General features: G+C 36.3%; 5 protein-coding genes across 12 annotated transcripts; 4 read left to right on the top strand and 1 right to left on the bottom strand.

The window, feature by feature from the left end:
* Positions 1-10,973: 10,973 nt before the first annotated feature.
* opa1 (OPA1 mitochondrial dynamin like GTPase) lies at positions 10,974-50,997 on the bottom strand. 8 transcript variants are annotated; one of them, XR_003289965.1, is made up of 31 exons: positions 50,793-50,997; positions 48,351-48,669; positions 47,977-48,073; positions 47,737-47,844; positions 46,568-46,615; positions 45,285-45,373; positions 42,081-42,242; positions 37,898-37,951; positions 37,672-37,776; positions 37,436-37,522; positions 37,133-37,246; positions 36,954-37,034; positions 35,854-35,928; positions 35,672-35,743; positions 35,472-35,571; positions 35,243-35,373; positions 34,982-35,054; positions 34,827-34,899; positions 34,624-34,739; positions 32,636-32,700; positions 31,679-31,755; positions 30,472-30,637; positions 29,874-30,026; positions 29,654-29,762; positions 29,499-29,578; positions 29,241-29,381; positions 29,038-29,154; positions 27,955-28,048; positions 27,646-27,760; positions 13,033-13,101; positions 10,974-12,373 (listed from the first exon to the last, which is right to left on the bottom strand). XR_003289965.1 is itself a non-coding variant. In XM_026265614.1 (31 exons), the coding sequence occupies exons 1-30, from the start codon at positions 50,819-50,821 to the stop codon at positions 13,037-13,039; spliced, it is 3,108 nt and encodes a 1,035-aa protein (XP_026121399.1). In that variant the 5' UTR covers positions 50,822-50,997; the 3' UTR covers positions 10,974-12,373; positions 13,033-13,036. The 8 variants fall into 8 exon arrangements, 7 of the variants coding, with proteins under 7 accessions (XP_026121399.1, XP_026121398.1, XP_026121401.1 ...); XM_026265614.1 differs by having other exon boundaries at positions 27,650-27,760; positions 42,081-42,239; XM_026265613.1 differs by having other exon boundaries at positions 27,650-27,760.
* Positions 50,998-60,092: 9,095 nt separating this feature from the next.
* Positions 60,093-66,628, top strand: LOC113101305 (leukemia NUP98 fusion partner 1). The gene is made up of 4 exons (XM_026265635.1): positions 60,093-60,652; positions 63,376-63,606; positions 64,765-64,863; positions 65,096-66,628. The coding sequence occupies exons 1-4, from the start codon at positions 60,497-60,499 to the stop codon at positions 65,237-65,239; spliced, it is 630 nt and encodes a 209-aa protein (XP_026121420.1). The 5' UTR covers positions 60,093-60,496; the 3' UTR covers positions 65,240-66,628.
* Positions 66,629-69,111: 2,483 nt separating this feature from the next.
* Positions 69,112-75,358, top strand: tmem45a (transmembrane protein 45a). Its single transcript, XM_026265636.1, has 6 exons — positions 69,112-69,388; positions 71,318-71,528; positions 72,932-73,144; positions 73,555-73,739; positions 73,846-73,988; positions 74,372-75,358. The coding sequence occupies exons 2-6, from the start codon at positions 71,333-71,335 to the stop codon at positions 74,466-74,468; spliced, it is 834 nt and encodes a 277-aa protein (XP_026121421.1). The 5' UTR covers positions 69,112-69,388; positions 71,318-71,332; the 3' UTR covers positions 74,469-75,358.
* Positions 75,359-82,575: 7,217 nt separating this feature from the next.
* Positions 82,576-98,241, top strand: chd1l (chromodomain helicase DNA binding protein 1-like). Its single transcript, XM_026265637.1, has 25 exons — positions 82,576-82,786; positions 83,194-83,306; positions 83,389-83,495; positions 83,771-83,885; positions 84,001-84,032; positions 87,148-87,229; positions 87,364-87,526; positions 88,055-88,210; positions 88,308-88,400; positions 88,494-88,590; positions 90,239-90,312; positions 90,746-90,856; positions 91,733-91,847; positions 91,952-92,105; positions 92,266-92,467; positions 92,556-92,701; positions 93,767-93,930; positions 94,052-94,260; positions 94,401-94,499; positions 95,334-95,404; positions 95,500-95,614; positions 96,190-96,298; positions 96,888-97,175; positions 97,321-97,402; positions 97,495-98,241. The coding sequence occupies exons 1-25, from the start codon at positions 82,693-82,695 to the stop codon at positions 97,615-97,617; spliced, it is 3,114 nt and encodes a 1,037-aa protein (XP_026121422.1). The 5' UTR covers positions 82,576-82,692; the 3' UTR covers positions 97,618-98,241.
* A 517-nt stretch (positions 98,242-98,758) lies between these two features.
* Positions 98,759-109,393, top strand: traf3ip2l (TRAF3 interacting protein 2-like). The gene is made up of 11 exons (XM_026265640.1): positions 98,759-98,924; positions 100,057-100,141; positions 102,779-103,461; positions 104,841-104,883; positions 105,020-105,087; positions 105,406-105,503; positions 105,609-105,677; positions 107,602-107,715; positions 107,798-107,872; positions 108,132-108,303; positions 108,336-109,393. The coding sequence occupies exons 2-10, from the start codon at positions 100,110-100,112 to the stop codon at positions 108,276-108,278; spliced, it is 1,329 nt and encodes a 442-aa protein (XP_026121425.1). The 5' UTR covers positions 98,759-98,924; positions 100,057-100,109; the 3' UTR covers positions 108,279-108,303; positions 108,336-109,393.
* Positions 109,394-130,332: the final 20,939 nt, after the last annotated feature.

A 130,332-nucleotide genomic window follows, 5' to 3' on the forward strand; every position in this document is an offset into this window, starting at 1 on the left:
GAGGAAAGAGAACTGTCATGGGGTGAAGATTTCCTGTGGAATGATACAGCCAAATGAATCCTTCAGTAAATGAATTGGAATTTTAGAATTTTTATAAAGCATTCTCAAAGTTTGAACCATGGTATCATTACCTCTCTATTGCCGGTGACCTCTTCCAATTTTTAGCCAGACTAAACTTAATCACACTTAACACTAATAAGATGCTCTATTCTCCATAACCTCTGACCCTCTCTTCAAAGTTCACTCCCTCATCCCCATGCAAAGTTTTCGCATTTGTCCTCACCAGTTTGTTGACATAACTCTGCCATTACCTCAACTTAGAAGCATCACGGAGTGCTGGGTAATTTCATTAACAAGAGAGGGCCTGCAGCTGCAAAAGGAAACGGAGGGATGTAGTGAGTGTGAGGAAGAGGTGGGGGTCACATCTCTTGTTTGTCTCTCTCTGAATGACAGGAATGTGTCCAGCTGAAGAGAAAGAGTGTGTGAGGGGATGCAAACGCAGCTGTGTAGAGGCAACGGTATGAGAAGGCAATAAATACTGCCATATAGCTGTGCTTTTCTATAATGTGCTGAGTGCAAAATAAGAGCAGGCCTTTCTCAGCTCATTAACCATCATGCCCCAGGGCTTTGGAAGCAGTGCATGAGGGCTGGTCACTATGAATTTCTATTTTTAGGCCGAGGAGTGTGTGCATGTGTCAGCTTGACAAAGGAACCTTGCTCTTGTCCTCCTGAAAGGTCTTTACAGCACTGAATGGTATTTACAACATTGTTAAAAATGCAGAAGTATGGTCATACGACCTCAAGGATAGCTTAACTCTTGTCTAAGATATTCTCTATAGATAGACATACAGATAGAAATAGTGTGTGTGATAAAAAAAAAGTGTCTATATGCAGACAAACAGACAGACTGACAAGCTGACTCTGACAGACAGACAGACAGACAGACAGAGAGACAGATAGACAGACAGATAGATAGATCGATTGATAACCAGGATTTGCTTTTAGAGATTGCAGATGGCACTTCCTGGTAGTGACTATAAAAGTGTGTGTTGTACTGAGACGTGCTTCTCAAGAGAGCCGATGGATCGCCCTGTTTGCTCATGGTGAGTCCAAGCACCCTGGGAGCACATTATCCACCTATTAAAGCCTTGTCACTATTTACCTTCCCCATCCTGAAGAAGGGCAACATCTCTCAGATAAAGAAAAGCCTCTTGCTTTTGCAAGTGCTGTTTAAGTTGAGGCTGGAGAGGGCTTGGACAAGACAGACTACAGTTGCTGTCTATTGTCAGAGCAAACATTCCTGAGCACAGGATCACAGGGATGGGTACACAAACTCGCAATCGCCACCCCCCGTACACACACAAACCAACAGTCTTGGCACACACCCACCCACACACATATTTACACACAGGCATTCTTGTCCCCTGGCTGCAAAGGGCAGGTCCTGGTCTGATGAGGGGCACAGCAGTCAGCCTGGACAATGAACACAATGGCCATTAGGCAGCAACTGTCAAAGGCTGTAGGGTGTGTATCAAGCATCCTTAAGGTCCCAACCCAATATTTGAGCAGGCCTGTGGGCGTGTTGACCACAGAACGAGCATCCTTATGCTTGGAGATGTATGCTTTCAGATCAGACAGCGAGATGTCCCTCCCTAACAAGCAGGTGAATAAACATGGTGTCCACAGTATCCATAGTAACACCAGTGATGTTTATCAGCTACATACTCCGGGGACTCTAGGGCTTGTGCCAGGTACTGGGCTCCATGCCTGTTTGCACAAGACATTTCGTGTGTCTCGCGAGGACAAACAAGTAATCTTGTGTAGGCTCACCCGACACATATGTCCTGGACTAAGAGTTTTTGTCATGTGACACTTCATTTGTAATTTCCTAAAGGAAATATGCTGCAGTATTTTCTATTTAAATTAGTTACAAATTCAGTATATATACAAATTACAATAAACAACTATACATTATATTTTTTGTATACACATCTAAAAAAAAAAAGAAAAATGATTGGTTAAGAGAATTTTTGGTTTAGTCTGGGGTAAGGTTTTTCATACTTTTTCCCAGTAAGAACACACAAAATTGGTCAAAATTGTCAGTAAATTGATAATATTAATAGTAATATTATAAAAGATTTTCATTTGTAATAAATGCTGTTTGAATTCATCGAAGAATCCTGAAAAAAATGCATCACTGTTTTCAGACAAAGGTGGGTGAGGAAATGTGAACAGCCTGTGGATGGGTGAAATGCAGAGCACGAATTCTGAGTATGTGTCACCATATTTGGCAGTTTGTTATGTCACTATATATGGGTTAATATTAGAGTTGATTAGAAGTGTATTAATTAAGCTGTATGTAACATGGTTACATTACATATAACGCTGGATGAATGAAAATTTGGTTACACTTTATATTATGGTGTCCATGCATTTAACTCCTGAGTAATGTGGTTAGGGTTATATTATGGTGTCCATGCATTGAACTCCTGATTAATGTGGTTAGGGTTACGATGGGAATTTGGAGTTAGTTGCATGTGATTATGTACAATTTATTGTTACATTGGTACTTTAGTACATGTTATGTGTAACAAAGACCAAATTGTGTTACCAAAATTTCAACTGGATTCAATTTGGTTTAATCTAGTGCTGCTAAGCTACAGAGGAAATGCAACCAGCATTTGGTCTTGTAAAGAATCTCTGCTTCAATGCAAAGGCTCTACAGTTGTTTGCCAAAGGCTTTAGCATCTGCTAAGATACCATTCTTGCCGATGAAGTAATGTCACCAGACTCCGTTTGGTGCAGACACACTATACCACTTACACAGTGAATACAGCCCTCAGAGTCCCCTACGCCATAGTGGCAAGCCACAACAAGAGCCACTCTGCTATGAGGGATCAGCCAGCCTGTGGATACACTTTCATCCTGGCAACTGATCCCCCCTTCATCCCGTCTTCGTACCAAACAGCAGTGTTTACCTAAAGGATGAGGGAGCTGAGCAAGGACCTCACCTGCTGGCCCCGAGGTTGCCATGAATACCCCAATAATCCCTCTAAGTCCATGCAAATTCACCCAGACTGAGTCGCTCGGCCCAGCAGAGGCGGTATTCTGTTGTTGATCAGTTTGCCATGGCAGCAGCCCTTATCTCCACATGAAAGTGGGAGCCTGTCATGACGCAGACCTCGTTCACTGCCTTCGCCGCCCTCCCACCGTCACAGAGCCTTTCATGGGATACCGCATGTTTACTCCCAGTGCTTGGTGTGTTAAATTAAACCTCTAACAGTAAGCATCCGTGTCCCTTTATGAGGAAGAGAAAGAGTCTGGCTTGTTTTGTCTTGTGAGTGGAATAGAGCCACCGAGGGATTAGCGAGCCGAAATATAGATTTGCCATTGGGAATCCATTAAATGGCCTCGTTCCCCCAACAAAGGAGCTAATTCATTTATGACATTCCAGACCATGAGACAGTGAGGTCATCTTATTGATTTTTCCCACTTTTACTATTCAGATGAATAGTGGAGGAAAGAAAGAAAAAAGAAAAAGACACGTCCAGCGCTTGAGAATCTGAATCATGGATCTATTCAACTTCTCCCATAAGCATAAGGAATGTGTGCTTCACAACCGGTGGCTAATATCTATGCTAAATAGTTATAGTAATTTATGACACGTCCTGAGTCGTAGGCCAGGGGGATGGGATAGAAAATAAGTGACCTTTGTGCCTTGGTCAAAATCCCCATGGGCCCAATTCAGCTGGGGGAATGGACTCCACAGCAGCAATGGGAAGATGCCTCAAACATAATGCACACAATAGCCAATTGTGCATTGGCTTCTCTCCTCGACATAAAGCGAAGAGCCCAGGGGACAGTAAAGGGTGAAAGAAGCCTGTTGCTTTTCTCAGGCACGATGACACTCGGTGATGAAGGGGTGTCGACTCAGCAATCAACAGGGGCAATAGGATTTCATTGTGAGATATACAAGGCTGTACAAGATAAATGCTAAAGCTGTTTAGCACGTTTACAGTAATAAATACAGTGTTCTTGAAAGGTTGAGAATGCAATAATCATTATTTTTTCTCTTTGGAAGGGACAGAAAGAATCCATTTGCAGTGCTTCAGACGCAAAAATAAAAATAATAATTTGCGGCATTAATTAAAAATCAGTCCATGTGAGTACATACTTCTTTCTTTAGTATTGTTTAAAAACATATATTGTAAAGCACTATACTGTACATTATATACATTTAAATTGTAAGCGCTATATAAAACAATTGCTAAAAAATAACCGATAATATTTTTACCATTAATGATCAATTAAAATAACAAAACAATCAATAAAAAAAGCTATTATTAATTACTCATTTTCACATGAACCTGGAGTCAGTAAACAGACTGATGAAGTCTCACAAACCTAAAACATACATCACAGTTCAAATAAATGACTGGTGTTTCAGTGAGAGAATCATTTTTTAATTATTTAGAATAAATTCAGTGACTGTAAGCCTGATTCAATTCACTAATGATGTGTTCACAATATTATTTGAGCATTCAAATTTTCTATGGAAAAGACTGCAATAGTAGTTATTTGAATGTTACGTACTGCAGAATTGCTCTGAAAAACATAATGTAACATAATACATCCAAAATGTAAAAATGTGCAGTCTGATTCAGTTTAGTGCAACGCTGCAATCCTGCAGATTAGTGTTAATTCAATTCAGCTGAGAGGTCACACCATGATGTATCAATCTTTTATTGTAACTTTGCAGGGCAGAGTTCACCAAACTAAAACTTTGGAAGGCAGCGAAATTTGCAGAAGCTAAATTGTTTTGATTGAGTTTTAAAAACAACTAAAGCAAAAGATCAATTTGTTTGCAAATCAAAGACTTAGACTGTATTCATTGTTGCTGTAAAAGCATGCACTAGCGCTCCTGAACAAGCATCTTTATCAAGCAATTCTGTAATTTGTTAATTAAAAAAAAATTCACATGACTCATAAATGTTGTTCTTTTATGGACTGGAGTCCTACTTTAACTGCTGTTTTATTTCTACAAAAGAGATAATAAGGTAAAGAAAACAAAGTGTGTTAAAGATACGTATTTTTGGATTTGCAAAATAGTTAAAAATCTAAAAAATAAAAAAAAAAAGCCAACCAAATTATTAAGTCAAAGAACTCAAAGTATCAAGAGTACAACTATACATATAGCAAATGGCTTCACTGCAGTTGTCATTGGCTTTGGCCTTATCAGAGAAGTAAAAAAAATTATATCCCACCCTGTCTTACAGCCCTTTATCAACTGCGATCTGTATAGGCCCGGGACAGCACAAAGCCCAGAGGGGCTGGCCCGTCCCAAAAGACAAGCCTGTGAACAAACGGTTACATGGCCAAAACAGCCCAAGAGCTGATCTGCTGAATTTATTTCCTTTTCCCAAGCTTTATTCACAAAGTGACTCTGCGTGGCCACCCTCCCCGAAAAATAGGCGGGCAGTGAGGTAGACTGGGGGCCGATGACAGAAGGGGCATAGACAGAACAAGTCAGTGTCTTTTGAGGGAAAAATAAAGCTTTGTGAGCAACAGCAGTGGTGGCACATTTGACAGGTCTTTACCAGTCTTCAGCTCCTTTGTGTCACTCACATAATGGAGAAAAACACAAACTGAGCCACTGTGGCGTTATGGCCCGGGCTATTAGTCAACGTGACGGCCTTTGGAGATGCTAATGGCCATATAGTGTGTCCTCCCCCGTCTTCAGAAGCCGGTTATCTGATAGCACAAAGGCATTTCGCTGGAGGTTGACTTCTTCTTCGCCCCTATTGAAACGCTACAGAGTCATTAGGTTAAAGTCTTTCTCTTTTTTTCCCCCCCAAACACTCCTTCTCAGACTATCCTTTTTAACAAACAGGGAATATAATCATTCTCTGAGACGTGAGAGAGGTTGGAGCATATGTATGCGTGTGGCCCCTCAGGTGCTGGAAAAGAAATAGAGCGCTCTCTGAAAAACAGACACCCCGCAATTCCCTCCGCACCCCTCCGGCGAGGTAACGATGCCAGTAACAATCAAGGCCTTGTGAAATGGGAGAGGATGCCCAGGAGTTAAAGACCTCTTACCCACTGTGTTATTCATCAGTGCGGGCTGGAGCTGAGAGCTCAAGGGCCCCACGCTTCCACACGTAGCCCAGAGGTCCAGCTCCACAACCCTGCACTGATGATGAGCACAGGCCATGGAGCATAGAGTCATATCTCAGAGCAAGGGCCACTCACACCTAACACAGCTTCATTAGCTGCAGGAAATGCACACTGACGTACATAGACTCACGTGCATACAGCATCTAGAATTTGGCTATTATACAGTAATTAAAAATAACAGTTTTATATGCAATTTTTTTTTTTTTTAAACTGATCTAGAGCAGTGGTTCTCATTCTCATTCTGGATGTTAAGTGTCAAATTGGTTTTTGCTAAATGTACTGTTCAAAGTTCAAAAATGCCTTTAAAGGGCTAGTAGAAAAAAAATATAATAATAAAAACATTTACTCCCCCATCATGTCATTCCAAACCTGTACAATTTTCATTTTCTGTGGAATTTATTTATTTTTTCATGAAATGTTGCTTTCAGGTTAGCAATGTTATTCAATGTTCTTTTGTATTCCAAGAAATGAAGACGTAACGTAATTTTCACTTTTAAAGGGGTCATATAATGCATATAATTTACATTTTTCCTTTCACTTTGGGTTGTTACAATCTCTTGGTGCATAAAGAAGATCTGTAAAGAGATATTCTTTATAAAGTAAGAAGTTAACTCGTCCACGCCCCCTAAAATGGCTTGTTCTAACATGCCCCCACATCTCTACATCTCTACATCACTATAGGGAAGTCGTGGCCTAGTGGTTAGAGAGTTTGACTCTTAACCCAAGGGTTGTGGGTTTGAATCTCAGGCTGGCAATAACATGATTTAGGTGCCCTTGAGCAAAGCATTGAACCCCCAACTGCTCCCCGGGTGCTGCAGCATAAGTGGCTGCCCACTGCTCTGGGTGTGTGTTCACTGCTCTGTGTGTGTGCACTTTGGATGGGTTAAATGCAGAGCATGAATTCTAAGTATGGGTCACCATACTTGGCTGAATATCACATTGCTATGTGGAAATATTTGTATAAGCTGCCCAGATGTCCAAGAAACAAGGCGTTCCTTTTATACTCATTGTAGTATTGTTGTTGCCACCGCCGCCATGTCATATAGACCCTGTAAAAGCGGAACTTTCTTTGGCTTTCCAAAAGAGGACGATATCTGCTTCGTCATACCTGGAGCTGATCCGTGCTGGTTGCTGAGGAAATACATCAACTTTGCACTGTGGATCGCCGAATCGGCTTTCACCTTGGACAACATGGAGTCCAGCCCGGAGTCGTCACATGTGATTGTACTCGCCTACAAAATACAATTTGAACTTTACACATGACATTGTCTCTATACACATCAAATAATAACATACCATAAATCAATATACACAATAACACTGTGAACTGCTGTTCACGTGATGATAACCTACGTTCATCATCACACCCCTTTATAAGATCAAATTGCACAACAATTTTGCTTCCACATATTTTTCTCTGGCCACCACAACTTCTGGTGCAGTTCAGTTATGGAAATTTTGAGAAAATTATACCTTAAAGAAGTACTGCACAACAGGATAAAGCAAAATGTATACAATCCACTTTTACACTAAAGGTTTTTAAAACTTATAGTAACTCATTACTGTAATATTATGTTTTATGTATTACTTACTCAATTTTAATGAACTAGTGTGTGTATGTGTGTGTGTATGTGATCCTGGACCACAAAACCAGTCTTAAGTAAAAAATTTATAATATAAATGATACAAATCGTTACAAAGCAACTTAACAGAAAATTATATTTCTACAGTATTTAGTAGTAGCTTATAAGTGGTGACTGTCAATTTATGTGCATATGACAGGATTTTTCTGAAAAATTAATACAAGACGTAGTCAGCCAGACGATGAACATTATTAACAGCAATTATTATATGATGCAATCCCACTTGTGGCAATATTTGTTAGTTATGTTTGTTGATTCAGGGTTAGCATCATCTGGGGTCCTCTGAGGGGGTCAGCATCATCTCTTCTCAGGTGTTCTGGATCCAGACTGAAGCTTGTTTAAACCCTAGTAACCACGGGATGTAAATCCCATGGCAAAACAGAGAAACAAACAGAGACATAATTAGCGTATGCTGTTCCAACAAAGTAAAATTAATTGGTTAGAGGAAGTAACAGTGCATCCGTCTAGTTGCTAGATTCTGTGTGCTGTTTTTTGGTCCAATAATTAATATCTCTGTCTTATCCGAATTTAATAGGAGAAAATGATTGGTCATCCAATCTTTTACATTTTAAACAGACTCTGTCACCTTAGATCATTTAGAAGTTTCATCTGATCTCGTTGAGATATATAGTTGAGTATCATCTGCATAACAGTGGAATTTAATCCCATATTTTGTAATAATAATACCAAGGGGCAACATGTATACTGAAAATAGAAGGAGACCTAGGAGAGATCCTTGTGACACTCCATATTTTACTGGTGATAAATGAGATGACTCCCCATTTAAATAAACAAAATGGTAGCGTTCAGACAGGTAGGATCTAAACCATCTTAGAGCCTGCCCTTGAATACCTGAATAGTTTTGTAATCAATCTATGAGTATGTCATGATCTATGGTGTCGAATGCAGCACTAAGATCAAGTAAAACTAGCAATGAGATGCAGCCTTGATCTGACGCAAGTTTTAACAAGTGCAGTTTCTGTGCTATGCTGGGGCCTGAAACCTGACATTCTACATACAGATAATTTGTTTGCAGGAAGGAGCTCAATTAAGCAGACAAAACTTTTTCTAAAATTTTAGACATAAATGGGAGATTTAAAATAGGTCTGTAATTTGCCAGTTCACTAGGATCTAGTTGTGGGTCTTAATAAGAGGGTTAAAAACCGCCAGCTTTCATGGCTTTGGGACGAGACCTAAAGATAACGACAAGTTAATAATATTGAGAAGCGGTTCTTCAGCTACAGGTAACAACTCTTCCAGTAATTTAGTGGGTACAGGATCTAATAAACATTGCTGGTTTAGATACAGTGATAAGTTTATTTAACTCTTCCTGTTCTATAGTTTCAAAGCACTGCAGTTTATCTTTGGGTGCGAAATTGAAGTATTAGACGATGTAGAATCTACATTCGCTATTGTATTTCTAATGTTATCTATTTTATCAGTAAACATTTTTTTATTATTGTTGAAAATGGAGTTTTCAGATCTGTTTTTGAGCACATTTTAACAATTTAAGTCCACTTAAAAGAAGAATAAATATTATAGATGCAGTTAAATACAAGATCGTGGACCAGCGGCATGCAACTGGTCTTTACAATATTAAGCTTAACACTCAGTTCTTATGGATATAAATAACAGCATCTCCTCCAAGTTGTTGAAGCCCTCTTACAACCGACCTGTGTGTGTGACCTAAACTACCAAATATAAAACAAGTAATCTGCGGATAACCTATTTCTAAAATGGTATTTAGGAGTGATTGGTATTTAATGATTTTAGTCATGAAAGCTTCCTCCATACTAGTCAAAGGTGCATTCAACCTCCAAAACAAACACCTCTCTACACTCCTCATTAATCACAACAACTTCTGGTGTGTTAGCAGAGAGATGAAAAAAGATTTCAGTTACTGTTCAGATACTGAAACATGGATGAATTTCCACAAGAATGTGTGGATATTCTTAGTTAATATGGTAAATAGTTTGATATTTCTTTCACTATCAAGTCCACTATTCCTTTGTAAGCATGACAGCTGTTCAGGATATGTGGCAATGTTTCTGTGAAATGTTCTGTAGTGTGATGCAGACAGTGAGGAACCTGAGCTGTAGGAAACCAGATAGAAAGGTTGAGTCTAGTTGGAAGAACTTGTAGTCTGGCTTTTACTGTAAAAATAACAATGTCCTCACTGAGTGCAGTATTCTTGAGAAATGAGTGAGGAACAGAGTGATCAGCAGCACAAGCAAGTTTTCTTTGAAGGTTCAGTCCAGTCCAGTGTTGTTTCTGGTGATACTGGTGTAAATCCATGAGAGTTCGCGAGGCACCTGTAGATGTTAGCAGGGGGATAGATTCACCAAACACAGCTGTTGCTCTGACGTAGATCAGGGGGTCAGTGATGATATCATCTGAGACCCTCACCGTCCCAGAGTCAGACCGAGCCCACTCCAGAGATACTCCTGTTCTTACACACAGGTCATTCAGATCCAGCCAGTCTGACCACACACCCACACACAAAAATACACAAATATTTTGCATAAGTACAGCTTGTAGTGTGCATATAAGTGTGCATTGATCCCATTTTAAACTTAAGACTATTAACATTATGTCATAGGTAGAATTTAAACATTATTTTAAATTCATTTACATTCTATTTAACATCGATGCATTTGGTATACCCAAAGTTACTTACATTGCATTCAGTGTATACATCTGATCAGTTCATGCATTCCCTGGGAATCAAATTCACAACATTAGCATTTATAGCACCATGTTCTACTTTTTGAACTATAGGAATGCTGAAATTCCTGGTTGGACAACCAACCTGTTGAGAAACTAAGGCCTTTGGAGCAGGATTTTTTAATAGACTTTTTCTTAATTACAGCATAGCGATTAGTGAGAAATGTGGTGTTTATTCTGGTTAGCCTGTGTATTCATGCATAAAAATTTAATATTGATGAAGCCAGGTTCAAACCGACTCTTTCAATGCATGTTTTCCAATCATCAAGTACAACAAATGCTTTATAAATAAACCAGCATTAAGCGAACTGAAACATTAACTGTACCTGTCAAAAAGTTTAATAGCAGTCATTCAATTAACAGCAAGCACAATTCTCAACATTAGAAATTCACACGTTTTATATTGTAGACACCCACAAACTCTGTTTAATATACATTTAAAGTCAATTTTATTACTCCTTCTTTAACACCAATTTAATAAATAAACCACATTTGATGGGGTACAACATGCAACATTACAATCTACAACAAAAAGGAGGAAACATTCCTAAATCAACCGACAGATATTCTGTTACAATCACCACACTCAGATATTTTCCCGTTGTGACAACAGATCCATGATTTCAATAAACTTACTCTAGAGATAATTTACAAGTTCATGTATATTTATCCATTTACATCTATGAGCAACCAGGAACAAAGATATGATGTCCCTTACACTCAAAATTATCAGGACAATTATGTGGATTTTATATAAAACCCAGTGAGACCACAAAAATTCTGGAGCACGAAATAGAAAATGTGCAAAGAATTAAAAGTGCACTAAAGCTGAAGATGACAATCAGAATCATTTGAATCTCTCAAAGTAAACAGTCATAAAGTAAAGCAAAACAAAGTGAGAGGAAATGGTGTGTAGGGCCAAAGGAACAAACGTGATATGCCAATGCATTTTCATCCACCTGTGTGAGCAGATGGTTTGATCCGGTCTCTTTATAAATAAATGCTCTGCATCTTCAGAACCAAGCCTTATAGAAGTTTCTTGAATATATTAAACTAAGCTAAGGATGACTACAAGCAAATGAGAAGCAGGTGAGATGTACTGTACAAACAACTGCATATATCGACAGCAGACTGTACAAAATAATTACAAAGGATTTATATGGTGGTCTACTGGTATAACTTTAACTCTTACTTCACTAACTGTTAATATGTCATAAGAGAGATGTTGTATAAATGTTGTGAAATCACAGCTCCAAAACATAAATGGAGGCGGCAATTGGTGAAAAGACATTTTTGAATATTTTCTCAATATATAGTAAGGCCAATCAATAACAGATGCATTTTAACATTTGGCTTCACCATAAACATCCCCTTAACTAATAAAGAAAGTCAGGGGAAAGAGAGAGCAAAATACTTTATTGGGAACGAGGGATTGGGAGATGTACGTGCATGTCTGTCTGACTGGTGTCTCGTAGAACTTGTCTGGTGAACACATTGTTGGCTTTAAGCGCCGGAGGAAGAAAGAATAAAGCATGGCACTGACATGTTCCATTCTTTAATCGAGTAAGTCATTTTTCTCCAAAGGTGATTAAATATACAGCAAACATAAAGGGACTCCAGCTCTCTTAGCTTACTTTCACTGTTTTTAAGGGGGTAGAGTGCGAGTGTGCACGTGTGTAAGAAGACTGAGAGCTAAAGCAGGATACATTAAAAACAGAGAAGACAAGAAGCTGGGAAGAAAGTTCATTTACAAAGGGCAAAAAGCAAAAATGTTGTATTTAATCAGTGCATTTTCTTCTGTCAGGGCATGACTGTCCAGAAACAACATGATCCTGAAAGAAGACAAAAGATTAAGAATTATTTCTCAAATCATTAAACAAAAAAAAAACAAAAAAAACATTTTATACATCAACCAATTACCAAGCAATGCTTTATTTTGTTCAGTCTGTGGTGTAAAAAGATGGCATTAGCAATTAAAGAAAAAAATACTTAAGCAAAACATGTTCAGGTTAAAGTGTCTAAATAATTTTTGTTCCCAAATTTTTTTTATTAGTTTGACTGGTAGTCTACTATATTACTGTAAGTATTTTTAGGTACAATATGTCACGGTTTACTTTATTTTGCTATTCTCAAAATTAAAAAATTCATAATCTCACTGGTGTCTGAATAATTTTTAGTTCGACTGTATATACAGGGCTGTCCATTGATGAATTTCTTAGATGTTTAGCATAATTTTTTCTTTCTTCTAGTTAATGTGTTACTTTGGCAGCCTTAGTTTAATCATATTTTCAAATTGAGTTATAAAAAAGTAATTAAAATCTAAAATGATAATTATAAAATTAGATATTTACATAAATATTTTTTCAATAATATCATCAAATAGTATTAATAATAATTATTTATATATTAATAATGAATTAATGACAGATTAAATAATTAACTACTATCAAATTCTCTCTTTAAGCATGCAGTAGAAATAAACACCACCTACTGCTCTATTTCTCTTTGTGGAGAGCTTCAATGAAAGCTTCAAGTTTCTCCTGAATTTCACGAACTTTTTCTGTAAAGAGAAATGCAAATGTGATTAAATCATATACTAATAATGCTGCACAGATTTACCATTTCATCTCCCATGCGCTGAACTTGACGCAATTCACTAGTCTTCTGGAGTTCAAGCTTCTCCAGGGAAAACCCCTAACCTGGCCACATCATTGCGAAGACTCAAATGCATACAGATATTTCTAAGTTTTCCTGCAGATAAAGTATCAAGTCGTGTCAAGTGCCACTGTGGATACATTCTCTGACACTCAAAGAGCAGATGGTGGCCACTGACAGTTCAGCACTCAAAGGTGCATGCGGTTGAGGAGCAGATGATGAAGAGGTGGTTTTCTATTGCACCTCATAACCTCCACATGCTACTTCAAAAAAAGCATGTCCCCTTCAGGGAGTCATGGAGGAGGAGTGGGAATGGGTGACAACTTTTAACTATGCGAAAGAGTGCAGCAAAGGTAATGGAAAGGTGTAAAATATGAAATTCAGTTTCATTCTCAATTCATTTACAATTTCTGTTCTTAAATTGGTGAATCCCACATTAAGGTTCAGGTTTATTTTTCCAAAAGTATTTTTTTTTTTTTTTTTTTTTATTAAAATATTAAGTTAAATTAAAATAAGGTTTTGTGAGATCCATTCACAAAAAAATTAATAAAATAAAATACAAATAAAATAAATTCAGATCCAAGATGGTTGATGATAAAATAGACATTATAAATATAAAAATTCATTCATTCATTCATTCATGATAAAAAAGACATTATAAATATAAAATTAATTCATTCATTAATTCAAAAAAAAATAATAATAATAATAATTGTAAAATAATGTTGCATTGAATTCAATTGAGAGTCGAGTTGAGAACCTGAAGTAATTTCCAAATCGGTCACTTGTGAGTTTCACTGACCAGTTCACAGCAAGGCAGCTCAGTAGGTTTTGGAACAGAGCTCTTATGTATGTTATGTACACACGCAAGACCATTTGTGACCTAATAGTGTGAGAACAAACAATCTAAAGTCTCATATGACAACAGTTTAACTGGGCTTTTGAAGTGGACACTGGGCTACAAGTTTGTGGCTGTAACTAAATACTGTCATCTGAGGCTCGTGCAGCCATTTTAGGTGTATTTGTGGTACGGGGATTCCCCAAACTCCTCAGAGGTGTAGGATGAAAGAAATAAGACAGACTTTGTGGGCATCTGACATCTGTAAGGACTGAAATACAATACTATGACCCCCACACAACCGCACACGTGCTCACACGTACAAACTTTCACAAATATCCTGAAGCCTGGAAACACGAGCCTTCAGCACCTTCTGCAGACACACACATACGCAATCTTGTGGCTTAGACTTTGACTATCTTTTTTTTGAGCCTAGGGACATAAAGAGTAATGGTGAAGGTTAGCGAATATAACAGGCATTAGGATTTTTTGGAGAGGGCCTTATGACACGGCAGGTGTGGAGATGAAACTGAAGCCACCCGTGGTCTTTTCTGAAAAGGGCAGGATAGCAGCAAGAAAAGATTCATAAAATGTATTCCATCTGAACAATTTGGGGATACATGATCTTACTTTCTGTCACCAAATAACAGTGACGAATGCATTTATTAAAGATTCACTGATATTTACCAATTAACTGATAAGTGTTAACATGGTATGACTAAATATAATATAAAATAATTATTAAAATTTTATAAAGGATTTATAAATTATACATCACTATTATAAACATTATAAATTATTATATTATAAATAAAAATTTAATACTTAAAGAAAAAGTTAAATAAATTATATCAGAATATAAGAACATAAATATCAAATATCTGCAAACAGCAATTGATTAAAAAAATGTAAAACATAGGCCCCATATACAGCGGATAAAATAAGTATTCAACACGTCACTATTTTTCCCAGTAAATATATTTCTAAATCTGCTGCTTACATGAAATTTTCACCAAATGTCGGTAATAACCCAAGTAATCCATCCATACAAAGAAAACAAATAAGTCAATAAATTGTGTGCTGTCTGCAGCCTTTGTCTGTGCTGATCGTCATTTACAAACACGTCATTAAAATGAAGTGTAACTCCGTGAATACTCAACGAAGAGACATGAGAGAGATATCTATAGAAAGCTTAACATTAAAACTAAACAAGTGCTGCCGAAAACAGATATTCTGTGATAAAGTAATCCATTTGAAAACAATGCGATGTCTGTTTTTCACGTCTCCCTTCACTATATCTTATGTGACCACGCCCCCGCATTGAACGCGCTTTTCAGATTCAAACTGAAGCGTGCGGCTTGAATACGCCCACACAGAAGAAAAAGCAGCGAGACTGTTCAAGTTTTTTATTTTACTGTTTGCTTCGCGATGAGAGGAATAAGACATAATTCACCCCAAACAGATGCTAACGCATAGTTTACCGTGGAGGTATGTGTGGAACAACCAATCAAACCTGACTATGTTAGTTGACCAATCAGAACACAGTATGCTATCGAAAGGTGGGGTTTAAGGAAACTGAATCTTTTGAACAGCTTCGCGTTTGGGGATCTCTGAGTATTGAGGTAATTTTAAAATGATATTTTGACAAAATGACAATGTTTTTTAACCTTGGATGGATTTAAACCTAATGTACAGGACTTATAAACAGTGATAGGAAGCTTAGAATTTTCATCTTACTGGCTCTTTAATACTTATTTAATATCCTTTTTTTTTTTTGGTAATGACAGCTTCAAGATGCTTCCTGTATGGATAAACCAGTCGCAGGCATTGCTCAGCTGTGATTCTGATCCCATTCTGCTACAGAGTCCTCAAATCTTGAAGGTTATGTGGGCCTCTTTTATGAACTCTGATCTTTAGTTCTTATTTTCTATTAGATTTAAGTCAGTTGATTGGCTGGGCCATTCTAGCAGCTTAATTGTCTTTTTCTTTAACCAATTGAGAGATTTCTTGGCTGTGTTTGGGATCATTGTCTTGCTGAAATGTCCACCCTTGTTTCATCCTCATCATCTTGGTACTGTAGGTGTTGAGATTGAACCAGCTAATATTAATTCACAATGACTAGGGGCAGGATTGCTTTTTCATGTGTTCAATACTTTTACCCTGTGTCATTCCATTCTAATACACATAACTTATTCATTTATTTTTCTTTGTATGTATGGCTTACTTGGGTTGTTACTGACATCAGGTGAAAATTTCAAGTCAACAGCACCTTTAGAAATATATTTACTAAGAAAAATGGTGACGTATTTATATACTGTTGGATATATTTTTGTAACTTTATTAATTAAATTTCTTGCTTTCATTGTTTTGAAACCAGCATAGTAATGGTTGTACCAATTGTATTAATAAAACTACTTCATAATACACAAATACTAAACATGGTATGAATGAAGAAGTACGTGATGGAAGCTACTATGCTGCATGTGCCAACTGCAAGTCTGGGAAAAGTCTAATTGAAAACGTGTACGTTTACAGCCAATGAAGTTTTAAAGAAGAATGGACAGCTAAGGATGATGTGAACTTGTGTATATGGGCTTAAAGTGTGTGAAAAGACTGTGAGAAACAGATATTTATTTCTGGTCACCATCTGTTTGTTCCACATGGAGGAACGCAGAATGACGGCTAAAAAAAGGCCAAAACAAGACGGTCTTTTCAACGCCTCGGAAATGTGACACAGGAGAGAGAACTGCTCCTTCCCCTGCTTCTGTGAGTCCGAGAACAGTGTCCAAACTCCATTTAGACCCCTGTTTACCTAAGAGATGAGCTTTTGGACACATCCATTCATAGGTCTTCTCTCTTTATCTGGTCATGAATATTCCCATAATCCTTTGGCCCCTGTCCCAGTAGTCTCCTTTTTTGGGAGGTGTGGGGTGGCTTTCTCTCTTTTAGGATTCCTCCTCAATCCCTTCTTTGAAAGGGGCTCTCGCCTGATCTCCACATGAAATGATATCTCTTTCACTCCCACTCTTGCGGGCCTCTAAGCCTCCTGGGCCGGAGCGGCAGAAGGCTGGAGAAAGCACTTAATTGACCTGTAATTAGACTGTGAAACAGTGTGGCCGTGGAGAACAGAAGGATGAGGAAAAAAAGCGAGAGTCAGGGCACGGGATCCCGCCAAGGAGATGGAGCTGCAAGGACCTGAAGAGAAACTCAATCCCTTTTGATATAAATGGTGGCCTTCGGTATTTGCCATTAAGAAGCATGATTGTTAATAGGGAAAATAGTGAAGAAATTAAAATGTGGCAACAGCCTTTTCAGCAGCTCACGTTTCCCACCACGCCTTCCCGGAAACAAGATGACTGAAGACATTCCACAAATCATCATCGCTTCAAGTGTGAACCTGTGTGATAAGCTTCTCAAGCAGCAAAAAGACAAACAACAAAAAAAGTAGTTGCTGTGGAAAACAAAACGAAGATATTTCTAAAAACATTTAATTTAGTTTTTGCTCATTGAATGAAAGTCAGTGGGGTCAAAGATAATTTTGGGAATGTGAAGGTGAGTAAACAATGACAACATTTTCATTTATGGGTGAACTATCCTATTAATAGAACTTAATGCATCTGAACATTCACACCTGAACACCTATCGGGAAAATGAAAATGGCATTCTTGATGAAAAATTGTCACATATACAGTATTTCCTTTTATCCAAATATGTCAGCATTTTTACCTTTAGATCCACTTATCTTAGACAACATACCATGATAGATCTATGCTAATTGTCACAATTTGATAATGAAACCACAACGGAAAACATAGCATTACGGATAGGGATGCAAGATAAATTAGCAAAAAAATGAATTCGTCAAAATGGATAAATTAAGTCCATCCCAAAATGTGAATTCTGTCATTATTTACTCAACATCATGTCATTTCCAAACCTGTATGCAATTTTCTGCAGAACATCAGGAACCAAACAGCACTGAAACCCACAGACTACCACTGAATAGACAAAAATAAATAAATAATAAATTCTCAAAATATCTTATTTTATGTTTCACATAAAAAAAAAAACTATGTATTAGTTATTGGTCATAATATTAAAATATTTATCATCTGACTGCTATTGTTATGGTTTCATGACGATTTTACAGATTCTACCACTACAGACTTTTGTAACATACCCAGCAGTCAGAAGCTTTGAACAGCATCTGATGGTGCAACTAATGGGTATTTTCTCTTTGCTTTCCCCTTGGGCTGCGTGAGAGACTCCTGCTTATGAGGGCTGTGCAGATAGCATTCTGTCAACCCAGGTCTACGCTGAACTCCTCACCTCCCCTTCACAGCCTCCCTCCAGCCTGGCCTCCAATAAGCATTTAATTACAGGGCTTTGGCACAGGTAAGACAAGGGGCAAGTCAAGACATGGAACAGCCTGAAAACCGGACAATAGACGGCCGTCCCTCTATTAGCATTTGAGACCAAAAGTTACCCATGCTGTAAAAGAACGATCTCATAACTGCATATCAGTCAGCATAGAGATCCAACTTTGACACTGCACTCCAAATTGCAGGTGGCCACAGTTGGACTCAATCCCACCTATAATTCTTGACAACACTGATGGTCATCTTAAAGTGAGATTACATCCAAAATTGAAAATTCTGTCATCATTTACTCACCCTCATGTTGTGAGAGCCAACCTTTTTCTTAGTGTTGTTTGTCCATGCAATGAAAGTAAATGGGGAACGATGTTATTTTGGACTTCAACTTTCATTAGGACAAAAATAATCAAACTATTCTTCAAAACATCTAAAGAAGTTCTAAAGAAGATCGCAGTTACACTTTATTTCATATGATATATTACTATATCCTGAGTAATATTATTCAACTATATGTACTTACTATATGGTTAGGGTTAGGATTAGGGTTATTTTAGGGTTAACAATATGTAATTATGCATAATTTATTATTATTATTATAATAGTAAGTACAAGGTGAAAACAGGTGAAAAGGACACATTAAAATAAAGTGTTACACAGAAAGCAAGTCATAGAGGGTTTAGAACTGGATTGAGGGAGACTAAAGAGGGGGTGAAATGCTATTTCATGCATACTGAGTTTTTTACACTGTTAAAGAGTTGGATTCCCATGCTAAACATGGACAAAGTTTCAAAAATTAAGTTATATGATTGAAGGAGTATTTCTGTTCCAAAAATACTACTTCCGGTTTGTCACAAGTTTCGGAAAGTTTTTTTCGAGTATGGCTCTGTGTGACGTTAGATGGAGCGGAATTTCCTTATATGGGTCCTGAGGGCGCGTCTGCCGGAAGAGCGCGCGCTCCCGTACACCACAGCACTGAGAGCACAACAGACTTCACTGATCAAAGCAAGAGCGTCGCGAAATTTCACAAAAGGAGTGTGTTTTTGGTTGCCAGGGCAAGACAACCCTGCACAGATTACCTAAAGAGAAACAGCATTAAGGGACCCGGGATGGAGTTTATTTTTACAGAGCATCAACGGAGTTGTGTAAGTGTTTGTGTTTGTTCCCCTGCATTTTGAAGATGCTTGTTTTACAAACAAGACCAAGTTTGACGACGGATTTGCACATCGTTTATTTCTTAAGGATAATGCATTCCCAACGAAAAAGGGTCACAATCGTGTGTTGGAACCGCATGCGGTGAGTGAAACGGCTTCAAATATCTCTGTGTTGTTAACTTAGCTGTCGGCGTGTAAGCACATCAAGTAAACAACATGTGATGTTGTCATCAAACTGCATGAGTAAAACTGCTTCAAATATCTCTTTGTTGTTAACTTAGCTATCAGCGCGTTAGCACATCAAGTAAACAACATGCGATGTTGTCATCAAACTGCACTTTCCACATGTACAGCTTAAAAAAAAAAAAAAAAAAAACGACAAAGTGCAACTTAATCATTTTCCAAAACCGCTAAGCAAATATATATATAGTTTCAGTACATACCACATAGAGCCGCTGTTGTTGCTGCTGCTCTTGTTAAATTTCAGCCTCTGGATCATAAATATACGCTGAATCTGACTGTTAGCAATGGTTTGTTTTGGTTGGTTTTGTCCTCAGGTAATGTCACAGCTTCCAAACGCTATCAGCGCAAAAGCCTACTGGCTCTCGTGATTCTTTAGCTCCGCCCACACGTCACGCCTACAGACGCTCGTGTTTTTCCGGAAAAAATCGGTACAGACTATCTTTCTCTTATGAATATAATAAAACTAAAGACTTTTTGGAGTTATGAAGGATGCAGTACTACTCTATAGGTACTCAAGATTAACAGGATATTGAGTGAAAACGAGCATTTCACCCCCCCCTTTAAATGACAAAATAAAATTTTGGGTGATGAACTTTAACCCCCACTTGTATGGAACCTAATCAGTCTGAATATTACAGAAATGTGTGTGCAGAAATCCATCGAGGCTTTTCATCAGATCCCGATTTAATAGATCATTAGGTGTGGCAACATATTTACTGATGAATGTTGTGCACTGGTTAAGGGTTCAACTTTAGGACTCTGGATTTAAAAGAAAAAACACTTTGTTCCTGCAGTTCACAGAATGCATTAAAGTCATGCCGGGACTGAAATTATAGCTTCAGTAAATCCCTTCTTTTAACTATGAATTGAACAAAGACATGATGAAGCAGCAGCACTATGTCACGCAGTGTCATCGAGACTGGGCCAGAAGGTGAGGCACTACAACAACTGTTCTATTTTTACTCTGCGAGGAAGGATGTATGGTTTTCCTATTACCTCATAAGAGACTATCTGACAGATAGATGTATAGTGCGTTATGCGAATGCTTTGAAAACAGCCTCGCAGGAAACCGAATGACAACGGGGCTTGATCCTGCCGACCCTAGAGGCACTTTTTGTGACGGCACGAATGGTGAAATGGAAATGCAAGTTCTCTGGTTCATTTCCCACTCATATGACTTTCACTTCCCTGGGTTTGAAGGCAGGGTGACAGTAAAAGGGAGAAGAGGGAAAATACTTCCTTCACTGGGACGACAAGTGTTGAGAGATTTATATGTGGGGAGCAGGACCTTTGAGAGCACTTGGGTGGGGTGACGGGGATGCGGTGGTGGGAGTGGGCGGCCCATTATCAGCTTGCATGGGAAGACTGGGCCTACAAGCCAGCTTCAGGGGTGGAGGGGAATGGGGCTTGCTCCAGCTGTTTTAGAGATGGGAGCGGTTTCCTCTCGGCCTGAAAGAAAGCCATAATCGTCTTTCTGTCACTGTAGGGCCAGGCCAAAAACATGCTTTTCACATCAGAGCGATGGGGTGCAGGGAATATGGTGGGAGCGTGTGAGAAAGAAGAGGCGAGGGTGAGAAAAGGAAAAACACAGAAGCTGGCTACAGATGAAAGGCAAGTGCATATAGCTCTTCATAAATTGATGCGTGACATCCTAAAGCGTGCCGTTTTTCTCGAATATAAGTTTACTGGTTAAGTTTTTGTATATGTCTTTGCTGAACTGAACATTCATTTGCATAAATCAATAAAAATAAGTTTTCATGTCAATACAGGGCTCAGCAGTAAGAATGACTCAATGGTTGCCAGCTGAAGGGATCACAACAATTGTTCTTTATGGAGTTAAATTATAGCTGTATGACTCTGTACTGCTGTGAGTTCAGAATAATAACGTTTATTTAAAAAAACAGGGTCAAAAGATATTATTAAGTAAAAATATTAGTAAATAAAAATAAACAAATAATTTAAAGTTATCCGGGACCAAACAATTGGCTATTTTCAAATTCTTAACAGGATTATTGTTAACTAAACCTAGAACCAAAACCATAGATTACTTGAAGAAAAAAAAAAAAAAACATTAACTTAAATAAAGTAAAATATAAAAACTGTAAACTAATTTCAGAATTATCATTTTTGTTAAGTTTAAGTCGAAGTAGTAAAATAACTAAAACTAAACAAACTTAAACTTAAACCTTACAAAAAAAAATAATACTTAGATATATTTATAAAAAAATAAAAAAATTACAAAAACACTACAAAAATTAATTCTTCAACTAAATAAAAAATTTTAATAGAAAATAGAAAAATAAAACCCAATTAAAAACCCAGTGATAACAGTAAAATAACACTTGTTCTTAACATATAGATGATTATTTCTATAGATCTTTGACGAAACGTTCAACAGTCCATCTAGTTGTGCAACATCACGAAGTGTGAGACACAATCACAGGATCAACAGTTCACACCTGAGCTGTGCCATATGCACCATAACTTTCATCCTTCAAGCTCTACATAAGCCCATAAAATGCCAAAACATACAGTCAAGGGAATGATTAGACAGAGGACAAAGCAAGTGAGAGAGAAAGACGCTGTAAGGAGGTGGTACACCAACTTCTGTGGTGACCTAACGCCTGGTGCAAACACAGTTAAACCCTGTGTATACAGAGCTCAGGGCAGCAACAGTACATCACTACGCAAGGAGGAAACGGAGGAGCGGTTTTCATTGAATACTAAAACTGGTTTCCACGTCATCCTGTCACAGGGAGACAAAATGATGCAAAGGTGATGAGGGGGAGTGTGAGACTGAACATAAGAGCGTTTCTTAAAGGGTCTGAATCAAATCTAATCATAAAATCTGTAAATACAAAGCCTTACCTCCAATGATGTGGAGTTTCTGATTTTGTCAGAATCAAGTGTTTTTAATTGCCCATACAAATTCATGATCTAATGTATGCATAGCCCTGTCATTGCTAGACCAATTTAAAATACACTGTCTCAGTTATTCTCAAATAAAACCCAGCCAAAAAATGTATTTCAATTATGAAAGTAAAAATAAATCAAAATAAATCTAATCGGAAAAAAAAGTAATGGATTCCAATTATACAAAAACACAAAAATCAAGTAATGGTTAATAAAATAGCTCATATAATCTTAATGAGTTTACAATATAAACTAAAACTTTACTATTACTTCAACTGCTTGTGCACATGCTGTAGACATGTATTGCTGCTGCAGGGATGCAAGTTTGAAGCCAGGCTATTTTTGCCCTGATTCTCTCTCCCTTCTCAACACAATATTGTCCTATCACCCCATATAAAAAAGCTAGAGTAATGCTCAAAATGTGGAAAAACAACCCACACTTCAGTTGCCATGTCTCATAAGCATTTTTTTTTTTTTGTGCTTGAGGGCCTTTAAAAAGCCAAAAAAATAAGTACCTAAAGAATAATTACTCTGGCTGTTTAGACATAAATTTTCCAACATTCAAAAAAAAAAAAAAAAAAGAAACTAAATGCCAAGTCTATGACTGTCATACAGCTTGACAAGAGGGGGAGCCACATACACCCTACCCTGAATTGCTGTAATTGAATTTAGTCTATTAGGTAAATCAAAGGTCCACAAAGCCGTCCTGATGCACCTCCAGCTGCATATTAGCAATTTAGGCAGAGTTCCAGCTGAGGCACAGTGCCATACAGCTGCCCTGGCACAGCGTACGCACACACGACACATCACCCACAGGCAGCAGCCACAGTAACAAGCCTGAATGCAGCCATCTTGCACATCTAATCCCACGCATTCCCTCTCTCTCCCTCTTTCTCTTTCTCTCTCACGCTCACAAACACACACACACACACACACACACACACACATGCACAATCCCCAAGTGTGAAACCAGAGCAGCTCACTGCCTGTCTGCCTGCAAGTAAGGGCAAATCGCTCTTAACACCAGACTTTGCCCCAAGGGGTAAATTTTTTTCTCTTTGTTAAGGGAAGTGCCCCTGTCCCCCCCCCCAGCTCCTCATCTTCAAACAGACAGACAGGTGAGGCCAGGGTCAGCGGCTCAGCTCCCTGCACCTGTGGGAGTAATAGCCCCTCACGGCCTCATATGAGCCGGACTCAACCCCTGGCTCAGCCCCAGGTTCCATGAGCCCGTCAATACATCTCTCGCTTTATGAAGGGGGCTGTCAGTTTTTCCAATCCGTAAAAAAACAAAAAGGCAAACAAGGAGAGAGACGGGAAGCGTGTAACAACAGCTCATAGGTGATTTAAAGATCACGGAGCTTGAAATCCCCCTGCTTCCTAACCCCTCCCATCCGCTGCTGGATTCTGGAATCTTTTCCTGTTGGGTCTTGTAAGGTGGGCGACATGGAATAGATGCGGCTTCAAGACATATTCCCAAAATAAATCGTTCACTTTCCAACTTCTAAAATCACCATCCAGTGGAATAAAACGAATCAAAAAGATCTAATTTTGCAAAACTCAGTACAGTTCAAGATTGGATCTACCAAAGCGTCATCAAAGTGAAGTGAAGCACAACGCTCAGAGTGCTTCGTAAAGAGTAATGAGCTTCATTGATCTGTAAAAACCTCAAGAAGCTCTCCAGAAGTCAGACGTCTGTTAGGCACTTGTCATAACTGCTGGTCAGAAAGTGATGGATGGAACTTTAGCAAGAGCCAACTGAGAGAGTATGCTAGGGTCATTAAAGCTGTGGAAAATTTAGGTTTTTTTTTTTTTTTTATATGACAATGTGATTTCTGGGAAGGTGAGAAATGAAAGCTTGTGCTTATTTTAGGTTTTAGATGATCTAAAACAGGTTTCAAGGGATGCCATACAAGAACCATTTTTTGGGACTCCCAAAGAACTTTTCAGTGAACAGTTCTTCAAGAAGCATTTTTAAGTGTGAAGAACATTCAAATAATTGAAATAGACATTTTCCCCCCATAAAGAGCGTTACGAGTAATGGAAAAGTACCACTGAGGTTTAAGGTTCTTCACAGAAACATAGACGCCAGTAAAAAGAGAGTTTGAATCAGCTTGCAAGGTGATAGCAAAAAAAAAAAAAAAAAAACTTTCAGAGTAGCATACTGGTGCTTGAAACCAGGCCAGATTGAAAACATCACTGTTTAAATGCTTTAAGAATTTAAGAGGTGAGCATGGTGGAAATGTGATCATTTGTTCTCTCTGAGAAGCACCCGGGACAGTGCATAAAAAGTACATCCAGGAACCCTGGGAACATGATGCCACCTCACGCAGGAAAGGCAGCAAGGCCAGACAGGCCCACAAATTCTTTCCTGCTATTTTTAAAGAAATTGGAAATAGCCAGGATTCTGTCCAAACTCATGTTCTTTGCATATCCCTTCAAGATATGTCAGAAACTGCTGCCCCCCACCCCAAAAAAAGTGGCAAAACCGTTAGTAAAACATCACACTGCATAAATTGTGTATACACACAGACAATGTAGTATGCTTACACTAAACACATTTGCAAATCTCTTGCCTGACAACTTCAATTATGCTTTTTATTTATCCCATGTACACACAAATTTACAGTATACGGTGTAAGAAAATGGAAAAACTATATGTGACACTACAAATAATGATTAAGCCATTGTGACTCCTGTAACCTAATGCCAAACAGAAAAGCTAAAATAGCCAAATAGTCATTTTCTATTCATTAACTGAAAGCAAAACGGACAACAATGACGTGGCGAAAACAGCTGGGTCTGATATTGTTTAATAAATAAGAACGTTTCTGCTTCAATTCAGAACTTAAAAAAACTTGGTAGTGCATTTAGAACGATGCTTAATGTGTATTAATTCACACAATTCAACTGTTAGGTCTGTCTAGGCCTGTCAATAGCTTAAATCAATAAATTATGATTTAATGTTTGTTAAATCCCTGTTAATGGTGTCTTTAACTTTAAAAATACTTTAAGTATTATTGTCACTTTTTTATCCAATTTGTTTTTAGGGCAAAAAGTTTAGGAAATCTGCTAATGGCATCCATGCCATGTAACATTAAATTAATCTCAAAAGTGACGACTTTGCCAACCATAACTGTTAGTAAAAAAAAAAAAAAACACAATTGTTTTTCATATCATGGCAACCATTATTAACAATCCAAGACCTGTCACCACAGCCCACTCTCACTCATAAGACTGACTGCACATTAATAGAGTGACCAGTGTGTTCTGTGCAGTGGCAACCGCTAGGGCACTGATGCATGCATGCATGCCCAGGCTTGCTTTTATTAGCATAACAGCTAACAATAACTTCTTGGGAGGTCATGCTTATGTTTTCCCTAAGTGCTGGTTGTCCACCAGGCAACGTCATGCTTTACAGCACAGGAATCCACTCTAAGGGTTACCCAACGCCAAACACCAGGCTTAAAAAGTGGAGGGTCGGACATCTAAGACTAGTGGACATGCTCACGGGACCCAACATCCTGGTCTTTATACAGTATTCAAGCACTTCTTATTGGTTAAAATCTTGTCAAACTCTGTCCTAAAAGATTGTGTCCTAAAGACTTAAGAGCCATTTACACCAAGAACTATAATTATAAAGATAATCAAAACAATAACTACATTAGCATCCACTCCAATGCATAATACTATTGTTTATAATAAGCACAAGCTATGGATTCTGTTTTGCTGTCATTGTATTTCATTCATTATCTTGATTACAACCGTATCATTTCTCTGTGCCATTAACATTGTGGTTATGGTGAGGACTTTCCTATTCTCATAGCACAAAAAATGATTATCAGAATATCATTATTAAAGTCTGTTACAATCCTTGGTGCGAACAGGCCTTTAAACAGGCAGAATATATCAAACATCTGTGTGAATATGTCTTCAGTCATGCTTTTTCCAGTCCACTGCAAAGACACTTAAGCAAGTCAACCTGTTCAAAAAGAGACCGTAAGCATTTAGAGAGGCCTCTTATATACGCAAACAAATTCTTCTTGCTAAAGGCAGAGAGGCTTTCTATGACAAGACATTGTATAGGCAGATTGACCATTGTGTCTAAGCACACACTAACCTGGGCGGCAGTGCCATTACCTCACTCTCTGTTTTCACAGTAATGACAGAACGTGTGTGCGAGTCGTGTGTCTGCACCAGATCAAGTCTGAGCATGTCAGTCGTGCCTCCACAAATTGCTGCTTTAATCAACAGATTGTTTAACAGTAACCAGGGCTGAAGACATGACAGACAGCAGACTGTGTGCAGCCAGGAGCTCTCTCACACTGTGAAGGGCAATTAAGGGTTCAAGCCTCAACAGAGGAAGGAACAAAAAAAAAAAGAGAGAGAGAGAGTGCGAGAGTGAAGAGAGTGTGGAAAGCTCTCCGTACCCTATTCAGAAGTATTATTACTTAAATTGAATAAGAAGGCACAACAGGAAAAGCACTGGAAGCAGCAGAATTCCAACCGCAGACGGCTGGCACTTAAGTACAAATGGGTTAGGCCCTTTAAAAAAAAATAATAATTTAGAAATCAAATGTGAGGAAATGCTTAAAAAAGCTGATTTGATTAACCATTCAAACTCAGTGTATGACAATCAGGTTTTTTTTTTTACAAAAATGATAAAAATAAATGAGCTGAACCGTTGAACAAAAAAATCTAATAAAAAAAATACACATCCAAAGTAAAAAAAAAAAAAAAAATCTAATATTTATTTTTATAAACATGACATAAAAAATGGAAATGTAAAGCTGGATTGAAATGTGTTAATTGAATAAATGATCTATTGTAGATAACAAGCAAGTAATCAGGTGCAAAACAACACTGCCCTCTGATGGTCGCCCTGCCTTGCTGCTGTTTCACAGGAAAAATCAGGAAAAAGCATGATGGACTTACTGAGGTCTTCTGCCAACTGAACCCTCCTGCCTGTGATCAGCTGGACTTTCTTCTCAGTATCCTCTCCGAAGTCCTCTAATACTTCTTTAACGTTCTTCTCTAAGCGCCGCACTGTAAAAAACAACAACAACAACATACTTTTGTGTTGTTTGAACGTAGAACGTAATGATGCCAGTTAGTCTCAGTCACAGTTTCCTCCCACTGAAGCCGGTATAATTTGTAATAACAGATGATTTAGTAAGTAACCAGAACTGACGACATTTTTGCAGGAAAGCTTGTTTGGTAATGAGAACCCACAGACATACCCTCTTTATTAGTGAGCTGTTGTCTAAGAGTATTGGCTGTGATGGCCAACATCCTCTGGATCCTCCAGAACAGAACCACATCATTGCACTCAAGCTGGAACACAGAGAAATAAGTCAAACCATTAGCTAAAAAGAACTTTTTAACATGACCTAACACAAAAATAAACAGCTATTACATTCTTTGGCAAAAAGATTATACTATATAAAAAGAATGCAAATGAGTTTTCTTTAGTTACAGAATGTTATGTTTATGTTTTGGTTATGTTTATTATCTGGTTTGCCTTTATTAAAGCTGCAGTAGGGAACTTTTGTAAAAATATATTTTTTTTACATATTTGTTAAACCTGTCATTATGTCCTGACAGTAGATTATGAGACAGATAATCTGTGAAAAAAATCAAGCTCCTCTGGCTCCTCCCAGTGGTCCTATTGCCATTTGCAGAAAGGCATGCGCTCCCGGTAAAAAACAACCAATCAGAGCTGCGGTCCGTAACTTTGTTTTTGTTCAAAATGTAGAAAAATGAACATAATAAGCGAGTACACCACGAATCCATTTTCCAAACCGTGTTTTTAGCTTGTCCTGAATCACTAGGGTGCACCTATAATAAGTGTTTATATTCGGACTATTTTAGATTGCTTCAGGGGTACCGCGGCGGAGTAACCCAGTACCTTTGTGATTCTTCATAGACATAAACAGAGAGAAGTAGCTCCGGCTACAATGTTCTTCCGCAAGACGCAAGCAGTTCTGTTTATTAACCGCTAGAGCGTCAAAAGTTACCGACTGCAGCTTTAATAAATTCCCTGTTAATAAAGTATTGAAAATGGACACCAATGGCAGTCATTCCACAGCTGAGATTTAAGAATATTTAAATGTTACATAGCATTACATTTATTTTACTTATTCATTTTAGTTTTTTTTTTTTTCTTTAAAATTTTAAATTGTATTTTTTTTTCTCCAAACAAAATCATATTCAATTAAATAAAGTATATGTATTCCCATAAAGCTTATAATTATTCCCAAAAGTTATCATTTTGGAAGATCATTATTTTTTAGTAAATTTGACTAAAAAGGCTTCTCCTTTACCTCAGAGTCTACAAAGTGCCTCTGGTAGTAGTAGAAACCTCGCCGGCAGAGGTTGCAATGTAATAACGCTTTCTGCAGGAAATGACGTCGATAGAGTTGGTGCCAAGTGTCCTTGATCTACGGAAAGATAAAATTTAGTGAAAAAAATAAAATCTGATGTGCATATAGTTATGTTAGATATTCTCTCCAAGCGTCTCACTTACAAGTACGGGGTCCACTTCCACTCCTCGGCCCTCCAGGTTTTTGCGCACTGTAGTGACCTCATCATTGGCCAGGTAGGCTGTGTGATCCTCATGCAGCTTCAACAGACGCTCCAGCTCGTTTTTAGTCTCATTACGGATATGCTAGAGATAGGGAACAATATAATGTAGCCTTTCTTATCACTAGCACCTGCATGTAGTAATACCACAAACTCTAGTAATACTAAAAAGAAATTAAATGTATAGTGTTGTCTGTTCAACCTGCTCTGGTGTTCGATTTGTCCAGCTCATCCACCTCTGCTTCCAGTCTGGCCCCACCATATCTGCTATTACTGAGTCAGCTGCAACACAGGAAGATGAGTCACACACTCCATAGACTGTCAGACGAGAAAGGGCTTTATGAGAGATAGACATACTGTCTTTAAGGCGAGACTGCAATGTTTCCTCCATGAACTGAATAGCGGCATCCCACTGGGACTTGTCTGTGATAGAACGATCCTCCAGAGCGTTGTGTTGAATCACTCTCTAAACCGCACATACATAAGTAACATTTAACCAACAACACTGAAGAAACCCCTGTGTGCTGCATTTTTAAAATAATCTACATTTTCTGGTTATTCTATATGTTATATTTACCAAGCTGTCCATGGCTCTTTCATTCCACTTGTGTCGTTTGATGCTTTCATCCTTGACAGCTTCCTTCAGCTTCTCAAAGATGTCATCCTGGTCTTTCTCTTTGTATTCTGCCATAAAGCGGGCAAACTCCTCCTGCAATGTCTCCCAAGCAACCTGAGTAGCAAAGAAAAGAAGACTGATTTAAAAACTGGATAAGAGAAATATTTTTACCCGCTACATTTACTTACAATTATAATAATTAATTATGCATGATTACATGCAAGTAACCCTAAGTCAAGCCCTAATCCTAACCATACAGTAAGTACAACTAAAAATGCTAGTTTCCACACAAAGTATTAAGCAGCCCAGCTGTTTTCAACATTGATAATAAAATTGAAATTGTTGGAATTGTTGAAGAATGTACTGGAGTAAAGGCTGTTGAAAATTCAGCTTTCCATTATATGAATGGATTACATTTTATATATTAATATGCTTTTTATGAATATTTTAAATAGTCATAATTTCATAATCTCTTTTTTTTTTTTACCGGACTATTCGAGAAATTTAACTACTAACTATGAGCACAAAAAAATAGCAGCGGTTCATCAGTGTTCATTACCTCCAGTGCTTTATGAGGAAGTTGTTTGTCAGTCCATTGCTTAAGTTTGATGTCTACAGTGGTGTTGAATGTGCCCGAGTTGGTTGTCTGAGCGGCAGGCAGGTAGATGTTCTCAATAACGTGTGTCGAGACCCTTTCCCAAAGCTTCTTCTGTAAGATGGACTCCCTAAAATGACATTAAATGATGTTTGCTAATTCTTAAAATATACATGACCAAGCTGCTATTCAATGTAGGCTAAGCGCACAATAAACAACGTTAATTACGTTCTTTTCAGTTCTTTCAACAGTCAAATGAGAGAACCCCAAAAATGTACTTCATAATCCTAAACAGCCGAGTGGAAAGTATAGGACTTGACATTAAGACAAAGATGAGAATATTTTGAGGGTGATGCTGGAGCTCATTTATCATAAAAGGAAACCATATTTCATAGCTTCCCGTTTGCTTTGTTCTAGTGTGGTACATCAATACACACACATCTCCAATACCACCAAACTAGCACTGCCCAGAGAAGCCACCCTCCAGCTATTCATCATGCCATTGATTTGAGAGGCTGATGGAGCACACTGGGCCCCCTACAAACATCTGATCTATTTCATTTAGCTTGCTCCTCTGGGTTTTAGGTTCATAACTCCGTGTACAGCTTGCAGCTTTGCATTCTGATGGTAGAGTCATCCCTGAAGCCATGAGATAGAGAGCTATTTTTTGTCTTGTGGACTATATGTTAACATCATTTATGTAAAATATCTTAGTCAGAACAGTACTAAATTAAAAATAACATACATTTTGTATGGTCTCTCTTATTTTGTTAAAATTATTCAAATTTTCACAGATTCTGCAAGGGGTTCCAAAACTTTCGAATTTTCGAATATTGCCGATGTTTGATTGATAGTCGAATCATATATTTGGGGGCGGGGCAAAAGACATTGAGTCAAGTCAGACATTCGACAGTCATAATTGCTGAAGTTAACACACAGGGAAAATGTGTAACGAATGGCTCGCAGATACAAACATATAATGTTTGGTAGTACCCATGGTTTTTGACCTTTTAACTTTTTTTGTAAATTAGTAGTCAATTATGGAGTAGGCAAAACAGAATTAGTACAAAGTCATCCACACAGGACAAATTAAATGTTAATGAAATGTAATAATATGCAAATAATGCACCCAACAATTAATTTTGTAGTTAATGAAATGAGAAGTGCTCACCAGTGTTTTGGTGTAACTTGACTCAAGCTGATCACCTCATCTAAGATCTCATTTTTGGCTTTCTCAAACAGCTCGTTCTATGAATGAGGAGCATGACATACACAGTATAAAACATAAAACGTCATAAGAAATTATACAGTACATTACAGGATTTTTAAGTAATAAATAACTAATATTAGAAATTAGAAATTAACGTTGCTTTGATTATTTTACCATACATGAATTAGAATACAAGAATACTGACACTTAAAAGGTTTAGTTCACCCAAAAATGAAAATTAGCCAGTTTAACTCACCCTCAAAGCATCCAAGGTGTATTCGACTTTCTTGTTTCAGACGAATCCAGTCTGAGTTACATAAAAACAATTGTCCTGGCCCCTCCAAGCCTTACAATGGGGCTAAGTGGGTGTTTTTTGTCAACAGTTCAGAAGACATGAAATAAAGCGCACGCATCAGTAATAAAATGTCCCTCACGTGGCTCAGGGGGGGTTGATAAATGCCTCCTGTAGTGAATAAATGCATTTTTGTATGAAAAATGTCACTTTTTTTCTCTCTTCCAGTGACTGTGGTATGCGGTTTTCCAGTGCTCCTGTAATCAAAACCCCAAAACCAGCATATCTGCACAATGCATATGTCCTACGTCATCCGCCGGAATGGCTTGCATGTATGACAGTCAGTGAGAAGTGAACAAAAAGTGTTTATTAATGTTCAAAATATGGATATTTTCTTACAAAACACATGGATCCACTACAGGAGACCTTTGTTTATCCCTCGGAGCCATATGAGGCATGTTTAATGGATGAGCGCACTTAAATTTTTATGTCTTCTAGACTGTTGACAAAAAGCACCCTCTTACCACCATTGTAAGGCAATGTTTTCATTTTTGGGTAAACTAGCCCTTTAACAAGGAGTCCTAGAATTAAAGCTCTAGATAGTTTAATCAGGAGACAGTTCTTACCCTGTCCAGCTCTCGTAAGCGAGGGTAGTTGTTTTTCCACTCAGTCTCCAGGTTAAATCGGGATGCTGGTCAACAGGAAACATAAAGAAAAGTTCATTTAGATTCTTTTCATTAATATCCATAGAATTTTTTTTTTTTTTTTTAAATCTGGATAGTTACAAAGGATACAGCATTTTTATTTTTATTTTTCTTTAACTATTGACAGTCCACCCAAAAAAATTAATTTTCTCACCCTCATGTTAAACCTGTACAGAAATAGAAGATAATAATTTAAAGAATTTTAGTTCCCATTGACATCCATAGTATTTTCTTACCAAACAACAGAAATCAAGGGGAATGAAAACTCTGTTACATTCTTCAAAAGTGTTTCTGTTTCACAGGATAAAGAAAGCCATACAGGTTTGGAAGGACTTAAGGGTGAGTAAACGATGACAGAATTTTAATTTTGGGGTGTACTCATTTTATAAATAGCATAACTTAAATAAGGTCACAACTTCGAAAGTTCAGTTCCTCTAACAATACACAATTATTAGTAACTTGGGTATTAATCTCATATCTAAAATAAATAAATAAATAAAGAGATTTTCTATAAAACAATGTGTTCAAAGTTTGCATTGCCACCTATAATAATAGTGAACTTAAACGAAAACTTTTTAGTGACAGCATCCCTATTCTCCTCAGACACTTCGCATCTCCCTCTGTCTAATTCCCCATACAGGGACACCAGACAGACTGCGCTGTGGCCATGATCAATGCACCTGGAGCCAGGCGTGCACTGTATCAGCAACCCCGAGCTCCCCAGGAGCCCTGCGTCCCCAGCATACACACGGGCCGGGTGCCTCGCTCACACAATGGAGATGACGCTAATTGCTCTGGTTATCGGGCCAGCCCCAGTGCAGCCGTGGAGATCGATAGCCCACACAAAGGTTTGAGAAGCGTCCCAGGTCAGGCAATAAATCTAGAGGCAGCGTGTTAGCAGGGGTGGCCTGCTAATTGGCAGCGTGGAGGTCTGCAGCATGCCCTGTGCAGAACGTCTGAGCTAAGGTGTGATGGGAATCAGCACGCACAGAACAGGGAAACAGCTCTGCTCAGGTGGGTTTCAGAGTTAAGTGGCTGTCAAACTGTTGGTTTGGATTCTATTAAGGTTTATTTACTTCGTCCCCTGAGACCTGATGTGCACTCTACTTCTCAAAATGATCTTGAAAATCAGCATCTTATTAGGGGATAAAAATAGCAATGATCAGGTTAAAGGCCTAAAAGCACAGTCCATGTGCCTTTTTTATTTTTATTATGTAGTTTTCAGATGCAGTATGTTGTAGTAGTTAGCAGTAGTTATCAACCTTTTTGACTCCAAGGCTTCTCACTGTCCACAACAATAATTAAAGGCCCAATTACTTTTTTCAAGTTATTTATGAATTTACTGAATAAGGATGGAGCCATTTCACCAACTATGACGATGTACATGTATTAGCAACATAAACGATGAATAAAAATGTTATGTACATTTATAACACTATACTTTGTTTACATCTAGTCATCTAGCAGACACTTTTATACAAAGCGCCTTACAAACGAGGATAATAAAAGCATGTAATTGCTACATTACCTTAACTTATTTGACATATTTCTTTCTTCTGACCACTGTATATAATCTCTCAATATTTTTTCCTCTTTTGGAAAGACACAGAAAAGCTGTCGTAGATTTTTCTTTTGCTTCTAGAGCAAATGGGAATGCAAAAAAAAGAAAAAACATTTGTGAGATTTCTAATGTCCCTATATTGGGCCCTTGGCTCCCTAAAGGTTTGACAGATAAGGAAATTTGACAGATATGGAAAAACATAGCCTGGACATTGGGTTTAATTTTTTCTTTTGTGGTTCACGGGGTGGGGGTGTAAATGACTAAGGTTTGGATCAACATGTGGGCTCATTAAAGTAGACAGAACGTTCATTCTTGAGTGAACGATCCCTCTAAGATCTGTTCATCTTACCTTTGAAGGCATCTGCTTGTTGTTCTACTGACTCCCTGACCATCTTCCAGAAGCAGTCTGACACAGCAAGACTCAGGTTCTTTGTGGTCACCTGATGAGCTTTCAACATGCCATCCCTTCAGCAGTTTAGAAAAATATTGTACAATCAAAATGTGTGACGGATTATAGAAGAGGTGAGTTAGAAACATGCATTTGACTCCTACCTCAGCAGTCGTGAGCTCTGAAAGAAGTCCTCCTCGTAGTCCTTGATGGAGTCTATGCTTTCATTAGAACTGCCTACAAAAGAATCATGGGATTGAATGATTTCAAGTGCACCAAATTTCAAATGTAAATGGTTTCTAGAAATATATGTGCTTACCTTTGCCGGTTACTACAGCAAAGTAGCCCAAAGCCTTCATTGGGAATAACTTGCCTTCAACTATTTGCTGGATCTACAAATAAAATTAATTTGAAGCAAATATCATGAAGTAAAAGAAGTAAAAAATTCTAATGAATGTCTTCATCTGTACACAACTGCAGTCAATAGTGCTTGTTTAGAGTCACAAAATGCCTCCCTCTAGTGGCTAAAACAGGAAGTAACACTATCAAGAGTATGTATTGAAATCTCTAAAGGTCTTACTCTGCTTGGACTAGCTAGGTTCTTTTCTGCCAGGTCAACCTTGGTAAGAACAAAGATGGTCCTTTTGCCCTGAGGGTCCATCTGACTGACCAGATCAGTGACTATACTGCGCTCTGCGTCTACTGAGCCATCTGAAAGAAAGAAACAAACCGAGAAAGAAATATTCACAGAGTTGGCTAAAGAGAACGCTAGTATTTTATGACAAACATTTTAACAGAAGAAAACTCACCCTGAATGCAGAGGATGATGGCATTTGGATTCTGCATGTAGGCTTTACTGATGCTGAAAATGGTTTCTTTTGTGTCAGCAGCCATGCCTGTTGTCACAGTCTGTATACAAATGAAACAGTCAGTGACATCAAACATGCTCTGCATAGATGTTTGTGGTTAGATTAGGTGTAAAACTGTATGAAATGTGCACAAAACTTACACTGATGACACCCGGCAAGTCAACGAGCACCATTCTCTGAATTCCTGGACCCTTTACACTAAGAGAGATGGTCTAACACGGAATAACAAACACATGAATGATGAATAAAAAAGTATTCGGGAAGATTCAATTCAAAACATTTTCACGAAAGCAGTGAAGGAAAAGGAAGTGTAGGCTCTCACCTCTGGGCTTACTGTCTGACCTTCCTTCACACTCTTCCTCATCCTGATTTCGATCTCGTGCCTCAATGCTGCAAGCTAGAAACAAAAAGAAACATATCTCAGTGACCTGAGAGTGAAATATAGAGACTGGCAAATTTGTACAAAATAATTTGAGTTAAGAATAGGGGTGCTCCGATCAGGCTTTTTGAGGCTGATCACCGATCACAGATAGCAGTATCTGCTGATACGATCACCAATACCGAAATTTTAAAGTCTAAAGTCTTCTTTCATGTGGAATTATTTAATGTGATGGTCCCATCAAGATTATTCAGGGCCTGAATTTTATTTTTGAAAATGAATTCCCCTCTTAGGTGACTCTTTGAAAGAGGAGGGGTCTAGAGGGCCTTTTTTAGAAATTTTTCCAAAATATATATTTATCTCACCTAAATGTTTGACCATGCACTGCATTTTTGTTTTGACAATCGTGCAATTGTTGCACAGCAGCTTACACACAGCACAAGCCCGATTTTGTGAGCTGTATGTGAGGCGGCTTTTTTCACCAGGTTCACACATACTCTGTTTGCAGTGCATATGTAGCCTGACTACGTCAGACTTCCTACTTCCGCTCAATTTCATTTCGCTTCTGTACTCAGTCTGATACAGCGTCAGTGCTTTCTGTTTGCCACCGGTCTGAAAACAGCCGGGCCAATCAAGGAACAGAGGGCGGGCTGACAGCCATGACGTAGATGCTAAGCACCGAGTTTTAAATTGTAGGTTAGAGAAATCGAAAACCAAAACGACCGCGGAAATAGGAAACGAGACACGGGATGCAATTCGCTCTGTTATGGAGAACATTCAACTCTTTTTCAAACTGAAGCCAGAACAAGAAGAGTGTTTAACAACAGGTTTACAGTGGAAATTCAATCATAGATTTGAGTTCGATGCATGATGTCTGTGCATCGATGCGGCTGTACAGGCGCATAACATACGTCATAACTAAACGTATCTGATTGGCTTACGGGTAACCAATGATTTTAAACTTCAGACAAGCGCCCCCTAGCGAGAGAGAATAGGGCGATTGGTAGTCGATCAATCGGAGCACCCCTGGTTAACAAACTTACATCCGCCTCTTTCCCAAGGTCGAACTCACGAGTGCTGTCTTTGAACATTGCTACATGGTGAGGGCCTTCACTCAATGTCACCTACAGGTAAACACATCACAATTATTATAATATTTACTGTACAATTATTGTTCACGTGTCTTTAACTACTATCTGAGGGTGTTTTTTTTTTAATTCACCTTGACAGGAGATCTGGTCATCATTTCTCCAGAGCCTCTGGGGAAGATCCTAGCTTGAGCTATCATCTCCAACACACTGGTCTTTCCTGCACTCTGGTCTCCAACAACCACCACCTAGTGAAGGGGAGACAGAAGATGGTTATGTCTGAACCATTAAGGGGTGCTCCATATAACCACATAGCAGTGAAACAATTAAGATTATATAATATATATAATAAAAATGCAAAATAAAAAAATAAATATTACATTGAAGGAAGAGGCAAAAAAAACACATTGGCTTATTTAAAGAAAAATAATACTGACTCTTGGTAGATGATCTTGAGTATTGTAGTTAGAATCATAATCTGAGAGAATGTCCAGGACCTCAGAGTACAAATCAATCAAAGATTTCTGCACAGAATCAAAAAGAGGAGAAATGCATCAATAAAACCCTGTGATTTGTTCTTTATGTACAGCAATGAAAAAAAATAATAAAATAAGTGCTTTATTGCATGTATCACTTATATGCATAGTTGAAGAATGTTAAACCTGTGTCTGACCTTGACTTTTCTTTGGTGAATACCCTTGTCATCTTTTTGCAACACCACTTTCCTTAGTTCCTTATTCTCCTTTTCCAGACGCTCCAGCATCCGTTGGTACTTTAACTGCATAAGCATGAGGGAAATAAAGGATAAAATGTATAAAAATCGAGCATGATGAAAAGGTTACTAGGTTTAGTAAAAAAAAAAACAAGGCTCAAAATCAGTGGCACATAGCTGTTAATACCTGTGTTCGAAGAAGTTCTTCCTGAAGCTGGTCAACTTTTTCTTTATCAGATGACTGAAAGCACAAGAAACAATGTAGCAGACTATGACCATGTTATTTATTTTTAGTAAAGCTGATGATCTTCCTAATATCCCCATGTAAGAGCCATTGCACAAACAATCCACATCTCATGAGTTCCAGCATGCATCCCAGCAAAGGAAAGGCAAGTTAATGCAAAGAGAAGAAATTTCCCTTCTAGGTTTTTCAAGCATTTAATTAATCATTTATTCTTTACACAAATCACCACACTTCAAAAAATGATTTGTAAAGAATGCATCAAGAGCACGAAATCATTTCTTGGCCCACACCTGCAATGCAATTGTTGATTACCAAATCATAGAAAAGCAGTGGATGATTTAAAGAGAGAAGGACATAAAGGTAAACATCAAACACACAAACACACATCTGCATAAAAAAGGTGCTTTTGTAATGGTGTTAGTTTAGTGCTAAATAAAATGTATTTCGCCTATATGCATTAGAATTAATTCTGGTGTTAGGCAGGTTATTTTGCTGGCTGACAGCTGGAGCAAAGTGCATTGCTCTCCATGTTTCAGGACAGCACACCACTCCATGCAGTGAATATTAACTGTATACATTGAACTGTGAAAGTAAATGGGTTGCATGGGCGAGGCAGAATGGATAGAGTTTGGGTTTAGCACACAAATGATGAAATTGTAAAGGTTTCACTTATTCTGCTAGCAATAGGTGGATAGCAAATATGTTTTGACTTTCACAATAAGAAAACGTTTAGAGCAGGGGTCTTTTGAAAGCTGATGAATAAAACGAAGCATCTTACTGTATTGTTTAAATTGCTAAAAGATTGTTTCAAAGTCACTCAGAGTATGATTCTTAAAAATCTAAAGAATTTAAAGTCTTCAAAAGTCTGAGACCACCCAAAATATCTGTGATCCGGTCATCATAAGTTGTTGAAATTTGCAGTAATATAAACCATGAAATATTTCATGCATAAATATTTTGCACTATTTATAGGTCCCCAATAAAATGAGCAACTTTATGATACTATGAAACCGGGAGGCTGTGATGTCCCATAGACTGCCAAGTAAGTTACGCTGTCAAAGTCCAGAAAAGTATGAAAAGTATCGTCAGAATAGTCCATCTGCCATCAGTAGTTCAACTAACTTTATGAAGCAATGAGAATACCATTTATAAGTGAAGAAAACAAAAGTGACAACTTTATTAAACAATTTTTCTGGACCTTGACAGTGTAACTTACTTGGCAGTCTATGGTACAGTCATAAGCCTCCCGGTTTTCATCCAAAATATCTTAAATTGTCTTCTGAAGATGAACAAAGCTTTTACGGGTTTGGAACGACATGGGGGTAAGTGATTAATAACTAAATTTACATTCTGGGGTGGAGTATCCCTTTAATGATGTATTTAAATGCACATGAGAGTTATCTTTTCTGTATGGGTCATGCTAGAAATCACAGAATACACTTAATAAATAATAAACTCAAATCCAAATGTTTTATCTTGAAATAAGCCACATAGAAAAATATAGGAACCTATGCCTGCCTAATTAACTCCATCAACTAGGTGGCTTGGGCAGGGGAGGTTTCCAAAGCACATTAACTGTTCACTGGAATGCCTCAGGGATCAGTTCTTGGATCCCTCCTCTTCTCCATATAAAGGTGCTGGTCATATAATTAGAATATCATCAAAAAGTTTATTTCACTAATTCCATTCATAATGTTTAACTTGTAAATTATATTAATTCATTACACAGACTGATATCCATTATTTCAAATGATTATTTCTTATAATTTTGATGATTATAACTGAAATCTTGGCCAACTGAAAAGTATGAAAATAAAAAGTATGAGCATGTACAGCACTCAATACTTAGTTGGGGCTCCTTTTGCCTGAATTACTGCAGCAATGCAGCGTGGCATGGAGTCGATCAGTCTGTGGCTCTGCTCAGGTGTTATGAGAGCACAGGTTGTTCTGATAGTGGCCTTCAGCTCTTCTGCATTGTTGGGTCTGGCACATCGCATCTTCCTCTTCACAATATGTTAAGGTCAGGCGAGTTTGCTGGCCAAATAAGAACAGGGATACCATAGTCCTTAAACCAGGTAATGGTAGCTTTAGCACTGTGTGCAGGTGCCAAGTCCTGCTGGAAAATGAAATCTGCATCTCCATTAAGTTGGTCAGCAGCAGGAAGCATGAAGTGCTCTAAAACTTCCTGGTATACAGCTGCGTTGACCTTGGACCTCAGAAAACACAATGGACCAACACCAGCAGATGACATGGCACCCCAAACCATCACTGACTGTGGAAACTTTACACTGGACCTCAAGCAACGTGGATTGTGTGCCTCTCCTCTCTTCCTCCAGACTCTGGGACCCTGATTTCCACAGGAAATGCAAAATTGACTTCCATCAGAGAACATAACTTTGGACCACTCAGCAGCAGTCCAGTCCTTTTTGTCTTTAGCCCAGGCGAGGCGCTTCTGACGCTGTCTGTTGTTCAAGAGTGGCTTGACACAAGGAATGCGACAACTGAAACCCATGTCTTGCATTCGTCTGTGCGTAGTGGTTCTTGAAGCACTGACTCCAGTCTACTCTTTTTGAATCTCCCCCACATTTTTGAATGGGTTTTGTTTCACAATCCTCTCCAGGGTGTGTTTATCAGTATTGCATGTACACTTGTTTTCTACCACATCGTTTCCTTCCCTTTGCCTCTCTATTAATGTTCTTGGACACAGAACTCTATGGACAGCCAGCCTCTTTTGCAATGACCTTTTTGTCATTTTTGCAATGACCTTGCCCCATGATTGTTTAGCCTACAGAACTAGACTGAGAGACCATTTAAAAGCAGGTGTTTTGAGTTAATTAGCTGATTAGAGTGTGGCACTAGGTGTCTTCAATATTGAACCTTTTCACAATATAAAAATTTTCTGAGATGCTGAATTTAGGATTTCCTTAGTTGTCAGTTATAATCATCAAAATTAAAAGAAAAAAACATTTTAAATATATCAGTCTGTGTGTAATGAATTAATATAATATACAAATTTCACTTTTTTAATGGAATTAGTGAAACAAATAAATAAAATGGTCAAAAGAACATCACCTACAGCCCAACCTAGCAAAGACTGAGCTTCTTGTCTTCCCTGCCACTCCAACTCTACAGCATGATTTTACTATCCAGTTTAATATCAACAATTACCCCATCCAGTTCAATGAAATCCTGGTGTAATCTTCAGTGAACATCTGACTTTTAAAGACCACATTGCAAAAACTACTCTATCTTGCATGTTTGCACTGCACAACATCAGAAAGTTCAGGCCCTTCCTAACAAAGCATGCTACGCAACTTCTTGTCCAGGCCCTTGTTATCTCTAGACTGGACTGCTGCAATCCCCTTCTTGATGGACTTCCATTATGCAAAATCTAAACTTTACAAATGATTCCGAATGCAGCGGAAAGAATGGTCTTCAATGAACCCAAAAGAGACCATGACATACCTCTCTTTATCTCCCTGCACTGGCTACCAGTTGTGGCTCGCATAAAGTTCAAGACACTGATGCTTGCATATAGAACATCCACAGCCACCCTCCTACTTCCACTCATCTTTGAGAATCTACATCCCCTCCAGAAGTCTGAGATCTACGAGTGAGTGACATCTCGTGCTACCATCACAGAGGCACAAAATCACTTTCCAGAACATTTTCGTTCACCGTTCCTGGCTGGTGGAATTCACGTCCCACCCCAATCTGAATGCTGAATCCCTGACAATTTTCAAGCAACACCTGAAAACTCATCTCTTTCGTCACTTTTCGACTTCATCTATAAAAATAAATAAATAAAAAACTTTGCTTTCTCTTTCCTTAATCTCTCCCTGTCTAATTACTCTGAAAAATGCATGAAACTTTGTATTATACTTATCTGTTTTGTAACTAGAGTATATTAAGGCATTAGTTCTCTCACATTAGTCATTGATACCTCCACCATTCCTATTTTTTATATTCAGCTAGTAAGTATTTTGGGGAAATTTGTGCGTGTCATTATTTAAATATATGCTATTAAAAGGCATAAAACAGCTACAAAAGAATGGTGTGGAGCTGCCAAAGACTGGCATAAGTGGGTCTACAACATCAGAGGGGTGGTGGGGGAATGGACCTTCACCTTGCGTTTGGACTGCGAGGGGCTGGGGTTCGGGATCGGGGTCGGGCTGGGACTGGGGTCACGTGGCGGAGGCGGAGCATTATTGGCTGCCGCCTGCCGCATCTCCTCCTCATGCTGCTGGATCTGCTGTTGAATGAGTATAAGCTCGCTGAGCAGCCCCTGCTGAGGGACGGCACAGTGACAGAGACGGGCAATCAATCAACCTGATTACCAACTAATAGGAGGATATGGCAGAGATTTTGGGAAATGGTCTACCTAACATTAATATACTGCTCTTGGTAATAAAGTAGTTTTGAATCTAACTCAGTTATGATGAACCTAAAACCTTGAAGACCATAAGAGACAAACATAAGGGTCTCCAAGCAAAAGGCAGGGGGAAGATTTGAACTATAAAGACCAGAGGGAATGAAAAATATATTTATTCACACTAATAATGTTGAATCACATTCGAGACCTGCACATAGAGTCAGTATTGTCAAGCTGCTATAATTGCAGTAAAGGCAACCCTAATAGTTTTTAATAGATGAACTAAGATCACATAAAAGCAGGCATTTGAGGTACAATGAGTGATTTAGCTGCAGAGCAGTGCAAAGTCGGAAGCTTGAGAGAGCAGATATTACAAGACATCTTTCAAATACATGCTTCTTCCGTACATTGGAATTAATTTTGTATTTCATAATTTTGTCTTACATTATATACACAAATATGTCTTATGCTTTTAGCTTCATTTATTTGAATAAAATATTGTAAAAATATTATTAGAGAAGTGTATTATCAATATCTTGGTACTGCGATAGCAAAAATTAATTGATATCGTGGTCACATGACAATATGAAACCATAGGTCTTCCGGGCAAAAAGTGTAGTTTTTAAAATATATTTACATTTCTTATTCTAAAATAAAAGGTCTTTAAAGGGGGTGTGAAATGCTCGTTTTCACTCAATATCCTGTTAATCTTGAGTACCTATAGAGTAGTACTGCATCCTTCATAACTCCAAAAAGTCTTTAGTTTTATTATATTCATAAGAGAAAGATAGTCTGTACCGATTTTTCGCGGAAAAACACGACCGACTGGAGGCGTGACGTGTGGGCGGAGCTAAAGAATCACGAGCGATAGTAGGCTTTTGCGTTGAGAGCATGTGGCAGCTGTGACATTACCGTGAGGAAAAAACATCATCCAAAACAAACAATGGCTAACAGTCAGATTCAGCCGTTTATTTATGATCCAGAATCAGATCCCGAGGCTGAAACTGAACGAGAGCCGAAGCAGCAACGACTCGCTCCGAGCGGGGCTCGAACCCGGGTCTCCGATGGGAGGCGGACGCACTAACAAGGAGGCAGAGATATTGGAAGCAGTTTTACTCACCGCCTGCGGTTCCAACACACGATCGTGACCCTTTCGTTGGGATTGCATCATCCTTAAGAAATAAACGATACGCAAATCTGTCGTCAAACTGGGCCTTGTTTCTAAAACAAGCATTTTCGAAATGCAGGGAACAAACAAAAACACTTGCACAACTCCGTTGATGCTCTGTAAAAATAAACTCCATCCACTGGTCCCTTAATGCTGTTTTTTCTTTGGTAATCTGTGCAGGGTTGTCTTGCCCTGGCAACCAAAACCACACTCCTTTTGTGACATTTTGCGATGCTCTAGTTTTGATCAGTGATTGTCTGTGCTCAGCCTCTCATTGCTCTGCTATACGGGAGCACGCGCTCTTCCGTCAGAAGTGCCCTTAAGACCCATATAAGGAAATTCTGCTCCATCTAACGTCACACAGAGCCATACTCGAAAAAAACTTTCCGAAACTTGTGACAAACTGGAAGGAGTATTTTTGTAACAGAAATACTCCTTCAAACGTACAACTTAATTTTTGAAACTTTGTCCATGTTTAGCATGGGAATCCAACTCTTTAAAAGTGTAAAAAACTCAGTATGCATGAAATAGCATTTCACCCCCCCTTTAAAGTTGTGTTTTGGGCCATTATGCTTTGGCACAGAATGTGTCAAACGAAATAAAACCGAAAGCCAATATGACTTATTCCCTTCAAGTCTGTTGATGTGCATATTAAAGAAAAGCATGCACTTTGTTCAGGTGATCAGTGAATGCAGTGAACTCATTTATTGCATGTGCTCTTAGTTTAGTGCACATTTGGGAATACAACAGCCATCATTTATGCTTTATTTTCACGGCAGATGATTTCACTAGATTTGTGTTTTTGTAAGCCTGTTTTCACTGAAGCTGGAGTTATCTTTACGGTCATTCACAAACATAGTCGATTTAATGCATCCTTGCTGAACAGAAGATTAAATATGCTAATAAAAAATGCTAATATGAAAAACTTAAACTAGTGCTACTCTGAGCTGAATTGTTTCGTTTCACTGCAGAAAATTAGGGTTTTATGAGTGAGGAAACAGAAAATGAGAAGAAAAAAAACTGACATCAAACATTAAAATATCAAGGAGTGAATTGCTCTCAGAGAAGCAATATTTTTAGAGAACATGTAATGATTAAGACGGACAAACACATAGCTGAAAAAGATAAATTAATCTATCTATAACAAAATATGTGAACCTACTGCTGGAACACAAACATATTTCTAATAGCCTTGATGCTCATCTGTCATCATGTAAATGGAGAAAAAGAGACATCTGCCCATTAGTGTACACTGAGAGAGACATTTCTTATAAAGAATGTGAATATATCCAAAACAGGTAAATTATCAAGAGCAACATGAAGACTACAGCAACAGCACTGCTCACAAATAATAATAATAATAATAATAAAAAAAGCACAGGTGAACTATATGAACAAAATTTCTGTTCCAGTATGACAGTACACATATTTTTTGGCCAAGCTTATATTCATTTTTTATGCTGGGGGACAGCTTAATAAAAAAGCAGCATCACTTCAACATTAACCAGTTGCGACAGGCAACTAAAACCATGTCCATGTTTAGCAGGACTACAAAAGTGCACGATAGCCACTGACCAATGGTGGCCTGTCTTTGGCAGTACGTTTTCAAAAAAAATGCACAGCTGCAGTTGGCAACTTAATTAATGCTGAAAAAAGCCCAAGCAACACAGCTAAGCAAAAAAATTCAGGCAAAGAAACTTAAGCTGCCTTAATTATTATAGAGGCTAGAAATACAAAATGATCACCATATCATGGGCAAGCTTAAGCATTCAGAAAACAGAGTCATTTACCTTCTTAAACTGTTTTTCACTGCTGTCAGACATGGCTGCAGAGGTTGGTGGGATATCTGTTGCTCTCAGGGTTGATTCACCCGTGGTTTCTGGAGTCGGGGTGGGGGTGGGGGGGGTTGAAACACACATTTAGCATTTATATTTTACATCTTAAGAAAAAAAGAATTGCGTGTCAAGTGACAATAAACATTAGCATGCAAAAGCATATTAGCTTGCATTTTAAAGTAATTACATTATGTCACCATATCCCAAAGAGACTCAAAGGTTTGAAAAGTAAATGGTGCAAAAGTGCTCGATAAATAGTTTGTAAATAATATAGGCACACTTCTAGAAGACCATATAAAAGAATGTAATATCATAGTTTTGTAGTGTGGTGATGAGAAAATATGTATAATCTGCTATAGAAAACATGAACAATATATAAAATACAGGTCTATACAATCACTCCTTGTCTAAGATGCTACGAAGAAAATCAGATTAGGTATTCAGTAAGTGTACTTTTCAAAACTCTTGAGCTGTAAGAATTTCAAACACAGAGGATAAATTAGTCAATGACGATGGAGAGGGAGAAAGAGACAAACACAGGGAATGAATGGCCCACAAAATCTTAAGAGAAGAGAAGGTGAAGTCAAGGGACCAAGTGGCAACACAATTGAAATCAGAGTATTCACACATTTTCAGATGCGGTTAGTCTCTGGAACTGCATCTGTAACTGACCCATGTTAACTGAAAGCTTTAGCATCCAATTTCATCTTGGTTGAATTATAATAAGGCAAACTAATTAGCACTTGAGTCTTTGTAATCTTAAAATATAGTCTTTATAATCTAAACTAAATTTACACAAACATTAAAAATTTTGTGATCAGTAATTTTATTTTTTTATTTTTTATGGATTTAGTTAGTTAAGCTGTATTAAATTGAACATAAGTGACAATTTAAGTAGGCACATTTACATTGTTACAAATGTATCTTGGGCACCAAATTAGCATATCATAATGACTTATGAAAGACCACATGACAATGAAAACTTACTGACCTTAAACTTTTGAAAACTAATGTAAACAGCAAGGTAACACTGTAATGCTGTTTTCAAACTGAATTTCTGTAACAAAGTAGCAGCTGACTAAGAACATTATTATGATATTTTAGAGATTGTTTCCTTTGATAAGGGGTTTAGCTGGTCCATCCTTAGAGGGGCACACACCCCGTCAATTTGAATCCATTTTACGTAAGTGCAGCAGCGCAGGAGGAATCGAGGCACGCCAAGTGAGGCGTTTACACACCTAATAACAGACGCAGACCAGAAGCTCCATTGACTTCACTACCCAAACCTGTGAAGAATGTGAAGGGAGGGAGAGGAGGAGGGAGGAACAAGAGAAACAAATGAAATGGAAATAAAATACTGTAAAAAATAAATAAAATAAAAAAGCGTGAAGAGCTCATTCCATTGCACACTGGATTGGGTTTCTAACAGAAGAGCGGTGTCAGCACTGTATACTGAGAAATATGTTAATGTAAACAAATATATTAAATCTTAATCATATTATCATTAGGAAGATGCTGATTATGCATATATGAAAGTGATTATAAGCAATGCACAGATGTTTTAAAACAGCATGTAAAGAATATTGTAATTCATTCAGTTGATAGAAATCACAAGACCCCAAGGTTAGATTTAGTACCTTTCAGCTGTAGAAATATTCACACACACGCTAACATAAACTGACATTTCCGAACAATTACATTGCAGTGCATCAAGGTTTTTTTTTTGTTTTTTTTTTAACTCAGAAGAGATAATACACATCAAACTAAAAAGAAAAACAGACACAAATTCACTTTAAACTTAATAAAGAGGGAGTTTGATTAAATGGCCCAATTTGTAATGTATTTTTTTTATATATATTGAAAAATGTACACAACCATTCAAAAGTTTAAGGTCCCAAAATGTTTTCATGTTTTTGAAAAGGGAGTCATTTTGAAAGAACTCCCTTTTTCTCACCCAGGCTACGTTTATTTGATACACAGCATATATGTCATTATTAAAATTTAAAATAACTCTTTTTCCATTTTCATTAATATTTTAAATAGTAATTTATTCCTGAGACTACAAAGTTACCTTTTCTTTAAGCAACTATTACTCCAGTGTCGGAAAACAGTAGTGCTGCTTTATTTTTGTGGAAACCATGTTAAATTTTTTTCAGGATTCTTGGAAAAATAAAAAAGCTTAGATAAACTGTAACATTATAAATGCTTTAATGACACTTTTAATAAATTTAATCCAGCTTCGTTGAGTAAAATCATTAATTTATTCTTTTTTTTTTTCTTTACTGACCACAAACATTTGAACAGCAATACATATTTTTAATGAATCATTACACTTTTATTTAACAAAATTGTTCCCCTGTATTCCATTTGTGTCCATCGTGAAGTGTGTTTAAAGGACACTGCTTACCACTGGACAGGAGGCTCTTTAGGAAGGTGAAGTTCTCTCCGATCTTTTCCATATCAGGTAATAGTTTGGCTAGATCTTCAAGTTCAGGCAAAGCACTGGCTAGCTTGTCTTTATTCGAGGACACAGAAATTACATTCACAGATTTTAATCAGAAAGTCAATGCCACAAAATAATTTGCAACTGCAGCATTTGCATTTGTTAAACAGGTTTGATCAGAACATGATTCTACAAATTACTTACCTAAATCAATATTTTCACTCAGCTCCCAAACAAAGTCTGGCACAATCCATGTGTACTGGCTCATATCAGGAAACATATCTTTCCATTCATCGTAAGTCTGGAAACAAACAAAACAGACAGGCTACACTGACTAGTGATGCACTAATAAATATTTAACCTGATACCAATGGTAAATAGTATTTTTCTGTTGACAACTGATTTGATAGCTGATAATATATATATATATATATATATATATTTTTTTTTTTTTTTTATCAGACCGATAGCAAGCTCAGAGTGTTCAGATTGAACCTTTTTGTGGACTGAATTTGCAAGTAAAAAGACCTTGAGCAAGTTATTTCATATACACAACACAACCAACTACTCAAACATACCTTTTTTGCTGTATATCCGCCTCCAACTGCTGAGCCCAGCAAGATGTACCTCAGTTTCAGCAGTCTGGCTGCAAGACGGGCCACCCAGAAGGACCGGTGCTGTTGATAGCCGTGGCCTCCTGATCGGGATTTGGGAGGACGCATGGGGAGCCTGGAGAGGGATGTGTAATGGCGGGCAGCTGAACAGTGAGGAGGTCTTTGTGGATTGTTGTTAGCAGTGTAGCGGTGATGGATGGCACGGGAGAGCGGGTGCAGTTTCTGCAGCGGAACTCTGAACTTCACCCCCATTCTGGAGGGAAGCAGATTACTGCAGGCAATGCTGAAGAGAGAAGAACAATGTGATCACTCTGTCACTTCGGAGTCATGCATGACATTTATATTAATACTTGAAGAATTTAGCCTTTATTGTTGAAATGCATGGCTAAAGAATACGGATGGCTCAGTGGTCAAAAGTGTGTCAATTTATAGATGTTATGAAATAACATTATGGCCTCCTAGTCCTCACATAAATAAAACTTAAGATATAAATATGCAATGAAAACTATGTATCTATTTGTGTCACCAAAATATCAAACAATATTGCCTTAAAATATTGTCTCCTGCTTTCTTTCAGACACACAATGTATGCAAAACCATAGCATTTATGACCCAATTTTGATAACTGTAACACATTTTAAGCCTTGGAAAGTTAAAAACGATTTTTAAACTGTGAGAATAGCTTGTGATTCACACGGTATGACGTTGTTTGCGATTACAACAGTCCATTTATTGCTGTTATGGAGTAACATCAGAGTTTTCTGCAAATAAAACATGGATATAAACATTAATGAAAAAATATTAATATATTTCTTACATAAGGATATATACCAGTAAAGTCTATTTAAAAAGCAGAAAATGTTGTCTGGTTTCTGTCAGACGCACACTGCACGAAAAAAACACAAAACAGCATTTGACACAAGGTCCCAGTTTTTGACTGTGTTAATAGATCACTAAATACCTGAAAAAGTCATCTTAAGTGCAGGGTTGGGAATCGTTAGAAATTTTCTGGTTCCACCTAATGGTTCCGGTTCCATTAAAATCATTAAACAACTATTCAAACATTTTGCAAAGGAAAAATACACAATACTCAACTACTCGATGCTCAATACCATTTATTACTTGCTGTGAACTCAATTTATAGTTTGGAAATGTCAAAATACAACATATAATACAGTACACGGATCTTCATAAGTAGGGTTGGGTACTGTTAGAAATTTTCCAGTTCTGTTTCCATTTAAATGAACTATTATTATGTTTTTTACTATTTTACCTTCACTGAATGTAGTGTTGCTGGAAGGTAGTAAGAAATGTTGAGTAATGCTAGTCCATCAATCAGCATATGTTTCAAAGTTGATGTTTTTTACACTATCAATAACATTGTTTTCAAGCAGGAATAAGCTGGTTGGCCAAATAGTCCCTTGAGGTTTCAGACACTTGTTCATTTGTAGTGTGAATCTACAATTTTCATAGTCATGAAAATAAAGAAAACTCTTTGAATGAGAAGGTGTGTCCAAACTTTTGGTCTGTACTGTATATTAATGAAATTATGGGACAAATATAATGTAATTTAGTGGCGCCAGGTGCTGCGCGATGCCAGTTTATGCACAGTCAGACAAAAACGACATGCACCGTTATCAAAGACGCGAGTGCGCGTACAGTCGTGGGAAAAATGCTCGGCAATTAAAGGCGCGACGCGGCGCGTCTGTGAATGCGCATAATTTGAATTGATGTGCTCAGTAATTAAAGAGGCAGGGCGGCGTTTCTGTAAATCGGTTTGTGATTCGGGAAACGCCGAATCGTCAGACTCAGAACACTGGCAGAAGGATACTCACAGTGCTTGGTCACGTGGCGCATCAGAACCGTTTCGGAACCGAAACTTATAAATTGCTCACGGTTTCGGTTCTTTCAAAAGAACAGAAACGGTTCCCATCCGTACTTAAGTGATTATAAATAAATTTTTAAGCTAGAACGCAAATAAAAGAACTCAGGGCAGGTGTGGTTCCTAAAGCAGTTTTCCAATGGCTAGAGCGTTATGAAAAGGGAGGATATATTTTCAAATTAGACAGCTATTAATACTATATTGATAAAACCATTCATATGATATCAATGTAGAAATTCCTTTAGAATTCTAGTTAATGCAAAAGTGATTTCAGTTGTAAAAAGTGGGATGGTGTTTCGGGTGGTGTCATTCAGTAGTGTACGTTAGCCTGTCAGTGTCATTTACGAAACGATACCAGCTAATTGTAGTCATTAAGAGCTAATCCTCACAGTTCACACGTATAAATAGATTAGTATATGTATATCAGATATTGACACAGCAAATCACCTAATGTTAGTTTCCAGTCTACTGTAGTTAAATTAAAATAATTTAAATAGCTGCTGCAAACGTGCTGCTTTACTTACCAGGTAACTACACTTCCAGCTCGTAACATCCTGCTATAAGCAACTAATGGCAAATATGGGTGTCTATCAGAACGCTTTCCGAAATATAATTTAATTCATATTTCCAAATGGGGCACTTAGTTTAGCTGTGTGGCTAACAAGGACATTCAAGCAGACGATCACCAGTCAAGCGATGCTCGAGGAAAATACTTCCTGGTCCACAGCGTGACGTGACGTCATGTTGTCAAAATAAAAGTAAAAGAAAAATAAATGTTACAAGGACTTTAACTGCTTCATTAAACTGGTCTATCAATCTATTTTTATAAAATTATTTATAATAATATATAATATAATTTCCTTTTTTTTATGGCAGTAACCGTGTATTATCAATTTCTTTGTTTCTTTGTTTGTTTTGTTTTTTTTATTTCACAAATTTCTTAACACTTTGCCTATAATTGAAGTGTTTCTTGCTGAGACTCCCCTTACTATAAAATCTCTTAAACAGGAATTAGAACAAAAACCTTAAGGGGTATGATTACCTTATATTTCTTACTAATTGAGGTGTAAAAAAAAATATTTATTTTATTTTATTTTTTATTTTTCCCTTTTCCTTTTTGTTGTATGATGCAGTTCACTGCAGTGTAGTTTATTTGCAATTGAAAAGTGAAAGAGAAAGTAAAAAAGCTAGGCTTGGTTTAATTAATATTCATGTTCTCCATTTACAGAATTGTAACATTTTACTTATCATTTATTTATTTTACTTATTTTTATTTATATAAACAATATAAATAAAAAAAAGCTAAAAGATAAAACACCACCAAAACTCAATGACTTATATATTACATTATATTCTCACAAATAAAGTAGCTTTAAGTAGAAGTCAGATGTTTAACTAATATGATTTCATCACAGAATATAGACAGGGCATTTCCTAAAAGCGTGCTCCTTAGTTTTAAATGAAGCATTCTTTATTTGTTAAAATCTTTGCATATTAAGAGTGTAATAAAACCTACAAAGGTAAACAATAAACTAGGATATTACAAGACTTAAGTCCAATTAGTAGGCAATCCTTCTGAGATTACTTGGATAAGAATAAAGTGAAGTTCTACTTATGATTGCAGTACAAATATATTCCACCAGAGGGATACACGTGACAGTGTAAAATCATTGTGTAAAATGGATAGATGCAATGGACCGTCTGGCTTTAACCTTTTTATCTGAAACTTAAGATCTACCAAAACGATTTTAGAATTAAAACTTCAGTCATTCTCTCTAGTGAAGGTAAGCTGAAGATGAAATATATTTTTTTTCTGTAATGAATGTCCCTTGTCAGGTGAACAAAGACTGTACTGAGTGTGTTATCTTCCTATTTGAGTGTCTTCAGTTAGCAAGGTCAAATTTTATTAAACTGGTGGTGCTCTTTGTCTGGTTTTGGGCTATGAATAGTGTATAGACAAGTTTTTTAGGCCCATTGCACGTGCTTATCATGTAACCTCTTACAACTATGCCATAATATTCAAATATTATAGACTGCCTATTGGGTATGAAAGTAGGGGGGGGGGGAGTGTAGGAACAAGTCTTGACTCACAAATTGCTGGTATATGAACACATCTACATAGATTTTAGTTATATATTTTATTATAGATTCCTCATAGATATGTTGATTAAAATACAAGTTTGATTTAAAATTTCCAAAAATCAGATTTCAGAACAGTGTGCATGTTCAGTAGTCAAGAAAGTCTGCTGCACTGTATCTAGGAGCTCTGGTTGACACATGATGTTAAATGTCAATTGAATGCACACTGCCATAGCAAGTTTAGATCAATCATAGCTGTTAGCTAAAACACGAGACATGATCGATTCGTGTTTGCACTAGTAACGCAGTTATGAGGAACAAGGCTGCTGTCTCCCTGTATACTTTCAGCCTAGAAAAGTGCCAGGGTCTCTTTACTCATCTTCATTGAAACCAGGTTAAAGCCCTTCAAAACACAAAATCTGAAGCACACACTGAAAATATATTCATATTACATACTTCATTGCTCCTGTTAGATGGCTGCAGCAGCATAAATGGCTGCCCACTGCTCCGGGTGTGTGTGTTCACAGTGTGTGTGTGTTCACTGCTATGTGTGTGTGTGCACTTTGGATGGGTTAAAAGCAGAGCACAAATTCGGAGTATGGGTCACCATAATTGGCTGTACAGTATGTCACGTCACTTACTTTCTCCTCAGTGTGGTAAACTGTGTCAGGTCTTCTAAGGCCTAATAAACTCTGTCAGGCCATGTACACACAACAGCTAAATCTAGTTCTGTACAGACCGAGTGTAAACTTGTACTGTTAACTTGCCATTTTTAGGATTGTATTCCTTATAAAGAAAGGAGTTCATTACTACATTACTACAGTTCATTACTATATATAAATGCTGATGTCATCAAAACTTGAGTGTATATGTGACCTCCTCTAGAGACAATTACTTTCACTGCACATATGATTGAACACAACCAGGACTGGCTCCCTTTTTAGAAGCACTTTGTCCTTTTTGGACCGTACAGTCATTATTCAGAGCTCTGGTTAGAAAATAAGAACAAATATTATCCTCTCTGCTTTTTTTAGATTGGTGAATATGGGACTAAGATTATAGTGTAAGAAAACACCTGAAATAGAACCACAAACAGAGGGGCCTTTATATGGTCAAATAAATCAGCTTCATGCAGGTTTGCATTGAAACTGGGAACAAGATTAATAATATACAGTATTCATCCGTGTTTAATTGCTCTTTTTTGTTAAGAAGTAGTAGTATTGGGTCACACTCAACTAAACACTAGAAAAGGCCTCTTTTACTTATCCACATAAAACATGATTCATGAATCAGCTTTAAACCCTTGAGAGTGTTATAATCTAGATGATGTGAATACCTGCATAGCACTGAGGGACAATAAGATTAAGATCTCTGAATAGCTTAAGAGATGGCCATTCAGATTTCTTTGTAAGGATGTAAGGACACAGTCCTCAAGGTTTGGGTTAGTCTTAAACCATTTACCCAAAGGTGAGAACAAGTCTTTCTGACACATTTAGAATACTTGCAACACCCGAGAGATCACATATTGTATGTTTTTAATTACCTTTATTGGATAAGTAGCTACAATGATATCTTTTTTTTTCTTCACATTTTAGTACTCATGTTAGAAACAGTCTTTTGAAGAACATACTATTTACAGTAATTTCTTAGTTTTGGGCTAATGTTAAATTATGAAATTATCTTCAGTTCCTTTTTATACTGTAGGGGAGAGCAGGGGCGAAAGTACCATTTTTCTGAAAAACTTCATTTTAAATGATAATGTTGTATACAGAGATATATTTCTGCTGTGGCCAGTAACTCAGAAGTGTGGTCTAACAATAACAGGTGGTATTTTGTAGAAATGTAGAAAGACTTCAGTATAATTTCACTTTGAACATAAGTTGAAAATCTTTACATTCGACCCCATCGGTTGGGACAAAAGTAACACACAGGTGGGTCAAAAGTAACACAACAATATAAGCTAGATTTCTTTCTGTTAGTCTTATTTTTCTTAAGTATACCTGATTGTGATCTTGTTAATAAGTAACTGCAAACATATTTTGTCCTTTATCTTTGCAAAACAAAAAACTATTAAATTACATTTTCATATTTTCATTTTAAATTTAAGTTTAAGTTCATCAGATGTCTTAAAACCTGACTGTATTTTTTTATTGTAAATTGCAATGTATTTTTATATAATTAAAAAAAATTCTACAGAATGCACAATATAAAAATTTAATTACATTAACATAATAAAAAAAACTCTAAACAAAATGTAACAGTAGGCCTATTTATGTTTCCATCCAGTTGTTTTTATGCATAAATTGAAAATGTGCATTGAAACATCTGGAAACACTGCAAATTGACAGGTGGAGGTGTAATGGCTAAGATATGGCTAAAACCTAAATATAAATGTGATGTAGCACCTGCCGAGAGAGTGATGTTCCTATATGTCCAGAAACGCCCTCTCAAAAACATCTGGATAAAACCAGACCTGAAATGATGCAAGACACAGAAATTCACAATATAGCTTGTACTGGAACAAAATAAATACTTTTTGTGACTGTAGTGGGACAAAAGTAACAACTGTTACTTTCGTCCCGACAGGAACTCCTGACATTTAAACTCGATTTAATTTTATTTTTTTTTTAAAAATTGAAAATGCAAACTTTAGGATGTGTTAAAGCACTAAACAACCTGTAGATTGATCATTACTGTGACACAGGAAACAAGAAAAACAACACGACTAATAAAAAAAATTGACCGCTTCAACAATTTACTTTTTGTACTCGAAAACAGTTTTACGGACCTAACTTTGGGAAACGATAAGGAAATCACATGATATTTCTCAGCTCCGTCAAGGATTGCATGCTGAATATGCTCTCATAGCTGGGAATGCAAATACAGTGATAGGCTCTGAGAAAATCGCTTTGTTACTTTCGTCCCACATTACTTTCGACCCCGCTCTCCCCTTTTATTCAAATTATCCACACACACACACACACACACACACACACACACACACACACACACACACACACACACACACACACACACATGTGTATACATTTATAATATGCACTTCTGTTCAAATATTCTTTCTCTATTCTCTTTCTTTACCTCTTTCTCTCTCTCTCTCTCTCTCTCTCTCTCTCTCTCTCTCTCTCACATACTCTTTCTCTCTTTCTCTGTGTGTGTGTGTGTGTGTGTGTGTCTTTGTGTACTGGTATTCTCTGTTGTGGGGACTACAAGGATAATACCATTAAATTTTTTACATTTTGACCCTAATAGGTCAAAAAAGAAGCCATATCTAAACATGATCCAGAAGCTCAGTTATTTCTCTGGGTCAAGCCATAAAGGAGCCGTATGTAGGATTGTGGCCTAAACTGATACTGCAATCACTATAAAAATACTGTAGAGCGGTGTATCCCCTCCCCCTACCCCATGACTCAAAATTGCCAGATGAGCTGCAGGATTCAGCAGAAACGTAGTCTGCGTCAATGAGCTTCCAATGTCAAGTGACGAACAGACGTACACAGTAAGTTTTTTTTTTCTGTTAATTATGTTTATGCTTCATGAGAGATATTTTGATATGTAATTATTAGGGGTGTAACGATACGCGTATTCGTATTGAACCGTTCGGTACGACGCTTTCGGTTCGGTACGCGGTACGCATTATGTATACCGAACGGTTCGTTGGAGTAATTAATTATATTTGAAAAAAAAAAAAAAAGAGAGAGAGAGAGAAATATAATGATATGCGTTCAACAAGGTAGCCCAATAACCCAAACAACGTAACAGGCAACGCCCCTGACACTCCCGAAGAAGAAAAAAACACCATCTTATATGTTTATGTTAGGCTACTCAGCAGGCGCTCGCTCACTCAGTACGCGCTGAAGGCTCGTTGCAAAATAGCCAATGCGTTTAACAGACTAGAAATGAGAAGATCCTCCAATAACCAACAGGTCTGGTGTTTGGGTGCACTTTGGATTCCCTTTAAGCTATAATGGTGATGGCAAGAGAGTGGTGGATAAAAAAACAACGGTATGTCGCATCTGCAACATGACAGGGTAACGTTACACCAGCGGGATTACAAAAAAAAAAAAAAAAAAAAAAAAAACAGCGGGAATATCTGGGATATATGCGTCAGTACTATCTGGGAAAAGACGAAAAAAAGGAGAAACATGCACGCAGCAAACTATCCCTGCAGCATTTAGACACTATAGCTTACAGGGAATCCAACCCAAACACCAGACCTGTTGGTTATTTTAGGATCTTATATTTCTGGTCTGTTAAATGCATTAGACATTTTGCAACGAGCCTTCAGCGCGTGCTGAGTGAGCGAGCGCCTTAGGGGCCGTTCACATATCGTGCCTAAAAACGCATGGAAAACGCTAAGCGCGTCTTTCTCCTGAGGCGTCTGTCTTTGCTAAGCAACAATGACGTGCTCTCTCCATGAGACGCGGAAATTTCAGCGAAGGATAAATGGATTTGCAGCTCTAAAAATCGCTTGCAGTAGCTCTGCTACTGAATTTATTTCAAAATTGCAATCCATATACAACTATGATCAGCTGTTCCTTCATCTTGGCTGAGCTCTCAACGTTGTTACGGGAAAGGATGAAGCTGATTGGTTAGTTCTTGTCACATGACCCGCGGTGCGCTTGCGGCATTCTGAAAAGTTGAGATGTTTTTACATTTTGCTGTATCTAAAACGTATCGAACCGAACCGAACCGAACCGTGACATCAGTGTATCGTATCGAACCGAACCGTGAATTTTGTGAACCGTTACACCCCTAGTAATTATGTATTTAAAAAATGTACTTATTGTCATTAGTTAAATATAATCATAAAGATTTATGCTCGTATGTGACAGTATAGTCGCAAAGATTTATGCTCGTATGTGACAGTATAATCATGAAGATGTATGCTCGTAATATTGTTTTCCTCAGCGTCTCAGCATAATGACAGAGAAACGGGCTCCTGTAATGCATTGCTAATGTTAGCATACGTCCATGTGAGCTAACGTTATGTTACTTTGCACAAACATGCATAACTTTGTTCGACTGTCATGAATATATGAAATATCCATTGACATCAAGTACAAGTTAGCCAAGCATACATGAATCTTAACTGTCCAAGAGAAAATTAGCAACGTTGGCGTCTGTGTTCAAATTCTTCTCCGTTTTCAGCCATCTCCATCTTTCAAAAGCATCTCCAATACAAATTCTGGTTTTATTTCGGACTTTGTCACACCAAATTTCTGAATTATAATGAGGTCTTTTTGATTTAGTAACATTAGACATTTTTATCCGACTGGAGTTAGGGTAGGTTACAGCAAAGCTGGCAACATGGATCCCGAAAGTCCACTGGAAAGGGCTGCAAGTCCACTTTTTAAATGACAATATCCTGAGCGGACTACTGCTGTCAGTGATATAAGTATTTGAAATGAACGTGATTTCTTATTGTCTAGTGACACATCAGGGCCATATTATGATTAATTGAAATAGATTTCTTACATACAGCTCCTTTAATATAAAATGGACTGTGGCAAAGTGGAAAACTGTTCTGTGGTCAGAAGAATCAAAATTTGAAGTTCTTTTTGGAAAACTGGGACGCCATGTCATCCGGACTAAAGAAGACAAGGACAACCCAAGTTGTTATCAGCGTTCAGTTCAGAAGCCTGCATCTCTGATGGTATGGGGTTGCATGAGTGCGTATGGCATGGGCAGCTTACACATCTGGAAAGGCACCATCAATGCTGAAAGGTATATCCAAGTTCTAGAACAACATGTGCTCCAATTCAGATGTCGTCTCTTTTAGGAAATACCTTGTATTTTCCAACATGATAATGCCAGACCACATACTGCATCAATTACAACACCATGGCTGCGTAGAAGGATCCGGGTACTGAAATGGCCAGCCTGCAGTCCAGATCTTTCACCCCTAGGAAACATTTGGCGCATCATAAAGAGGAAGATGTGACAAAGAAGACCTAAAACACGCAGCCTGTATTAGACAAGAATGGGACATTCCTATTCCTAAACTTGAGCAACTTGTCTCCTCATTCCCCAGACGTTTGCAGACTGTAATAAAAAGAAGAGGGGATGCCACACAGTGGTAAACATGGCCTTGTCCCAACTTTTTTTAGATGTGTTGATGCCATGAAGTTCAAAATCAACTTATTTTTCCTTTAAAATTATACATTTTCTCAGTTTAAACATTTTATATGTCATCTATGTTGAATTCTGAATAAAATATATACATTTGAAACTTCCACATCATTGCATTCTGTTTTTATTCACAATTTGTACAGTGTCCCAACTTTTGTGTACAATCTTAGAATCCAAAGTTGCACCCTATTATGCATTCAGCAGATCTGTTTCAGTCATGACTAATGTAGGTAATATTTCATTGCTGAAAACAAGGAATAAAATAATTAAATAGGTGTATTGTGACCCAGAATTCACATCTAGTTCACACAACACTACCCAGTTCTGATTAAGGGCAAGGATCAAACAGACATGGCCACAGGTGTAGTGTATCATCAGTGTCTCTGGCCTCTCATACGGTACGCTCTGCTGCCCCAGAGTCCAGCAGTGGGAACAACTGGAGCAGGACAGTAGACGAGGCTTGGGGGTGGTTGCTGTGTGCCCCAGATTGCTTCTTTCTGAAAGGGGGGGAGGGGGTTTATCATATTCTAAAATGGGGTCAGCTAAAAAAATACATGGGCTACTGAACGTGCAGCTGCCACATTTAGAATGTGAGGTTAATTTGTAAATGGCTAAATGTTGTGCATTTTGCAAATATATGGTGGAGCACACATAATAGGATTTGATTAATGATTAATTTGGGAATCATTCTGTATTAAAAGGATCGTTCAACCAAAAATAAAATGGTGTTGTTTACTCACCCTCATTTTGTTCTAAACCTATATGCATTTCTTCTGTGCAACACAAAATATATATAAATAAATTCAAATCAATGAAAGTCAATGGGATCCAAAACTTAAAATATCTTACGTAACACTTTATAATAATATAATGACTATATAATTTAAACTGTTTTAACGCATTAATGCCATGTAACGCACCTTATAATGCACTGTATGATATTACAAATAATTGTAACCGCAGTTATAATAATAATACTTACAGTAGCTTCAGAAATGACAATGCATTAAAAACATAACAAAGAACCAATTTCAGATATAACAATGAATCTGCAAATATTACAATGCATCACAACATGTTATTAATGAAAAGATAAAATGAATATTGAATGAATAAAAAATATATACCTATATAATGATTTATAAAGGCTTCAGCTGTTACCTAACTGATATTACTGCCCTTGTGGTTATACTGCAAAGCATTTGTCATGATAAGAACAAAGTCTAGCCATTGCATCGGATGGATGCCATCTGCATTGATTAACAGTCTAACTTTACTCATTGTCAGACAGTACTGAAGCATAAATCATAATCACACTGACTCTCTACTGGTTCTCGCCTGAAGCAGTCCATAATTATTGACAGGTTTGATGTGCTCAGTGAGTGGAAAGTATGGGAGAATTGGAGTTGCAAAGAGTGTGTGACTAACTCCCACCCTCCCTTCCAGCCCCAGGCCCATTGCTCTGTAATGGAAAGCAGAGAACCAACCCAAAAACACTGTCCTCTCCCTCTCTCTCTCTCTCTCTCTCTCTCTCTCTCTCTCTCTCTCTCTCTCTCTCTGTCATTGTCTATCTAGCTCGCCCTCTCCCTCCTATACCTCCCTTCCGCCTCTATACTATGTTCTCCTCCCTCTCTCATGTTAAATAGATTACAGGGGATTCACTTATTTAAAGGCTTCGACAAAAGCTGTGTGTGCAATATTTTTAGGTTGGCTTAGAGAAATTTAACCCACACATTGTGAGCACAAAACTGGAGGAATCTAATTACAACCTAGCAAGCCAAACCCAGCCCATCCTACACAGTCTGGACATGGGACCTCACATTGCCTTCCACGAAAGACTTCCTCAGTAGCTCCAGGAAAACATCAGCTGCAGCAGCCTCGTCTGACCGTACGCCGACTGCAGCCTGGTGCATTTTTTCTTTGCAGGAGACAGGAGCCTCACCGAGAGCTCCGCACACCGGTTCCCAAGCTGTCTCTTCGGCTGCTTCCCGCGATTATTATGGACAATGACGAGGACGATGATGGGAACTTCACCAAGTGGATGAGCAGTTACTGGGGACATGGGGTAGGGGATGAACACACCAAAGATAGGAAAAGGAGTTTTAAGAGGCCCTCGCGCAACAAAGCTGACCGCCGTGCCTCTTTGCCCTGCATGGTAAGGTAGAGATCGCACATGTGGAATTAAGAGAATGGGAATAATCAGAAATGCTATATGTAAATGTACAATACTAAACAAAACCCAGATTGGATTAAACAGTAAAAGTTGCCTGTTCTAAAATTGACAGTTCCTGCTGATTAGACAAACTATATTCAGAGTCATTGTAAAATGAACCAACAGTTGAGAAATAATATAATATAATATAATATAATATAATATAATATAATATAATATAATATAATATAATATAATATAATATAATATAATATAATATAATATAATAATATTGAAAAACAATCATAAACTATAAATATATTATCATTATAAATGTATAATATTATATAAAAATGACATGTTTTATGTCATTTAAAATAATTTGTAACACTTAATTTTTATTTATTTATAATAATTAAATATTATTTTATATTGATTAAAATTATTCAACTTAAATTATTATAACTGTAGTATACTGACTATAATCAAATGAATATAAATATAAAATAGTAATTTAATGGTATTTATAATAATTAAAATAATTTTTATATAGTTATATAAAATTATAAATTAGAATGAACTAAATTGTAAATAATCTTTATAATTATTAACTATAGATTCAACTGTTTACTAAGCATTGATGTCTTTTATTGTAGTACTGTTGTTGCATTTTTATCAATGTAATAAGATATTTTACCATAAGAAAGAGGAATTCATTATCTAGCATCTGGGAGCCAGCTATAATCCATCAACAATGTCCAGTCTAGATGTCCAGCAGGGGTCTATTTTCGGTGTTTATGGCTTAAGGCATGATTTTTTTGCTGTGTCTGATATGCAGCCTGAGCTGATCTTGCAAAGCTGGGTAATGCATTAATGGGTTTTGGAAGAAAGTCTCTAAAAAAACAGGAAAGTATGCTTGATTAGCGGTAGTGACCCAGCAGCAATTTGTTCTCTTCCCCACACATCAGTGCTTCACATGCTCTTTCTCTCGCCTCGCAAACCCTTTATATGTGTACACACTGTATGCTCCACAAAATCAGGACTGAAAGAAAGAAAAACAAGAGAAAAGAATGTCAAAAAAAAAAGTGTGATGGATGCCTGGTTACTGCTAATTTTAATCAAAAAAAATTATAAACAACCAACAATACAACAATGTATTATATAAAAAACAATATACATCTGCAGGTGAGCCTGTAGATTTAAATCAGAACTGATTATTTAAGTCAAATATTCTTCTTGCATTCCATTTACAAGCAGTTAGCTTTAGATAATCCCATTTTACATAAAAAAGTCAAATAAAATGTAATTAAAAATACAAATTTGGCAACTTTAGTTACAAAAGAAATTTAAGAATGACTATTATTTTCCTGCACTATTGTGCTAAGTATGATTTTTCATGTCATACGTTTTACTGATTCTACCTTAGGTTATCAACTATGTGTGTGTGAGTGTGTCCACAAAGATAGTAATGCCGGTCATTTTTGACCCTATATGGACAACAAACAAGATAATAAATCATACAGAATTTTTTATTTTTTTATTTATTAGATTAAAGTTTTGTATGAAAGGATTATGGGTAGGGTAATGGGATAGAAAACAAAGTTTGTACAGTATAAAAATCATTATGTCTATAAAACATGGAAACCCAACATGTGTGTGTGCGTGTGTGAAAAGTGGGATTACAGTATTTAAAGTGAACGGCATGTTAAAAAACACTCAATTAAATATAATTAATTTACTATACATACATCTACCGTTGGTGGTGATAATGTGTTGACTAGAAAGCAGCTGTCTCTTGGAAACTTAATTAAAAATTAAATAAATTAAAATTAAAATCATAAAAGATCTTATGCACATTTACCACTTGCTTTATATAGCACAGTATCTATTTGTTTTGTTGCTTCAATCTTATTATTTATTATGCTCAGATCTGACTGTAATGTGATTAATGTAAAGAATGCTGATCAAAAAGTCTCAAACTAAGGTGGCTTTGCATGATTTTACATGCACAGAATCTGACTAAAATGGAGCAAAACATGGAAATTTATGTGGGAATTTAATCATTCATTCATTATTTTCAGCATTCCATAGTGGCATAGTGGCATGTTAAAAAAAAAAATTTCTGTGGCAGCTTTTTTTTCACATGTTTATTTTCTGCATATTTGAACTATGTTGCATTAGGTCAGGAAACTAGTTTTGGCAATGCATACATGCTCAGTATGTCTTGGGGAAAGTAATGTAGCTATTTGTGAACAGTGTAATCCAAGAGGAAAAACGACAAGGTTAATAGGTGAAGCTATTATCTTGACTTCAAGTGAAACGCTTACAAAAGTCATTATGGGGTGCTCAAGAATAATTAACCTATTTTGACCCTTGCTATGCCAGAGTTTACAGATTATTATGTTTATTTAATGCAAATACTTACAAAATGATTATGCGAGTTTCTTATATACGGATGTTTATGTTTATGTTAAGCCTTACAATACTAACTTTATCATTGGAAATCATTACTGCTAACCCATTTATGACATTAAATATATAGTGTACTTCAAAATGTACAAAAAAACAACAAGCATTAATGAAATTCATTAGTTTATTGCATTTAATGTTTTTGATTATTTAAATATGATCATTATTAAGAATATTGCTTGAATGTAACTTATCACTTGTTTCTATGTCATGGTCTTTCTTCCTCTGTTTTTGTCTTGGTTTCTGTATTGAAAAAGTCTCAGTTGGAAGCCATTCAGACGAATCATCTCCATGCAAACAACATGGTCCCTGTCCCTGTCCACCTAAAGGGCCGTGAGGAGAAGGAAATGCATTCACATCCTCGTGCCCGCCGTGTGTCTTCAGATGAAAACAGCCGACCCAAAGCGGGGGGACCTGAAAGTCACATCAGCACCATTCCAGAGCTCACTAAGTGCTTAGAGAAGAGGCTGCGTTTCAGTAACCAGAAGGTGATATCAAGGGACCAGATGATTTCATGTCACATACAGTAGGCCAAAAATGTCATTCTTAAAAATGTCCAAATGCAATGCATTTATTTAAAACATCCAACCAACGGGTCTGGTGCAAGGGTTAACCAGCTAAATTAAAGTTTGGGTTTAGGGTATTACATGACAACGGTGTAGCCTACAACAGAAGCTTTTCCTTTTAGTTTTGGATTCAAATGTATGGCTAAAATGCATTTTTTTCTTTCTTCCACTTGTCGTTGAAAAAGGTTCTGGGTAAATACCCCCTTAGCTCATCTCAAAGTTCACATCCAATTAAATGGAATTGATTTTTTAAATAAAATACTCAAGGCACTACTTTATGCCTAAAACATTTTCAGTTTCAATCATTTTGGGTTGATTGAGCAGATTTTGCCTGCCTGCATCAATTGCTTTAGTGTTTAGGCTACTTGATGTCCATAAACAGAAATGGTCTGGCTACTGTAGGCTGTTTAACATGAACAGATCTAAACGGTGCCTCGTGAGACCTCTTAAGAAAGCAGCGTTTTCAAGAAAAGAGTAAATCTGGAACTGAGAGTCTACAATCAAAAAGGGAAGGTGACAGAGGATGCTGAACCACAATGGCAAATAATGGCACTCAAATGAGTTTTTATGATAGGCTGTAGGCCACCATCACTGGGTCTTCATGCAGCATGAGAAATCCTCTGAAGATGATCGTCGGTATCCACTTGAATTCCTCAAAGCGTGCAGTCCAGCAGAGCCGAAACACAATTTGCGTCTAATATCTCTTTCACCAGTGACATACAATTGTATGTTTTAACAACAGGTGGCAATCTAGATGCCAAAATTCCATTGTGAAGAACGGAAGAACACCCAAAAATGAATGAATTCTGAAGCCTCATGTGACACTGAAGACTGGAGTATGGCTGCTTACAGTTCACCTTTGCCATCACAGGAATACATTTAATTCTAAAATATATTAAAATAGAAAACAGTAAAAATTTAGTAATATTTCACAATATAACTTTTTTGAGTTTTTGCAGCCTTGGTGAGCAAAATAAACTTATTTTAAAATCATGAAAAATAAAAACTTGTATACTGTATATACTGTATTAGACAAACTGCATCAATGCCATAATATTAACACTTCTGGATTATTTGTAGGGTGATGCAGAAAGCATATGTCTTATTTGCCATGAAGAACTACGGAATGGAAGGGGTGGCATCCTAGAACTTCACTGTGGCCATCATTTTCATAAAGAGGTAAACACTTTCTGGACCATTTCTCTCCTCTGTTACCTTCTAACAGTATCAAATTGTCAACTGAAGCAGCGGCTTAATGGATATAACAGTTTAGGCATCACACCAAGTAAACAACATTTCCATAATCAGTGCTTTTCCCACCTGGCATGCATGAAGTTTATCTGGTTAATTGCTGCTTTTGTGCCAGCTATGACACTGAATCTTCTGTCGTCTCTGATTATGTATTGGGTAGATAAAATGGCCAGAGCATGGCACACGTCCTCGTAGTGGGAGTTCTGCACCTGCTTGTGAGCGAAGAAAAGAGATACCGTTCTGCCCTGGACAGGAGGAATATCGCTTACCCCATCGCCAGTTCTCTTTACGTAGACAACGTTGATTGTTTTTAGTTTAACATACACTCTAAAAAATAAAGGTTCTTTATTGGCTTCAATGGTTCCATGCAGAACTTGTACCCGTTATGTGGAACTTTTCTATTGCAAAAAAGGTTCTTAATAGTGGAAAAGGGTTCTTTAGATTATTAAAATTTTACTTTTTAAAAGTAACCTTTTTAGATTTTTAAGTGTACTTTATGTATGAATAGTATACAGTAATCACTCAGTATATTATCAAAATACTTTTAATTGTCAGTTTTACTTTGTGGTCAGCTCCAGAAACAAAATGAACCACATCTCTTGTTTACAGGAAAGTTTAGTCTTTTCCCCCCTTTTGAAATCAAAAAAGCAAAGAGCAATAGTAATTACCAGCATCACCTCCCCCCCCCCCACCCCAAGCCATTTACATTTTTTTTTTTTAATATTGCTGTTTCAAATGGCATGTTTTAGTACTTTTTGTGCTTTTCCTATGGTAAGAATCATATAAACAATAATATGGTTATGATAGTCTAAAATCAAATTTTATGTAAATCAAAGTTAATGTGCATTGATCCGATAAACTGTTTTTATTATTCATGGTCCTGTTGGATTAGAAAACCAAACTGTGAATACAAGATTTTTTGGGGGGCTTATTTTGGATTTAGAATTATGGATGCTGAAACTGTAAATATGACAAATCATCCTGACATCCTGAATTTGCATAAAATATGTTGGGAGTGGCAGTTATGAAGCTACAGTTTTTATGCATGCAGTTTCATGCATGCAGTAGTCAGATTTAAATTCTATATATATATATATAAGTGGTCGACTGATTCATTGGTTTTTCCGATTAATTGGTTACTACCCCCCTTGTTCAAATTGCTACCTGATTGCCTAATCCTAACCCCAACCCTACTCCTAACCCCTCCCACACACCTACTCCTTAACCTACCAATTCTAGGGGGGTAATAATTCGGCATGGGGTCGAAATTGGGCACAACACCGGAACTATCGGTTATCGGCAAAAATCCATGCCGATAGTTTTCTGGGTTGCATCTGCTGCTGGAATTGCTAAGAAGGGTCCACTGGCATTATACAGTATGAGAACGGCCATTAGAGGTTGAAATTACTTACAGTACGTGTTGTTTATTTTGACACGTGACACTGCGTGCTGCACAGAGCGGGATACTCCAGATGCACATTTAAATCCAGCCAACAGAAAATCCTGCAGCAGAACATATGTATCTATATGAATGTAATTGTAATGCTATGGCCTTGTGTAGATATTTAAAGATGGCCATCTTTAAGCATGAAATTAAATGGTAATGCTTAAAGGGTTAGTTCGCCCAATTCGCAAGATTATGTCATTAATAACTTACCCTCATGTTGTTCCAAACCCGTAAGACCTCCCTTTATTTTTGGAACACAGTTTAAGATATTTTAGATTTAGTCCGAGCGCTCTCAATGAGAAGACAATGCTGAATAAAGTCGTAGTTTTTGCTATTTTTGGACCAAAATGTATTTTCGATGCTTCAAAAAATTCTAACGGACCCTCTGATGTCACATGGACTACTTTGATGATGTTTTTCTTACCTTTCTGGACATGGACAGTATACCGTACACACAGCTTCAATGGAGGGACTGAGAGCTCTCGGACTAAATCTAAAATATCTTATATATCTTATAAATATCTAAAATACCCTTTAACAATAAAAGTCCATTTGTTCCATTAATGAAAACTGTAGACGTATTGTTCCTTGTTAGAGTGTGTTCATTTCAACATTCACTGTTACTAATAGGCTACATTTTTACATTTTAAAGATCCTTTTAACATTAGCAAACTTTGAAATAACTTTAATGATCAGCATAATAAATAATTTTAATATTTGTATTCATTTACAAAGTATGGTTCAGTACTGTTACTGCTTTTCTTTAAAATTAGTAAAGCACTATTTTTTAATCTGTAGATTAATCAGCATTAGCCAGTGTGGTCCAACCTACAGCTACATTTACATTTAGTCATTTAGCAGACGGTTTTATACAAATGAGGGTGTTTGGAAGCAATCAAAAACAACAAAAGAGCAATGATACAGTATATAAGTGCTATAACAAGTCTCAGTTAGCTTAAACGCAGTACACGTAGCAAAGGCTTTTAAATAATATAAGAAATAAGAAGAAAACAGATAGAATAGAAAAAGAAAAGAGCAAGTGTTAGAGGTCTATTTTATATTAGGTAGCTATTGGTATCAATAAAATCCACTATCGGTCGACCTCTAATATATATATATATATATATATATATATATATATATATATATATATATATATATATATATATATATATATATATATATATATACTAGGTTTTTAATATAATAAACTTAAATTCAAACAGATAGTGTGTTTTTTGATAAGCTGGAAGTTCTTTAAAAGCAAAATAATGTTGCAATATGTTAAGCATGTGCAGATGTACAGTAATTTAACTTTTCTTTATTTCAGTGCATTGAGAAATGGCTTTGGCAGAAACAGTCATGTCCCATCTGTCGAGTTAATTTGACCATGCCTGAATGATCCCCTCTTCTGGTCATGTCCAGTTTCCCTGACAATGTCCATTTTCCATAATTGCATGATAATTTCCATGTCTTTTAGCCTGTGACCACTGACTTAATGTGTTTACTGTATATGTTAATAAAAACAACAACAAAACATCATCTCTGGGTGGAGGTAAGTGTGTCTTGCAGTCCAGCATGATTATATGGTCTTTTCCTTGCACACATAATATAGGTAAAGACCATCACGGATTACATGATTACATTACATGAATCTGAAGAGCTTCGGCTTTATTTGTTCCTGACCCTCCTTTTCCATCTTTCTTGCTTATTTTCCTCTGTGGAGTGATGAGGACAGGATGTTTGGCTAGGCTGAAAACCATGCATGATAAGTGTCTGACTACAGAGCTTTTTTGTTTTCTCTTTTGTCCATCTCTCTGCTTTTATGTATTGCACAATGCACATCTGAATTACCTATTTACATACACGTCAAATTCAGAGGCAGATAATTTTACACTATGTCTGGTGTGATGTTTCAGAAATTTCAAAGATGTAGAATATGTTGTTTGTACCAAAATCATACTTTTAATTAAATATCAACAGATTAAGAAATACCTACATTGCTGTAAAGATTTTTATATAGTGCTGTTGTTTTGAAAGAGATTGTTGTTTTATTTACCCAGTTTTGTTTTTATAAAATTCATTGAATTCATAGGTTTGGTACCAGGATGTAGTTTATTTTAATGCATTCAGTTTCTGTGTAACTACTACGTAATATGAGTGCCACGTTATAAAGTGTAAAATAAATAATACAGTGAGGTGATGTTCTTCTCTTCGGCTCCAGGCCCTCTCGTGACCGTGCCTTTGTGCACGTACAAAAACCCTGCCCTCACGTCCCGCCCTACATTTATAAAACTTACAACTTTGTAAAAGATGTTAATTATGGCATCAAATATTATAACAACAACTGAAACAAAGCATTATGAAAATGTTAGCCTTTGTATAGCCGTAGCCTATCTTCTATTGAAAAGTAACGTTACCTAACATGGAAATTAATTGGAATCTATCAATATATAGTTGATTTGCCGATTTTTTTAATACATGAAAAAAATATATATATATAAACAAATATGGTTAAATATATATTTATAAGTTTATTCCACTGTGTTGAAATGTCTGTTTACTGTTAAAATAGCGGACGATCTTCTACTGCTTCTTATGGAGAAAAATGCACACGTGTAAAAGAGACCTACTGTTGATTGACAGGTAAGATAACCAATCAAATTCCAACCCAATGACGTCTTGTCCCCTCATGAACCAATCGTTTCGTGAAATGGGAGGTTCTAGTGAGAAGACGCGCTGAAAAAAGATAAAACCCCAAATCTGGTTTCGAAACAGCTGGAAAAGTGGATGAAGTTGCTAATTTGAAAGTTCCCGATGGAATAAAACGGCACGATGCTGAAAAGGGACAAATAAGAGTAAAAGTGTGAGAATGTTTGAACGAATTTAGTATATTATTACAGCATCAGATGACAGTCTCTCGAGAAGAAAAAAAAAAAAACATCGACTCTGAGATTTCTTCTAAAAAATTTCAAGAATATACCCATTATTTGGTCAATCTGTAAGGTAAGATATCAACTACGTAGTCTTAACTCATAAAACAGACCAGTTACTGTGCCCGGATTAAGTTATTATTTTTTCCACTTTTATTTCATGTTAACGTTACTATAAACGGACCGGACCTAGGTGGTGAGCTACTGTAGTTGACGTATTTAACGTGTGATTACCTAGAATATATTTTGTATATATTCCCTAGAAGGCTGAATTAAAATTAAACATAATTATATCATTGTATCTAAGGTGTTTTAGTTTGTAGACTTCAGAAAGTCTCATGAAAGCCCAATAAGACGTGAACACAGCAGACCTTTATCCTTAATAAACATTATATGTGAAGTAGAATAATAAAAATAGAGACGTTTGTCTTCCGCAGACAACGGTGCGTGTATTGTTTTTCAGGTAACGTTAAGGTTTGTAAACGATAAAAAAAAAAAAAAAAAGTAGGTTACTTCCGTCATTTTATGATGGAACATAAACATGGATTGTTGTTATAGCATATTTTTACATCGTTTTTCATGTTTCATTCTTTGTAAAACCGCACTGTGGTTCCTATCATTTGGTTTAGTATTGCAAAATGACTGATTTTTCGTATGTACAATTCCAAATAATGTCGTTCTTGTGTTGTCAAAAATACATGAAAGGATTGGATCGGGCCTCTTCACTGGAGAGACTCTCAAAGCTTCAGTCTGTCTCTATGGCAACCGCAGAGCATCCTGAAGGACAGTGTTTAGTCTGAAAGACTGATTGATCAAGGCTGCAGAGATGCTACTCATTGCCATGATTTTCAGTGTCATATAGTGAATAATACAATACAGAAATAGTGCCACAGTAATGAAAACTGTGTCAACATTTACTAACCTTTGTGTCTACATTACTTTCTTTCTTTGCGTTCAAATGGGGGGAATTGCTTTGGAACTACGTAAGGGTAGATTATTACATAAATTTCATTTTTAAAAGAACATTAATGCAACCCTCTACTGAAATAAGCAATTACAAAACAAAACAGCATAATATGCAAAATGGCTATGCAGTAGGTTTCTCAGTTTTGTCTCAAACTCTCATTATCATTATCATCACTTTGATATTTTTTTTTTCTCCAGTTGTTCATTATGTGTTTGCTGTCTGCTTTATTGCAGCCCTTCAACAGTGCCTTTTTCACACGTTTGAATTTAGCTTACTTTCTAAAAGTACAACGTTTATGTGATAAACGGTCATGGTCTCAAGGACACACTCTGATTGCACACTGATTATTGCAGTAATGACCACCTTCCTTTGTAATGTCATGGGACCTGGATGACTTCAGGGCCAAGAACTGATCAGTCTGTTGATTAAACATTACAGAAATCATCCCCTTCAAGAGGAGAGGAGGAATTCTTATAAATACCCTTTTATTGTTTGGGTTACTTTATATTTGATTAAAAGCAAAAAAACATATATTAAAGTTAAATGTTAAACTAATTTTCAAACATCTGCCAAGAGCAAACTACTTTACTTGTGTCTGGTGAATGTTTAAGACAAGAGACTGCTATCAGTATGTAGGTTCATATTTCTGAGATTAATAGAGCAGACTTTCTGATTTAACATGGTTTGGGGATTTTTTTTTTCAGCTATCCTAACATTGCTGTTTAAAATAGAACTGAGAGGTGCATAAATATGTAGGATTTGATTGTCTAACACTGTTAATTTCTACACTAGAGTAACAATCCAGTTCCAGAAAATGCAAAAATGGGAAACTTGTATTGATATGCCACTCCTAAGGGCAAAAGTGTTGCTTATAAATACAGAGTCTCCAATATCATCTTTAAGTGTGTCTAGTAAACACTGTTTTTTGCTCTGCCGCATTTTGAGATATAGTTATGCGTGAATTTTATCATGATATATTTTTGTTTTGTAGTTTATGATATTAGTATTGAATACAATTGTTTTTCTTATTTCCAGGACATTTAGGAAAACATGGGAAGTTTTAAAGGCCATGCATTGCCTGGAAGTTTCTTCCTGATCACCGGCCTGTGGTGGGCCGCAAAGCAGACATTTTTGTATGCCACCCGCAGGAATAAAAGTGCTGGTGCGGGCAGACTTGCATCTCGAGCTACACAACGGCGCATAGAAATCATAGAAGGAGCTGTCATTTTATCATTTTCTATTTTTGGTGAGTTGCCGCTATGCCTTTATTAAGAGAAAAAGAAGCGTCATCATACATATGGACAAATAAAGCTTTCTGATGTGTCTTTGAAACACCCAAGGTTCAGCAAAGAAACAAGTATGAATTTGAGAGCCAGTTTTGCTGATTATTTAGGTTTAGGTTACATTGATTAAGTTGATTGTATGGTTAAAAATGGTATTAAATGATAGGTTGTGTAATTTTCTGTGTATTGTTTGTCCTTTGGTAATGGTCTAGATAAGTGGTTCTCAAATTTGAGTCCAACATTGTCCATGACAATAGGCTCCATGAGTTTTTTAGTTGTTTTCAGTTTACTAGATAGAGATTATGGGATAAAGACTTTTTAAAAATAATTTATTCACTGTTTCTACCCATTAAAATATTTTAGAGCTTGGCATACCTAGAAAATGTATATTCATAAAAAATGTGAATCTACACATGGAGTTCTATTCATGGAGACTCATCTACTCATTCTATATTATATACATCATCAATACATTTTTCCATGTTTAGATATCACACTTTTGGAATTAAGCTTCTTCGCATATCCAGTTTTTCAAGCAGTGGGAACCCTGGTTACTCAAAGAAAAAATACATTTGTTGAGCAGATGAATTCAAGCAGAAGTGTCTTGATTTTTAGTTTATTCTCAAAGGGATACTCCACCTCAAAATGAAAAGTGTGTCATTAATCACTTACCCCCATGTCGTTCCAAACCCGTAAAAGCTTTGTTTGTCTTCGGAACACAATTTAAGATATTTTGGATGAAAACCGGGAGGCTTGAGACTGTCCCATAGACTGTCGAGTAAATAACAGTGTCAAAGTCCAGAAAAGTATGAAAAAGCATCGTCAGAATAATTCATTTGTCAACAGTCTCCTCTGTGTCTCTCCACATCACTCAAACTGCGCTTCTGTGTCAGTGCAGTGGAGGGACACAGAGGAGACTGTTGGCAAAGGAATTCTGGGATAAAATCATTATTTTTGTTTAATTTGAGTACAAAAAGTACTCTCGTTACTTCATAACGTAATGATGGCAGATGGACTATTCCGACGATGTCTTTCATACTTTTCTGAACCTTGACAGTGTAAATTACTTCGCAGTCTATGGGACAGTCAAAAGCCTCCTGGTTTTCATGCAAAATATCTTAAAATGTGTTCTGAAGATGAACAAAGCTTTTATGGGTTTGGAACGACATGGGGTTAAGTGATTAATGACAAAATTTTCATTTTGAGATGGAGCATCCCTTTAAAGCTTGTTTTTTTTTTCTGCTTATTTTAAATAATTTGAAGTTGAGTTTTTTTGGCCTCCTATAATGAGCCATTTATTAGCGTAATGAAAGCAAGTTTATTTATTCTATTTTTAACTCAACTAGTTCCTCTACCCTTCATACAGGTATGTTAGCAGAGCAACTTTTAGCAGGTGGGCCCAAGTTTCAGCTGTATGATTCTTCCACTCAGCACTGGGAGCAGCTGATGAACTGGCAGCACACCACCATGTACCTGTTCTTTGCCATCGCAGGGGCCATATCTCTCACTGTCCACAGCACAGACATCGCCCCGCTGGCCTTAGACCGGATGCTGCTGGGTCTTGCTTTCTTTAATGAGGGTAGGTTTTTGTTTTTTCCCCTAGACTGTTTCTAAAATGGTCCCAAAATGCCATTTACTGTACATGCCTGATGAAGGTGATGGACCGAAATGTTGTTATTAAGTTAATACATATTTGGATTCATTTGCAAGTGTGGATAGTGTGCAGGATTTATTTTTTTCTGTTTTGAAGTTGGACCTTTTTTTGCTCATTTTCCCCACACACATATTGAACACTTACAGATGTGTAAGGGTGACTGTTGACCAAAGATACTATGTGAAAGAGTATTTTATAAATGCGGTTTTTGATGTTGGAGAATGTGTGAACTGTTTCGCAAACTGAGCACTCTTTGTTACTCTTAAAATTACTTTTGTTCTATTTTGTGATAATTCAACAAAAAATTAAATTCAGCACATGTCTGTCTCCTGCAGGATTTCTGTTTCTTTACCATCTCCATGGTAGAGATATGCTTGATGTCCATGTGCACACCCTTCTCCTCTATGCAATCTTTGGACAAGCTTTCATCTGCCTTCTTGAGGTTTTCCACAGAGGGAATATTCTACTTGAACTGCTCCGAGCCACTCTCACCATACTACAGGGCAGCTGGTTCTGGCAGGTCAGTGTGTGTGTGTGTGTGTGTATCACAAATGCATACATAATGTGCAAGTCATTTAGACCAAAGACTAACTCCCTGTTTAACTCTCATTCTTGTATTTTTCTAGATTGGCTTTGTGCTGTACCCACCCAGTGAAGTGAAATGGGATCAGACAGACCATGACAACTCGGTCTTTGTCACATTATGCTACTGCTGGCACCTAGCGTTTGCATTGCTCATTGTAGCTGCAGTTTACTGGTCTGTTCTCTGGTGAGCATGGCATATTCTATTCATTCTAACGTGAAATAGAAAAGAAATTACAGTTCAGGCATAAAGGAGCATAAACTACAGTACCATTCAAAAGTTTGGGAACTTCAGTAAGGACACCTAAAATTAAATGTAGTAGTTGAAAATTCAGCTTTGTAATCAAAAGGAGAAAATAATTAATTATTTAATTTGTAATAATATTTCACAATATAACTGCTTCTATTGTGCTTAAATAAATGCAGCCTTGGTGAGCATAAGATTAAAAATCTTACTGACCCGAACATTTGAACAATAGTGTACATAGCATGATACTTTTCCTGAAGTTTCCTTTCTGATTCATTGAGTTCCTTCTTATTTTCCTTTTTCCTTCATTGTTCTCCGTCCAGTGCTGTGCGTTCCAGAGTAAGGAGGATGCCACCCATTGAAATGGGGCTTTTGAAACCAAGGGAGAAAGAAGTAGAGTCCGAAGATGAGTTTTTATGAGTGTTTATCATCATGCCAGCATCGAAAAACATTTGGACCTGATTCCAAAGAAAAGTAGAGAGCGAGAGATAGATATGAACAGAGAGGCATTGTCACTAAATATTAGCTTGGTCTTAATTTCCTGAAGAGCAGATGGGAGATGACAAACAGTGACAGTCTTGCTTCCCAAGCTCTGTTTTCTCATATTATAACAAGGGACTGTAAGTAAATCACAAGAGCCATAGTGTTATATCTCTCACTCATTTTCCCAGTATGATAGTTACAATTCTTAGTCCATGCGGTCTGGTATCTTGTGTGGTCATTCCTTTTTTATTTCACTAATTCCTATTTCTCTGATGGACCTCAGGACCAACTTACTCTAATAAATTAATTCAAACTTGATTATTTTCTTGCATCTAGTCAATCAAATATGATGTATTGATTATTTTTGAGTCTTTATGTACACTTTTTGTTGTCATTGTATTGTTTAGCTTTGAGGCAATACTGTGTAAATTTGAGATTTTATTTGTGTGCCTTGTCAGTTCTTTATATGTTGTCAACTAAGGACAGAGAATATAATATTTTATATCATGCTTTAGTGGTATTTGATATACGTGCTAAAATTGTTATATTTGAATGCCTTTGAGATTTGGCAGGTTTGTAAGACACTTTTTAGTCGTCAAATGAATTATGCTTTTGTATTTTCTTGACAGCCATAACAATTCCTCAGCTACTCTGCTGTGTTCGTTTGTGCCATAGTATTGTTTGCCTTGTCCATGACTGAAAAAAAGGCCATTGTATGTGGAATCTTGACATTATAGTCTTATTCCATGCATTTATTGATAGATTTAATTTGACTTAATAATTTCTAAAACTTTCTTTTTTTCCAATAAAAATATTTTATTAGTGCATAACTGTGTGCAATAACTGTGTTTAAATGATTTTTATTTGCCACGTGTTGGTATGTTTTCTCCATATGTGACCCTGGACCAGAAAACCAGTCATAAGTAGCACAGGTATAAATGTAGCAATAGCCAACAATACAACGTATGGGTCAAAATTTTTGATATATGCATTGCTAAGAACTTAATTTGGTCAAACTTAAAGGCGATTTTAAGAGCAATTCTGAGGGTTCATGATGGAAACAATGACAACAGAAATGTAATGCAGGTAAATTACTGTATTTTGTACTTTTAAAGGTGCAATAAGTGATCGTCTTCATAAACATTTTTTGTTATACTGATTAAAAGTCTCTTCACATCCCGATTGCAGTCATTAAGTTAAGTGGTTTAAATGTATCTGTATTTATATATTCTGTGGAATTTTTCTTTTAATTTTGATTATTATAAATGACAACAAAGGAAAATGCCAAATTCAGTATCTCAGAAAATTAAAATATTACTTAAGACCAATACAAAGAAAATAATTTTAGAAGTCTTGGCCAACTGAAAAGTATGAACATGAAAAGTATGAGCATTTAGCACTCAATACTTAGTTGGGGCTCCTGCCTGAATTACTGCAGCAATGCAGCGTGGCATGGAGTCGATCAGTCTGTGGCACTGCTCAGGTGTTATGAGAGCCCAGGTCGTTCTCATAGTGGCCTTCAGCTCTTCTGCATTGTTGAGTCTGGCTCTGGGACCCTGATTTCCAAAGGAAATGCAAAATTTACTTTCATCAGAGATGATGAAACTGGACCACTCAGCAGCAGTCCAGTCCTTTTTGTCTTTAGCACAGACGAGACACTTGTGACGCTTCAAGAGTGGCTTGACACAAGGAATGCGACAGCTGAAACCCATGTCTTGCATACATCTGTGCGTAGTGGTTCTTGAAGCACTGACTCCAGCTGCAGTCTACTCTTTGTGAATCTCCCCCTGAATTGGTTTTGTTTCACAATCCTCTCCAGGGTGCGGTTATCCGTATTGCTTGTAGACTTTTTTACACATCTGTTCCTTCCCTTCACCTCTCTGTTAATGTGCTTGGACAGAGAGCTCTGTGAACAGCCAGCCACTTTTGCAATGACATTTTGTGTCTTGCCCTCCTTGTGCAAAGTGTCACTGGTCGTCTTTTGGACAACTGTCAAGTCAGCAGTCTTCCCCATTATTGTGTAGCCTACAGAACTAGACTGAGAGACCATTTTAAGGCTTTTGCAGGTGTTTTTAGTTAATTAGCTGATTAAAGTGTGGCACCAGGTGTCTTCAATATTTAACCTTTTCCCAATATTCAAATTCTCTGAGATAGTGTAAAGTTTTGTATTGTAGTAATGTTGTCTCTAGTATTCTGGGGTCTCATTTATAAAATTCTCCGTAGATTTCTTCCTAAAAGTTTAAATAGGCAGTGCATTTACTGCAATTGTCTGATTCGCTCATCACTGACAAAGTATTTTAAAAAAGAAAACGTGAAAATCTTACTGTTTTCTACTAGTATTTAATGTGAAGGTATATTTTGACATGAAAACAGAGTTTAAAATCATTGTTTACTTCATTACTTTTCTCACTCCAGGAAAAAGAGTGTACGGTACGTCTCTCGTGTACGTGTACGTCTGTACGGTGCGTACATATTTACGCCAAGTTTTATTTTTTCACGATACGTGCGCACTATGCCCATTTTGTGCGTACGCAACGTTTATAAATGAGACCCTAGAGCCTTCCTCACCATCCATAATGATCTGGCTGAAATTTTTCATAATAATGTAACCAATAATGTTAATTATTTTCAAGATCCAAACAATTTCTTATTGATAAAATAAATTTCCACCATCAGCCATTCTGTATAATCAGGGTATCTTCCGTCCATTCCAAATCCGTTTCAAATTAAAAAACAAAAAAACGAAAAACTCAAGAGGATTCAAGTGAGAGAACATGAATTAAATAACGAGAAATGGAAAAATGGCTCGTTTATTCGTTATTCCATCTACGTTAACAAACGGAAAATGAGTTTTTGACTTGATTTCTCGTTTTGTCGTTTTGGGTTTAAAAAACGGCTTATGGCTTGAATATTTCATTCGCACTTGTGGGCGGAGCTGAAACGCTCCTTTCATCTGATTGGTCGGATCGCTCCGCCTTCAACTTGGTCTCCTCAGTCTTTCAGAATAAGAGTCTTACAAGAGCAATATCTGAAACCAGATGTAGACACATAATTCGCGTTGTTGCGACTTGCAAGTCACCCCTTTAAATTATTTCTAGGTTATAGTATTGTATGAATATTGTCCCACTGTAAATACAGTGCAAATAGTTCTGTCTCCTGGGATAAAAGTGAAGTGGAAATAAAAATCAATAATAGACTGAACATTTCCATGATAATATGTCTGTAACATTTACCACTCTCATCTTTTAAGTCTAATGGCACTAGGTAGCTGTGTGTGACATTAATAATTAATTGTGGAAATTAATATAGTTAAATTTATTAAATAAATTAGAATTATTAGTTTTATTACAGACAAAATTGAATGATGTTTCTCTTTTAGTCTTCTTTGTTGGCCTTGACAACGACTAAAATTTTATTGTTTCACCAAATTCAGCTCAGATCTTCAGACTCGTTTGACTCGTTGCTGTAACTGGTCAGACTTTTTCCTTCTCAAAAAATCCTAGTGACTTTCATTATCTGAGCGATGAAGGTCTTACACTTAAGGTCCACTAGAGGAGGAGACAGGATTTCTGTTTATGTAAGTTTAAATGACAGATAAATACATTAATTTCATGTGTACTACCATGAATATGCCATATATGTGTAACACAGGTTCTTCAATGATAGATGGGGTGGTAGGGGGGTATACCTTAGCTCAATGATAGCTGTATAATATAAAACAACATTAACTACTGCAGCTGGTACCAAATAAAAATGATTAAGTTTTGGAAAAACTGCAAGTCAAATGTACTTGCACAAATGACTTGCTGTTACATAGTACCCCATATGCGTTGTTGGGGACGTTTTCGTCCACTAGGGGGTAAAGTTGAGTCTTATTTTGGCCACAACTTTCTCTGTGTTGCAGCTAATGGAATGATTGGTGACAAATCTTATTTTTACACTTATTTTGGGAAAATGCTTGAAATTTTTCAAAAACTCAACAGTATACTGTGGGTAAATTCATTACCCTTTTGTTATGTTTGGGATGAAAACATCCACTAAATTAAAATGCTGTAAAAATGTCTCAGATAAAGATTTTTTTTTTTGCATAAATCTATTAATCACCCTCAGTCCTGATCAAAACTACCAAATGTTTAAAAAGAAAATCCAAGATTTTAACTCTTTAATTACCAAGTTCATAAATTATGTCACTGATTTGGGAAGAAAAAACACACACAAAATGACATATTTTCAATATAAAAAGTAATTGTGGACTGGATATTTTTTTTTACCTTTTATGACAGTCTTGGGCATGTCAAAGATTAGTAACTGTAGATTAAATTTGATGTATTGTTAGTTTTGTGCAGCATTAGATTTTAATTTTTTCTCCCTGATTTATTGTTGGTGGCTGTTTTTGTCCCATTGACTTCCATTATAACGACATTTTTTGATTGCAAAGCCATGACACCATATAATCATGCACTCTTGATTGTTGGTGGTTTCCCCTGTTGGGAAGAGGTAACATTTGTTATTTTTACAGTTGATCACTAGGTGGGACCATTAACCCTTTAGGCCTGTGCAAAAAAAGGCTTAGTTTCTGGCCTGTATATAGAGTTATATGGAGTTTAACAGCAAATTATAGTGTGTGTGTGTGTGTGTGTGTGTGTGTGTGTTTGAGAGAGAGAGAGAGAGTGTGGGAGAGACCTTTGTTTACTTACCTTGATGTATCTGAAAAAATCCAAATATGCACCTCATGCTCTCAGAACTACATGGACTAAACAATAAAAAAAAGAAGTGTGTTTATGCACCTGCTGACTTTTGATGGTGAAAAGAACGGAGGGCCTATGTGTGAAATACTTGTCTTTTCTTGATGGTGAAGCCAGTTTAAAACCTTTAAATCTTATAAAAAAACTACTTTGAACATAATTGATTATGGACCAAAATGCAATACCAACTTCAAATAAGCAGCAACTCGCTGGAGGGGTCAAGCTGCATAATCATTTCTAAAACTCTGGTTCAAGTCAAGCCCTTTCTCGTATTGCTTGCTGCTCTTCTCACCATCAAATGACCAGAAGGATGGCATGCAAGTGTTTAAATCCATGTACTGTTTTTGTTTAGTCTATACTTATCACCACCATTAAAAGGCAGCAGGTGCATAAATACACTTTTGTTTACTCCATGTAGTTCTGAGAGCTGAGGTGTACATTTAGATTTTCTCAAATACATCAAGGTAAGTGCGCAAAAGTCTCTCTCTCTCTCTCTCTCCTACACACATACACACAATATAATTTGCTGTTATACTCCACATAACTCTATATACAAGTCAGATACTAAGCTTTTTTTTGCACAGGCCTATCTAAAGGGTTGATGGTCCCACCTAGTGATCAACTGTAAAAAAAAACAAATTTTACCTCTTCCCAACAGGGAAAACCACAAACAATAAAGAATGCATGATTATGTTTCATGGCTTTGCAATCAAAAATGTAATTATAATGGAAGTCAGTGAAAAAAAAACATCCACCAACAATAAATTAGGGGAAAAATTTTTTTATCTAATGCTTATAGCAGTTTAATTGAGTGAATGTTTTCATCCCGAACATAACGAAAGGGTAGTGAATTTGAACAATGCACAAGGGATACATAATAATTTTTATTTGGCACCAACCGCAATTAATGTTGACAGCTAGCAGGAGTGTGGTGGGGTGCGAGGTCTGTTTTGACCAATGGATGGAGACCTCAAGGCAGTGGCCTTAATGCTTATCTGAAGATTTGTCTTTATAGATTACAGTTTACATTGTACTTACTTACTGAAGTACACCTCTGCATGCAGACACCCAACTGTACAAATTCATTTATAGATTTAAAACCCAGTCCTGACACGGGAGAACCATGTTCTGCAGAGTTCAGTTCCAACACACTTACTTGGACATTGCTACTGATCCTGAAGACCTTGCTTAGCTTAGGTGTGTTTATTTGGGGTAGCTAAACTTTGCAGGACACTGGCCATCCAAGAGGAGGACTGAGAGTCCTGACATTAGCATTTACATTCAGTGCATGTGATTTATCAACACTGTGTACATCTTAAAATGTACAGCTCATGAAAAATAAAAGTTCTAGATGGACAAACATTAAATGAATAAACCAGTGTGAATAAAAAATATATTAAAATACATTTGGAGGTAGGTTGAAAAAGCCAGAATGGGAAGTTTTAAAGTACAGCTTGAAGTGTGAAGTTTATTCGTGTACACAGATATGGCATATTCATGGTAGTACAAATGAAATTAATGTATTTATTTGCCATTTTACGTAAATAGAAATCCTGTCTCCCCCTCTAGTGGATATTAAGTGTAAGACCTTCATTGCTCAGATAATGAAAGTCACTAGGATTTTTTGAGAAGGAAATTTGGTGAAACATTAAAATTTTAGTCGTTGTCAATTACTCTCATAATAAATGATAGTAATGTTTTAAATAATGTTTCTCAAGGCCAACAAAGAAGACTAAAAGAAAAACCATTCAATTTAGTATATGGAATAAAACGAATATTACTAATTTATTTCATAAATTTAACTATAGTATTTTTCCCAATTAATTATTAATGTCACACACACCTACCTAGTGCCTTTTGACTTAAAAGATGAGAGTGGTAAATGTTACAGACATATTATCATGGAACTGTTCAGTCTATTATTGATTTTTATTTCCTCTTCACTTTTATCCAAGGAGACAAAACTATTTGCACTGTATTTACAGTGGGACAATATTCATACAATACTATAACCTAGAAATAATTTAAAGGCGTGACTTGCAAGTCACATCAGCACGAATTATGTGCGCAGCAACATCTGACTCAAATATTATGTTAATTAACAGTGAGCGGTGGTTTCAGACGCTACTCTTATAAGACTCTTATTCTGAAAGAATGTAAGATCGAGTTGAAGGCGGAGCAATTCGACTAATCAGATGAAATGAGCGTTTCAGTACCGCCCACCAGTGCGAATGAAATATTGAAGCCATAAACCGTTTTTTAAACCCCAAACGACAAAATGAGAAATCAAATCAAAAACTCATTTTCCGTTTGTTAACCTAGATGGAATAACGAATAAACGAGCCATTTTTCCATTTCTCGTTATTTAATTCATGTTCTCTCTCTTGAATCCTCTTGAGTCTTTCCTTTTCTGTTTTTTAATTTAAAACGGATTTGGAATGGACGGAAGATACCCTGATTCTGTATCTTCATTAAATGTTTCATTTGAATATACTTCTCATTTTGGAAGTAAAATTCATGTTGTATTTAATTATTATTATTTTTAAATTCATGTTGTATTTAATGCACCAGCCAGTGAAAAAAAAAAAAAACAGTTTTTTTAGTTCATGTGCATCCTTTAAAAATCTGCCTGTTACAGCGGATGCAGATTCTGATTAATGAGAGTTTGACTTTTTAAAATTTTGGTTCTCACCACAGATCAGTGGTTCTCACACTGTGTGCAGTATTTTGGGTGAGTTCTACTCTATCCTTAACGTATATTTCAAACTCTGAATCAGATGGTGCAGTATTATTGAATTCTTTTTAACACTGATCACTGTACCACAGTGGAAGATTTTTTCACTCACTTTGCTGTTTGTCATTCTGCAAGTCCTTGCATTTGCGTGGTAATTTCCACGTATGCTGTTTAGTAATATATATTTAATGCATATTATTTAGTTGAGTACCTTAGCACCCAGTTTAATATTGTACGGAAACATTTTATCAATAATTTTTTTATTCTCTGTAGGTATAGCATGTCATACCTACATTCCTTTCGCAAGGTTAGTTATGTTTTGTGATTTCAAAATATTGAATTAATCAGCATTAGATATTTACATATTGATGAATTTGTGGTTTTATCCTGTATTCAATTATAAATGAAACATTGTGCAGTAGTTCATTGGTAAATGACAGCAGTAATCTATGTGACCTGTGTGTGTGAAATGCATTTATCTTTTTAAGAATGGCGCTTTTAAACTACGTGTTTGCATTGCTGGCTAGTCATTGGATGACCTCTGTCCTGGGACCCGCCCACTCACTGTTGCAGGAAGTAGTCATGTTCACGTCACACTTTGGCGCGGGCAAGCTATTATAACTTTAGTACTCCACTGAATAAAGTGTCTAAAGGTAGACGTAAACACAATTAAAGCACAAAAATGTCAACATTTCTTCGAGCAGTCAAAAACAACATACCAGAAAAGGAAAAATCGGAACTATCAGAGAGCGATCTGAAAAAATGGGGATTAGAAGGTGTGTGAATTAAGAGCGTCTTGTGACGTGTTTAAAGTCAATATAGCAAAGTTTTGTATGCCTTTTAAGATTTTTAGAATAAAAATGTTTTACAATTGATGTGTAACAGTTACTATGATTAAATTATTATTTTAATGGACTGCGTTCATAGTAGCGTTGTCGCAACTTAATGAGTACTAAACTGAAATTTATCTGAAATGATGATTTTCATTACGCAAGTTTCGAGATTAGTCTTTTAAGCTAACTTTTAGAGCCAAGTGGCATCTATTTCATGATATAACATTTTTGGACAAGGTTGGATTTTCATGTGGAACCAGTGGGGGGGAAATGTTTTTAAAGGACCATTTTATGGTTTGAAATACTCTAAAAGTTTTCTTTGGAACAATCCTTTATCTCCTTCCTAACAGCGATACATCTGAGGTTTTATCAGGTGGATGGAGTGAGGTGGCTGTCACAGTGTATGAAGAACCAGCAGGGCTGCATCCTCGGTGATGAGATGGGTCTGGGCAAGACCTGTCAGGTTAGTAATGCTTCCTTTTAAGACAGAGATTTATTCCGAGATGTCAGATATCAGATAAGTGAGATGTCATCCTCTGCTACAGACCATTTCTCTGCTGGTATATGCTCGGGGATGCCTTAAGATGAACGGACCGTTCCTTGTGCTTTGTCCCTTATCTGTTTTGGAGAACTGGAGACAGGAGTTAGAGCGGTAAGGGTAATGCTGCTATACGATTAGACTTGTGTGGTCATTTTAGATTACATATTAAAGATATGTTTTTTTTTATTACTGATACAGGACTCTGGGACTGTTTTTCACTTTATGAATGTATAAACCAGCATGAACTGATTTTTAATGAAAGACAATGTGTTGTCACTGTCACTAGATGGAGACAGTTGCATATAAACGCTGGATTTGTGTCTACCTTTTGTACAACTTAACATGAAAGACTAGTCAAGGTTCTCTTATTTTTTCTTTTAATTCAGCTTCTGTCCCAGTTTGTCTGTGATCTGTTACACTGGGGATAAAGAAAGACGAGCAGAGCTCCAGAAAGAGCTCAGGAATGACCAACGTTTCCATGTACTTCTCACCACCTATGAGGTTAGTCCAGCTGTTTTCAGAGAATAGATATGTCATACTGATAACTGTATTCAGAGGGGTTGCAAGACTTTACACTGTTTATTAACAGAAAATCTTCTTAAATCATATTTAATAGATGTGCCTCAAGGATGCCAGATACCTGAAAAGGTAATCAACTTAATTTTTTATTTTTGCTGTTTGAAACTTTATGTAAATTACTATGTTTCCACAATTCTGCTACTTGGGCATTTTGCACATAATTAAACAACAATATCAATACCATGTTGGTTATTGGTTGATATAATTTTTTTTACTATCACTTGTGCTTGTATTGGTGATATACAGTGGAGATCTAAATTAGAGAACAACCTACAATTTCCTACATTTCTAGTCCACTCATTAGTCCTATTTGAAATGATCCTACCAGGAGTAGAAGGGCAGTTCCCTCTGGAGAATGGTCTCTCGACGTGGTGTCAGAAGTTGACGCTTTTGGGACTCTTTTCCTTCCTAAACGTACCCGAAATCTTATTGCGCAACGCTTGTGAAGTTGCAAATCTCACTGGCCAATGCCAGCCAAGAAACAAACAAATAGTGACAGAGCCCCACTGCTAACTTCCTCTTTCATGCAAATTCCTTCTCAAGACAGCTTTGGAGAAAATGTTAGAAGAAGGATTTCCCTCTCGGCGTTCCAGCATGTCGAATGATTGTTTGGGGATTATTTTATGTGCTTTGCAAGAACTGTTTGAGCAATGAGTTTTTTTCTTCGCTCTTCCCATGGTGTTGTTCTATACAGCCCCCAAAAGCATCAGCTTCCGGCGTCATGTCGAGAGACTATTCTCGAGAGAGAATGTGTCCGGTTACTATCGTAACCTCAGTTCCCTGAGAGATGGGAACGAGACATGGTGTAGGCTTCCGTGTTCACTGCTCAGGTCTGCTGTGCTTTTGATTCAATCGGAAGATTCTGTGCTTATGCCGTCAAGATGGCTCATTATATAGCAATAGGACTCCGCCCCTATTTGTTTTCTTGGCTGGCATTGGCCAGTGAGGGTTGCAACTTCACTGGCGTTGTACAATAAGATTTCAGGTAGGTTTAGGAAAGAAGGGAGTCCCCAAAAGCGTCAGCTTCTGACGCCATGTCTCGTTCCCATTTCTCAGGGAACCGAACTTACCGCAATAAGTGTAGACATTTCGTAAGCACATTTTATAAATTAATTGCACAGTGTAAAAAAACTTAAATTACTTATTTGAAAAAGAACTCTGATCAAAATTAGAGAAAACTTACAGCTATAAGTTATTGGTGTTGATCTGGCACCTGGTGCTATTTTCCTTCAATATATGACAAACTAACTGGCACCGTTCCAGTTAAGTGCTCAGCAGGGGAAGAATCTGTCTCGGCATGTTTGAGAGAAGTCGGACTGAAAATGCACTCTAAGTGACGAAGCTTCTCATCGGCAAATATAATCAAAAGCATATACTAACCTAAACTAATGTAACATTTAGCAAATTGCTAAATGAATATCTGTATTTTTCATACTGTGCATTATAGATATCATTTTTATACCTGAATTAACTTGTAGTTTTACATTTAATCTTTAGTTTTATGTTTTTCTCTTTTTCTTCTGTATATAAACGTAACACTGTAAATAAAGATTAGTTTTATCAGCTAACTTGTTCTTTTACAATGTGTTATTTAAAAAATATATATATGTTTTTTAATATTTACACTATAGATCAGTGCTTCTCAAAGTCTGTACCTGCCTCCATTTTGTATTTCAAGAGCACTAATTATATTTCCTTCTTTGATAAACGCATGTTAAACTTGTAAATAATATATATATATATATATATATAGTACAAATTAATTTTCACTTAGATTATGGCCATTTGATTTACAGCAGTATTCAATGTTTTCCATAAATTAAGTTAATTGTGGCGGTCAGTTTTGATATTTTGACAGGCCGTACAGTAGAATTTCCAAAAGGCTAATAAATTGAGCACTGCGCGTTAAAAAATAAAACCCAGTGCATGTGTTTTCATGTGACTGTATTTTTGAAAGAACCGACCATCTTCAGAAAATCTTCAATGTCATTTTAATTTAGCCTTTCCTGTAATGGCTGATAAAGTAGCAGTTTGTGAATGCAGCACTGATTTTATTACAACTGTTACCTGGGAAACCGCTATATATCTCCCGCTCCATCAGCGCCTCCTGCTGACAGAGAATGAATTTGCATTTGCAAGTCTGTGTGAAACTGCTGTCTGTCAGAAAACATAAACAAATATCGGTAAACCGGCCAAACATATCGGCCAAACAATATCAGCATCATCGGCCACTGGATGCCTTGATTTTATTTTTTTCAACATATTAGTGTTTATTTGTTATCCATGAATGTTTATAAAAAACAACTTTTGTAATAACCGATTGTTCCGGACCTGACCCTGACACTGGCTACGTTTACATGCACACTTTTCGGTTCAATCGGACTGAATTCATTACGATTGATGAATCTGACTGTAGTGTTTATATGAATGCTAAATAAAGTGATCAGGTTGAGGTGCGGGTTTATATGTCACAAGCTACAACTCAGAATAGATTTTTTGACATGTGCACACTGCTCAAATAGTGAAAGTGAAAAGTGAAAGTGACATAGATAATATAGAGTTTCTCACTGTTTGCACATAATAACCTCCTACACGTTTTTTTTTTTTTTCATTTGTTTTAATACTTACCCGTTTATCGATAAATATACATATAAACCGCTGAACTGTGCTGCTCATATTTATCATGCATAAAAAAAGCCCCTCGGATCGATATTTAATTCGGATCGAGCTCAATCGAATCGATTAAAGTGTTTATATGAACGTTTTTCAGTCCGATTGAGTCATCAATCCGATTACAAATGGATTATTTGGGTGCAAGTAAACGAAGCCACTGATGAAAATTCAGATTTTGACCTTTCCATGTAGACTTTGAGAACCCCTGCTATAGATGATCTTTTGACATTTAAAATCTGCAATAAACACACTTGGCCCTCCTTGGTTTTGGAGGCAACTTTACTGTCACCTAATAATTACTAATAATTTAGTAACTTGAAGCCTTTAAAAGTTTAGCATTTTGTGTGTATATGTGTGTTGTGCTTTGAATTTATTTAGACAAAATAGCATAGAATTTTAATATCTTACATTTATCAGCCATATAACATAAAAATAATTATCAGTTTATTGGTGTCGGTGACTGCATATTTCAATTCATATTTAACTTTATCCCTCCACTGTCTTCCCACAGTTGGAAATGGAAGATTTTAGTTGTCGATGAGGCTCACCGGCTGAAGAACCAGGAATCGTTGCTGCACCAAACCCTCAAAGAGGTTCCTCGATTGCATTTTCATTGTTTTTACGGTTACTGTCAGTCTGTAAAACCCCTGATAGTAAACCTAGCCTTGCCAGTCAATTTTTCAGCCTTCCCCTGCTATTAACTGCCATCTGACATCTGCCTTCTTAGTTTACAGTAGGTTTCCGAGTGCTGTTGACAGGCACCCCCATTCAGAATAACTTGCAAGAAGTCTATTCCCTCCTCGCCTTCATCCAACCCAGTCTGTTTCTGCCTGAAGCCGCTGAGGACTTTGTTAGTGCCTACGCAGATGTACAGACTGAACCTGCTCTTGGTATGGTTGCACAAACCTTTGCACTTTCAATGTAAAAATCAAACTGTTAAGATATATGAAAGATATTTATATCTTCTACCACCCTCATTAACACTTACAGCTGTTTGTTTCAGAAAATGTTAAAAATCCATAGTGGCTGCCATCATTGACCTTAAGGGCTTTGGTTAGACAGTAATGCTTTTAAAACCTTGTTCCTTTGAATGTTACTGATATTTTTGGTGGAAATTACTGTGCTGTGACTCACTGTTGGTTATCACAAAAGCACCAGTCAAGAAGATCTAAGTGACAGAAACATTGGACAGGTTTGGTGCCAAACTATAACAACTCAGATAGCTCCCGGACATGGCAGATCACAAAAAAAAGATGTCAGTTTCGCAATGCCAGTCTGATTGTAGAATAGATGCTCTCTCTCCTCGACTCACCTGTCAGATTTGCTTGAGGCTATCAGTGGATAGAGATCATAAATTCTTATATTTGGACTCGTGTGACCTTGTGTGGGAGTTATAACTTTGCTGTTCTTGTCTGCAGCCGATGAGCTTCATCGAGTGCTCCAGCCCTTTTTGTTGCGCAGGGTTAAAGCAGAGGTGGCGGCCGAACTACCCAAGAAGACCGATCTTTTGGTTTTTCATGGGCTGTCTGCCCTTCAGAAGAGATACTATAAAGCCATTCTGATGAGAGACCTTGGTAAGTCTGCCCCGACATGAATCACCTGTCACAACGCTCGAAATGTAATACTTAAGGAAAAGGACAAGTGTTCATTTTAGTGTTTTGATCATTTCAGATGCCTTTAGGACTGATCAAAACACTAGGACCCGACTTCTGAACATTTTAATGCAGCTCAGGAAATGTGTGGACCATCCGTATTTGTTTGATGGTAAAAACTCTTAGCACTTTTTGTGTTTTTTCTGTATTCAGACAAAATAAAAACAACTAATTTTCTTTTTATTCTGAACCTTTTCCATGTAAGGTGTGGAACCAGAACCATTTGAGATGGGGGAGCATTTAGTGAAGGCCAGTGGAAAGCTCTCTCTTTTGGACACCATGCTGTCTTATCTCCAGGAGGGGTGTGTCTTGCTCACCTAAAGTTTCCTTCCTGTCCATATAATTCTGTCATTAAAGGGGGGGGGGGGGGGGTAATGCTCGTTTTCACTCAATATCCTGTTAATCTTGAGTACCTATAGAGTAGTACTGCATCCTTCATAACTCCAAAAAGTTTTTCCCAGAAAAACACGACCGGCTGGAGGCGTGAGCTAAAGAATCACGAGCACCAGTAGTCTTTTGCGTTGAGATCGTTTGGAAGCTGTGACATTACCGTGAGGAAAAAACCAACCAAAACAAACCATGGCAAACAGTCAGATTCAGCGGATATTTGAAGCAGTTTTACTCACCGCCTGCGGTTCCAACACACGATCGTGACCCTTTTTCGTTGGGATTGCATTATCCTTAAGAAATAAACGATGTGCAAATCCGGCGTCAAACGGGTCCTTGTTTGTAAAACAAGCATCTTAGAAATGCAGGGAACAAACAAAAACACTTGCACAACTCCGTTGATGCTCTGTAAAAATAAACTCCATCCACTGGTCCCTTAATGCTGTTTTTTCTTTGGTAATCTGTGCAGGGTTGTCTTGCCCTGGCAACCAAAAACACACTCCTCCTGTGACATTTCGCGACGCTCTCGCTCTGATCAGTGAAGTCTGTTGTGCTCTCAGTGCTCTGCTATACGGGAGCACGCGCTCTTCCGGCAGAAGTGCCTCAGGACCCATATAAGGAAATTCCGCTCCATCTAACGTCACACAGAGCCATACTCGAAAAAAACTTTCCGAAACTTGTGACAAACCGGAAGGAGTATTTTTGGAACAGAAATACTCCTTCAAACGTACAACTTAATTTTTGAAACTTTGTCCATGTTTAGCATGGGAATCCAACTCTTTAACAGTTTAAAAAACTCAGTATGCATGAAATAGCATTTCACCCCCCCTTTAACTGGTATAATATGCTGATTTTTGCAATTCATCAATTATTATAACCTGTGCCCATAACAAGGATTTATATTGCTGTATGTACAGATTTTGCAGGAAATTGTCTGTTATTGCATATATACCGTATTTTCCGGACTATAAGTCGCACTTTTTTTCATAGTTTGGCTGGTCCTGCAACTTATAGTCAGGAGCGACTTATTTATCAAAATTAATTTGACGTGAACCAAGAGAAATGAACGAAGAGACATGAACCAAGAGAAAACATTACCGTCTACAGCCGCCAGAGGGTGCTCTATGCTGCTCAGTGCTCTTGTAGTCTACACTGAGCAGCATAGAGCGCCCTCTGGCGGCTGTAGATGGTAATCATTTCTCTTGGTTCTAAATAAATGCGAATTATAGTCCAGTGCGACTTATATATGTTTTTTTCCTCATCATGACGTATTTTTGGACTGATGCGACTTATACTCAGGTGTGACTTATAGTCCGAAAAATACGGTATATCTTGTCATATATCATCTGTACACAGATAAAAGTCCAGTTGTTAGGGGTTTCACACCTGTGCCTCGGACCACATTTATCCATGCACAGAAACAGAGCCATCGCACAACCAAAGCAATGTTCTTCCCTAGACACAGTTTTGTATGTCAATTGCTAGAGGGCCAAATGTTACGCAGTGTGTCTTTAAATTCATTTGACTGAATTGGAGATCTAAAATAGATGTTTTTGTATGCAGGGGCCATCGTGTTCTTCTGTTTTCTCAAATGACTAGAATGCTGGATATTCTGCAAGATTACTTGGAGTACAGAGGTACTAAGACACACTTTTACTGAGCCTTCGCCTTTTCTTAATAGACTGTGGTTTGGTGATGTGCATGAAAGATCACCCAAGTGTCTACTTGTCTTATCTTAATGGAATCATGCCAGAAAAATCTCAACACAGACTTTCAATGATGAAATTAATGTGAAAGCACTTAGTGTTACCACTCTTGAAAATTTCCTCACTCGAGACTTTCATTTTAAAGAGAAAATGTATTGGCCTTGAATTCTTAAACGTGTTTGCTTGTTCTCAATTTGGAACATTTATGTAACCGTGCCTTACATGTTCTAGTAATCTAGTCCTCTGATCTAGAGCAGTGAATGTGGGTTCAGTATCACATCCTGTGTTTGTTGCAGTATGTGCATTATTGTGCTACCGGCTGTGTAACTGCCAGCTCTGATTGGGCCCTCCTACTTCTCTGCAGGTTACAGTTATGAGCGCCTGGATGGTTCAGTCCGGGGAGAGGAACGCAACCTAGCTATTAAAAACTTCAGCTCCAAAGATGTTTTTATATTCCTCCTCAGCACCAAAGCTGGTGAGTTCACAGTCTGGGAAAGCCAATCTGAGATTCACACCATCACACTCTATAATCAACTGCGGTGCAAATCCATTTTGTTAGTTTTATAGCTATATTTAGCTATATTTTTAGAGTATTATATTTGAATACCATTACAGGTTGCAAAATTGCCCTCATGTGTCTGATGCAAATCTTATCTGCATCTTTTAAACAGACACAGGCAATTGAAAACTGAAAGTCGTGACAAGAGATAATGCATAAATATTGAGGCCATGCATTAAAACTGTGTCTCTGTAAGAGATGGCAGTGCAAAAAAGTGTGATAAAAAGATTGTATATTTTATGACATTTATTTTCTTAGCTGTTCAGATTATAATTACAGCTTCACTTTCAATGCGACATTTTATTTTTACACTCACATAACTACTACTTTTATTTTTAAAGTTTCTCTTCATCAAAGAATATTATATATATATATATATATATATATATATATATATATATATATATATATATATATATATATATATATATATATTTTTTTTTTTTTTTTTTTTTTTTTTTGTGTATGTATGTGCATACATGTATATATGAAGAGTTTATTAACAAAAACAGATAACGCTGTATCTTTACCTAATCGAAAAACCCAGCTGCAGTTTGATTGAGAGTAATTGGAATGCACAATGAAAAAACATGATATTCTATTAATTTCCAACTTTGCCATCAAAAGAATAAATAAAATATATAAAAATAGAAAAAAGTTATTTTTAAGTTGTAATTGTATTTCGCAGTATTATGTTTTGTTGTATTTTTGATCAAATAAATGCAGACTTGGTGAGCAAAAGAGGCTTTTATGCCCAAATCTTTCTATGCCCAAACATTTTTGTTGGTTTAGGAGGGGTTGGCATGAACCTAACTGCAGCAGATACGGTGATATTTGTGGACAGTGATTTCAACCCACAGAATGACCTGCAAGCAGCAGCCAGAGCCCACAGGATTGGCCAAACAAGGTATTCCATTGGCAAAATTTGATGTTGTTCTATTTAGTTTTGAAGTTTTAAAGCATATAAAAGAAATAAGTATATATGTAGATGAATTCTCTTTTTGATTGCAGGCCTGTTAAAGTGATCCGGCTTCTCGGTAGAGATACTGTAGAAGAGATCATCTATTCCCGTGCTGTGTCTAAACTACGTCTCACAGACACCGTGATTGAGGAGGGACGTTTCTCTCTGCTGGACCAGGCTCAATCTGCAGCTTCTGGCCTTCAGGTGGAGAGAGACACATGTCCTTATCTCTTAGGCTCATCAGATTGTGTCTTTACCCTGTTTCCTGGTTCATTTCTTTGTCTGTGTACTTGTGGTTTCCTTTCTTGTGAAACTGCACATGTTAACAGTTTCTCAGTATGCTATCACTTCCATCTTCACCTAGTTGAGTGAGATCCTGAAGTTTGGTGTGGATAAGCTGCTGTCGTCAGAGGAGAGCTCCATTCAAGACGTAGACCTCAGGCTGATCCTGGGGCAGTCTCGAGACGGCCGATGGCTAACAGATGAAGAGCATGCCAAGCTTGATGAAGAGCATGCCAAGCTTAATGAGAGCGATGAAGAGGAAGATGAGGACCTGGAGGGTCAACGTACAACACTTAGCTTTTGTTCAGTAATCTGGTTGTAACTGGCACTTGAAAATTAAATGAACCATTAATGTCTTTTCTGGCTTTCTAGACCACATGTACTACTTCGAGGGCAAGGACTACTCTAAAGACCCCAGTGCCGATGATGAGAAGACCTTTGAACTGTTACTTGAGAAGCAGTTCGCTGATCTAGAGGATGCTGGGAAGGAAGGCCGTGCACTTCGTAATAAAGCTGGGGTAACTTATTTGAAAGGTTACACTACTATTCAAAAACATTTGGGTTGTATATGTGTGTATTTATGTTTATATCAGTTTTACTATTATTTATTGCTACTATCATTAATTAATTTTTTTATTAAGTATTCAGCATGGACACACTATATTGATCAAAAGTGACAGTAATTGATTAAATGATTTATTGTAAATGATTGTTACAAACAGTTATACTTTAAAATGAATGCTTTCCTTTTGAACTTTCTTTTCATCAAAGAATCCTGAAAAAAGTATCAGGGTTTCCTCAAAAATATTAAGCAGCACAACTGTTTTAACATTGATGATAATAATAAATCTTACTTGAGCATCAAATCATCATATTAGTATGATTTCTGAAATATGCGTGACCCTGGAGACTTGAATATTTGCGCTTGAAAATTGAGCATTGCCATCACAGGAATAAATTACATTTTAAAATATCTTAAAATCGGAAACGGTAATTTTATGTTTTAATAATATTTTACAGCATAATTGTTTTATTGATCCAAAAGTGGTAAACATAAGAGGCCAGTTTTAAAAATTCATTTTATAAATCTAACCAACCCCAGACTTTTGAATGGTGGTGTATAATGTGTATTAAATTCATAACTATATTTTTCGGACTATAAGTCGCACCTGAGTATAAGTCGCATCAATCCAAAAATACATCATGACAAGGAAAAAAAACATATAAGTCGCACTGGACTATAAGTTGCATTTACTTAGAACCAAGAGAAAAATTACAGTCTCCAGCCGCGAGAGGGCGCTCTTTGTTTTCAGGAGCATAGAGTGCCCTCTCGCGGCTGTAGACGGTAATGTTTTCTTTTGGTTCATATCAAATATAAATAAGTCGCAGGACCAGCCAAACTATGAAAAATAAGTGCGACTTATAATCTGTAAAATACGGTGGATTGTTAGTTAGTAAATGTTTCGATATAAAAATGATAATAATACATATTTTAGTATTTTTTATTTATTTATTGTATTTATTCATGAATTTATATTTAATTAAATCAAACAAAAAAAACAAAGCCTGTTGTTGCTCATCAGGTGTCCCTGTCTGGGCCCTTGATCGACCCAGAGAGAAAGAAAAGACCTCTTACAGAATCCGAGTTAGAACAGAGACGTCAGAAGAGACAAGAAGCTGCTGCAAAGAGGGCGAAGCTGCACGAGGAAAGGAAAAAGCAACAAGAAGAACTAAATTACAAGAAGAAGTAAAAATCTTTCTGGCATTTTGTTGCATATTTTTGTTGCCAGTATATAGTATATTTATTTGTATGTTCCCGTGGATGTGTATTTTTCCGCCTTGTTTGTATGTGTATCCTTCAATGGCAGGATGGCGTGGTGGGAATCATGTGGCTACAAATCGCTGTGTTTGCCGCAAGTCGACAGTGAGGGTGAGGATATTGAGTCTGATGAAGATGAGGATGATGTTGTCAGCTGTAGCTCCACTGATTCGGATCACACAGCCATTCGCTATATGCTGGGTGATGTAACTCACCCTCAGGCTGACCAAGAGGATGCCATTATTGTGCACTGTGTTGGTATGTCTCTATTAAAACATCTCGCTGTCAGAAGACAACTGTTAACGTATTGATTATCCTGCATGATATGAGGCGTTTTTATAACAACATCAGCCTTCTGCTAATTTGGCATGTGTTGTGTACGTGTGTTTATTGTGTAGATGACTCTGGACACTGGGGCCGAGGAGGATTGTTTACCGCACTGGAGCGCAGATCAGATGAGCCGAAGAAGCAGTATGAGTTGGCCGGGAACATGGAAGGTGACAAACCTTTCCTGTTTGCTGAGACAAGTCTAACATGTGCTGTTTCAAAACAAACATTCCACACTGAAATTAGAGTCCAATTCACAGCTCCTTATGCTGCCTGCAAGATAATTGTTAATAAAACTGTCAGGATTGATTTAATACCTATTACCAAAATGTTAAATGTTGGGGACTTCGCAACATTTGTGGTTTCAGAGCTATAAGCTAGTAGTAACATTTTAGTTAGAATGCTGATTTGTAGTTATAGACATTTATGATACTGTTTTATTGTACAATTAGTTTTCTGAGGTTTAAAGTTACAGAATTGGAATGCACTGATAATATTTAGATAATATAGTGTATATTTGTTTTATATGCTAATAACATTAAAATTTGTTTTGGTTTATAACATTGGATAAAAAAAAAAACAATAAACCCATAAAATGTTAATGATGTTAGCAGATTCTACAGTAAAGCTACCGTAAAAATTCTACAGTATATTCTAAATATGTTACTCACTAAAACACTCAAAAGAACAGCATGTATTTGAAATTGAAGTCTTTTGTAACATTATTACAAATTGGTAGTAAAATAGAGTCTTTACAGTCAACAATTAATGCATCCTTGCATTAGTATTTATTTCTGTAAAAAAAAAAAATCTAAATCACCTCACACTTTTAAATGGTAGTTTGTATTTAACAATGTTATCAAATTATTAGATTTTATACATTTTCAGTGAGTGTTCATTCAAAGGTAAGTTATATATAATAAAATAGGCTGAAACGAGCATGCACAGTTCGATATACAGTAAACAAAATGTATAAATGAAAAAGTGATAATTGTGTGTTGCAGACTTAGAACTGGGGAATGTTCTGCTTTTTCCTATTGATGACAAACAGTCGAGGCTCAGTGGAAGAGACTATGTAAGTCAGCAAGCTGTTTATGTCTTTAATCTACTGCTGTTAATCATTTTTAATCATGAATTTATTGAATCATTTTATGCCTCCTGTTTCTCTAGCTGGCACTTATAGTTGCTCAGCAGAGGGATAAAGCCAACAATTTGTCAGGCATTCGGCTGACTGCCTTGGATGAGGGCCTCAAGAAGATCTACAGGGATGCCAAACAAAAGAACGGTACTCAGCTGTCATTTGTGAAACTACTGTTGTTGGTTGCATTGATGTAGGTTTCTCTATTCATCTTATAAATAAATGTAAAAAAAAAAAAAGTAATCTGAAATCTATTAATGCAGTCAAAACAGATGGTACATACAGCTGCAAATGAAATACACATCCTTTCTGCAAACCTGCTGTAGTAGAACCTAAGCTCACTGCACGCCCCCTTTTTAAGTATCATAAAGATTTGATGGGATTGTTTCCAAGTGGTGGATTCATTTCAAAATGCTTAGAAAAGCCTACTCCCTAGGCCTAGGCATAACAGAAACCTACCTAGTCTAGACTGCAGCTTTGTTTTGTTTTATCTCATGTCTGCTGATTTTAAAATTTTCAATAAGAATGTGTATAATGTAACAGCAGTCTTTAGTTTTAAGGTCTTTCACAAGGACTGTGTTTATATTTTGTGTAAACATGCACTGGAGGACGTGTTCGTCTATTGTGTTTATGTCTCTTGCAAGACTTCAGCTTTGAGAAATGTGGTCTCTTTAGTGTAAATGGATCTTTAGTTAACATTTTCAGTGGGTTTTTTTCAATAGCAAGTGTCCATCTGCCTCGGATTGGTCACTCCACCAAAGGCTTCAACTGGTATGGAACAGAGAGACTCATTCGCAAGCACCTGGCCACCAAAGGCATCTCTACATTTATGTATCCTACCCAAGAAGAACTGAAAACAAATGTAAAAAGTTTTTTTTTTCTCAAAAACTGCATGCTAGTAAAACAATGAACTAAAGTCACACTTTCCTTTTAATAAAAATAAATAAACGGAAAGAAAAAGAAAGCAGCAGTTAAGAAAGCATCTAATAATAGTGTCTCCAATCAAATCTTGTCACATTTATTTATATAGCAATAAATATAGTAGTTTGCTTTAGAGCAAGCAGGTTTTTAACCTGTTCAGTATTTAACCTGAAAAACATGGTCAGTATCACTTCCGATTAGAATTCCATTGTCAGTTTTACTATAAAGCAGTTTCCAATTAGATCATGATTTTATTGGCATCTGACGTCAACGGACTGAAGAAATTAACGAGGAAATTTCCAAACCAAGGAAGGCGAAGCACCAGAGCACACCTACTTATGTAATCTCCACCGATGAATGTTAGTTTGAAGGTGGCAATTAGCAAAATGTTTTGAATTACCTAAACAAACACCAGACAAACTTTGTTTAGCCTAATTTTGCGTGCGATTTCATTTGAAATATATTAGGCCATTTTTGTTATCCTTGACTTGGCTTTCAGCTACTATTACAAACGTGCTCCTTCAAGCTCATCTACAGTTTCTTCTACCACATGCACATCTACTCCATCAACCTCGCATTCGGCCTCAGACCCAGCAGCATCATCACCATCTGGTTCCTCCAGCACCATTGGTAACAGTGAAGACCTTACAAAGACACCAGAACCCTCCACTATGTCACATGAATGTCAGGGGTCACCAGGGTTGGCTGACTTTATGAGAGGTGTTCATGTCTACTTCTACAACATGGCTGCTACAGAGAAGAAGAAGCTCGCCCGATATCTCATAACATATCCTTTCACGTTTCATCTTCACCCAAACGTTCCACAAAGCCAACAAACCTCTCCGCTACAACATGTCTATCTTAGTCACATTTTTAAGAAAGCTTGTTGATGTTGACATGAACTAATAATTTATACCTTAACGTTTTTGCACATATGACGGCGATGAAGAGGATCTCATGAGCTCACACGTCACTCATATTGTAGGAGAGGTGGAAAATCCTGTCCATGCACAGGTAGTACAATCAAAATTAACTTTTTAAAGAGGTTGCCTAATATTTATTAATTTAGTAACAGCAGTATGTTCTCCTTTTTTCTTCTCTTTCAGGAACTAAGAGATCTATTGCATCAGTACCCTCAGACTCTGCTTGTAAAGAAAAAGTGGTTGGAGTCTTGCTTTGCTAACCAAAGGAAAGTCAGTGTGTCTAAATATGTAATTAGGTTAACTTGACAAAGCTCCTCCTACGTTCCTTTCAAGTTAGTTTGCCTTAGGTGTATTCACAATCAAGTTTAGTATCCATTTAAAGTTTGAAATGAACTGGGCTCTCCCTGTATATCCAGTTATGGCTAAATGACAGTACGAGGGTTTTTGTCATGCTATGGATCAAATAACGAAACACTACTTTCTATTAAAAACGAAACAACAACAGCAGTGGTTTCAGAGGCTGGAAATATTTTACAGTAAACCCTGATGCATTTACTTATCTGCATGGTTAGAATGAGTTCATGAACAACTTTTACACAATGCATTTCACATGTGCTGTGGTTTGAAAACATCAGAAAAAGATGTCATATGTAAAGGAGCAAATTAAATAAATAAAACTGAGATGCAATATCTATTTAACAATTGTTCTTAATTTTTTTTTTTCTTTTGTTTTGTACAATATCTAGGATAAAGATGTAAAAGCTGTTCAGTGTCAGTTCTGTGATGTCAGTTTTACTCAGAAATGTAGTGCACTAAAAACCAAACCACTGATGTCTAAGATAATATGAAAGTTTTCAGATGTATATGATATAACTTATGTTTCTGGAAAGTCAATTTCCAATAATAATAATAAAAGTAACCTCCAGTGAACTACGGTAGGTGATGCATTGTGTTTGTCCTTGTTTTTAACCACAGTGATATGGTGCTAGAGTAAATATTGTTAGATTTTATGCCTCATGGTTGGTCATTTCAACAGAACTCCTGTTAATTTGGTCCTTTATTTTCAGTGACCCAATATGACCTGAAGATAAGTTCTTAGTGCTGCAATTTACCTTTCATTTTTAGTCAAATTGTATAGGTGTCAAATGTTGTTTTTACTGTTCAGACAATATTGTAACAACATTGTTGTCAGTAAAAGTAACTAATATATGATTAGGCTAGTTGGTTAATAAATGTTAATAATTTATAGTCCGTATTCTTGGCAATGTTGTTTTGATCTCAAAAGTCTACCATCAAAGTAATTAGTTTGCTGTCGAGTGATTTACAAGCACTTTGTATCGGTTCTAAAGAATAATTATAAAGAATCTAGGCTACTTGAACACTTCGTTCAACACTAGTGGTATTGTTGAAGGCAGATAAACAAGCGCTCTGAGTCGAGGATGTGCTTTCTGGGAAGTGGGCGGAATTTGTGGTGTGAGTACGCAGGTGTTGAGAAACTTCCAAACAGTATGTACATCGACTGCTACTGCTCGTGTGCTCTATATACTGTCCGATTTTGTACACGGATATTAGAGGTATCGAAATTAATTCACGCGACTGTTTCAGCTGATCAGGTATGTACGTGTTTTATATGACGTCATCGAGTAGTTTGTCACGGACGGCGTTGGTGTCTTAATTTGTCGAATAATTCATATGAGAGCTGAGTGGGAGTTTTACTTTGTCTATGTGTTGTCTTTATTATTATTTTGTATTTAAGCTTATAATTCTTTTTCATATGGTTTTAGTTCTAGGAGGTGTTACCTGTATAGCAATATGTTGCGAAGGTAGCGCGAAATGTGAGCCACTGGGTGGGATGTAGCCCCGCGGCACTGACACGTTGCTATTTTGGGCGAAATATTTACAAAATGCTACTTAAAAACTTTGGTAACACTTGGATTTCAAGTGTCCATGTTACAAGTTACATGTACTTACTATTATAATAACAATAAATTATGCATAATTACATACAAGGAACCCTAAAACTAACCCTAATTATACAGTATGTAGTTAATTAATATTCTCGGTACTTAAATATATAATTACATTTAAGTTAAAAGGGACACCTTAAAATAAAGTGTAACCAAAACTATCATTATTATTATAAGAAATGTTACTGAAATGTCCTGTTTAATGCATTATGATAAAAACTGTATTTTGACGCTTTATATATATATTATTTATATATATAAGCTTGTGAATGTATAGTAGTCTTTAATCATTTCATTTATGCATTTTTTTATTAAACGTCAATCATCATCTACTTAATCTATCAATCATTTACTGAACTTTTCAGAAAGGATAATGACATTATTTAACTTTGTAAATCTGTGTCAGTAAATTCTATATTTTAGTCACTGTAAAAAATATGTATAATATAGTGTTCAGTGTTATGCTAACCTTCTCTGCCTCTTTTGTGCTTTTGATATTGACGGCCTTTATTACCTATGATTTCCCATGTCTCATTTTGGTTTCCACTGCATATTGAGGTGTTTTCCGCTGATCTGTAAAGTGCACTGAAATTCATACTGTAAGTTGAGAAAAGAAAAAAAAACTAGAGAGAGAGAGAGAAAAAATCCCCTTAGCATAATTGTGGGTTCCTGTATTCAGTAGCCAAAAGGTTGCTAGTTTTTCTCAAATGCAGTTTTATTTAACAGGGAGATCATCATTCAAGGTTCCCTGTGTTCTTATCTTATTAATTTATTTCAGATTGCTGACTGGGACTATGGAATGGCTGCAGCTCTTTTGCATCAGGCACAAGAATGATGCCTTCTTCGCAGTGCTTGCAATATAGGTAAAATATACATCTTATAATTACAGAAATGGTCATTAATGTACTCTATATGGACAATATTAGGACACAATTATTGTATTCATGCGTTTCAATCAGACCCATTTCCCTAATCAATTAAAATCAAGCATCCATTCTGCATTTACAAACATTTGTGAAAAAAACAAATTGGCCATTCTGAAGAAAATGGTGAATTTAGGTTACGAAAAATCAGTTTGTGAAATTTAATCCCTACTAGATAGTCAATGGTCAACTGTAAGTGCTATTATTTTAAATTCAGAATAGCATTTAGAAATGGCAGCCATCAAGCAGAAGACTGTAAAGCCACAGAACGGGGTCAGCGAGTGCTGTGGCACATGTTGCACGAAAGTCACAAGCACTATGCTGATTTCATAGTTGAAGAGTTCAATGGTTGGATGAATTTAGTGTGAAATATTTGACTGGCATATTCCGAGCCCTGACTCAACCCCATGAAACACCTTTGGGATCAACTGGAACAGAGTTTGCGAGCCAGGCCTTCTTGTCCCACATCAGTGCATTACCTCACAAATACTCTGTGAATAGAAATGTGGCGGTATTCTGTAATGCGATATATCATGGTAATAAATGTGCACGATATTGTTATCGTGAGCACTTCTAAATACAGTGAATAATTATATATTACAAATTATTCAGAATTTGGGATGCATTTTAAAAATACTTTTCCCATCAACTGGCCAAAATGCACAACACCACTGTATGCTGCTTGAAAAATGTGTGCGCTCTGATGTAAATAAGCACGCAGGAGAAGCAAATGTAGGAAGACGTGAGAGATGCGCTGAATGAAAGCACATTCACACGCAGATGGCGCTAAACTGCAGAAAATGCAGCCCTTACCCCATAAATAAAGCAGCTGGCTACTTTCTAAAACATTTTTAATAGATTTAAATAGCCATTCAGATTTGTGGATTTGCTATGGTGTTCCTCAGAATGCCAAATACTTAAATATTTAGACTTAATAGACTATTAATTTTCAAACTTTCTTTTAATTATTTTAATCTGGACTACAACATGCCCTAGATATTGTTTGAAAGTGTTTTGGCTCTTTATTGTTCATTCACACAATACATTAGGGCTTCATTAGTTAACATTAGTCAATTCATTAGTTAACATAAACTGCCAATGAAAAATTATTCTAAACATTCATTCATCATTAATTCATATTCATTCCAATATTTAATAACACGTTGATAAAATCGAAATGTAAAACTGTGTTATTTAATTAGCTAACATGAGCTAAGACATGTATTTTTTTAACAAAGATGATAAGTTTCTGTAGCAAATGTAGCTATTGTACATTGTGAATGTTAATGCATTAACTAAGGTTAACCAATGAGGTAAAGTGATACCTATTTTTTTTCTTTTTTTGCACTTTAATCTGTGTAAAACATTTAACTTTATAAATTTTTCTGTATTGCTTTATTGTATTTTTCAGTTATTTTTGCTATAAGAAAAAAGTTATTAAACCGGTTATACTGTATTATGGCCCCTTTTTAAAACTGAATTTCAACACTGTGATAATACCGTATACTGTGATAAAAGCATTAGCAATTAATCGCAACATGAAAATTTGATACTGGCTTGTCCCTCTCTATGAATGGGATAAATTGCAAAAACTCTGTTAATGTGTATGTATTTAGAATGCAATGTTATTAAAGTCTCAGTTGATGCAATGGTATGGTGTCCCAATACTTGTGTCCATAATAGTGCGTGTTCTAATATTTATTTATTTATTTTATTTTTTCAAAGCCAGTTTGTGGAAAGCCAAATTTCGTTTGCTTAGCAAAACTAGTTTTTACTTGCATTTGGTGAATTCCAAGTGTTCGTTTTGGACCCTGTAATGCTTTAAACATATGATCATTGTTTCCTATTCTTGTGTTGTGGCATTTTACCTCTTAGATAAAGAAGATGTTTTTTAAAGTTAATTTTGAAAACAGAAACACCTCTTGTGTATTGTGGATAGCAGGTCGGTGCATGTGACACAATATTGTAAAAAAAAAAATCCCACACACTTCTTGAGCTTGCAGGTTTCTTAATACAATGCTCAAACAGAAAGGTTTTTTTTAACTAAAATTAAAATTATAAATGAACACATTTATAAATATTGATTATATTGCTTTATTCAGTTTTTACCCTTTCTTTATCATTTGTTTAATGTTTGAAATCATATTTAGTGTGACAATTGAATTTCAAATGTTTTAATCTAACAGTGATAAGAAAAACAAGATACACTGTCAACTTAAAGATACAAGATATTTTTCAAAGCTATTAAACCATATGCAAATGTTCCAGGAATATAAATGGAGCCACAACACATTACTTTCCCAAAACTGCCACTGGGCTGTCTTTATTTATTGCCCTGTTTACAGCTTTAATCTGGCACCAGTAGTTATTAAAATGCCTAAATGTTTTTTTTTACTTATTTATAATGAAACTGCAGTTTTATTATATATTAGGAAATCTGCTAGCTACAGTATTAAATGTATACATTTATTGGGGGGGGGGGTATTTTTGTGTGGTTGTGTTAATTTTCAAATGTTAATATTTCCTGTAAGAGTGCTCAAGAACTCTTGTGTTTTATACTTTTTCCTCACTTTCTAGGTATATTTATCCCTTTGGCCACTACAGTTTACAATCCCTCAACTTTCCAGAAGAGAACGTCGAGACTATGGAGAAAATCATTACTGAGGACTCCATCTGTGGCTCAAACTCCACCGATTCCCAGCTTTCGCACGCAGACTGTTGCATGTCAGGAAATGAGTCCTCTTTGAGCACACAGGCTGACTTTAAGGATATCTGCAGAGACAGAAAGACCAACTACAGATCCACACAAGCCAGTTACAGCCCTTACCAGCCCCCGATAGGTCTACCTTCCGGCTACAATCCCCAGACGCCCTTTCCCAGTCAGACAGAAGTATTTCCAAGCACCCTAGGGCCGCATAACAGGGACCTACTCCACTCGAGTTCCATAGGCAGCAGTTCGATGGAATATCCCAGTGGCAACCTCCCCTCTTGCTTAGTATCTGAAAATTACTGCAGTTATCCTGGGGATTCCAGCTACTCTTGCTCTCCAGACAGGCACAGCTTGGGAGAGGGAAGTCTGGAGCAGCCGCGTTCACTGCGCTCTATCCCAACTGCGTTCGCGCCTAACAACTACTGCATGCCTCCGCACCCATGCGTGTCCCGTGGGCCCCCCTGCTGTAGTCAATACCCTGTGGATGTGTATCAAATGGATCAGGGCTCTCATTATAGGGCACATTACAACATGCCCTGTTGGCCTTCACGTAAGTCTCAGTTCTCTTTTAAAATTTTATGTCTTTTATGAATGACTCATAAGTGAGTCAGTTTCTTTCTTTTACATGGAACTTGTTGATTTGTCAGTCGCATTATAATTGATTCCAACTTTCAAGCCTATTGTCATTAAAATTGCCTCATACGTTATCTGTTGAAATTTATCCAGCCTGTGCCAACCAGATTCAATTGCAATAAATGTTTAGAACCAGTTTCCATTTTAAAAGCGGCACCCATGTTAGAAGATGAAACATCTAAATATAAGGATTAGATAATGCTCAAAACTAGACGTTGGAGCAAATTCACTAAGCAAAGCATCAGTTTATGTGTGGTGCTCAAACCTACATTTTATTCACTGACCACCCACCACCCACCCATCTGACTGTCCACTGACAGTCCATCTAACTTACTATGGGGGGCCTTTTTGGTTTTGGCAAGCTGATTGGTTGCCCCTACTAAATGACCAATGGTATTTTTTTAACTCTAAAAATAATTAATTAACAAATTGATAAAGAAAAGCCTTTGATTAAACGACAAAGAAGAGCAATTGGCAAAATCTAGTTTACAATGTAAATTAAAAAAATGACAGTACTTTTAACCTGCATTTTTTTTGTGTGTGTTATTTAACTACATTTAAAAACAGGAATTAAATAGTTTTCATGTCAATTTATGTTCCCACTTAAAATTCTTTACAAATTTGTTTTATTAACTTCCTTTTAAAACATTAATTAAATTAGTTTGTCCATTTAAAACGTAGTTTCAGTTATGAAACTGATCACTTATTGCTTCATTTTATGTATAAATGTCACTCCTAATCCTCCATAGATTTTAGTGTGAAACAGTTAATGGTAAGCTGTTGCCATTGTTGTTGTAATTTTACTAAAAATAAATGTTAGTGCACATTTATAGTGAACATGGTAGCATTAAAACATTATAAATGGTCATGGATCCATGTTTTAAATATTTTACTTGATCTGTAAAGTGTAAGTGTAACTCAAATTATCAGGTTAAACCAATTATACAGTATGTAATAAGAGTTTAATCCATTTATTGAGATGTTACTGTATCATAAACTACTGTACCTGACAAAACATTTTGCGAGTATATGCAGCAGGGCTCAACATTAAAGCTCGTCTGGGACAAGTGAAGGACAGGTAAAAGAGGCTTTTATGCCCAAGTAGCCTGAATAAAGGGGCAATAACAAAAAATAACTAGGGAAGCAGCAAACATTTTTAATTTATTGACAATAACAAGTTGAGGCTCACGCATCCTGGCAGTGTGTTGGAGCGATAAATGACAAGTGCATCAAGGCTTCATGTCGAACCCTGTGCATATTCACATCTCACTCATTTCCTCATTTAATGTCCAACAGGCCCTGAAAACAGCAGACAATCAGCCTCAGAGTTCACGTATAGGTAATGTGTGATGCAATTAATATGGGACAGCCAGTCTTGTGTTGTATTGTGAATGATTTTATAGGCTTCTGATGTTCACTAATACAAAAAAACGCAGCTTTCTGAAGTCTTTTTGCAATGCTTTGATGTCTTCCAGTGGCCACACCTCCCCTCACCCGCGAGCTAAACTAACCCCAAGCACAGCCCCTCTATCCCTGGAGCAGAGTAAGTGTAAATAGTTGAGTAACACTGAAAGAATTTGAATAAGATCTGTATGCCAGTAACATCAGACTATAAAAAGCAAACGGCGCTTCTTGTTCACTCTTTGTTATCTCTTCTTCTTCAAGGTGATTCTAAAGTGTTTACCAAAAAGTCTTTATGTGCTAAAACTGGCTATATATACACACAGTAGATTGATTTTATTTCATGGCACTTTTAAAAAAAAAATCACTCCAAATACCTGTAATATGATATATAATATAAGATCTTGAGTTATATTTCTGGCAAGAATTGTATGCTCTTTTTCACTCTTGATTATTGCAGGGAAGGTGTTTGTTACATATGAAGCAGACAGTGAAAAACATGTCAAAGAGATCATCAACTTTGTCGCCCTACTGAGACACAATGGTTTCTACACTCACGTAAGACAAGCAACCTGTTCCAGACATTGCCTTGCAGTCATGCTTGTTTCCTGATATAAGGGTCTGCCTGAAATCATCTTCACTCTCTTTGATCTTTTTGCACAGATTGACATGTTTGAACAACAATTCAAGAGCATAAGCAAGATTGACTTCATGGAAAGATACATCAGCGAAGTAAGTAGAAACCAGGCCTGCTAGTATTTCAGAGAGCGTGTTTTTCCTAGTTTGACTTACGCACCAGAAGATCTAGTCCACACTGCAGGTTATTCTGGACTGTATAACTCTAGGGCAGCTCAAACAGTTTTAGTTTTACGTGGCATTTAGGATCATGTTTTTTGGAATAAGATGATATGACAATAATAGACCAGAGTGAAAAATCCATATATAATTAGTGGCACAACACCCTCAAAAAAGAGTGGAAAATGTATTTAGAAGGATTTTTTATTTAAAAATTTAATTTATTCCTTTGATGGCAAAGCTGAAATCTTTCAGCCAATACTTCAGTCTTCAGTTTCATGAAATTTTCAAAAATCATTCTAATATACTGATTTGGTGCTCAGTTTTAATAATGGTTCTTATTACTGTCATTGTTGAAAACAATGCTACTTAATGTTTTTGTGAAAACGATGCAATTATACAATTCTTTTATGAAGAGATGGTTCAAAAGTGTTTAAATATAAATCTTTTGTAACATTATAAATGTCTTTATTGTCGCTATTGATACATTTAATGCATCCTTGCTGAATAAAAATGTTAATTAATTTCTTTTTTTTTTTTAAATCATACTTGCCACTTACTTTTTTAATAGTAGTTTATCACGGTTTCCACAAAATATTAAGCACCAAAACAGAAATGTTTACTGAGCAACAAATAAGCAACTTATATTAAATAGCATATTCAAAAATATTCCGGAGAGACATTCAAATAAAAAAAAACATTCAAATATTAAAAACATAAAAAAAGTTTATTTATTCCAATTTGCTGACTGGTGTTGGATTAATTTAGGCAACTAGTGCGTTAAAACTAGTAAAATATTTATTTCTATTATTATTATTATTATTATTAGTGATCTTTAAATTTAATATGTGTAAATGACAGTAGTGCCCTTTTCTTATTTATTTATTTATTTATTTGCTGCTTCTTGGTGTAAATAAACTTTTCATCTGCAATCGTTTATTTATTTTTGTTTTCCTGAATAGACTTTCACTGCTATGATATTGATACAAGGTTACATGTATCTTTGGCTTCTTAAAAATGAAATGTTAATCCTAATATCATCAAGGACACGTGAACTCTGTCACCTCTTAAACAGAATAAGGCACAGCTGGGCAAACTTGTTCAATGGTTGCATTTATACAGCAATGTTTACTATTGAATCGCAAACAGTGGAAGAACTAACATCGCTGTTTATCATCAACACATACAACCTTTTCTGAGGTGCTCACTATTGTTGAGGATGTCTTCAGCTATCAAAAATCTCACTTTTTTTTGGTTCATTGACATTATATGTCTAATAAAATGTCACCATTTAACCTTAAAAACTTTTTAAATGGCAAGGATTGATCCCTGACATACTATTGAACATACAATCACATATTCCCTTTCAAATTCATGACCACAAGTGGTTGCTTTTGGGTGAATGCATTTGTGCTGAGAAACTGAACAGGTTCAACATGGCAGTGTCACCCAGTCGCGTGGTTCCTATTTGTTCTCAACAATATTTGCTTCTAAATGCATACAGCCAGTTTGAGCTTGGACATGATTTATGTGACCGATATTTGATGAAAGTATGATGGCAGGAAACAATCCAACAAACTTTTAATATTATGCTATTGTAGGAGGAAGAAAAGAACATTTAATAAAAAAACACGTGACCCTCAAACATATAATTTTAATTAAGAGCTGAAATGGGGGAGGACAGATTCCTGGCATAATTTTTAGTTTTTTTTTACAAGAAAACTGTCACCTGCACTGAGAACGATAAACCTTGCATGTCTAATTTCAGTAGATTTAGTTCTTTCCTGATTATCTGAAGTAATTGTTCCCTCATGTCCATTCAGTTGTCTAATTTTGTGCGTTTGTGTTCTGTTCTGCACAGAAAGACTATCTGATCATCATAGTCATTAGTCCAAAGTACCACGAGATTGTGACCAATGCCTCGTTTTTCATGGAAAATGATGAAACACTCAACACCGTCTACATACACAAGCAGGTACATCCTGAGTGGAACAGAATGTAGCTTTTTCCTTATTTTTCTTTGTCAGTTGATTCATAAGCGACCTTTTATCTTTTAGTTACAAAACGAGTTCATTCAGAACGGTGCCAGGAATTACAGATTCATCCCCATCTTGTTTCCCGGTGCCAAGAAGGTAAAACTGCAACTTATAAACCCAATTGCTTAACGAACAGGATGTTTGTGTTTGCACAAGTACTCGCTCAATGAGCCAAGATACTAATTTGCGATTAACTATTATGATAACAGCAAAAGACATTTGTGATTGTTTGTACAGTACTATAGTTAAACCCAAAGGATTGTTCCATTGGATTCCACTTCAATCCAGTTCAGATGTAATGATGCCTCGTTGTTAGTTTACAACATTTCTGTGTCTGTTTCTTTCTGTCTGTCAGTGCCACGTCCCTTCATGGCTTCAAAGCACACAGATCTTCACCTGGCCCAGAGACCGGGATGACATTCTTCGTCGACTCATGCGTGTTGAGAAGTACAACCCTCCACCCATAGGAGAGCTGCCCACCATTGTCTCCATCCCAATTTAGTTGGCTAGGTTTGTTCCTGTATGTAGACCCACAATATGCCAGTTGTAAACAGGCCTGGGATCCGTTTTAAATTTGTTTACCCCTCTGAGCAACTAGATTGAGTGTTTAATTTTCTAAAATCCCTAAAGCTACAGTTATTTGATGTAATCTTAATAGAAACCTCATGTCATAATTAATATTTCACAACTCATCAATGATGAATACATCAGAATGTGTCCCGACATGTAGAAGAACTGCAAATGCGTATTACATATGTATTAAGTTCATGAGTTAAATAAGCTTGAGTGCTGATATTTGTAATTTACTGTAGCTCAGTTTTGTTCTTTACTTTGTATTAAGCTGTATCAAATCACAATAATTTCGGGGAAAGAAAAGATCTATTGTCAGTTGTGTAGTGATGTGCTTCCACAGAAGTTGCATTCAAAACAAGCGGCTTTCTGTTGGTCATTGACAAGTCCATACGACGAACTTAAACTCATTGTGAAATCTGCATGGGGAAACCTTTTGCTCCATGCCAAGTTCTTGATCTTGTGGATTTCTATTGAAATCAAATTTTTCCCGCAAACATTCAGTGAACAATGATAAATATAACCACACCTTTGGAGTTAATTAAACTTTCTGTAACAAAACCGATAGCTATTACATTTTTGTTAAAATATAGAATAACTATAGTAGGCCAGAAATCTTCAAAGACATAAACCTTTTCATCATGCTTCTTTGCTGTTGAGTGAACCTGAAAGAAGCCAGTAATACAATGCCTTCACACACTGTAAAATTTATTATAAACAAAACCGCTTGTGCATTGTGCCTTAGGATTTCCCTTTGAATCATTAGAAATGTGCCAGAAGAAAAAAAAAAAAAACTTTTTATGTTGTGAGCTTCACATGGATATTTCATGTTCTTAGATGATCAGTTTTTTAAAAAATAAACCCATTTAATAAATGAAATAATCTGGGTGTTTTGTTATACAACCTTTACAAGAATAGACAGGGCTTTGAGGGACAAAAGCACAACTCATCTCAATTCAACCTTTTTTATAGAGCATATTTTAAAACAATAGGAGTTAAACCAAATTCTTTACTGTACAAATTCAGTTAATATAACCACACTCATAGAATTATATACAAGTGGCAGTATTTTAAAGTAAAAATGTTTTTCAAAAAAAGATTTGACAAGGGTAATCTTACATTTAATGGAAGCTTGTTCCATATTTTAGGGCCTACTATAGAAATGCATGTATAGTTTAAGGTAGAGTGTTATTAAATGCACTGGTGGTGTTGGTTCAATCAAAGAAACTGAACTGAGTTGAAGATGCTTGGGAGTTCATCAATTAGATAACAATGGGCGTGTGTATGAATGCATGTTTATGTAATTGCAGTTGCCAATTAAAAAAAGGTTGAATGCTTTGTGCTTTGCCAGAAAATATGGCATGGCGTGCAAAACAATACCTGCCTGAGGCTACAGCCACATGCTCTAGAGACTCAAAATTCCTCACTCCCATAGTCTTTCATTTCTAAAAGACAAAACCTGTATTCCCATCTAACTGCCCAGTAGAGTTATGCAGACTTTTAACACTGTTTTTAGCAATCTTGACAGGTGGACGCACACACCCTTTAACAAACAGGGTTTATGAAATGATGAAATATATCTTGAAATGCAATATAGGTTGCTCTTGGATGAAAGCATCTGTAAATGTAAAAAGGATAATGCCAGTCTTGTATTAATTTTCACTGAAAACAGTGTATTTATCATAAAGTATTTATGTTTTTTATTTATATTTACAGGGCTGTCAAGCAGGAGTTTCAATGGAAATAACAACTGAAAAAATATTTTTTTTTTTCCACAAAGCAATTTTTAGGGTCACCTTTTTGAAGTTTGACACGTCTTCTGTTGTGTCTCATGGAATAACGACACACCGTTGAGTAAATAATGTCAGAATTTTTCATTTTCAGGTGAAATATATCTTAAAAGCTTCTGAACTAAACATATCAACACACCTGTCAAATCAAAGGATAGTAGTGATGCAGGATGGACTAGAGAGCTCAATCCATTTAGTTTGGGTCTTCAAGGAGTTCCTGAAGGTTAATGAAGCCCCATTAAACAAAGTGTAACCCTTCCTATTGAGGCTTATCAGAAATGAATTATTCTAAATCAACCGTAACAATATAATCAAGAGGATTTGGTCATAGAGAGGCTGACATAGTCCTCATACGAACAATATTAACAGTATCCAAAAATGATTTGCTGAGAAGAAACGGTTATCAGATTGTAATTAAAATGAGATGAGAAACAGAATGATTGATTACTCAACACAGTGACAGAAAAGGTTATGGGAACAGGAACTCCAACTTAGTCTTTTTTATAGCTGGTTAATTTCTAGATTAAACAAGTTCATTCCAGGAATATGTCATCCATCAACTACAACACAGCTCTGTGAAATATTTTGAAGGCTTGTCAGTGAAAATATGAAGTGACAGGGTTTTACACCTTCACGTTCATTTGGAAAATCTACAGAGTCTAATTATCACTGGCAGGACAATCTTTACTTTATTGTGCCTTAAGATGGCACTCTTTACATGTGCTATCAGATATTCTATAAGAAGTCAGATAGCAGGCCTACTTAACATTATTGTGGTGGATTCTAGGGCTAGCTTTCACACTGTCATACTTTTTACCCGAGTGAATGTTTTCCAAGTAGGTTTATTTTTTGCAAGTCAGTTCATGTATAATCACTTAACTTTTAGTGTTATCAGAACACAAGAGCAGGGCCGGTGGTCACTTCTATTTAACTGACATGTAGTCCATCTTACCTATGATGTTTGTACATTAACATATATCAATATATATGAAAGTCTTTACATTCATGTTTTAATTTTTAGCCAGTGCAGTTGAAATTATACCTACTTTTGTTTCTCAAAAAGTTAGTTAAATATATTATTCTGGTTTTTGTGTCCTCCAGCAACACTGCTGTCCACTGTGATCTTTAAAAACAAATAACGGTTATATTAATTTTTTCCCTTCTAATACCAAATCAATACTGCAGGGGAATTTTTTTTTTTTTTTTTACTGTACATTAGCATTGTGACCTAATTAGAAAATCATCCTAATAATAGAAGAAGCTGCATTGCTGTGGCTGTCCTTCAGGGGGCACTATCTCATCAGGGCTTTGTTTCGGATCGTTTGCAGTTCCACCCAGAATTGAAGGTTTCACACATTCTATTTTTACACTGCTGAATAATTCAATACAGAGCCATATATGATCAGTGACATTTCCTCTTTTCTAGCAGTCTGACAATGGGGTTGCATCACTTGATCCTCGATGTGGAGTCTAGAAAGTGATGTACAGCTGTGAAGCTATGAATAGCTTTGTTCTAGGACACAAGATGACATAAATGAATTTGTACAAAATGTCCAAAAAACCTACCTCGACTTTCAACTTTAATTGAGTCTGTTTACAGAGATGATATAATGATGCTAAATAAATGATGCTGTCATAATAGATTTATTTGAGCATATTCCGCAACAGTCCATTGCCATGCTACTGAACCCCCACTGGATCAGTGACACAGGATTTCATCATTAAATTCCAATTTAATATGTGCTTTATGGCAAATAAGGACAGTAATATCAAAGAAGGAAATGAACTCTCCTAGGAAGAAAAAAGAGTGTTCAAATCTCATTTTTGACGCTTCCAAAGGCCCCGTATTTCTTTCGTTTTGATTGCATTTGGTGGGAGTGTTTTATAGGAGTTACTTCAGTAAGTATCTGGGGAGTAATTCTGCGCCTGAAATCACGGCTGCTGTTTTGTTCCTGCAAGGGGAAACCGGGTGATCCTTAAACTTGCCAAGTGTTGTTGCCATGGTAACATCACAGTTCATCAAGGTTCGGTGCAATAACAGGAGCCAAAGTTTAAATGACAATTATGGACTGACGCAAACTACTAAGTAATGGCACAATAGCATGCTGGTACTCAACAACTAACCTTGATGAAATGATACTGTAACCAGGGGTGTACTTTGTACTTTTTTTTTAAATATACAATTGTTACAGTTTATTATTACTTATTCTTTCTTTTTAAAACCATCTAATAATGGTAATGAGGATCATGTGACTTCTTGTGACCACCATCCTAGTAGCCTAGCTAATAGTGAGCTTTCTTTTTAGATGTTTAGTTCTAATGAATTGTGATTGAAGTAAAATGTAAATTCTATAAGAGCCTAATTAAAGATAAATATTAGGTGCTTAACATTAAAAATAATAAAGTTTTAAAGGGAGATTCACCCAAAATGAAAACTGTCGCCATTTACTCAACTTCACGTCATTCCAAACCAGTATGAATTTCTTTCTTTTGTGAAACATAATTTGAGAAATTCAAGACGTTTTTTGTCTACACAGTAGAAATCTAGGGTAAATAAAATGGTTTGGTAACATTCTACAAAATCGTCTTTTGGGTTCAACAGAAGAAAGCCATTTGGAACGACATGAAGCTGAGGAAATGTTGACAGAACTAATTAGCAGTCACTTTCCAGCAGTCCATCTCAAAATCAGTGCTTTACTGTCAAGTGCTTTTCTATCTGACAAAAATGCATTAGTACGTTTGTTGCATTTGTCGTGAATTCAGTAATATCTATCAGTACTCGTTTCGGTTTTATTTATTAATTCATGTACTCCAGTTGAAGGCCCTATGACCCATGTGATCCAACTTTTAAGGGGGAATTTGAGTGCCAGATGGGCTCGATTTTTCCCTGGCCAAATTTTAATAGTCCAGCCATTAACGTTAATTTTACATTTTACGATTGCAACTAATAAAAGGCTGAAAGTAGCTTAAAGTATATATAAAAAAAAAAACAGTAGATGCCCTGTAATGCCTGTTATCATTCTCACTACATGGACCTCATTTTGGTCAGTGGAATTCTAATGTGTGTTGTTCACAGCAGGTGAGATATGTCTGAGAAAACTAAATATGCCCATCCAAGAAACCCCTCCGGCTCATTTGACTGGCTGTTTTTTTCTGTGACTCACAAAGGAAAAGGCATTACATCTCTATAACAACTGACAAAGAAGCTTTATCCCTTTACATCAATGCAGTCAAGCTCAAAACTCAATGCTTAGGTCAGTCCTGTGTTTCAAGGGCCTCCTTCAGAAAAATAACTGCGTCTACAGCAGCAGTCTTTTGGGAAAAGCCCTCATCTCTTGCCCTGTGGGAAACAATGAAAGCTGAAATGAGACAAAAATCAAAGTAGTCATCTTCCCAGACCTGCTCTTCACTCAAGAGCGGAATGAGTCCTGACAAAAACGATTGAACTGGGTAAAAATGTGTCTTTCTGTATTACGTGTGACTGTCGGATATTCCTGACCTGTAATGAATTCATTTCTAGGATTATTTTGTATTGAGAACCTGTGTGCCAACAGTAATTAAACCTGGAGTATTGGAAAGAAACCAAAGCAAGGAAATAAACGAAATCCCAGTTTAAACCAATTTAATTCCAATTTATGAATCATTGCAGGGTTCCTCGGAGACTAACCCTCAGAATCACTCTATGTCTTTCTGAAGCCATGTTTCACAGTTCATTTTATACTTTGTTTTCAAGAGCTAGAAAGGGAAAGGAAGACGCAGGTATTTTCTGGGAATGGAAATAAGTCACTGTCAGTTACAAGGACTACTTTCAGTTATAGGCTATTGTATATTAATTTGTAGCAGACATTCTATGTACTTGTGATATGACATTATTAAAATGAATCATTAGCGTATTAATCACTATTGCACAGTGTAAGAAAAAAAACCCCACAGAATTAACTGAAATAATGTTAATATACCAAATAGCATTGTAATACTAATAGTGTATTGTAGTGCCATCCCAAAGATGTACAAAATGACATCCACAGACTTTTACTTTAACTGTTCCCTCCTGGTGAAATGATCTGCCCAGCTCAATACGAGCAGCTGAGTCCTTAGCCATCTTCAAGAAACACCTAAAACACATCTCCTCCATCTACACTTGACCCTCTAACACTAGCACTTATTCTATTTCTGTTTTATCTACTTATTTTTTATTTATTTTATTTTTTTACTTGACCATCTAACACTAGCATTCTTTATTCTTTTTCTATTCTACTTGTTTTCTTTTTTATTTATTATAAAAATAATTGCTACATGTACTGGGTTAGATTAACCACAAAGACTTGCCACAGCACTTACATATTATTGCTCTTTTGTTGGTTTTGTGTCTATTGTCTTCATTTGTAAATCTCTTTGGATAAAATAACTAAGTGTAAATGTAAATTACTAAAAACGTAAAAAAATATTTATAGTATACCGAAAACCACCTAAAAATAAATAAATAAAGCAATATGATCAAAGTTCATCACAAGTAGCTTGGACACTTCATAATGTCAAGGAATGTCAGTTTACTGAATGTAATTTTTTTGTTCTTCTTGACTATCAGTGAAGAAACTTGTGATAGTATTTTGCTGTTGAATTACAGCAAATGTCTTTTTAGATCTATTACAGTTTTTCATTTCATAGATTAGGGTAACATACCATTGACCAAAGGTTTTAACATGGGTCCTATTGTTAAAATTCTTATATTTATATATGGTTCAATGAACAAGGTGATACATATTTAGCATTTTACTGTACCTCATATAAACAAAGTATAAAATGAACTGTGAAACATGGCTTCAGAAAGACATAGAGTTGAGAACCAAAGTTGAGAACCACATTCAGTAACTGTTCTAAAGTGAAAGATATAAATTTACAGTATGTCTTAAAATGACACTTTATTACATTTCAAATGCAATCTTAAAAGAAGATAGGCCATATACCCCATGGTTCCAAGCAGTCAACATCAAAATACATCTTTTGGGTTTCTGATTTATTCAAATATAGTTCACTATAAACTCTCTATTTTAAAACATATCACAAACTGTCCTTATTTCTGTCTAAGTTTGCCCTAAGGCCAAGAATGGACATGAATGGCTGTCCATTATAAATGAGCATAGGATAGAAAAACTGGGTCAGTGAAAGAAAGGTGAAGGATTACATATATATTGTGCTATCTATTTATCTTTCTATCTATCTGTCTATCTGTCTGTCTGTCTGTATGTCTGTGTTTCTTTATTTCTTTAGTCTTTATATTCTTAATATGGAGGCCACAATGAATCCTGTGTTTTTATAACATAAGGGATAAGCATCACACCAACCTCCAATTAAATCAACCTCTGCCACTTCTTTCCGGCTGAAAAAGGTAGATTTAAAAAAGCAGAAAAACACTGCTGCCCTACTGTGACCCCAACCTGTTACAGGGGATGAAAGAGAGAGGGAGAAAGAAACGAGGAAGATGGATTAATTACCACAGTCACTTTCCACTGTCTGTCCAAGGGAATCTCTATAGGAATGTGGGTCCACCCAGACCCCTGCTGCTCTCTCCATCTGCTCAGCACAGCTCACTCCCTCAACAGTAGGCATATCAAAAGGTGCCTCGTTTCTGATGTACCTTAATTTCAGGGAGAGTTGAGTGTCAAGGATGTGGGGAGGTTGTCTTCTGGCTGCAAGATCAGTCATTTCTGTACCGTACGCTTTACTGTTGCATCCACTGGTTTTATTTATGTATTTACGTAATATTTTCATTTCATGTTTATTATTAATCATTTTAGCATTTCATGAAAATGCTCAACCCGATCTCACGGCAATTCGAACATTTTTCACAAGGTGGCTTATTCGTACGAATTCGTACAACCACACTCGTACAAATTCATACGATTTTTGCCAAATCATTCGTATTTTACGAGTCGCACAATTCGTATGAATTTGTACGAATGACCTACATCTAACCCCACCCCTAAACCTAACCGTCACTGGGGTTTACACAAATCGTATAAAATCATACAAGTGAGGTCGTACAAATTCGTACGAATAAGCCACCTCGTAAAATACGTACGAATTGGCCGTGAGATAGCGTTGAAATGCTAGTATGATATAAAATATACAGACTTTGCTCAAAGTGTAACAACTTTCCACTTTCCTTTTGTATTTTCTTTCATTTCTTTATTTTTGGCTCACATTGTGGTACTCCCTGTCAAAAATGACTGGCCTACAATATTGTTTCTGCATTTCTCGTTATGCCATATTATTATCAAATGCTGGAATCAATGTTAAAAAATGTTCAGTTAGATTAGAATTGCTTTAATATTTATTTTCAGAACTGATTGATCATATTGCCATATAGGCATCTGGTCTGAGCTAATGCACCTCAGATTTTGAGTGAACGTTGCCAAAATTATCACATTATTAATAATGTGTGTGTGTGTGTGTGTGTGTGTGTGTGTGTGTGTGTGTGTGTGTGTGTGCTTTCACTCAAAAGCCAAGGAGTTCCAAAAAGAAATACACTAAACGTCCAAATTGAAAGAAAACAAGTTGCAAAAAGATAAAATCCGAGATTTTACCATAATATACAATATTTAATAGCAATTTTCAAATTCCTGTCATTTTTGACCAGAAACACAAAATAGGTGTTGATTTTCAGCATAGCGCAAGGGTTATTTTATTTTTTTCACAATAGAGAGAACTATCATGTCTCAAACGCTTTTAAAGGTTGAATTCCAATTTAATTTCACTTTCCACACGCTTTTCACAGAAGGGATGAGATCAGGAGATGGCAGTCTGACAAATGATAAATGGGCACACATTTATTTTCTGCTAACTTGCCTGAACTGTACCAGAGAGCCCTGTAAAGATGTGGTGTGAATTTGCTTTATAAAACCGCATATGAAACGTCGCAAGTCATTTTCAAGTATTTGCCGAGTGTCATTTAGAAGGAAACTTGTGGGGACACCGTGTTACAAATCTGCAGAATCTGAAAATGAGACATTCGAACTGCAGGTGGCCTCCAAAGATGACTGAACGTGGTGACACTACAAGGTGACATATTTCCAGGTCATTGCTTTGATGAAGTAGAAGGGGGAAATGAGGGTGTTGATCATAACCTCTGCCAAAAATATCTATTTTATGGCTGGAAAGTTGTTCTCTAAGCGGATATATATTGAATACAGTCTGGTTTGCAAAATGGAAGTCATAACGGGAAAAGATGTAGAGCTCATATTCCAATATCCAATGATGTGCTACAAGCAGCCTTCCCTAAAAAAGATTTTACGACAGTATGTCTATTTATCTCAAGTTAAAATGTAATGCTAATTTGGAATTCTCCATGAAAATTAATAAAGAGTTAAATAATTCAATGTGAATAAAACTATTTGCCGTTTGCCCTTTTGATTTCTCTGTGCTATTTTTTTAGTATGCACATGATTGATGGACCTCTGTGTGCTAGCTGAATGAGAACTTTTGATCATTGGGAACAGAAATAGGAACATTTGCACACATGAATGATCAAACCGAAAGGAGACCCCTTTGCTCTTCACATACATACGCCAGGAGCGAAATGTTTTTCCACATCATTTTAACTGAAATCAGTAGAATAATGAATTTCACAATCCACTGCCTTCCTCTCTTCCTTTTACCAGTTCCTAGACGTGTGCTATTATTGACTGGCAAGCCGAAATCTCTTGGGATTACAGTACTTTGTTTAATAAATGTCCCATATAATCGAATCACAACCTATATATTGAGATGCACAATATGAAGTATACAACATCTAGCGGTTTAATATTCATGACGCTCCAGATGATGGTTTTAAATATTCATAATATTTGGAATATCATGGAATATCATCAGTATTCAGAGAAGTAAGTCGGCCGAGCCCCGACTGTAATCACCTGGCTGAGAGGTTTAGGTTATAACTTTATGATAACAGAATAGGTAATTTAGCAGTTCTTTGTAATTCCCTGTGGTCATTATATGCGATATATTAAAAGGAGCTCTAACCGAAGGTGATGTAGGCTTTGGCATAAATGCATTTGAAACAAATTAGCTGTATTATTGGAGAAGACAGTGAGTGGCTTGAAAAGATTAACGATTTGATCCTGATTCTGTCATAATAGGACACTGGTAAATTTGATGTCTTGAATGCATAACGGCCCAGGTTAACACGGAACCTTTGTTGTCAAGTTATCCATGAACCTGTGAATGCAACTGAGATAAATAACACTTATTCACAGAGGAGACGTCAAAAATATTATACAAGTGCAGTCACGGCAGCTGAAAAAAAATCAGGCCTTATTATAATGCAAGCAGCAATCCCTGCGTTGAAAGAAGAATTAGTTTTACAGCAGGAGAATAAAAGCACCAAATCAAGCCTTATCCCTGGCGCTTGTTTTCACACCAGCAAGGTACTGTATGATCACAGAAAGCATGTTGAATATGAAACATTCAAACCTTCGTTCAAAAACCATCCCAGAGGGCACATGACTGTCTTTGTCATCCCCGAGTATCTTTGGATCTTCGAAGACGCCGAGGTCCCTCTGCAGAGGGAAGAGAAAAACCTGGTTGAAATGCATCAGCTGCATTTAAATGAAGCCAAAGTAAGGGAATCAATTCAGGTGGTAAACTGAATTTACCACATGGAAACACCAGCATACATTTAAATTGGCAAGTAAACTTCAGTGCATCTCCTGAACTGGCTCAGCGAAGATGAAATGGACTCCAACCGGCTCTGCAACTATAGCACTATACGGCTGTTTACTTATGCTCTGCTTGTGTGTCTGCAGATATTGGGCCCTAACCACAGGGACCCCGCTGGAATTGAATAGCATTTCTCCTCACACAAACATGTTCGCCTCCATTGCCTCTGCTCCACAGTGGCTCGCCGAAATTGTCAGGCACTACAAATAAAAGCTCATGCTTATGTGTCAGGAGAAGCGGACAAAAACAACATGTGTGGATAAAGAGTTCTCCTGAACGTGAGGTGCGAATCGTCAATGTGCCCACCTTTAAACGGCGTTCAGAATGCCTGGAGGCCTTTTATCTGGCCTGTCTGCCTTGCCCCATCACTTCTCATTATCTTCTGGTGAATATCACAATCTAGCCAATTCCAGACTGAATAAGTTGCTTCCTCCCTTCTCCTAGGGTTTATTTGCCAGCCACGGGAGCGAGAAGGGAAGAGGCTAGATATTGCTGGTCATTTCCTGAACTACTCACAGCTCTCAGATGTATTTTATTTCCTGTTTTAATGAGCCCCTTGACAGCTAACGCTTAAAATGCTTGCAGTGTGAGCTCTGGCTTGGATGCGGGGTATCTCTGTATACAGAGGGAACCAAATTACTAATCAGAGATATGGTCTTGCACGGAGAGCTGCTTGATTTTTTTTACTCAAGACCAGTGAGGTCTATCGATCTGATTTAGTTATTCTGAAATGATCAGGCCACACAAAAGATCTTTGAGAGCATTCGAAAAGACTGCCTGAGGGCAGTCCTTCTTGTATTTGAATGTGAGAAGGTCACCACATTCATATGAATATATTGATCTTTGCAAAACCTGTGACATGGCCTCTTTAAATAGCTTCCCCCCTCCCTATTCACAGAGAGCTGAAGTTTTCAGCAGAAGGTGAAAATTCATTTTAAAGGTGTAATCATATTAGGGAAATTTCACAAAATTTCACTGGTAATGAATCTGAGTGACCAACTTGAACTCATTTTGGAAAACTTTGCATCCACATGCAAAATTACTCATCACGTAGATTTAAATGACACTTTTGTCAATGAAATTTCTGATTAAAAAGTTTTTTTTTTTTTTGGTAACACTACACTTTAAGCCTTTAAGTATAATGCATTATAAAGGGTTATTGAAGGATATAATGCATTATAGTATATATAATATATATGTGTTTTGTAGTACATTATATATTGTCATAAATAATAAAAACTAAATTTAAAATGCACAGTGTAACAATGAATTGCTAAGTGTTTGAATGTATTAACTGTGGTTACAACAATTATTCATGGATTGTACAACACATTATGAGGTGCATTACAAAGCATAATTAATGTACTGAAACTACTTTTATAATGCATTATACATAAAGCCTTTAAGTAAAGTGTTACCATTTTATATTTTATTGACAAAATTCAAGACAAAAATGCATAACATGATGATAATTAAATTATTTTAATTAAAACTATGTTGACGGATAGAAAGTGAACACTGTAAATTCGCTGAATAGTGAAGGAACAATGGAAGCCTAAAGGGAAATATTTTGCTTGCTTAATTCATTCACTCAAATCAATTAAGTACACATAAGATTAATCACATATATATAGATGATATTTTGAAGAAGTTGGTGGCCCTTGAGTTCCACAGTACTTTTTTCCATACTATACTATTATCTTATTTTGTGTTCAGCAGAAGAAAGTAACTCAAACAGGTTTGGAACAACATGTGGGTCAATCAATAATGACATCTGTGTGTATGTATATATATAAAGCTGAAATAAATTATATAACTTCATATATATATATATATATATATATATATATATATATATATATATATATATTTATATGAAGTTATATAATTTATTTCAGCTTTACACTGTTATTTAGTTAAACTGACTGAAATTAATGTAAATAATACAGCATATTTTTAGATACGTCATAAAAAGACCAAATCTACTAAAAAGAATAAAAAAAAAATAAAAGTAAAATATTAATACTACAAAATAAAGAGTGCATTCTTACATAAGCATACAGAAAGTCGGATTGCTGCAGCAAGACTTATACTCATTGTTTCAGTGTTGTGATTACCATGGACAATCAGTTCAAGGCAATGGATCTAAATTGCATTTACGTTGAGCTCTGATAAAGCTGTTCTAGGTCTAAGTGCACTATGGGTAGTCTACCTTTCCATGTGAGAGGGTCAGGCAGATTATAACCTGCTTTGAAAATCCCAGTCTTCCGCAGCACTATCTGCAGGGGAAACTCAGCCTCTCTGATCACTGGCTTTAAATGAGATGTAAAATTAACTTCCAGTCTGGCATATGAAGGTCAGACTCTTGAAGTGGTTCTTTCAGTGAAACACTGTCTATTTTCATTGGAAAAATTCCCCAGGGCATGTGTTGTAATTCAGAAAAGGGAACCGACAGTGTGGTTTTCAGTATTTCTTTCATACACATATTGTAGCTTTTATTGTATTCAAATAAACTGAGCTACAGACCAGCTAATTCATAAAAAAATAAATAAATAAAAAACACTAATGATTAAAAAATAACATTCTGTCTTTTTACTTTTAAAAATGAAAAGTCGTCCAAGTTTTTACTTTGCAGGCACTATGTTCCAGTGTATTTTAAACGTTTTTATGTTAAAATCAAAGAACTGCAAGGACTCCCAACTGTGACCAACTGTGTTTGTACTGCTGGGCAATATCCTGTTGGCATCCACTGTCACTCTCTTTGATGATGCCAAGTGAGCATAACGCAGGATAAAATTTTCTTTTTCATTTTGGCAGAACAATAACTGTCAGTGTGGTGGATCTTTTGCATGCATAACTACATTCATCCCGTGATCTTCCTCCTGTAGACCATCTCTGTTTACAGAAATGAAACCTTTTGATGAACATATTAGCGTTCTGAATACATCTTTAAACAACTCTCATTATGCATTAATTACATCTTGCTTGCCGTGACTCCAGCTACTAATCAAAAGTGAAAATGTCATCAAAATGCCACTTTGATAATCAAAAATAGTAATATCATTCTTGTTTATCATTATTTACTCAATGCAGAATCCTTATAAGTCTCGGAAGCTAATATTATTTGACTTCAACTTCAGTCTTTCTTGACTTGGAATTTTACAGTTGAAATATGAATTATGACTCTTTTTGATTGCCAAACAGCATTTCTACAATGAATAACATCTGAACTGTATTTCTCCAACCACATCAGCCAGTCAAAATGCAATGTTTAAGAGAAGGTTATCTTTAATGACCCCATTTGTCACTGTTTGATACATCTTAAAGGTCATTCTCTTGAGATTAATTGAAGAAATAAATCAAATACTTCAAACTACCTGGCCTTGATGTCCACCGTGAAAATAATTACATTTTATGTTAAGATAATAATAAAATAATAATAAAATCCCATCACAATGATTACATAGAAATATAGTAAGGTTCCTTTTGTTAACACTAGTTAGTTAAGATGAATAATAAAAAATTAACAAAAACATTTTCACTAATTTATGTTTTGGTAGAAAACAATAATTTTAGCTATATTTAAATTAAAGAAAATATTTTTTTAAAATGTTGAAAGTTAGTCAACTAAATTTTTTTATTTAAATGTAGTTAAAATATACTGAATGCAATCACTTACCTTAAGAAATGTAGTAAATTCAATGTGTACTTCTAACGCATTTATTAATCTTAGTTAATATTGATTAACATTTTTACTAATATATTAATAAAATGAAAGGTTATATCTGTTGATGTTATGTAATGGAACTGAGTTAACCTGAACTGTGGATGAACGGTTTCAACTAACTATTTTTATAAACAATGATAAATGAAAGTGCATAGTTAATGAATGTTTGTTGATACATTAACTAATGTAATGTGACCTTGTTGTAAAGTGATACCAGATTGCAATCCTGCAATGATGTTTTGAATGAATCAGTTGAATTGAACAAATCAGTTGAATGATTCAATGACTCACTCAAACGTAATGACTGACAATTGGCAACTGAGAGTCATAAAATATATTTTATTTCTCTAGATTTTTCTCCTTTTTTTAAATGAATTCTGAGCTTTTGCTTCTGCCACAGAAAAAAAGTAATTGAAGAAAAAAAATTTACTTTTTATTTTCACATTTCTGACTTACATTTTCACAATTGAAAGTTTATATCTCGCAGTTCTTGCGATTATAGGCCTCTATCCCACTTTTTCCCCTCAGAATTGCAAGAAAGAAGATAAAAAACGGAATTGAGAAAACCATAATCACAAGAAACAAGATTTCCAGTCGTGTCGGCCTGTATCAGCACTTTGGGAACATTGTTCAAACGATCAAATTCAAGGATGATTACAATAGTTGCATTGTATATGGATGTCCTCTGACTGCATACATCACATTTATTGTTGAGTGCATGCTGCTCTTCTAGTTGCTCTGCCCATACCAGACAAGTTACTGCAGGGTGCACAAATCATTCCTGGACTGCTCATGTCAGGCATGTAACCAATGTCATGCAAGCGTGAGGAAAAAAATATTCTGTGATTTAAGCCTCCAGCCAGGCTTACTTTTCAAGTAGCTAGTTCATGAAGAGATGAAACTTTCCCCTGCCCTGACTAACGTTATACTTTATTCTTTTTAACTTTGAATAGTTGGCATTCTTTTAGGGATACAGCTTGTTTAATACTGGTATAAAATAATAAGGACTACGGAATCTAAATGTGTTTCTCTCTTATAAAGGTTTTAGTAAGACAGCACAAAACAAAAGACCCTGCCACTGTGGTAGAATCCTGAGCGTCATTTATCTTGTCCATTATTTCAGGAGCTTCATTGTGTAAAAGTGTGAAAAGCTCCCATTTCCCTCCCATCTTCACAGAACTGTGTTGAGGATGGGGAGTAATAATAATCACAGCTTTCATGCATGAGCAGGTGGACTCAGTTCTGTGTGCTTGAGAGAATTTCAAAAGTCAATTCAGTTAAGTAACTGGCTTTGCTGTATTGTTTTGTCTTAGGTTACTTTCGCATGGATGAATGGATTCCTTTGATCAAGCCTCAAACTTGTTCCCTCAACAAGGAAGACTGCGAGTAATTGTAAAACTGGGGTAATTGTGACACACTAAGTTTCTTCTTTCTATCACAATATAAGCCAGAGTGAAGACAGTTGCTTGGTAATGTTCTCTCTCTGTTTGAGTGAGAAAAAGGAGTGATTCATTGATTTTCAGGGATGAATCACTGAAAATCACATAGAATTATTTTATTATATATATATATATATATATATATATATATATATATATATATATAATTTTTATATATATATATATATATATATATATATATATATATATATATATATATATATATATATATATATATATATATATATTTCCATTTCTCAGTTGTTGGTTATAAGTTAATACAAATACTATTGTATCATTATTTGTAACAAAAAAGTAACAGAATAGAAAAACTCAAATATGTAATGAACATCATTTCATCCAAGTAATTAAGTAATTTAAAACAAAATTAGTCCCTAAAAGTGACTATTTAGAAATCTAAATAAAGGTGACAATTATTCAGAAAGTTAATAATATTAAAGCACTTATTTTAATTTTGAGATGTGCTGTTTAGATTAAGCAGATAAATATAATGTATTTTTCATATTTTATATTATATTATTATATTTTAATTTATATTTAATTGGATATTATGATGCCGATATCCTGTTTGTAGTAGTCTGTGAGTTATGATGGAAAGTGTAAAAATTATAATTGACCCAGGTCTCTCACAGCAGGTGACAAAACATCACAATAGCTATGTTTAGATTCTCCTGTAGAACCTGTGAATTAGATTTTATTTTTCTGTCCCCATTATTCTTAATAACTCCTAATCCATTTAACTCATTGTCAATATTTAGGGGTTCAAGTACATAGTGCTGAAACCATATAGTAATTGTAAGGATTTTTAATTTTAAATTTTTTAGGTAAAACTGATCGTATAGACCAATCCATAAGGCCTAGAGACGTGACACTTGGACAGATGATAGAGCTCAGTTTGGAGAGAACCTGACAAAGGCTCACACCAGTTGACCAATAGGGAGTGCTACAGCAGACAAAAACGTTAACTTGCTCATATCTAGACCGTTTGTCGAAGACTCCAAAAATTTGGACTCATATTTTTGGAATCCTTGGGTCAAAACAAAGAAAAGTGTAGGAAGTCAGATGGCGAAACTGCAATTTTCAAGTACATGAATGATTTTATATTGCATGATTTATCATACAAACACTCAATCTTCATTCTGCTGTCAATCAAATTGTTCATTAATTATTCTCAATTGTGTTAAAAAACCTACTTTTTCAAACCACTGCAGCACAATTGTCTGGACTCTCTAGATCAATAATTATCAAAAACAAATTTCAATTTTGTCCTTTGGTTAGCTATAACGGGGTCGTTTAGAAAATGGGTGTGGTCAAATATACCCAAAAGCCTATAAAACTTAAACAAAAACTCTACAAACACTTGGTGAAATTGTGTCATATGACTCTTAACAATCATGCAAAGTTTCATCAAGATCGGACCATAGGTGGTGCTACAACAGTAAATAGACTTCAAAAACACAACATTTCAATTGAAAATTACTTTAAATAAAAAATAAAAATAGATAAATAAATAAAAACAATGGTTCATATATTCACACATATACATGAGATCTTCATGTCGTATAATAGATCTACTCATTTGGAACAACTTTGCCTCTTGGATCAGTGCTGTCAATCAAACTGGTCATTAAATATTCAAGATTATTCAAAAAGGCTTCTTTTGCAAACTAGTTCTAACCACTGCAGTACAATTTTCTGGACCCTCTAGATCCATAATTATCAACAACAACAAAAAAAATAAATAATAATAATAATAATAATTACCTGCATTTACCAAAAATGCTATTTTAATAATTGATTTAGGTGGTTACAGCCATGTTAACACAATGTCTTTTACCCTATGTGCTTAAATGTCTAAAGTGCTTGAATCCCGGTAATCGCTGCTTGCAGACATATTTCTTAATATAGTTGTTACTTAAAAAAAAAAAAAAATGATTGTGTTTAATATGCAATGCATGTAACGCATCATATTCAAACATCAGGCATGATGCTAGAATTACCTAGTAATGAGTGTTTGGCTTTTGGCAGTGTAAATGATTAGCACAGCCCAATATGCCAGTCCAATTTAGATACAGAATAGAATGAAGGGACTTTGGTTGCCATTAACGCTAATGATATTCAGGCAATTATATCCAAAATATGTCTTTCCCAATTAAAGTGAAAATACTCAACAGGAGCAGGTTCAAAATGTTTTTATCAGAGCCATTTTACAAATGGCCCAACCATGTCAGTGAGTCAACAGTAAATATATTCCTTATTAGACAAATCCATTAGTTTCAGCATGCACAATCTATAAAACTAAAGCCAATGTGTATGTAGCCGGTCTAGGTTCAGACATGTACCTTAGATCCTCATCTAAAAGATAAAATTTTGGTTCCACCAACATTGAATGTTATGAGAGTGCACAGTACACTGAGTGTATTATTTATAATAAAGAATGCAATACCACAGACTGCAGAGAGAAAAGTAACAAAGAAAATAGGTTTTTTGAAAGGAAACAAACAGTACAGAAAACCCAGCTAGATAACAGAAACGGAAATCAAAGGAATGGTCATCATGAGGAGAAAATGAAAACATTCACTGAGCACATGAAAACTACAAGCACAATAAAGAAAAACCTATCCCTTATCAAAGCACGTCTATACACCTTGTAGATTCTTCAAACTCACTATCAAAGAGGGGTGAATGTGAGCAAGCAAACAAGTAGTTGCTGCTGTGGAAAGTGCAGTGTTTGGTACCAAATAAAAAAGGAAATGCTTGCGATGAGTGTGAGAAATTCCCCTAGCTTATTAGTGAAAATGCTGATCTGGTCCTCACTTTATGTTTTCAACTATACTAGCTATATTGGACTCCTAAAATCATACTGCTTTTCATCTTAAAGAGGCTATAGAAGTGCATCAGAAGGAAGAGGAAGAGGAGATGGGTTCACGTGCCACTGAAGCTGTGGCTCTACAGCAATCTGTCACGACACACAAGTGATTAACAATTTTTAGTTTTTCACTAACCACGCATAAACATTGTTTTCTCAAAAACACAATCATGTACATACATGCTGCTCTCATATTATTATAGCCCAGTTTGTGCTGATAACAGTGAGATTAGACTATAGCCATTTAGATGTTTGTAAGCAACTGAAAAAAGCACAAATATCAGGGCATGACAAAACTTCTCGACTCCCCAAAAATACCCTTAGACCTCAGATGGTTAAAGAGCCACATAACAGTATTTATTGTTTGAATTTCTTAAAAAATTACTAAATGTGAAAGGTGAGACTTTGTTTCATTACTATCAAAAATGATATAAGTAAAGATAAATAATAGAGAAGATCTATTATTAACTAGCCAATAATTTAATGTATAAAAAATTCACACATTAAAAACATACTGTATATACTTGATAATGAATTATTAGTAGGTGTGTGTCATAACGTGGATGACAACAACTAAATTATTTTTGGTAACACTTTCTATGAAGCCTGTATTTATAATACATTATAAGGGTACTCTTAAGGCATTATAATGAATGCATTATACATTATAAAAAAAATGCGTAATATGTTGTATCATCTCATGAATATTCATAAGAACAGTTTTAATATATTATCATATTTACTTATTTGTGGTTATAGCTTTTAAGAATATGATTATTTATAACACAATGGACATGTTGCATCCACTTTTACAATGGATTATACTTCTCATAGTTATAATTTATTATAAGTCTCATATCTTGCCATTTTTCTGATGCTACTTATAAGACCACTTATATTTATGCATTTAGCAGACACTTTTATCCAAAGCGACTTACATTGCATTCAGGCTGACAATTTTTTCGTAACGTGTTCCCTGGGATTCAACCCCCTAACATTGCACTTGTTGACACAATGCTCTACCACTTGAGCTACATGAACACTTATAAGTAGTAATAATAATATTAATAATATTATATTATATACATAAGTTGAATGTGTAATATGATACATTTGCTTTGAACTATTCTTTTTGATTATTTTGATAGTACCCTTTAGAGAGCTGATAAGTAACTCTGCAACTACATATCAACTCATTATTATGCATTCATTATAATGTCTTAAGAATACCTTTATAATGTATTATAAACATGGGCTTCATAGAAAGTGTTACCTTTTTTTCTGTTGGTAAACCAATTTATGATGTTGATAAGCCAATTCATGACAGGCCATGAGGTTGGACGTTAACAAGATATGGAAAGTATTTTCTACCTTTTAAATACTGGTGAGCCAATCTATCTTTGAGATCAATACTATATTTGTTACTTCTGGTTTATTGTCTGCATTGAGAATTTTTTTCTCTCTGATGTCCATGACCCACTCGTTACAAAATTGTGGCACACCAGTTGAAAGCCATTGCTTTAGAACAAAGGAAGTGTTTGAAGGAAAAATCATTCACAGCTAAAATAATTGTCGACACATCCCACAATAGCAGCTATAGGCCACACCGAAATCTTTCATTAAAGTAACCTACACTTTTCTTTTCTCCCTCACTGCTCTCAAGGCTATAATCGTCAGTGCTTTTTTTTTTTTTTTACTCTACAGGTGCTTCTCAAATAATAATAATGTAGTGGAAAAGTGCTTTATTTTTTGTCATTTAAATCAAAAAAGCTTTTTCTGGTTCAGGACTGGCTTGGTTGTAGGAATGTGACAGCTGTAGCCCTTTTCTTGAGGACGTCTGAGTATGGCGACTCTTGATGCGCTGACTCCAGCTTCAGTCCACTCATTGCGAAACTCCCCCAAGTTCTTGAAGGCTGTGGTCATCCCTGTTGCTTGTGCACCTTTTCCTTCCAGTCAACTTTCTATGAATATATTTTGATACAGCACTCTGTGAACAGCCAGCCCTTTCAGCAATGACTTTCTGTGGTTTACGCTCTTTGTGGAAGGTGTTGATGATTGTCTTATGGACAACTGTCAAGTCATTATTCTTTCCCATAATTCTTTTTGCATGTTCTAAACTAGCCAGTATTTATACTCAAAATCACTAATCGAGCTCAAAATTTAATATTAAAGAGCCACACAGATGGGAAATCAAAAATTACCTGTATTACAGTGTATGATGTAGCTGTCCATCAGTGTAAACAATGTGCAAAGTAATTAAACCAAAAAGTACACAATTTATAAAGTTATTGGCTTCTTAAGTAAGGAGTCGACTCTGAATCGCTGAAACGAGTCGTTATAGATTTCAAATCTTTTGCCCATCTGTATGTACGTCACTAGAACACTTTGCACAGTAATCTCCGCCTACCGTCTTGGGAGAAACAAAACTCTGACCTGCCCCACCCCCCACACAGACGCTCTGGTTGGTGTGAGAACATCATGATAGCATCATTACAGTGTGTTTTTAATTGTAAAGGCAAGTTTGTTTTATTTTCACTGCCAAAGAATGAAGATCAGAAGAACCAATGGCTAAAATTCATTTTTACCACAATACCAGAGCAGTACAACAAATCAATTTTGTTGTGTTCACAACATTTCACTGATGACTGCTTTTCTAATCTCGGTGAGTTCAAGGCGGGATTTTCAAAGCGTTAGGCCACAAAATAGGGTTCATTACCAACTTTATTTGGACCATCTCCGAATCACAACCTGTAAGTATGATTATATAGTTATGTGTTTGTTTTCTCCCGAGCGTCGTATCAGTATGTGTGCTGTCTGCAGCCTTTGTCTGCGCTGATCGTCATTTACAAACACGTCATTAAAATGAAGTGTAACTCCGTGAATACTCATCGAAGAGACATGAGAGAGATATCTATAGAAAGCTTGACATGTCTACTTTAAAACTAAACAAGTGCTGCCGAAAATATTCTGTGATAAAGTAATCCATATGAAAACAACGCAATGTCCGTTTTTCACTTCTCCCTTCATTATATCTAATGTGACCACGCCACCACGCTGAACGCGCTTTTCAGATTCAAACTGAAGCGCGCGGCTTGAATACGCCCACACAGAAGAAAAAGCAGCGAGACTGTTCAAGTTTTTTATTTTACTGTTTGCTTCGCGATGAGAGGAATAAGACATAATTCACCCCAAAAAGATGCTAACGCATTGTTTACCGTGAAGTTGTGTGCGGAACAACCAATCAAAACTGACTATGTCAGTTGACCAATCAGAACACAGTATGCTATCGAAAGGTGGGGTTTAAGGAAACTGAATCTTTTGAACAGCTTCGCGCGAACCGTTTGGGGATCTCTGAGAATTGAGGTAATTTTAAAATGATATTATGACAAAATGACAATGTTTTTTAAATTTGGATGGATTTA

This window comes from Carassius auratus, chromosome 6, assembly GCF_003368295.1.
Source record: "Carassius auratus strain Wakin chromosome 6, ASM336829v1, whole genome shotgun sequence".
Classification (NCBI taxonomy): Eukaryota; Metazoa; Chordata; class Actinopteri; order Cypriniformes; family Cyprinidae; genus Carassius; species Carassius auratus.

Coding starts and splice junctions, on each gene's coding strand:
- opa1 (XM_026265613.1), bottom strand. CDS start 50,821: ATGTTACGAGCTGGAAGTGTAGTTACCTG. Junction 35,744..35,853: donor GTCAGACAGTAAGCCCAGAG/GTGAGAGCCTAC, acceptor ATTCCGTGTTAG/ACCATCTCTCTTAGTGTAAA. Junction 34,900..34,981: donor TGCTGTAGTAACCGGCAAAG/GTAAGCACATAT, acceptor ATTCTTTTGTAG/GCAGTTCTAATGAAAGCATA.
- LOC113101305 (XM_026265635.1), top strand. CDS start 60,497: ATGGACAATGACGAGGACGATGATGGGAACTTCACCAAGTGGATGAGC. Junction 60,653..63,375: donor GTGCCTCTTTGCCCTGCATG/GTAAGGTAGAGA, acceptor GTATTGAAAAAG/TCTCAGTTGGAAGCCATTCA. Junction 63,607..64,764: donor TGCGTTTCAGTAACCAGAAG/GTGATATCAAGG, acceptor GATTATTTGTAG/GGTGATGCAGAAAGCATATG.
- tmem45a (XM_026265636.1), top strand. CDS start 71,333: ATGGGAAGTTTTAAAGGCCATGCATTGCCTGGAAGTTTCTTCCTGATC. Junction 71,529..72,931: donor TTTATCATTTTCTATTTTTG/GTGAGTTGCCGC, acceptor CCCTTCATACAG/GTATGTTAGCAGAGCAACTT. Junction 73,989..74,371: donor GTTTACTGGTCTGTTCTCTG/GTGAGCATGGCA, acceptor TTCTCCGTCCAG/TGCTGTGCGTTCCAGAGTAA.
- chd1l (XM_026265637.1), top strand. CDS start 82,693: ATGTCAACATTTCTTCGAGCAGTCAAAAACAACATACCAGAAAAGGAA. Junction 87,527..88,054: donor ACAGACTGAACCTGCTCTTG/GTATGGTTGCAC, acceptor TCTTGTCTGCAG/CCGATGAGCTTCATCGAGTG. Junction 90,857..91,732: donor CCTCCTCAGCACCAAAGCTG/GTGAGTTCACAG, acceptor TTGTTGGTTTAG/GAGGGGTTGGCATGAACCTA.
- traf3ip2l (XM_026265640.1), top strand. CDS start 100,110: ATGATGCCTTCTTCGCAGTGCTTGCAATATAG. Junction 100,142..102,778: donor TCGCAGTGCTTGCAATATAG/GTAAAATATACA, acceptor CTCACTTTCTAG/GTATATTTATCCCTTTGGCC. Junction 105,678..107,601: donor TGGAAAGATACATCAGCGAA/GTAAGTAGAAAC, acceptor TGTTCTGCACAG/AAAGACTATCTGATCATCAT.